Source organism: Clinocottus analis, unplaced genomic scaffold (genome assembly GCF_023055335.1).
Source record: "Clinocottus analis isolate CAN_PGR_092001 unplaced genomic scaffold, fCliAna1.0.p SCAF_25, whole genome shotgun sequence".
NCBI lineage: Eukaryota > Metazoa > Chordata > Actinopteri > Perciformes > Cottidae > Clinocottus > Clinocottus analis.
Window position 1 is genome coordinate 4,934,912 of NW_027175987.1, and position 144,179 is coordinate 5,079,090.

The 144,179-nt window shown below is 42.9% G+C and overlaps 6 protein-coding genes across 9 annotated transcripts; 3 read left to right on the forward strand and 3 right to left on the reverse strand.

Annotated features, from left to right (window-relative positions):
- Positions 1–22,432: 22,432 nt before the first annotated feature.
- LOC137794404 (fibrillin-2-like) lies at positions 22,433–58,184 on the forward strand. Its single transcript, XM_068591123.1, has 13 exons — positions 22,433–22,596; positions 29,695–29,777; positions 29,939–30,026; positions 35,792–35,898; positions 36,368–36,463; positions 45,031–45,228; positions 48,624–48,749; positions 52,428–52,553; positions 55,962–56,114; positions 57,002–57,268; positions 57,375–57,518; positions 57,742–57,861; positions 57,997–58,184. The coding sequence occupies exons 1-13, from the start codon at positions 22,433–22,435 to the stop codon at positions 58,182–58,184; spliced, it is 1,860 nt and encodes a 619-aa protein (XP_068447224.1).
- fbn2b (fibrillin 2b) lies at positions 58,116–78,833 on the forward strand. The gene is made up of 52 exons (XM_068591175.1): positions 58,116–58,122; positions 58,209–58,331; positions 58,600–58,875; positions 58,984–59,037; positions 59,132–59,257; positions 59,629–59,754; positions 60,027–60,146; positions 61,160–61,297; positions 61,666–61,716; positions 61,902–62,027; positions 62,170–62,397; positions 62,664–62,789; positions 62,883–63,011; positions 63,143–63,268; positions 63,534–63,659; positions 63,760–63,882; positions 64,045–64,170; positions 64,340–64,465; positions 64,882–65,004; positions 65,141–65,263; positions 65,369–65,494; positions 65,601–65,723; positions 66,089–66,211; positions 66,321–66,482; positions 66,616–66,684; positions 66,763–66,888; positions 66,995–67,120; positions 67,260–67,409; positions 67,519–67,590; positions 67,689–67,814; positions 68,496–68,621; positions 69,089–69,214; positions 69,320–69,436; positions 69,722–69,850; positions 69,952–70,071; positions 70,212–70,337; positions 70,482–70,634; positions 70,742–70,807; positions 70,896–71,021; positions 71,360–71,479; positions 71,561–71,683; positions 71,832–71,963; positions 72,062–72,187; positions 72,319–72,525; positions 72,701–72,826; positions 72,942–73,064; positions 73,779–73,895; positions 73,987–74,115; positions 74,273–74,392; positions 75,032–75,263; positions 75,484–75,637; positions 75,772–78,833. Exons 2-52 carry the CDS (start codon positions 58,235–58,237, stop codon positions 76,147–76,149), a joined length of 6,849 nt encoding a protein of 2,282 aa, XP_068447276.1. The 5' UTR covers positions 58,116–58,122; positions 58,209–58,234; the 3' UTR covers positions 76,150–78,833.
- On the reverse strand, positions 78,822–92,063 carry LOC137794433 (cortexin-1-like). Of its 3 annotated transcripts, XM_068591177.1 has the most exons (3): positions 91,977–92,063; positions 84,015–84,075; positions 78,822–81,456 (listed from the first exon to the last, which is right to left on the reverse strand). In XM_068591177.1, the coding sequence occupies exon 3, from the start codon at positions 80,323–80,325 to the stop codon at positions 79,945–79,947; it is 381 nt and encodes a 126-aa protein (XP_068447278.1). In that variant the 5' UTR covers positions 80,326–81,456; positions 84,015–84,075; positions 91,977–92,063; the 3' UTR covers positions 78,822–79,944. The 3 variants fall into 3 exon arrangements, with proteins under 3 accessions (XP_068447278.1, XP_068447277.1, XP_068447279.1); XM_068591176.1 differs by lacking the exon at positions 84,015–84,075 and having other exon boundaries at positions 91,977–92,054; XM_068591178.1 differs by lacking the exons at positions 84,015–84,075; positions 91,977–92,063 and adding an exon at positions 91,369–91,413.
- Positions 92,064–107,563: 15,500 nt separating this feature from the next.
- Positions 107,564–117,151, reverse strand: LOC137794465 (mitochondrial import inner membrane translocase subunit TIM44-like). The gene is made up of 13 exons (XM_068591234.1): positions 116,976–117,151; positions 116,418–116,522; positions 115,409–115,609; positions 115,233–115,313; positions 114,976–115,125; positions 114,367–114,503; positions 113,824–113,909; positions 112,390–112,482; positions 111,900–112,024; positions 111,574–111,624; positions 111,316–111,405; positions 110,668–110,778; positions 107,564–109,143 (listed from the first exon to the last, which is right to left on the reverse strand). Exons 1-13 carry the CDS (start codon positions 117,093–117,095, stop codon positions 109,024–109,026), a joined length of 1,470 nt encoding a protein of 489 aa, XP_068447335.1. The 5' UTR covers positions 117,096–117,151; the 3' UTR covers positions 107,564–109,023.
- Positions 117,152–117,305: 154 nt separating this feature from the next.
- hnrnpm (heterogeneous nuclear ribonucleoprotein M) lies at positions 117,306–126,331 on the reverse strand. The gene is made up of 16 exons (XM_068591235.1): positions 126,083–126,331; positions 125,033–125,226; positions 123,406–123,458; positions 122,660–122,667; positions 122,357–122,450; positions 121,948–122,256; positions 121,497–121,650; positions 121,346–121,395; positions 121,200–121,260; positions 120,746–120,874; positions 120,318–120,404; positions 119,862–119,930; positions 119,666–119,767; positions 118,952–119,535; positions 118,801–118,852; positions 117,306–117,760 (listed from the first exon to the last, which is right to left on the reverse strand). The coding sequence occupies exons 1-16, from the start codon at positions 126,172–126,174 to the stop codon at positions 117,597–117,599; spliced, it is 2,202 nt and encodes a 733-aa protein (XP_068447336.1). The 5' UTR covers positions 126,175–126,331; the 3' UTR covers positions 117,306–117,596.
- A 1,731-nt stretch (positions 126,332–128,062) lies between these two features.
- Positions 128,063–134,296, forward strand: dmap1 (DNA methyltransferase 1 associated protein 1). Of its 2 annotated transcripts, none has more exons than XM_068591133.1 (11): positions 128,063–128,085; positions 128,512–128,642; positions 128,847–128,938; positions 129,336–129,531; positions 129,686–129,844; positions 129,970–130,137; positions 130,357–130,542; positions 130,930–131,001; positions 131,626–131,698; positions 132,601–132,953; positions 133,485–134,296. In XM_068591133.1, the coding sequence occupies exons 2-11, from the start codon at positions 128,547–128,549 to the stop codon at positions 133,542–133,544; spliced, it is 1,455 nt and encodes a 484-aa protein (XP_068447234.1). In that variant the 5' UTR covers positions 128,063–128,085; positions 128,512–128,546; the 3' UTR covers positions 133,545–134,296. The 2 variants fall into 2 exon arrangements, with proteins under 2 accessions (XP_068447234.1, XP_068447233.1); XM_068591132.1 differs by lacking the exon at positions 128,063–128,085 and adding an exon at positions 128,110–128,260.
- The last annotated feature ends 9,883 nt before the right edge of the window (positions 134,297–144,179 follow it).

Consider the following 144,179-nt stretch of genomic DNA (forward strand, 5'->3'; position numbering starts at 1 on the left):
CCATGACCTTAGTGTATGTATTGTAATGTATCGGCATACAGTTTGATAATGTTCTTTGTTTTTTACATTAACATCAGAGAGGAACCAACACGGTTGTACAGTACAGACCGGGGGGGATTCACACCGTATTTCCTGTCTCTGATTTCATTCATCAACCAAAGTCCACGGTTAAAAAGCTGATGTTCATGTGGACATTCACACTCTCCTTTCTACTTTATCTTTATATAACTAATGTAATGTATGAATCTGGTTATAGTTTAGAGGCAGATATGGGATATTTGATGCTGTATGTAATTAATGTAATACACATTGACATCCAAATGTATCAGTTTTACTTTGAAAATGTTCTAAATCCTGATTCTTCTCACACAGAGAGTCCACGTCATGGTCCTGGCTGGCTGGTGTCGATGCAGTTCCCTTTTCACTTTCTTCTCAGGCAGTTTAAAGAATACAGTTAAAGTCTATGAGACATACATATGTCATTAACACCACAGGAGGAATGTAGTGGATCAGGCTGGTAGACACACACGTGTCAACATACACACAGGCTAATATATATTCAGCAACATATTAAAAGACCAGACATGCAAACAAGTGACATTTGTTTTAAAATGACATGTGTATAGACTGGTTTCGTCGTTGATGCTGGTGTCAGTGTGTGTTTGTGCCCAGACAAGCCTGTGTGTGTATGTGTGTGTTTGTCTTAGATAATAATTAGTATAATGAATGAAACATTGGTGCCAAAGCGACACAGCACAGTAGGTGAGCTGGCAAATATTAATAAATACAAACAGACAGAGCAACAGTCTGAATTTCAAATCATGTGTAAAAGTAGTCTAGTCTAAATATTCAATCTACATGTTTAGAAATAGTAAGTAAATGCAGTTTTTTAATTGCATATTAAATGACGAGTGTTTAGCAGGTCATAAACCAAAGTATTGGACTTGATGATGGAGCCCGGAAACCTGGAACTTAAGTTATTATATAATTAATTCTGATAGGAAAATTAATGTGTGTGCCAACATTGTCTGGCAGTCTATCAAGTAGTTGTTGAGGTTTCACTTAAGACACAGATGTGGATATAATGATGGTACTAAATTTAAAAAAAAGTTAGGTGGCCACTGTTGTCAATAGTATTCATCCTTTGGGAGCTAGAAACGGCACAGCGATCCATCCAATCATTTTTGCCATCCATAGAGTGATGCTGTTGCATGAAAAACACAACCAACATGTAAATCTATATCCGACCACCTTTTTATCCGGCCTTTGCAGGCTTTGATGATTTCGGACCCTGAGGGGTAGGGACTGAGAAGGCCTCTGCAAGACCCCTGGTTCTTAGCTTTGTACCCCTCTGCCTGGGCCAAGAATAACACAGCTGGGGAGGTAGGGAATGTGCACAGGAAACCAGGGCTTTGCAGCAGCAGCAGCGGTGGCGGCTCTTAGCTGCTGAAGACCTGGACCTGGCGCACACAGTCACATTTCACCTCTGGCCAAGGGAGCTCAAGCAGGTAACAGACACACACACACACACACACACACACACACACACACACACACACTGCTTTCCCGCAAGACCCTGACTGGGGATTACACTGTTCACAAAGGCACACATGCACATTTACCCATTGCTGTTTAGACAAAACACTTTTCTCATTCCCTTTATTTCTTTGTCATCAATGCACATGCATGGACACAAAAAGAAAAGACACAGTCTTAAAAGTTCCCGTGATCTCTGTGTCTTGTATCCCCCTGGTCTCTCTGAGCTAAGGCAATCCCTGGCACCCTTTTCTCCTGCCCTCTGCCAGGTGTTTTTTGCCGGCACCCTGTGGCTGCCAACACAACAGGGCCTCTGTTCGCTGCTCCCGGTGGAAGAATGCATGCTTTCTTTCTGGGTTTCCCCTCGTACCTCCTCTATTAATGTCTCTCCTGGAGCATTCTCAAGCTCTCAACTGTTGTTTCTCTTTCTTTTGTCTGTTGATTTTGGCGTCAGTTCTCCCTCAGACCCCCAGAGAGAAGCCAGTTAACTCTCCAGCTCTAAGCTCTAAAGACAACAGTGTGAGACACAAACTCTATCTGAGACCAGGCTAACACAACAACTGGAGGGATACAGTAAAAAAAAAAAAAAAAGGTGGTCCAGGGATAATTGGAAGTCTCTTTAATGGACAATTTGCGACCTCATTCCTTCACTGGACTTAAAAAGCCATAACACTTTATTCCAGCAGAGGGTGCCAGACAATATAGGATCTGCATATGTCAACTGTATGCAGTATTTGGTGGTAACCACTGGCCTAAACTAGTTAACTGTATAGTAGTAGAGTAAAGCGTCAGTATACATCATGTAATTTATTTTATGACGGGGATTTTTCTGCATACAAGTACCTTATCGACCGTAACTTTTAAAACGGTAAATTTAGCACATAATACTTCCACACTTTTGTGAATGTGCGACTTTTATTTATAATTCAATCTTTTTACATTGTACTGTCGGTGCTTTTGCTTGCGTAAAGGATCTGAGTACTTCTTTCATCACTGCTATCCCCATGTACTTTCTGCTGTGGAAGCAAGCAGAATACACACACTACAAGCGGCTGTTTTCCTCACTTTGCATGTTTTTGTGTTTCTGCATACAGACGTGTGTTTGTGTGTTCATGTGCTTTTGTGCTTTGTGGAAGGTACATTTCCATCCTGAGGAGGTAAACATCATTAAACTTCAAGTGAGGAAGTTTGATTGTCAAGTATAAAGTCAGCTACAAAGCCTCTCTCACCCACCTGTTTACAACCTTAATTAACAGGCAAACTCCACGTCAGATGGAGGCTATGTCATCGGTCGTGTCGGGCTGGGGGTCAGTCTCTCACAGCTTCACTCTGGAAGTATTTAAGAGACACTCAGGTCATAAAACATAACCTAAGAGAACCAACCAACGAGTATTGGCATCATGTTTTGACAATAATAGGACACATTTTTAGAGGTATTGTTCTCATAAACAGTAAAATAGAGGAGGTAAAAAAACAACAACATATAAACACAGCATACAAGTTTTTATAGTTTAATTTAATCATTGTTTTATAAAGGTCAAATTGCTCATTTCAATTGTATGTGCAGGTGTGTCCTTCATGCAGGAATGAATAGAAACATGGTATCATACAATAAACAATAGGAAAGTAAGTGGTTGAGAAAAACAAGCTACAACCAAAATTATGACTCAACAAAACACAATTTAACTCCGTAAAATGATTAACTTTACCCAATATGTTCTGTATAATCTGATCCATATTTAATAAAGGGACAAATAAGAACATGAAGTGAAAGAAATGTTTTGAAAATGCCTAACTATGTTACAATAATAGCAACAGAAAATAACAAACCTGAGTCATATATTGCATTTGCAAATACTTAGTCTTGTTTATTTTAAGAAACATGAAACACAGATGGGTGAGGTTATAAGACAACTTGAACAAAGCCAGGAGACTGAAACTTTACAAACTAAATTTGTAAACATTTCTTCTTAATCTCACATGTGGTACAAGTCTCCTATTCAGCTCAACGTGTGCTCAAACAGTAATACTTGACTAAGGTTTGTATTTTTGACATTTGGATACGGAAGAGCCTCTACGAGGGGGTAACGGGGAGCCTTAAATCTCACATTCAAGCTTAACTTGTCCCTTTGTCTTCAACCCAACAGCTCTGAAACGTCTGGAAAGAGAAACCAGGTGAAGCTGAGCAGGAGAATCAGCCATTGCCGCCTTTCCTAGCTAACGGTACACCTCCTCCTAATGACCTGCTATTATGTCCAGCTGTGTGCAGCTACTTTTGTTTCGGGTAAAGGTCACAGGTATTCACATGTATAGGTCTGTCTCCTTGCATTCCTCAGCAGTGAATGCTATCCTATATTAGTTCAGCTGCTGAGTTTTGTGACAGTTTCCGTGTAAAATCCTCAAAGTCCGATTATTTCAAGATTAAATTATTCATGCCATTCTCACATTCGCATCATTCAGATAAAGATTGACCTACCAAAAGTTAAGAAAACATGTCTTTATGGATTTTTCATGAAAAAACCCTGATTGACAAATTTACAACATTACTTTTGTAATTTCTATAACAGAGTGGGTCACCCACCTTTATTATTATTAGACAGTATAGGATGAGGATTGGAGTCAAAATCTTAGACCTCTACTTGGCAATAAGGGGGTGTACAGCTGCAGAAAAGGAATGTTTCTGACTGGAAATAATTCAAATATGTCCACATATTCATAAAAAGTTAGGACCACTTAATTCAGAGGATAAGGCTGGTAATTTCTTATTGTCAACAAATATCACGAAGAAACCAATGACCTCATGTCTTTTTTACGACCCAACCCTCTCTGTGGCTGCCAGTCGAAAAACAATGTGCTCCGACTGAAAACTTTAAAAAATGTTCATGGAAACATCATTTCAGTTTCAAGCAAGCTGGGAACTGTAACCGTTGGAAAAGCTACTCAAACAGCAATAAAGAGGGAATTTGTTTGTATTTTCAGATGTGGATTAATGCACATTCACACCAGTGCTTTTGTCAGCAGGATGGTGCATGTTCCCCGGACTCAAAATACTGCACAGGGCCCATGTTCATTGTAATGAATAAGCATGTGACCCAGCGTATTGGTGGTGTGTTTTGAATAGTGTTTGGACAACAATGATAGATGGGGCCGTGAATAAGCTTCCTTTAATATAATGAGCAACATAGTGTGTTGCCAAAGCCTACTTATGAGTTGGTAGGCTTCTTTGAGGGCGGTGGTCTTTTCATAGGTTTTGTTATTAGTAAGACAAATATGAAATATATTGCATTATTCTTGAACATTTCTTGAGTATTTTTGTGTTCATATTGTTTAGGACAATCACACAATTTTTTTTTTTAACTCTCTTGAATCTGGAATCCAGAGGACTCGGACGTCAAATTTAAATGGAAACCTTTTGCTGATTGCCATGTTGAGTTTGCACATTGTTTTTTTTTTCATTTCCAGATGAGATTAATTTTATCGTATTAGTTAATATAAATGTGCTCTTATCCAGAGAAAATGTCCTATGCTCTCCTGGCAACCTTAAAGCAAAAATGTATGTGTTTTGAGTTTGTCAAAACACAGAAAAAATTGTTACTAACCACCCAACAAAATGTTTATGATCAGAAAAATCAACATATAAGTATATAAAATTAGGTTTCAAAAGTGTGAACACAGAGCCAGTGCTGTATCATATATGTATATCGCTGGTGGCTTTTAAAACACTGCCACACGTAGGTGAGGGTGGATTACATATGTACAGTTACTGTATATACGACTGGTTGTTCATCTCACTGCTTGGTGCTACTTTTGAAGAATGTTATTGAGCCTTAGCTAGCTAAGTATGCTAATTTGAATGAGGACAAAATAATTTCATTCGGTGGCTCTTCTAGACTTTACAAATCTTATCCGACCAAATTAATAAAATTCAGAGTCATTTCGTGGGCGTTGCGACGCTCAATTCATACACAGCCTCAACAGTAGCGACGGAGTTGGCTACGGCGGCGTCGATGGCGTAAGCACAAGGTTAACTGCAACACAGCCTGGATGGGAAACGCAAAGATATACACAGGGCCAGACAAAGTACAAATGTTTTAAGTAAAATCTTCATAGAGAATTTTCTTTGCATGACAGAAGGCCAGTAAGCTACTGCTTGCTAGCAAATTGTGGTAAGTAAGTGTTGTGACTAGCGATCGAGCAGCAGAACCACTGATGCTATGTGCTCCAGTTTTTATATCGTGTTCGGACAGGGGTTACTCTGAGGAGGGCTCCAGTACGTCAAAGAGCCGCAGTTTACTAAAAAAAATGGTGACCACAAAAAATTGTGAAAAAACTGTTTCGCGGTCTAACTCCATTATTTCGTATGATACAGTTTGCAATACTTTTTTTATATGTTCTCAGCAATTATTGTGTAACATTTCCAACCAATTTCAGATTTTGCTTTACCCGGACTAAACCTTTCTCTAGTCCTTGTCGCGTGAGTCCGTCTTCATCCCAGCTGCCCTCATCCGGTCCCTTTTGCTTTACAGGTTGAGACTTGCACAGCTGCCTCTCCCCACCTCAGCTTCTCATTGTCTTCCTGTGACATCATTGAATTACTCACAGCAACACATCTTTCATCAGCATTTCAGTAATGATTATCATTATCATACCAGCATTAAGGTATCCGCGACTGCATCATATTTGGCTATAACTTCCTTCCTGATCGGGAGAAGAAGAAAAAACTTCAATGGGGATGACAGGAGGATAGACTGGGTTTGGATGATCAGGCATGTAGAAGAACATTGAAGGCTGTTTCAGGCTGGAGGAGCCTGTTTTGGAGTCTGATGGAAAAACCTTGTAGCCAACCGCTGCTTGTACTTACTCTAATCATGTAAGAGGAAAGGCTGTGACAGAATCTGCCACCTGAAGAGTGTGAGCAGGTATGGTACTTTCCCTAATTATTACCAAGTGAATAATAATCACTTTGATCATCATCTTGTTATCATTTTTTAGTCATCATTCTCTCATCAGACATATCGCTGCTGTCAGACACACAGGTGCTGTTTTGATGCTGCTTTCCACCTCCTCGCGTATGTGTCCTCTTGGTTTTGATGTGGTTTCAGTCAATTACAGACCACGCCTTTTACATTATCTCACGAGTTAAATTCGCAGCCTTTGTTCAGGTAATGACTGTGTTGTTTTCCCAATAGATTGCACTGACCAACTAACAACGATAGGAACAGTCACTCCACAGCAGCGCCCTTATCTAACATCAGTAATGCCTGTCGGGAATGTGTTGTTGCAGTAACAAACCTCATACATTTGTTTTTACTAGCCTGCTATAGCGAGTGAGGGCAGGGCTGCTTTGGCCTTCTGCTGAAAGTATTCATCGCTATTCTGCACATGACAAAGAATAGTGCTAATCTAATATATTCAACTCACCATATGTTTGGTATAAAAACTAGCGACATGTGTTATCTGTAAAACTCTGTTTTAAAAATGTGTATGTTGAACAGGGTTTGGCTTTGACATTGCTTCCCCATGGTGAAAATGTACTGTTGAGAATAAAAGTCAAACATGAATGGCAGTGGCATATGTTACATTTCAATCTGATCGCCGCCACGTCAGTATACAGCACAGGCGCTCCACTAGCTGTTTCCATGAACCGGTCCGCGATCTCTGCTGAGGTCTTATGTCAACAACACTTTGGAGATTTTAAACAATGTAAAACCTCACACCTCTCAGAGAAAACCCTGGACTTGGAAAGTACTCTTTCGGTTTCCTTTTTTTCCAGACTCAAAAACCGAGAGGATATAAACAGGAATTTATATTCCCTCATTTTTTTACTTTTTCTTCCCCAATACTTCTCTTTGATTGTTGTCGTCAAAATGTATCCCTGCATTAATCAGTTCCTCAACGATGCATTCGGTCCTTATATTTCCTTTCCTTTGTTTCCAGCTTCAAATCTCCTCATCTCTTCTTCCCTTTTTCTTGCTCTATTTCTTCACTCGTATTGGCTCCTGGCCCCCTGCTGTGTGTATGAAACTTGACTGATCCCAGTCAGGAATTTGCCCTATATCACCAGCGTTGGGGCCCGTAGCTGTAAATCACATGACCAGTATGTGGGAACGGCCATATTATAGATGGACGGACAGGAGACAGAGCTGACATAGCTGACTGCATTCCTCAGCTTAGTCACACACACACACACACACACACACACACACACACACACACACACACACACACACACACACACACACACACACACGCACCTATATTGCTATAAAGTCATTTCAAACCACTATCTAAACTCATGCAGGCCTACAAAGAGGGGAATAAGGCTAAGGCTACATACACACTAATATGTTTTCATTTTAAAACAAAAATGGTCTCCGTCCACACGGCAACCTTTGAAAATGTGTATCGCATGACCATCCACGTAGACTGGGCATGCGTGTGACGGTGTAAACTGGAAGCAGATTTTCGACACATTTTTGGTTTAGTTGCAGAAAATACTGGAAGAACAGCATTGGCAAAAAGAGGGACCAGAGATTTCTTTGCTTGGGCCGACGACAAGTTGACGGGTGTCCATGTCATCGTTTCCAAACTTCTCTGTTTACACCCGTCCGCACCAGGACGTAACTTTGCAGTTTTCAAACATATCCGTCCTCGGAAGCGCTTCCAAACTCTTCCATTTTTGGTGCTCTGAACGTAGCAAAAGATATGCTCTTTTTAACACTTAGTTGTTTCTCTCTGAATTGACTAATCTTCTTGAAAAAACAAAAGGTTGACTGCTGTTGACAAACTGACGTTCATTGCCTGCAAAACAGCTCTACAATACCTCTCTGCCCACATGTGGAGTCCTTATTTCATTTGGAGACGAAAAATGGACTGAAATTAAGTCAAACACAGCACTGATGCGGCAGAGACTTTTAAACTTTGTAGGGCACATTCAAACCACCAGCCTTCAACTAGTACCAGATGCAGGAGACCATGTTATAGAAAGGCTTACACACACTTCCTACGCAAGACCACACACCTCCACAGTCACGTCTCGGCACTTTTCACTTCCAAGCAACCTTACAGGAAGTCTTGGGAAATTGATGGCCAAGTTTACTCAGTGTTAAGGATCCATTTTAAACTGTTTTTTTCTTCACAACTCTAGAGAGGCAATAATTCAAGAAACCACAAATATGATGGTAAACTGTCAGTTCAGCAGCGTCACAGGCTTTCCCAAGAGTTCACTAAGTCTATCGCGGACTCCACCAGATACTCTAAGCAACAAATATTGACAGTAACAGATCCTATGTCTTTCCTTGGTGTTGGGATGGCAGAGCAAACAGCTGGACTGCGACAGCACCGCCCTTCATCCTGAGAAACCCCCGTCTCACCCCCAGGCCTCTGTCTGCTCGTTCCCTTACAGTACTGCTTTCTTCACGTGGGGGGGCTCCACACTTCAAAGCGCCCCGTGTGGGAGCTCCAGTGGGAGCTCCAGTGGGGTGACAAGCAGCCACGGCCCAGCTGAGCAGGATTGCACTTGCAATGCCAAGCAAACACATGTTGCAGGGTAGGTGTGAGGGGCTTCTGGTGAGTGAGTGAGTGAGGGAGTGAGGGAGTAAGTGAGTGAGGGAGTAACTGAGTGAGTGAGACTCATGCTCATAAAAATGTAGATTACTATGAGTAATCATGTCGAGGCAGGAACTGCATCGATGTGTTGTATTTGTCAAACCTCTCAACAAAATCATCTTACATCATCATCATCAGCCTTTTTTTTCATTCTCCTTCCCATCGTATAATTGATTATTACCAAAATAAATGTTATATTGCATTCCTTTAGTGTAACGTGACTTCCCCATTGTGAGGTTTCTTCGTGCGCACGTGCACACTTAATAAACCTAGAACTTATACTTGGCCGAATAATAAGGTTTTGTCTGTGAAAATCCATCTATTAGCTTGTTTACTATCCCGTTGTGCGAAAAAGGAAAGCAGTCTAGCAGTAAACTGAATACAGATTTCCTCCAGCTTTTTGGCATTTGAATTTTTCACTTAATATCCAAATAAAATAGAAACTTGACGAAACTATTGAGAGCGTTCTTAACGGAATAGTTCAATATTCTGAGAAAAAAACGCTTATTCACTTTCAAACCAGTCTGTTAAATAACCAGCCAGGATACAGTTTGCTTACTTAGCATAAAGACTGGAAGCAGGGCGAGAAATATTCCGGTACATTATGACAAGTAATTTTTAACACTTCTGTTTTTTTTTAAAAATGATTAAACAAACCAATTTTTATATATTGTTTAAATTTGGACATCACCAGGCTTGCCATTTTCCCTGTTTGGATTCATGCTAAGCTCAGCTAATTGAGAGCGGTCTTGATCTTTACATCAAACTCTTGTCAAGAAAGTGAATACGTGTAGTTCCTAAAATGACAAACTATTTCTTCTAAACATAGTATGTAATCACAGTAATTAAAGCCTACCCTGTCGTTTTCCAGGAAAAGCAGCACTTGATAGCAATCAAAGTGAGGAGTAGGAAAAGTATTGAGCCTGAAGGTAGTGTGAAAACCGACAACACATTTGAGCAGATGGGGCTGTAGATGAACGCATTTGTCCTTCAGAACAACAAGATTGCTGTGACCTAGATGACACAATTAGACAAATGAGCTAAATTATAATGTGTGTATGAGCGAGGGAGGGAGAGTGAAACAGGAAGTGGTGGCAGCATCACAATGGAGCAAACACAGATGGCCACCTGATGCTTTCAACCAAAACTGACCCTCAGAAGAACCACAAGTGACCATGCCGCCTTTTACTGTGCACGTGTGTGTGTGCACGCATGTGTCGGGGCCATTTGTATATATTCAGAGCGTGAAAGTTGACTCATCATCTCTTTAGATCTTCCCTCTTGTCACAACGTATGTTCTGCTCTGTGTTTCGAGGCTCACCCCCCCGCCCCTCCCCCCGTTTTTGGGGAGTTTGTGTAAAACTCCTGGGTGGTCCATTGATACACGGCTTTAATAGGCCTCAGAGCATATGCGTGTCTTACAGCAATAGAGGTTTGACCCTAAACAAATGTGTCACCGACAGTCGCGGCAAACAACAGGATCTGTTTGTGTTGATAGAGGGACATGAGTTCAGTTTCCCATAAAGAGAATAAGAGAGGCATTTCCTTGATTTGTTTTATTGGATCACACAAAGAGTACATTTATTTTGTGTTTTATTGAAGCACAAAGTGGCAATTTCGAGAAGAATCCATCATTTGACGTATTTTGTATCAGTCTCTGTGTTTCTCCACACACACTTGAAGCAAAACAAACATCTGCAGCCAAACAAGAAACGAGCGTGAGACAACGACAGGAAGGACCGGAGGGATGGATGAAAGGTGGAAGGAATGCTGACAGGCAGGTAGGTTAAGAGGATGTTCCAAGTATCTTAGCATCTGTTGCCCGAACCTCTAATGATCACAGTGCAGCAGCAGCAGAGCGGCAGCAGAACTGCTGCAAGAGCTGGACGTCCTGTTCTAACATTTGTCCCAAGTACACCTGCTTTACTGGAGTTTCAAACTCATAAAAGGCTTTTTGTGGCTTTTCCAACTCCATACACACTGACAACACAAAGTCACACACTTGCATTTCAAAATTGTATGTGCAAAAACATGCACAGGTACACTAGTAGATGTACAGTTGCCTGGCGGTGTAGCAAAGTGAGGTGGACTACGACCTGCATGCTATTTGGGCTGATTACACATGATTGGCTTACTGGCCTGGAATTATACGGAATATGAGAGCATGGTTCAAAAATAATATTATTCAATCCTTTGACTTTGGTGATCAGATTCCCCGTCGCTAGCTTCACCTGTTCTGCAGACGGCGAGTTAACATTTATAGGTAAACATTTATCCTGAGCTGACAGAGATGGAGACGTGTTCGTAATGGGAGACGTCCAGTGTCCAGATGGAGGAAATTGGCCAATCTCGCCTGCACTTCTTGTAAGGAATCTTTATTTTGATTGAGTGTTTTCTGTGTTTCTGGGTTGCAAACTTGTGTAGACGTGCAAGAGCAGCATGTTCAAGCTTTGATGTTGCTGATGATCAATTGCCACAGCAGGCCTTTTGTTAAAAAATACATCTGTATCAAAGAGAAGGGATTCTATTGGTTCATTTGTTTACTTAATGGTGTTTTCAGTCACAACTTGAGTTGACGTTTTGCAAAAATGCTGCCAGTATTTATGTGAAGACCATGTAAGTATACCAGGTGGGATTGATTAAGTTGTTTCTCGTCCCGCAGAAACAGTAACGCAAAGTCTTGTTTTTATCTACTATGATGAAATGATCTGAAATGAACTTGCTCACAACTTATTTTCTTTCTTGTAAAGTCCAAAATATCATCTTTTGGGACCTCGATATATTACATATTATATATTTGATGCAGGATTTTTGAGTTTTAACAGAACATTTCTACAATGTTGTTTTACTTCAGCAAAGCATCCAAACACTTCTTCAACCAAAGATTTGCATGGAATCATGTAACAAGAAATTAATTATTGAATATTGACTGTTATAATTACTATTCTAAATGCAGAAACCTTTGGTCTCATGTATGTTCAGGGCTGCAGCTGGATGCAGGTCAGATGAAATGGAATACATCTGTCTGTGTTGTTCATGTAAAAAATTTGGACACCATTTCAATCCCCCAAAGTTGCACTGGGATGCTGTATAATAACACGCCCCAATTAATGCAAAACAGCCTCTTGACACGCTGCGTTTTCACAGCAAGGCATGACCTACTTTTCCTTAACTGGGAAATCCTGCTATGTTTGTCTTATTATCATTATTATAATTATTATTATTATTATTATTATTGTTGTTGTTGTTGTTGTGCAATGATTTGCAGTTGAATAGAAATAGTTCGGTCATGTTCTTTCAGGAATGATTGTCAAAAGGCATTTTTTTCTTTTAAATTTTGGCTTATCAGTACTAAACAGAGTAATAAGGTAGAGGTAAAGTTCACAGCATTTAAAGGGTGTGTTACAACTTTTCGTCACACAATAACATCATTGGTTGAGGATATACCGTATAATGTTACATTGTGTAAGGGTTACCGCCAATCCTTGTGAATTAAGAATTCTTCACGAGTAAGTCTTGACTTTTTAACTGTTAACATAAATTCAAGCCTTTTAAAACGTGAAGCCACAGGACGTTTCGATGCATACAGGTATAAACGCAGTTTGGCTTTGGGAAAATTACGGCTACGCTGGAATGGAGATGACAACTTTATGGCTCGCTAAAGTGCAAACATATTAAGAGGAGGGGAGGAAGGAGATATCAAAGTTGTTCTCGGGGTTCTGCTTGAGGGATTGTTTTAAAAATCCAGACGCCATTTACTATGGCGCTGCTGCCCATCCCCCCCAACAGTCAACGGCAGAAGAAGGAGAAATAGGCCTCATTTTTCAACCTAATCCTTTTAAACTCAGTTGAATAAATCATTTCAAGAGGACCACACCTTGGTGTGGACTGCCTCATACTCGCCACATAAGCTGGGTTTTGGGAAAATTCGGGGAGGGTTTTATTAGAAATGGCAAATCATCTTCTTTGAGCTGAGTTTTTTGAATTCACAGTAATGTAGGTTTCACACAGTCCTGACGCGGTACAAATAACACCCACTGGTTCTGGATGGTCTGTCAGAGCCGTTGTAGTGGGTTATTGTCCCGCCACAAGGAGCAACAATGAGCCCATACCACACTCACAAACAAACTTTGCCAAGCGCAATAAAGGTGAGATGCGCTTTATTGGAATTGTCTGGAAATGCAACCGGCATAACCAACCGGCGTCTGGTTTACTGCCCCACCTGCGTTAAAGACCAATGCACAGCTGCTTCCCAGCTCTTTTCTATCGGCGGTTCCAGAACTGTCTTCCACACAGCGCATAAGACAGTCCTGAAACAGGGCTTGGAGGAGGGGGAGGGAGGGGAGGGGCTGGGTCTTGAAGGAGGTGAGGTCATGTTACCTGGAAATCAGTAAATCAGTACAGATTCCAGGACCTCACTGGTCCCCTGCCAAAGAAATCCTCCTGCAAATAAAATGGTGAATTGTGGAGTTTTTGTCTGGACTTTTCAAATGAGATGTAACTTGTTAGTGCTGCTATGTGGTTATTGTCACCTGATCCCAGTCTAACGACGTTAAGTTAACCGTCTGCTGATGCAGCTGGAGCTGAACGATAGTCGACCTCCTCATTTTTTACAGCACATGTTATTGACTGAAATGAAAATATAATATTGCTTATAAAGTCTGATAACTGGAGCCCCTGGTCCGTCACAGAGCAGCCAAATGTACCCCCCTCCCCCCGCTGCAGTCAACTTTACAGTTGGAGTGAGAAATTACCTCACCTCGACCAAGTCCCAGCTCCCCCAAGGTTTGAACAGGAAATAGTGAAAGCAGCACCCCCGCCCAGTCCCTGCATCCATTACAGCACTCCCAAAGAGAAAACATCAACGTTTAAGAATAGAACCCCAAAATTGAATGGTGATTTTTTTTTAAATTTTTACATCTACGTCTTTTGGATGCGATACACACAATACTTGCAACATGAGCGAACGTTTACACGAACATTCAGTTTTGACCACTGTTGCGAATTTTCAGTCCCTGAATTCCAGCCGTTGTTTGGATTCCTCTGAGAGGGAATGTTTTATTCTCCTTTGAAAATGCAAAGGACCCACATCTGAAAGCCATTAGCCCCTCAAACTGTTAGCAAGCAGTCTGAGGATTCTTTCCGCTCTCTTGGAATCTCCTCTCTTTGCCTCTTTTTCTCTTTTCATTTCTTTCTATTTTCAGGGGCCTCGTCCTCTTTTGCAGTTACAGGGGTAATGGGACTCGTATCCAGAAAGTCTTACTCCGTGGCCCCTGAAACCAAAGTCACACACTTTAACCTCTCGCTCGATCCCTCTCCACACTGTATGTTTTAACAGTCACTTAACCGTGGCCGAACAAGCCTTGGAGAGTTACAATGTGCTGTATCCCCGGGAACAACATCCCGTGTATACCCGCCTCTTCCTCTTCTGGTTCTCACAAAGCACGCAGGCCCTCCTCCTCCTCATCTTCTGTAGCCTAACCTCGCATAAATGGACCAATGTGTTTGTGTGCTGTTTTATGAGATCACATATTCTCATCCTTCCTTGAACACTGCCATTCTTTGTCTCCGTTCGTGTTATACTTTGAAGTTCTACATTCCTCTCCCACTGCATCACCGAGGCAGCACAGCTGCACAAGGCCAGGTCTTTACGGAGCCGAGCAGAGCCGAGCAGAACAGCGCTCCGGGTAAAATGAGGCCAGAAATGCCTGCCTGGTAAGTAAATGATGGAAAGAAAGCAGGAACAAGAGGTAGACGGAGGAACAAGAGAGGGAAAGTTATTAAGATGAGGAAAAACTGGAGAAGGATGAGAAACAGGAAGAGGATATTCAATGTTCCTGCACTCCACACGCAAGGGTATGCTCACATCTATCTATCTATCTATCTATCTATCTATCTATCTATCTATCTATCTATCTATCTATCTATCTATCTATCTATCTATCTGCTTGCAGTTTCTCACTTCATGTGGTTCTGGGTGTATGTTTATGTGTGTTCTCATGTGTCTACTGTATGTATGTTTGTTTTCATGTGTCTACATATATGTGGTGCATAGAACATATTTTCATCTACACAGGGAAAAACCGCCAGTGGACCACAGGATTCCCAGCTGCATCGTCTCTCGACCCAGTCACACTCCACTCTGACCTCACAGGCTCCAACCACAAACCCCAAGACCATGATGACACTCCAAAAGCCAACCTCGGCCCCACCTTGCCACACACACTTTGCATGCACACGCACACACACCTTCACGCTCTCACAGGTTGCCCTCTGCCAAAACATGAGCGAGAGAGGCAAACAGTGAATACATTCAGTGTGGAAAATGGGAACTGTGACAGTCAGTGATGTACACAAACAAGAGGATTTCCAGCCCTCAAATGTTCCACTATTTGAGGGCTTTAAGCACCAGTTAGCCTCATCATTGTTGCCTCATTTTAAGTATACACATAATAACAAGAAATCCTCAAAACTCTCTCCTGCCAATCTGGCAGCCTGTGTTTTTTTCTTTAACTTTGCAAAATCAAACAAACCTAGGAATAAACTTTGGGCCATTTCATATCTTAGAGTAAAATGCCTCACTTCTCGTTACCACATCATTGTATCACCACTGGAAATCTCAACGGTCCATTGACAGCCGATTTCCCACGATCAAGGAAAACCACGAGCCAACACCGGCCAAGCTGAAGCTTCATTTCTTTGGAGGGCATCCAGCGTCTTCGCTTGTGTGAAAAGACATTAAACTTCCAAGCACGTCTATATGGAATATTTTGGCTCAGGTCCGAGCCAAGATAAGTTAGAGTAACTGTACATTTGAACACCTTATAAAAGCACACTTTTTCTGAGCATTCGTATCATATGACATCCATTTTTTGGAGCGGTCAACCTGGTGGTCAAAGTATCTTTTTTTACGTGTTTGTGTTAGAGCTCTTTCTCTCGACACATGACTCATGTTCATATGTGGGAACATGTATACAGAATGAATAACAATCTTTCGCTATGTTATATTTTATAGCATGAGGGGGAATTTGGCCGTGTGCATGTAACTCATGCCCGTTATCCCCTTTGTGACAACCGAGAGTTATAAATATAGAAAAAAAATAGTTATGGAAACAAATTAAAGCGCAAATTTAGGCGTAAACTCCTCTTGCCGTCGATGACCCACATCCACACCGGTTCCCCCTTGAGGACAGAAGTACAGTATGACTAATTCTGGCCATGAATCTCTCCCTGCTGAGAGGCTGTCATGGAAGTGATTTGGCTCAGTGAAGGCTCTCCTGGCTGCGATGAAGACATTCTGAAAGCTCCCTCCAGGCTCTGGTGGTCTCTCCTGGTTCTCTCTGTCAGCGCTGGTAGAGATCCGGCACCGCATCGTGAATTCGACGGCAGTACAGAGCAGAGCAGCGGAAAAAAAAAAAGTACACATCATCAAAGACGAGGAGACACAGTTGCATCATGACATGGCCTCTTATCAATGGGTTGTACATGAAAATCAAAGCTTACATAGTGGAATCTGAGTTAGAGGGGGGATTACAAGGGTAGGCGGGTTTTATGTTTGCGTGTCGATGTGTGTGTAAATGAATAATTGTGTAACTATGTGTTCATGTGAGGACAATGCGATCCTCATCTGGTTTCTGTACTGGCTTGTCATATTTTATACCAAGTAAGCTACAAGAGGGACCCCGACCTCGACTGAGCCCCCGCATTCCTGCTTCTACTGGGCCGGGCACGTGAAATAATACTGCAGTCTGGTCCGTGAAAGACAAATGACTTGCTTTTATCAACGCGAGCCTGTGTAGTCACCACAGAGCTCGCTACAAGTCTTACTACATCATTTTTATTTCATGGAACAACAAGAACAAAACCTGAACTCCTTGTTTTGAAAGCACACATTCTTGTTCTTGATCCTCTGAACATCCAGTGTATACATTTATACATACGTGTATACAAATGTGTGTGCTGGAAAGAAAGAGATGGGAGAGAAGGGAGTGAGGAGAAAGAGGGGCAGGGTGAGCTAGTCAAAGTATTTCTCCAGGCTCTGAAAGTACAATACGCACAGACAGTGGTGTGTTTTCACTGTAGCCCGATCACTGCTTGGTGAAATGTGGTTCTGTTTAGAGGGGCGAGGGTGGGACTGCTTGTAGAGAGGGACACACACACACACACACACACACACACACACACACACACACACACACACGTGAATGAGCTCGGAACTCTTCAAGGGTCTAATTCTTTGTTCCTATCTATCCCAGTCTCTCATGGAGTCAGTAAGAGACCCTCAAGAGCTTCTGCAGCACACCACAAATCATCTTGCGGGACTCTGCTGCATATTGAAGGCTGCTCTTACAGCATGCTGCGTGTTCCTCATGAGAATGAGCTGCCATGTTCAACGGGAATACGTAAGAGAGCGGTGGGATGGGTTTCGATGCGTGCGTTTGTGTGGAGAAGCGTGCATGTCATCGTCCACGCACAAGGCAAGAATGCAACAATGCCGAATTCTGATTTAATGGAAATTTTCCTTGTTAGTTCCACTGTTGTGTAACGCATGTGGTGGCCACAAAGCTGCATATTTATCCATCAATAAACACAATGTGGACATGTTCAGGTTTTCAAGTAAAATTTAAATGCATCCCCTGATAATTAGAAGCGGTTTTACATCATCTCTTCTCCGGAAATCCTGGTCCCCCACATTCACTTTGGTATCGTTGCATCATGCCAAGTCCTGCAGAGACAAAAATGCACATGGTTGTAATTACCCAACTATCCTTATGCTTGTCTTGAAAACTGTCCGAAGACATTACAACAAAACACGATAGCCCTTTAAGGCTCATCGGAGGGTGTTGAAAATAAACAAGAGTATTTCCAGGTAGCCCTCAGGTCTGGTCTGCATATTACTCTATTGTGTGAAAAACTATTTACCACATCTACAAAACATGTGTGTCTGTGTGTGTGTGTCTGTGTAAACACAGAGACAATTCAAGTATCACAAACACTGAGTCTGCCTGTTGTTGAAGTTTCCAGTGACAAACAAGGTCTCTCCACTCCACCAGCGATTCTTTGGAGATGAGAGATTGAGGACTTCTCATTGTTCATCATGCCTGAAAAAATACTTGAACCTTCAACTATTGTCAGAATTATTAGTTGTACAATTGATATCTTATTGTGATCTTACAGGTGGGATATGGTCTCTTGACATGTGGAAAGCTTTAAACCACTGCCTTCCAAAGACTTTGTTCCACTTGTGTTAACCTTCTGAGTCTTCATGGCGATACCAGTGATGAAGAACAACCATGAAAAGCCCTATTGAAAGCACCACAGGGAATAAAGGGTTTCATATTGGACACATGGGGAAGTTTCTGATCTTTGACTCTATTTGACTCTACAACAGGACAGATGTTGTAAGTCGAAGTCTTGATCATGTGTTTGTTAGACTTTCTTTTTGACAACTCTCATCTCAGTAGAGCAACTCATTTCAGCGAAGTAACCTACATGACTTACCTTTGTAACTGTAACAATGCATTTGCCAGGAGAGCAGGCGGCGTTACTCAAGGCCAACAAGTCTCCTTTCTCGAGCGAGATTGAGCTGCTTTTCTTGAGAGGTGAAATCAGCACAGTGGAGAGAAACATTTGAAATGTGTTCAGCTGTCCTCACCAGTATACCACCCAGATGGCCACTCTCTCAATGTGAGCTTCCCATCAGCACTTGTGGCAACAAAGCACAAGGATGCGTCGATCACAAGCAGCAGTGGGCCGAGGCAGGAAATAGCAGGACTATTTGAATAGCCGCTTAACTTCATTTATACATGGACCGTGATCTGTAATATGCGTTCACTGTTGAGCTATCTTAGACATCTCATTGTAAATAGTTAACATGTTTTACTCAGGAGCCACCATGAACTTTAATGTCATCATTGGCTCATTTTCCACATCCTGAAGTACATGCGGAGCGTCTGCTCAGGTCATCACTGTGGTGAGGCTCTGGACGCCGGGAGGAGTGCGTTTCTGCAGAGTGATGCTAGAGAAGCCCTGCTCTCCACAGTGTGAAGGTCTAGCTGCTTGGCCCCTGTTATAACAACTCTGTGAGTCTTGAGGAATGTGGGTTTGTCCTGCAGTCCGCCACTACCCCCTCTCTCTCTCTCTCTCTCTCTCTCTCTCCGTGTCTCTGCCTCACTCTTGTGTCCCCTCCCCTCTCCCAAACAGGGCATTTCCCTAACTTTTCTCTTTTTCTCACAAGGCTACAGTTCAATATCCCATTCTGGGGCACATATCCTGTCTCTAATTCACCACTCTGGGCTCCTCGACGCCAAGGCACGCCGACTGTCGCAAGGTATTGTGTGCGTTCGTGATCTGTTGTCTGCAGTTCAATGGAGTTATCAATGGCTTTGATTGTGACTATTGTTTAGGGAGCCCGTTGTTACACGGCGGGTAATCTCCTAATGCATGTCTGTTGGATGGATGGAGCTCAAACACATGATTAAGATGCAGGAAGGTTTAACGAAGGTTCACGCTCGTTCCTAAGCGGGTGAAGATGCACTTTTTTTTTTTTTTTTGGGGACCGGCGTTTGAAGAAACCGCATGAGGAGGGAAAAGCCCGACCGGCTGTCGTCTAGTTTTACACTTTGATTGCTGCTAGACTTCTTGTAGTTTTCAGATAAGCTTGCTTTGCACGTAAAGTGGAATAAAAAAAGACCTTCCAATCCTGGATCAACGTGGGTTTTCGCAAGCAGGAGTAGATTTTTCTCCATTCATAAAGTTGCGGTTGAAGTGCTGCAACATTGCGAAAACCCGAATGTGTCTCTGTGTCTTCTTGGTTGTTTTACGGCTACTTTTCAAGTGTGACTGATGGAAGCTGACGTTTACTCTACTTGATGGAGTGTGTTACTCAATATTTAATTGTCAGTTCAATTATGCCTTACCTTAACAGTTGTGTTGCATCTCTTTACCAGTGCAATAGTATTCTGTGATAATTCAAATTACAATACATTTGATGTCATGTACATATTGAAAGGACTAGATTCAAAATGGATAACGCAGACTGGGTGCTTTACCTGCGTTACTTTGACAGCAGCCCGTCGGAGAAGGGCTCAGCAGAGCTCCTCTCCTCGGTAATTGATCAGGCATTTCTTTTGTTCGGCATTGATCCCGCCTCCATTCACTTCTCTTACTGCAAGCAGCTAACTTTTTTTGGTCCTGTTTGATGGAAAAATCTACTGTTTCCCTATAACTCGGACCATAAGGAGCTTAATACGCCCTTCTATGGAGTGTGCTAAACCATTTGGAGTTATACTAGGCCGCCACAAAAAGTTGTGCAAGACATAGTCACATTTAAGTACTTTCATTTGTCTTTTCCTGAAGAAAAAAAGAGAAATATAGGAGGATTACACATCGTTATGTTAATATGACTTAATTTCCATGTCTTCCAGTCCCTGTCTTGCCATCTTATTTTATTTATCTGCACGCTTGAGTGAGTTCACTGCTCATCTATCTCTTATCTTCCTTTGAAATGAATCAGAGCCAGTGGGCTGCGGGGCCATATTTCTTTTCTTTTCTTTTCTTTGTCCAGCCCAGATGTGTAATGTGGTTGGACCCATGACTGGGTCTGCTGAGGTTATATATCACCAGGGGCCCACAGTTCACTCCTGGGGTCTATAATGAGGTGGAGAAGAGAAAATAAACCTCATGGACGTCCAGTTTAGTTGGACTCTGGATGGATTTCAGTTTAATGAAGTTAGGACATGCTTGTAAAACTATACAATCTATGCATGGGGTTGGCAAATCCCAAATAATCTGATTTAGAAAGCCACCTTCCATAGTGAACAATCATGGGAGTAGTTTAACTTTCTGCCTTTACCTGGATGAGTGATTGTTTTCTGTTTTCTCCGGTCATACGTGTGATGGAGAGAGAACATTTTGAGTTGATTGATCATCTCTACCTCAACACTTAATTCTCTCTCTGGCTCCCTCTAGGCACAAGGATACGATGTGATTCCAAACCTTGTTGGGCTTCTGAACCTTGAAATTGAAGCAATGTCTCTCAATGACTTGACTTAGTGAGCATATGTGACATCAGAGGGATTGTCCCCTCTTTCTTCTCCATTAAGCATTATTCAGAGGCCTAATGGGTTTGAAATAAATAGCTTATTTGAGTTCATATGATTGCAATCCTTATTAACATCCATTTTAATGACAGTAAAATCATTTTGGCACTGGACATGTCTCTCTAATAAGTTAATGACTTCTCTCTCTGTGTGGAGTCACTACAGATAGTATTTGGTGTCTTTGGAGATAAACCACTTATGAGACTGCTTTGAAGTTCAGTACAGTGAAAACAGATTGCTGGAAGCCAGACTTTTAGTATTTCTTTGATTTCCATGAATGCTCTTCTTTATCCCCCCTCCCCCACACACACTCATATGGTTTCTCTTTTGTCAATATAACCACCAAAGATGTCACAAACAGAAGGAAACAAATGCATAATTGCATTGAAAACCATTTCACAAGACAATTGTGCTGTGTCTTTTTCACAAGATTACAATTGATTTGCTCTGTTAGATCAGTGACTCCTCACCGGGGATAAAAGCGGGGCTTCTGTAGGAGTATGTGGAAAGTTCACGTAATTATCTCTCTTCCTTGAAATAACCCATACGCGGTAACACGTTAGAAACACGTGTTGCAAATTGAGAGTGCATGAAAACTAATTTCCAAGAAAGCAGAGGAGGTGGAAGAGTTAACTCGCTAAAAGTTGAATTAATAATGGGAAAGGAATAACTAGACAGGTGAAATATTTAATTAATAATCAAATCAATGAATACATTGCTGAATTGTCAAACCTCTCCAAACAATGCAAACCAAAACATCCTAAATACAGACGAATCCACCTAAATATCCTTCACAGTTACTAAATAACCGCTTCTAAGTAACTTAATAACATCCACCGTATGATTTATCCAATTGATAAACGTTTCTATTGAAATATGAGTGCTGATAAATGAGTAGATGAGCTCACCTGACTGGGCTGTTGTGAGGTTTGGGAATCACTGTGTCAGATGAGCTGAACCAATTTCACCCTCGGCGTAAGTCTGATATGTACTTCTATTTCAAAGTGTTTCTTAGCTTTCATCTTCTTTCTTCCCCTTCGTAGGCCCCTACTCTGGAGTGCACACCAGGACTTTTCATCTGGATCCAGGTCTAGATCCCTCTGCTCAGCCTGGGTCCATACAGTGAGTCAGTCAGAGTGAGAGGTGACACGGAGATACCACATTTGGAGGAATAGCCAGACCGACAAATGGGATCAGGGAAGCTGGCCCAGGTGCTGCTGGGATGGGCGGCATTCCATGTGGCTTGTGGTGATACCGCAAATGGACCGTACCAAGCCAGCCGCTTCACCGGCACTGTGGACCAGAGAGAGGTGCAGCGGGTTCGACGCCGAGGCCAGGAGACATTGAGAGGGTAGGGATGACAACCTGTGTGTGTGTGTGTGTGTGTGTGTGTCACCGACTTTGGCAAATCCCAAATGAGCAGCTTAATTCCATTTGCTATTGGTTCCATTCACATGTTACTGTACAAGCATTCATTTAAAGAGTGGTTAAAAAAGAAGAAGAGTGCATAAAGTTTGATTTTGCATAGACAAATTGTAAATTTGTAGCTGTATCTGGAGAAAGTTTAAAACACAAATGGCTTTCGCCTCTCACTTTCCTGGCAGCTCTCTTTCAACTGCTGTGCTTTCTGGGCTGAGGCCAAGTTCGCCTTATACCAAATTATGCTGCTGAATACTACCACATTGTTTTCTCAAAAACAGCACATGTTTGACCTGAACGGGCTGCTTTCCATTCTGAAATTTACCAGTGTATTTACAGCGAATTGACATTTTCATGGGAGAGGGAGGAAAAAGACGCTTTCTATATATCTCAGAAGGGGATGATGAGTGAAATGCATGACCCAAATTCCACTGAGTGTATTAGGTAAGCGGGAGAAAGCAGTTCAGGCCTGCAGCGAGGAGGTTGCTGGCCCCGGTGTTTTAGGGTGAGGCAGGGAAATGTGTGTGTGGGCGGGTACATGTGAACATACATGTGCATGTTTTTAAAGGTGTTGTTCATTTGATTGTCTGTAAGTGGGGCGTATCCAGTGAAATGAGCTACAGGGATCACCTCTCACCAGCTACACCCACCCAACCCCGCCACCCTCTTCTCCGCCTCCCTCTGTCCGTTCGCTCTCCTGCAGACCAGCACTTTCACTTTGTTACCTAAGCACCATGACTATGGGTGTGGGATATATGTCTGTCCAGCAAAAAGACTTTTCCCGGTATATTTCACCACTTCTCCAAAAACAAAGGATGTTTTGTTGAGGCCCATGTTCAGTGTCTGCATCAGTTATTCCAATCAGACTCCCATCTGTCCCAGCTTATGGTTCCCCCGGTGCCAAGCCACAGGAAATGAGGTTTTCGTATCACCCGAGGGGGGTATGAAAAGGGGCATTTGTTTCACTGCTGTAGGTGACAAAGCAGCAGAGAGAATAACAAAGGGCAGAAAAAAGTATGAAAGAAAGAGAGCGCGTGAGGAAATGAGGGATGAGACGTCGCAGCGATTGGCAGCGATTGGCAGCGATTGTGAGAGAGACAGAAATAAATATCTCAGGAATTATATTCAGTTGTGGCTTATTAATAGTGCAGGGCTCACATTGAGTCCTAGAACTGGTGTTTTCTCTAAAAACATATTCTGTGACAGCCCCGCTGCTAAAGGAAATAGATTTGCCTGCCTTGTCACTCATCTTGGTTAATATGGAAGGAACTTGTCCATGTTAAATAAAGGAAATCGTCCCTCCATTTATTTTGAAAGGAGAAGTTTCATACCAAAGCCAGTGTGGCGGTCCTTTGACATTTCTAGTCCATTGAACTGTTTACAGTCACCAGTACGGAGCTATTCTGCCTGACCCAGTGTTCCTTAAGCCACAAATGAGGTCGTTGGCATGAAACCCAAAACATTAAATGTATGATCTGACTGAACAATAATTCACATTCACAGTTTGTCTTACAGCCAGTGATCAGCCAGAGGAGAGAGGAAACCAGGAGGCCTTGCACAATAGCATCACGTTGTGTGTGATTTCATGAGAACATGTAACAGAAGCCTGCAGACTTTTTCCATTACATTGTTAAGTTCTGGAAACACTGTTAGGAACGAAATGCTCATGTAGTGGTTGTTTTGTTTATTGAAGTAAATAGGTGATGAGATTACACAACATCTTGGAAACTGAAATCTGAAAATGTTAGTTTGCACACTAGGATCAGGGCCAATAATAGCATCCCAAAGCATTTATTTGACAAAATGTTGACATCTTTTATTGCATTTCTAGGCGTTGCCTGGTAAATGTCACTATTCAGAAACTTTTAAGCACCTCCCATGTTCTGTGGCAGGCCGGCCAAAGCAAACAGATCTAAAGTGTTACATTTACTGTCTTTTTCAGTTTGAGTGTCGTTGGCTGACAACTGGGATCGAGTGAAATTAGACATCAACACATGTTTAATCTAACCTAAGGATGGGGTGAAGAAATCACACGATGCTTCGTGTAGCGCCGGACAAATGTTTCCGACACGGGAGTTGTTGAATTTGACTTCAACTCATTCACCCCATCCAACTCCAACTCAGGCTTGTGTCTTACTATAATAGTGCTCTCATGTGAGCGCTGCAACAATCACAGTGGACTGTCAGTAACTCAGTATGGGTTTCACAGTTTCTCTGTGTGGGAGAAAGAAGGAGGTTAGGTTAATGATGGTCATTACGTTGGCCTTGTGCTCGGGTGCTGTGTTTATTTACTGACTAGAGCTCCAAATCCCCTGGTCTGTCTCTGGTAGTGCTGGGTCTGATGCCGACTGACTCTGATTTATTGGCTCCCACCGCACACTGCAGCCTGGCATCGGTCCACTCAAGGGCGGGATCTGATCAGAGCTGGCTGGCTGGCCCGGCTGCGTTTCTCAATGGATGATAGACCGTCTGGTTGGTCGAACGAAAGAAGGAAAGCAGGAGGAAGAGGAATGACTAATGAATAATTAAAGAATAATGAAAGAAGTTATTTTTGTATAGTTTAATAAGATCTCTTTGTATGTTTAAGAATCCAGCCAAGCTCTCTTTTTGCAGCCCCCCCATCTTATTAACTTAACCCAGTTTGGCCCCGCTTTACCCCGATTTTCTGAGGAGAGACGCCTTGGATGCTGGCTAACTTGGCAGACAGTCAGCCGCAAAGCAGAGAATTACTTTCAGCCCCTCAAGTCCATTCCAGTTTGATGTCGATACCACCCTGATGGCCTGGATGGAGTCCTCTGCTTGCAGTCTGACTTGGCGTATGCCTAATTTCTGAGAGAATAGACGTCAAAGTTTAGGACAAACTTTACCTCAGACCTAAGTATCGGAAGAAGGAAAAAAAGGGACTACCATAAAAAACTTGAGAAGAATTTGTATGTGGGATGAGTGAACAATTGCCAGTTTCCCTTTCTGTTTTTTTGTGCGTCGCATTCCCTTTTTTAGTTTTTATGTGTCTGCCTTTTATGCTTACTGGTACTGTATGTGCAGACTAATGCTGAGCTTTAAAGAAAGGATTATCCGGTACAGCTGATTGCCACATGGTCAGTTAATAAAGCAGTTTCTACTAAAGTCTGACTGTATGAAAAGATGTAGCCATTAGTTTACTGACCACAATTGACAGCCACAAAAATAAAAATATAACATTTTGCATTTGCACGAGCTTTATGTGAAGAGCTGTATTTGATTTACAATGACTTCTTTTAAACAACATGTGATTATAAGAAACAGCACAATAAACACACATCCTCTGAGGTTTGTGTGGTTGACCACAGTTTACAATGCTGTGCTGTACAACTGCATCTCCTGCTGTCTGTCAGCCCTGAGGGTCATCACAACACAGATACAGTATTTAGTGATTTACTGGTTTTGTTAAGTGCCATTCTCTGTTAGTTAGACTGCAAATACCTTCTCACTCATTCCCCCTTTATCTTTGTTTCTCAATTCAATTCAATTTGAATTTATCAATGAGTTTAGGAAGAGTGTATTGCCAAGATTAGTCATTTCTGTCTGTTTTTCTTGTTGCTCGCCCTCTGTCCTCTACAGCAGAGGAAGTACTTTTCTTTTGGAGTACTTGGAGTACAACACTGATTTTTGATCAACTCCGGTTTTACTTCATTCTCGTTTACAACACAATATTTCCTATTTATTTCCTATAAATTATACTCAAATAACATTTCACTCATGGGTGTACAGTTACACTGCACATTGGAATTATACAATACTTTTTAATTGAGGCTTTTGTACATTTTGTTTTAAATAAATCTCCCACCACTGATTGAAATCCATTTTCCTTATCACCATATGGGTACTTCTGTATTCACTGCATGCTCTTAACATCCCCACTCCTAAATCTGATATGCGAGCAGCAGGCCCAGGTGTTGCTAGAGGCAGCAATACATAAGAGTTTTCCTGAAGAGGGTCAAATACCAAGCAGATGACCTTTGAACTTTGACTAGTACACTGACACACACATACATGGACACAGACACCTGACCTGTAGCCCCAGCAAGTGCGAACTTCTGCTCTGGGTCTTAAAAACAGACCGTCAGTAGTCATTTTCCGTGCCTGCCCTTCCTTGTAGGTCGGTGCTGTGAACTGCTTTGACCTTTGACCTGCTGGATTCTTGCATGGCTAGAGGACCCTCGGGCTACAGCTGCATAACATGTTGATTTTGCTGTTGCTAATCGTGTAACTCTTTTTGGACCAAAACCTCAAAGAAACAACAGAAACTTTACAACAGAAGAAAATTAATTGGAGCTTAGAATGACTTTGAAATATGACTGAAACTAGTATCCTCAACATTGTTTGTTTTTGATACATTTTTCTTTTCATAAAAAGCAAATTGTGAGACTGTAGGTAGGTATTTAACCAACCAAGTCTGGCTAAAGTATCCTTTTTGATTTCATTGTTCATATTTCCCCTTGGCTAAAGTGGCAGCCATTTTCCTTTTATTACTATTAATGGCAGTTAATGAGCGATCCACGGGCCGGGAGGCAACTTCAAAGGTAGCGACATGGCCACAGAAGAGTTAATCTCCTTTAGATTGAGCCCTGAAAACAGCAGGACATTTCAATATTGAGCAAACCCCCCCAGGGATTAAACTTCTTTTTTATGGTCTTTCATTCTGTTTTACTTCAGTTCATCCTCTAAAAGCCTCCTTTCAGTGATAGGAGGCCAGACATTGACCTAGAGGAGAGAAAGAGAGAGAGAGAGAGAGAGAGAGAGAGAGAGAGAGAGAGAGAGAGAGAGAGAGAGAGAGAGAGAGAACGAGGGAGAAAGAATAACAAACGAGAGCACCTCAGGGTCAAATCTCTATAATCCTTCATATATTGACATCCCAGTGGTCCGTAACAGTGGAAAATCTTCAGCGCTTTGTGGAGAAATAGATCAGGGAAGACGTTGGCTTCTCTACTCATTAAGTGTTGGAATGCTGATGTTTCGCTCCGTGCATTTCTGAAGGTTTTTTTTTTTTTTTTTTTCGGAGCTCAGTTTGGTTTGTGTTCTTGCCCCAGAAATTCAACCCCCGCCAAGGGTCTGGCCTCTTCTTGCTTATGCTGCACTCGCTTTCGTTTCCATATCTCTGTTTTCCGCTCCCCTCTCCTCCTCCTGCTTCCTCCTCTTCTCAACATAAACTTGTTTTGCTTTCCCTCCCACTGATCCCGTTCCTTTCCCACCATCTCGGGACTCCACCATAACCACCATTCGTCTCACTTCCTTCACATTTCCCTCGAAAACCGTTGCAGTTTCTGTGAATCCTCGTCTTTTCTCCGCTTCGTGCCTTCTTTTGATGTTGCGTCTTTGTCTGACCACGACTTCTTCCAACACAAATACCTCTCGTCTGCTTGCCCACCTGGTCGTCTGTCCCTTTGCCTCCCTGTGCCATCTGGTAATGCGGTTGAAGGTGTACTATGCTCTCTATCCATGAGAGATTCAAACCCCAGCTGTCATCTCCCTGGTGACGGCCCCGGGGTTACTACGGATACCGTCTGGTAAAGAGGAGAGGAAGGTCATCGATACCGCGCAGGAGGAACTTGAGAAGCTCGCCAGAGCCAACGCGTTAGCTCCGGTCCTCTAATCTACTGAAATGGACTTCATAAAGTTCAGTTCAGCCGAATTACTCAACTTTGCAAAGTCTGAAAAAAATACAATGATGATGTCATCAGCGTTATCTCGAGTGGGGCTTGAGACGTCAAGTTTTATGACGGACAATCTGAATGAGCACATGGCGTTTGAAAGATGAGGGCATTGAACAGACATGGAATGTCTAACGCCATTGAGTTGCATCATGGGAAATGTCACACTCTAAAAGTCAGAATATCTCTTTAAGAATATCTGTCTCGGCTTTATGGAAGTGCAGCATAAACTCCCTGGCGTGTCTAATAAAACATGGTCTTACTTTACTAATCCTCGTCATCCTAAAAACAAAATGGGTACTCTACTTTAAACAGTCATACATTATGTCCTGCAGGCAGAGCGTGCCTGCACTCAAGAGATCCCAAATGACTGTACCATGAGCTTCAGGATCAGGCTTTATCCCAATTTACCAAGTTGTGGTCCCTCAATTCTTGGTCCTGCGAAACAACTAACCACCAACGCAGATGACCGCATACATACCCGTCATTATACGCTTTGAAAGGTCACTAAGGATATCATTAGTACCACCACTTAGTTGGAATCCCTTCAGCTTGTTAAACAGCTTTATGCAGCGTCTCTTTGGGTGTTTCACTTGAGTGCGCACACTGACGCACACACACACACTTTCTTATAGGATTTTGGTTTTGGGATTGATGCATGTTGGAACTTTTATTCCGTTTTTAAATAAACTGAGTTAAAAGTAGGCGTGTAATTATTCACGGAAGATATAAACTGGAGTGTTCTTTGCATTAGTTTGTAAGGCGGCTGACAGACCGTAGTTCCACTGCATGTTTGTGTGTGTGTGTGTGTGTGTGTGTGCGCGTGTGAGCAGAGGCCAGTCATCTCTAGATGTGGTTTAACCATCTCTCCTCAGAGGAAATCTTTGTGGCGAACCTGTCAGGCCGATCAAGTGCTGTGATGACTCTTGCATCTGTCAGACGAGGTCAAAGTTCACTGCAGGCGCTCCACCAGTAAGAATTTGAACTGAGTAAAAGGGGCAGGCAGCATTGTCAGGAATGGAAATTGGGAGAAAGGAGGACTTTATACATCCTGTACTTCCAAGTTTAAATTCAGCCTTGAATGGGAACAAAATGTTGCCCCTCATGTTTTAGGCCCCTCACATTTCCTTCCTCTCTTACCCTCCCTGGAAATACCTTCATCTATCACTCAAGGAGGCTTTGTATCAAAGTTTGTTTTGTTTACTCTAAAAGCCTTATCCATGCAAGTCTTGGGCAGCTCAGAAAGTAATGCATGTGTGTATTTGTTAAGAGGTTTTCTAAAGTTTGGGAGGTCTGGGTGAGTAATACGTTTGTTTGTTTTTTCTTTTTGTCTCTGTCAGGCCCAATGTGTGTGGCTCTCGCTTCCATTCATACTGCTGTCCGGGCTGGAAGACGCTGCCAGGAGGGAACCAGTGTATTGTTCGTAAGTTCCTCCATCCTTAAATCCTCTTACTGGAGAAGATGACAAATACAGTAGACGTGGGATAGCTCTGTTTGTGTTATTGCGTGAAGCAGAAGTTGTGACATATGAGCGAATCAATTGAAATCCCTTTCCTCTCCTCTTTCTCCACTTCCTCTCTCCAGCAATTTGCAGAAATTCATGTGGCGATGGCTTCTGTTCCAGACCAAACATGTGTACCTGTTCCAATGGGCAGCTCTCTCCCAGCTGTGGAGCGGGAGGAGGAGGTCAGTAACACACATACAGTAACTGAAACAAACACACCCCATCATTGGTGGGTACTACCAACTCTCCAAGAGTAAAAACAATGACTTGATGACTTAATTTATTCGATGTGGACATCACAGTAACATTAGAATTCATAACATATATCTATGCACAAAAAACAGATGCACTGTGCTGAGTGTTTGTAGCAAAACTCTAACTTCTAACACCTGTCCACAGGAGGCTTTTAATTTTTTTAATTGAATTAGATTGACAGCTGCAGACTTGATTCATCGTTCGATGCTAACAGTGCTGCTTTTCTGTGTCTTGTGTTTTGGAGTGTTTGTTGGACAAAACAAGACATGTGGTGATGTTAGAGACGCTTGGGAAATACACTGATTGACTTTCAGGTGGAGCCTTAGATTAGTAGATCAACACCACTCTCATAGCTGTCCATTGAATATGAGGCTGAGCTGCAGCAGATAACAATACAAGACAATGTTAGCCTTGCACTGTTCAGACTGACAATACAACACGAAGGACTGGAGCCAACTGAAGCAGTAGACTTGTGCAGTGGTTAAAACAGGTTTTTTCCTCAACTCTGTTCCCAGATTGAAGCATCTCGCTGGAGAACATTTTGTTTATGGATCCATTTATCTGATTACTGACTGTACACAAGGATTTTCAGAATAATCCAGTAGATCTTTGTTGTAATGGAAATATAAATGTGTTATTCTAATGGCCTTACGCCTTACTTTACTGTGTGATGCTGCCAAGTGGTCCAAACTACTGATGGAATGATATTAGATGCTACACCGAATAATTTCAGTTTCTACTCATCCGTTTGCTCAGCTTTTCCAAATGTTCAAAACCTTCTCTCCGAGGAGCCAGAATAGTATCGTAGCCAACGCAATATTAGTGTAAAGAGTCCCGAGCCTGCTCTGCAGCCTGCAGGTCACAGGGTTTGTCCGGATTAAAGGAGAGAGTCTGGCTGCCCAGCTCAGTCTGCTGGGCTTAGTTACAGACCACTCAGGATATGTGTGTGTGTGTGTGTGTGTGTGTGTGTGTTTGGAGCGAAGCAAGGTGTTTTACTGCCCATGCAGACTGTGTAAAATCACGTTTGTCTTCGCGAGATTAGTGCAGTGTGTGCAGGGTTTAGATATGAAGTTAATATGTGCCGGAAATGCAGAAAACATTGTCGTTAAGTACCACTTTGGGAGCATGCGAAGTATGTGTCGATGTGTGTATCAAGTGGCGTGCAATGTGTTCAGCTTTGCTGCTTTAGTCGGTTCGTCAGTCACGCCCGGCCCTGCCAGACCCTTTACACATGCTCACATTCCATGAAGGCCGCTAACTCGCGCAGCTGCACACACTGACAGATACACAGACACTCACACTCTCATACTAATGAGACGGACAAAAAAAAAACTAACAGTGAGCATCGGATGGCTGTGACCCAGATGTGTAAAACAGGATCTGGTCCAGCCATAAGTAAGGACGACCCTTAGAGGAAGGGCACTGAGGGTGGGGTGGAGGAAATTCAGCCTCTGACCTGAATGCAGGATACGCACAGATCTCCTGCAGAGTCAGGGCTTTGGCAAGTGCTATGAAGTCATGTTCCTTCAGGGCAGGAATGGGAATAGAAAGTGAAGTGATACGTTAGAGTGAGAGCTTAGCAGAGCTGGACTGGACCGATCGTCATTCTCTGGGGTTCTTAGCTTTCCCTAGCAGGGATTTATGGGGCCTTTTCAACAGGTTTACAGGCAGTGTAGAGTTGGGGAAGGAGGCTGAGATACTGTATGATCTGAATAATCAGAGACAGCTTTATCGTTTTATGATCAGTATATGGGAAATGTGTTTTACTGCATCGTTAAGAGTGTCACTGCAAAAAATCGGACTGTGGCCTCTCTGGCGGCTTTCATGAAGGTCAGAGGTCAAACAGCTTTATGGCCTGAAATAAACATGCAGCCATCAGTGAACGCTGTGGAGTGACCCCAAATAACCGAGAAGGTCACCTTCATTTGTAAAAGTTAGCTCTTTTCTTCGAGCGGAAGCCATAATTCTAGTAAACTAATAAAAGTAATTGTATCACTGTTCTGCATGTAACTACTCCTGAACTCTATGCTTCAGCTCGGCAGAAGGCAAATACTCCATCTTAGCTCTTGTCTGCCGATACGTTCTGACTCCAAATTCTGCTTTTGGACGCAGTCCACCATTTAACAGGATAATTCATTGCAGTTGGAAGCAAATGGCAGTTCTATCGAGATCTGTTTGGAAATGTCAATTTCCTCTGCCTTAATTATACAGTCTGATTCTATAGCACCCTGGTTGGCTAAGTTATAGAAAACATCTTTATGTCTAGCATCTTGTCTGTAGAATGCAGCGGTTCAAATAAATCAGCAACACATTTGTGCTCTTCTGCATGTAATTCATGTGTATGTCATTATTGTGTTGTCCACACAAATGTTTGTCTCGTTTTTTTTATTTTTAACAATTTCTCTTTTTCCCAATGCACACTATTAGCTTGTGTTTCTGTTGATAGCCTATTTTTTTTAAATTAATTTCCAGTAATATGAAAGTAAAAAAAGCACAGCCAGAGTGGCTTTCTAACCGCAATTATAATCTGGAGTACACGTCAGCTTCCAGACAATGAAGGTTCACACTGCAAGTCACCCTTGTAATAAACACACTGACAGTTTGGGGCAGAGCAGCTGTGCTGAAGATCGCACTGGATCATCTTTATAACCTTGTCCTCCCATAACCATAATTACGAAATCATTACCGTGGACGTTCTTGCCCTAATGCTGAGAAACAGCTGTCTCCATACTGACAGGCTTCCATTGGCTATTGACTAAGGACCAGTGAGTTCTGGGAATGCAGAGAGGCCTTTTTAATTAGAAGCCATGCCACTATTTCAACACAGTCCAGCTTGACCGCAAAGTAATGCTTCATCCTGAGGTCAGAAAGCAAATAAATGGGTCTAATATTCCCCGAAAGAATGATGATGTGTGTGAGGTACAGAGTTAACTAAGTTGAAGGGCTGTGAGTTTCCGAGAATGGAAAGAAATCTTCGTATGACTCTCAACCTGCTTCGACGGCATCTCATGCAGCTCTCAGTTTCACGTCATCCGTGCCCAAACTGAGGCGGACTTGTCACTGATCCCTGGGGTGTGTGTAAACCAGGACAAAACACAGCTATAAAGCTCCTCAGTTTTCCATCAGACACACGCAAATGGACCCGCACGCACACACGTGAAACACACACGCCTGGACTTCCTGTGTTTCGCAGCCTCTCGTAAAAAGCACCCAGATGTGAGCCGCTCACCGGCGACACTGCCAGAGTACAGAGGTGCATTGTGGTGCCGCGAAGCAGCACCCAACTCCCTTTGCTCAACGTCTGGAAGACACACACACTCATACATACATACACATATATACATGTGCACATCCCCCCCTCCCCCTGTTGCTCTACATGTGCAGCTTTCCAGGCACGGGTCATTGGAGCAAATCATCTGTCTCCACCTGTGGGGGATAAAATGCCATGAGGAGGGGGAACGAGAGGCGAGGTTAACCAGTGAGATCATCTCTCTGTCTCCAAATGTGCTTGTTTGCTTCCTTCTCCTCCTCCTCCTCCTCCTCTCGTCTAGTTCCCGTTGCGAAAAAAAAAAAAACACACGTCACCCGGTGCACATAGTACCTTCAAAGTTTTTCCAGCACCTGTCCCATCAGCCTGTGCTTCAGAGGTTAGAGAGTTCATTGCTCTTCTTCTTGAACAATTTAGAAACACTGTTTGTGAGGCGCGTTTGAAAAATGTAAAAGTCTATCCAAGTTGTGCTCAGCTTTGGAGGTTTTTTCGACAATTTGTTCCAAGGAAAGAAAAACTGAAATCCCTCACTGCAATCATCGTTCACGTTTCACATCACCGCTCCTATTGCTGGCCTTGAAAGAAGTAAAAGTATCATTAGAGTGTACAGCGTTAAGCTCATGTGCTCGCTCGGTCTCAGGAGGAAGACCTGACCCCATCTCCTGTGAGAGTGGATGAGAATAAGGATGAGGAAGAGAGAGACAGCACACTTGTCCACTGACTGATAAGCCCATCCTGCCCCAGAGTCCTAAAGTATTTGCTTTAATTTATCACCATATGTTGCCATGAGACACAATCCAGACAAAAAAGATGTTTCTGCCAAATCTGTACGTCGAGTCTGCCAAGTGTTGCACATGAGAAAGTTCAGTGGAATTCCTTCCAGACTTGAGATGCATTTCAGTGAATTACACCTCTGTCTCACATTTACTGAAACTACAGAGGAACCACGTCCAAGATTCGTGCTATTGTGCTTTGACTCATGTAACTGAAGTCTGAAAGGTGTAATCTTCCAGTAAGGCAGGTACGAGTGATCACAAAGGACAGCTACCAAAGAGTATATTCACTCATCCTGACTCACACAAGTCATATTTAGTGTGTTTGGGTACAGTCAGAATAAGTGGGTGGATTATAGTGGCTGAAGTACCTCCTGTTTGGCAAGTGTGCAAACTGGGAAAGTCTCATTAGACAACCTCAGCTACGAGAAAGCTCAGTCATTTCCCTTCTGCAGCACGGCGCTGAATGCCAGAAATTTTAAAGAGAGAAAGATACATAAACAGACAGATGGGAGAGAAAGAGAGGAAATTAATGTTGAACTTGCGATTAAGATATAGACAGAAGGGCATGAAGGACTCTGCGGGAATAGCGGAGGAAGGAAGAAAAAGCAAGGCACAGGGACACCGTACTGCAGTAAAATATGATCTTGAGTCAGGATGAAAGAAACAAAAGGACGCATAGACACATTAAATGTATGCAGTTCTTTAGCATCCAGAATTGTGTCTCCTCCCCGCTTTTGTGTACTAAAAGGCTGGCTCAGCAGAACGCTGCCCGTCTTCCAGAAAGATCAATTAGTTTCCTTTATGAAAGCCGCTGCTCCGTGTTCGAGTCGCATCGGCCCTCTCACGGTCTGTCTGCCAGCCAGGAGTCTCCTGCTTCTCGTCATAGTACCTTTCCCACCTCAGCACGGCATTCCTGCGTTTGTGTACCCACTATTCCAAGTTACTCCCTTTCTTTCTCTTAAATGTGCTGCCCTCCGCATCCTGTTTGGATTTTTTTTTGTTTGTTTGCCATTGTACCGTACTTCTCCCCTCCCCTCACCCAGTTTCCATCCCCTCTCAGCGAATTCCTGACTGACTGAATGACTGACTGACTTACTGACTGTAGCATACAGCTGGCTCAACTTATTGCTTACCCCAAGTCTGCTTGATTAAATTTGGTTTTGTGGCTCGGGGGCCTTTGAGCCTTGTCTGTTCAACTAAAGCTGCCAAAGAAACACCGGCGTTGTGCAAACCCAAGTGAAGTGGAAAAAGCCTCTTAATGTATTAAAGTGTCCATGGTTGTTTAACTCACTGGAGTTTGGAGGCCGTTTAATTGGGTAATATAATGAAGCAATCTAACCGCGCAATCGATTAATTCTCCCATTTAATTTGCTCCAATTTGAGGTTTGATTGATAATACTTGGACAAGCTTTTTAATGAAACCTATTATATAATGCTGTCATTGACTCAAAGCACGTAGTTAAAGTTTCTGTTGTTGTCCATTTTGTGATAAATGTGCAGCTTGTGTTCATGTCGTAGATCAGGGGATGCAAAATGCCTTGTTTTTGAAGCGCATCTTGTTGATACCTGTCTTTCTTGGTGCCCTTTCCACTCATCATTCCTCCTCATCACTCCCCGCTCTGTCTCCCTCTCCTCTCTCGTCCAGTTCAGTCCTGTAACGTCAGGTGTATGAATGGAGGCAGCTGTGCAGAGGACTCGTGCTCCTGCTCCAAAGGCTACACAGGCAACCACTGTGGACAGCGTGAGTATAACCTGTGTGTGTGTGTTGAGGGAGAAGGATGGGGGTGGAGGGGGGGCTTAGTTGCACTGTGTCACCTGCTAGTATATAGTTATTAAGACCAAATGTCTGAAAGATGAAAAGACGATATAAATAATGCCTATTGTCCTCACTTTAAAAGACTTACTATGCATGCAGTCTATACTCATTTATATACAGTATTTCTATCATAAATATGCTGCTGCTATACAATGCTTTTGGTTTAAAACCTTCTTTTTGGTCCAGCCTTTACTTGCAGCATGACCAATCAGAAACCCCGTGCACTCTCTACTTTGAGTTAGGCGAGGAAAAAGAAAGGGATGAAGAGAAGAGAGACGGTTATATTGACTGGAGAGATGACGTCATATACGTCAAAAAATATATCATAGGATGTGTTGATGCGTTGGTAAATGAAAGTCATTTGAATCCCTCTCTTTTCCTCTGTCTCCTGTAGCCGTGTGTGAGAATGGCTGCCAGAACGGCGGGCGCTGCATCGGGCCCAACAGATGCGCCTGCGTCTACGGTTTCACTGGCCCGCAGTGCGAGAGAGGTGAGTGCTCGTCCTCTTTTCGGTGTCGATGCAGTTACAATTCTCCACTTCTCCTTTCAGCTCAGTTTGTATCGACTTGACAGAGGCCTGCTGGTAATATCTTGCTTGGTATTTTAATGGGGAAACCAAAGGCTGATGAAGCAATGTACAGGGAAATATAGTTTTAGTTTTTGCTTTACAACCTGGGTTTTTGTTGGGTATTTTTTTGTAATAATACCTCATATGAGTTCTAACAGTGTTGTACACACTAACTTCATTGCTGAGATCTAAGAATGTTGACATCCCAAAAGAGAAAGGGATATGACGGGTCACATGACCCGTCAATCTTTTTGAGAGGCCACAGCTTACACACCTTTGATGGAGATCAAAACAAAAGAAATATTATTGCAACTAAACCGTCCACTGCTTAGATTTTGCTCCGTTACTGTTAACTTTGACCTACTATTCTTAACATGGGCTCACACACCTCTACAATGAGGGTTTATGACTGTTTCACCTCTAAATATTGAACATTGGTGTTAAGCTTATGTGGCTGCTTCCATTTCTTGTCCTGTTATTGTCAGCAATTATTTTGCTGTGTACAATAGTATCATGACTGATGAATAATACTACCCATCCTGCGCCTTGACTAAAATAGCCTTATCAAGCTTGGGAGACACCGACCCTGCTTTTATAAACACTCCCCACAACCACACACAGACTCCAGTGCGAAGGAAGATATCAAACCAGGAAGGCTTTGATGTGGTCATGCGGTCATGGGTATTGCCCTTATCAGTGCAGACATACTCCGTTAGTTCATTACTTCAGTGCCCGGCGAGCGTTCAGCCTCTTTTGACATGAATGACTTCATACTGTTCGCTCAGACAGACAGTGGGTGTTCGTCTGCTGAGCTTTGAACAGAAGCCCGAGGTATGCGTGTGCTGATGGCGGGGTGTGGGAGTAGGTGGCACAGTCCCGCGATTGACGATGGAAAAAATAACTTGAGCTGATGGCTTCGCTTTCACCTCAGTTCACCTTTTTTGGATAAAAAAGAAAAGAAAACCTTTACATCTTTAGATATTCTCCAACACCAAATGCACCTTTCTTTGACCCTCACTTTCCAGCTCCGTCCTCTTCCTCCTGCTGTTACTGACACCGAGGAAGAAGGAAAGTTCTTGTCCTGTAATTTCACTTACCTGTCTCTTAGCCTTTCTTCTGCATTCCTTTTCCTAGTCACATACCATATATATATACTGTATGTAAGTATGCTTGTGTAAAAAACAGCCTTCTGTTTTTCGTCAAATACTATCTTCCCCAGTCATCCTCTTTTCAGTCTTTTTTTTTGTAGTGTTGATTTGTTTTCTTCCCTATGCTTTTAACTGATGCTACCACATTCAATTCTATAACATTTCTAGCCTTCATCTTACCCTCCGTCCCTCAAATTATTTCTCCATGGAACTCTGTGGCTTGTTTTCTGGGAAAATACAACATTTTGGGGGTTGAGTTTGTCAGACGGAGCCTGAAAGACATCTGGCAATACATACCCCCTCCCCCCCCCGACATCCCCACAGGACTGACAGAATAGACTTTCTTTGTCGAGGGATCGTGGACATTTCCTGATGAAAAGCGGAGCAAGGTATGAGGCAAGCAGAGACAGAGAAAAAGAGAGCGAGAGAGAGAGAGAGAGGGAGAGAGAGAGAGAGAGAGAGAGAATGAGGGGAGGAAGAGGGAAGGAAAAGGGCGAAAATGAAAATGGACTCCCCAGCTGTTTACACAAAGCCTGGTGGAGGGCAGTACAAACACTCTGCATGTTGCTGAACCTGCAGGTATAGTCACAGGGGAACACTTGTAAATCTTTGCGTGTGCGTGTTTTTGGTGCCAAGTCTGCCTCAGTGACAGAGGGGTTGTGCTAAATGTGTCAAATTAACAGCATAATTGATCCACGGGACAGTGTGTTGGATGTGGAAATTGAAAGTTGTCAATGCATCGTGAGGGAACAGCTCACTGCAGACATTTAAACATTTGTCATGCAGTTGGCCAGAACGTCGCTTCGAATTGGTAGCACGCTGATTCTCAAGCTCTGAGAACTGCCCGCTGAGATGTTCAATAATTTTGATAAATGACCAGTGGATTTTTATTATTATTGGATTTGGCCTTTCGTGCTCCTCCAGCTCTGTTGTGTATTGCGGTCATGAGATTTAATGTGTGATTCAGTGGAAGGACGGCCAATGAACTGTGATGACTGTGAAGGCTGTGAAAGTCAACCCGTATGGGTGACCCATGCGTATGGGATGGAGTCATGGGAAACTCCTCCACGTACGCGTGTTTGTCGTGTGTGTGCGCACGTGCAGCTGTGTGTGTGTGTGTGTGTGCAGCTTGTGTGTGCCTGTGCGTTTGCCTGAGGCCTTAGTTCGTCATTCCTCTTTAAATGCAAATAAATTCCCACCATCAGCGCTCTGTCATTATCCGGCAGCGTTATATAGGTGAGTCACCGTTTTGCTTCTTTATACATGTGCACATACACATGTTATGTTTTATTGTTTTAATGTCTCACAGAGCCAGTACCAGTAGCAGGCTGTAGACTCTTGTTTTAAAATGAACATTAAGTCTGTGCTTCTCATGCCAGTATGAGCCCCTTTGCGCTAGTTTGTGCTAATGCATGTTCTCACATAATTTCACGTGCATATAGACTAAAGTAGAGCGACGCTGATGTGTGTCTGCAGATCTTTGGCTCATTCATCGGCCTCATCCAGTCTGTCTCTGTGTGCCTAGAAAGGCTCTGTGGTCAGTCCCAATCCGAAGCCAGAGCAAATAAACCGATCAAATTTTGCCGCCCCCGACCCCGCCTTGCAGTCAGTGACGTCGACAGAATTTTGAGGCACTGGAGTAGAAAGCTGTGCTATTTCTGCACCATGGACTCTGGATCAGAGTGGACCGAGAATGGCTGGACAGGATGGCTATGTGCTGGTGGAAGGGTGGGACTCAGGGGCAGGCACAGGTCACTCCGTGGAAAATATTCCTGATGACAGTTTAGTTTCAGTCAGCCAGTTTTGGGAGCCGTGCTGATTTACAGCAAGTCTTTAAATTATATACTAATGCAGCGTGACGTTACCTCTTAATGTAGACCCCATATGTTGTGTGTTTTCCATATGCGGGGACTTCTGCGGCAAGACACACCCGATCAAGACGCAAAGTAACAAACATAAATTCAAGAACTGGCTGAGAGTGTTAACATTCTCCGACATTCCTTCTGCAAATGCAGACTCACTGAAGTCTCACTATGCTAACACAATGAGCTTTATCCAGATACTATGACAATGAAATCACCATGTTATGCATGAAGTCTAATTAGGAACGTCACATTTAACAAGCTGTTTTCAGTGTCTGATTTTAATGAGAGCACTAAATTTTGATGATCCATCTCATAAACAAAAAGTGGAGGAAATTATTCACCAGTGCACAGGCCAAATTTAGAGGCTCTGGTTTATTCCAATCAATACTTGAGTAGCCTCACGGGATGGCGATGAGGGCTGTCTTTGAACTGGCCTGATGAAAAATGGGCCGCTTTACTCTCACCGCACTTAAGAAAGCATTACAAAGACTGCTCCCTCCGAATAAGTAACTCATGTCCCACGAGTGGTGGCTGTTGATGGAGCCTGGCGATGTCTGAATCCAATAGAGTCGGCATTATTGTTCCACCGCTCGACATTATTGTCATGGGAAGTTTCCCAAAACACACCAATAGAGCTGTCACGTTAAGATAAATTTACAGAACAATGGGTGAAATATAGAAACAATGACAGAAAAACGACTTAATGCCACAACATAAGACGCCAGACGATTGCATTCTTTTTCTGGATTTCATATTTTATAATCAAGCACACGCAAATTCGAAGGATGTTAATAAAATGCCTGATAATTACAGTTTCTAATTACTATTTTGTGTAGATGTTTCGATGTAGTCCTGTCACACAACAGTTAGCTGCAGGCTTCAGACTTTCAGATCTCTGTGGATTATCGCTCTCTTATCGCTCCCATTTACATTCTCCCACAGTTGTTATATCCTGTGTGTGTGTGTGTGTGTGTGTGTGTGTGTGTGCGTGTGTTAAACATTTAGTCACGTTTGAGTGACTGCTTTTGGTGTGGATGAAATGAAAGCAGCAGACTCCTTGAGGAACGATCAGGGATAAAGGAAAAGAGTGATTTCAAGCTTGTTGATAATGGCTCTGATAAGACTCACAAAGACTGTTATGGTTGGCTACAGTTGACAATAAACCTCTAAACCGCCCAAACACACACACACACACACACACACACACACACAAACACACACACACACACACACACACACACACATGCAAGCACAAACCAACAAGCCCACACATTTGAATCATTTATTTAGGTCCACATCAGCCGAGAACACACGGACCCAAACGAAAAAATTCCACGAGACACGCCAGACATGTGCTAAGTCTGCACACAACAACCAAACATGAACACACACACACAGGCACAGAGGATAATTAGAAAATGTCTTTTTTGTGAAACAGGTGAGTAACAGTGTGATGTTTAGAGTCAGTCTTCCAGCTGTACAAAGTCTAGAGAGAACATCCGGTTTTAAAAGAAAAACACACACACACACACACACACACACACACACAGACAAATGTGTCGACATGTGTATATATATATATATATTTCTTCTCTTGATTCATTTGACCTGTTGACCTCTTGTCAAAGGCAAGTAAGTATAAATGAAAATTGCTTTATTTTTATGTGATCCACTCATATTTCAAATTTCTTATCTTCCCAGACATCTTCTCCTGGGAGTTTTATAAATACTTCAGCAGTTATTAAAGAATGCGAAATGGGATTTTTCCTCTTCTCCTTTGCTCTTGCTCGTTCCCTCTCCTTCCCCTCTCGTGCTCGAGTCAATGCCCTGAGCCCCAATCTCCCCGATCCCACAGCTGGACGGGGTCGATGGGAAAATGTTTTCCCAGAAGGGTTTGCGTTCCAGACAGGATTAAATATGTTCTCACCTCAGTCTTTAAAGTATTTTATCTTCCTTTCATCCAACTTTTTTCAGAGCAAAGAGTAATGGCTTTGATTTCTGATCACATTATTTTTCTTTTACAATATTAGATTATTATGGACTTGGCTCCACCACAAAGACGTCATCATACGTGAAGGGTCAGAGCCTCTTAACATCCTCTGATAGGATTTATGTAGACTGATCTAGGTGAAAGGTTACAAGTGCTTGAAGGAAACTCTGGGCTGAGTTACAGCAATTCCTTGAAACTTTTATTAGACGATGTTTATAAACTTACAGCATTTTAGACATAAGTCGACTCCAGTAAGTCTAGCGCGCAAAGTGGACAAGTTCTCATCCGAGTGAAAGGACTTAATTCATAGTGATGTGTGCTGGTTATAAACCAAAGCGGAGACATCTCGATGAAAGACAGAGGTTGCTAACAGTGGATTTAGGAGTAAGGAATGGACAGCGGCTAGACGAGAGATGTTTTTCATCTATTGAGCAATCCGAACACTAATTAGACCAAATTACTTCCGAATGTTGTCAGCGGGACCGAGTCAGCATGTTGGACCGCTCGCTTGTCCTAACCTGCCCCGGCCAATGCTCGCACGTGTCCGCTCACTTTACATGCATAACAATCAGACGTGTGTACCAAACAAAAGCCAGAACACTTGGAACAAAGATGTTGATTGGGACACTTTGAGACGTGCGGCATTTCTTCACTGTTTGTTATTTTGTGCTTTGTTACCAAAGCTGTGTTGATGCTCCAGTCTTTAGTTTGGCTCCACGCTGCAGCGTGGAGAGATTTTGTGTTTTCCTGCAGGTAAAGACGTCTATAAGAGAGAGAGATGAGTAGGGAAGGGAATGTATATTTAATTTAGTGCACATGCATAATCTGCTGTACTTGGCTGCTGTGTGCTACTGTCTACTGTTGCTGGATGATCAGAGTGTGGGAGAGTCCAGTCTGTTTTTTCTTAAATCAAAGACTGAAGGGTTGAAAGCATCATTCATTCTGTCCTTCCCCTTTCCTTATTTATCTTCTTCCTTTCTTCTTTAATGTTCGTTGAATCTGTTTTCTGTTTGATTTTTATGGACTCGTTCCAAAACAAGACTGTTAATTGTGTCATTGCAGCCGTGTAAGAAACAGGAACGGGAGCTGCTGTCGGACTATTATAGAACTTTGGTTTTAAAGGATAAGGCTAGAAATTCTTCCTCAAATACCAATTGCCATTCTCAGGTTTGGACCCGAACCCGGACAAACTGATGAAGTAGCAGCAGGAAGACATATTATTAGAGTTATCAGAGTTAATTAATAGAGTTAATAACATCAATGACTTACAGCCTGGGAGTACACAAGCTTGCAGGAAACAGAAATTAATCCCCCAAACTGTTGGAACGTTAAACACAGGAAGAACATAAATACTAGGAACCAGGAAGCAAGTACTTACTGCAAGGAGTGAAGAAGAGTGATGAACGGGCTCACGGGAAAGGAGCACACGATTAAACACACAAGTGAAGGTGGGCGATGCCGAGGGACAGGTGACAACACGGCTAACGAGGCAGGAAGGGAAGTTGTCTGCCACTAAAGAGCTGGCCAGTACCTAAATAATAATAATAATAATAATAACAACCAAAAGAATAAAAGACTTGAAACTATACATTTCTGTCTTCAGTGGGAACAATGGGCTTGGTGAGCGTCACAGACAGTGAAGTGAAGGGATGTGAAAAAGTACTTACAGTTAGGAGTGTTGGTTTGGGTCTTTTTATGGGATTTGCTGAATAAGAAAAACATAAAACAACGGCCGTCTTATTCTTTAGGCTTTCGTCTAGTATTCAATCTCATTTGTATTTCGCCTCCGTCTCGGTTTGTCTGCAGATCATTTGTTGGTAATATTTCTCAGAACATGAGTAAATCCATGTGGTGTATGAGTCACCACTCCCCTGTGCCAACCAGGCAACACACTGATGGAAGATCAAATAGTGTCTGATAGGCCGGCAAGGAGGGAGTAGAAGGCAGACAGACAGGATGAAGCAGGCGAAGAGAAGACAGATGAGGGAGAGCTGGCGTGAGCCCCAACCTGCCCTCTCCATGCTCTGTTTGACCTACTTTACTTTCCTCTCTCATTCTCTTTTTTTTCTTTTGCTTTCTGCATCTCCAACTCCCCCCGCCCCCTTATTCTCCGTGATCCCCTTTTATGTAGCACGAGGAACCAATAAGTCTGCAGATGGACTCCCACCGCTGATTCCTATCTCCCCATGTCATTCTGTTCTTCAGAGCTGAGCCGGCCGCTGTCTTTCTCCACCTCTCCTTGTCACAGCCATGGCTGGCCAACCGTGCAGCTGCTCTCCCTTGTGATCTAACGATCAACCTTTTTTTTTAATGGGGGCTATATTAAGTTTGGCGCCACTGCAAAGGGTTTTTTTCCACAAAGGAAACAAGCCATCATTAGGCTATATGTGATTGAGCGAAACAAACAAGTCATAAGAGTTCATTGTAAGAGATTTTAAGGTGAATTAACCAAGGTTATGCCACGGTAGGCGAGATGATCACGGAAGACAGGGACAGTTCTCGTCAACATCTGTCTGCTGTTTGTATTTACTTATTTTCACTGTTCTTACGATCCTTTCTAAAAAAGATGATCTTCAATTTCAACACATCTGTCTTGACTTCCAAGAGACGTTTGTGTGACTTTTGTGTTATTTGCAACATGTGTTGTGTGATGTCATTTGTGTTTTTGGACACACGAATGTGCATTGTCCTGAAGATAACATCCAGATGTGTTAAAATGTCACGCTCATTTTTAGAGCGAATGATGGTCACGGGGTGATTGTTATAGACGACCACGCTGCCATTAGCTGCTTGTACTGTCACATCCATGGAAAGAGAAACTACCACTGTTCAGCCTGCCACCAACTTCCTACTTAAAGTCCTGGAATGTGCTTCATTCAATCCAATGGGTTAGCTTATTATCACAGAGATTAAATGCATAGCAGTCATTCAAATCCTATTTATAAATTCCTGCGTAAAGAAACAATCTGTGTTTTGTTTCTTCTAAGCAGGTTTAATAGAGAAATGCAGGAAATCACGTGCTCTGACGTGAGCTGTTATGCTGCTACCAACTCTCATATTGTTCTTCTTAAGTCCTGCTAAAACCTGCTACTTGTAAATGCTGCTCATTGTGAACCGATTGTTGATTCAAAGACACTTGAAACAATTAAACTGTGAGGACGTGGTTAAAAAGGTTGAGTGAGTCATCCCTCTAAGATCATCCTCTAATGCTGTGCCAGTTTGTTTTTTTTCCTCCAACATCCATTCCTCTGTTGTTTGAGTGAAATTAACAAAGAAAGAAAAGATCACTGACTTCGGTTTTACAGGAAATATGCCTTCCCAAAAAAAAAAGAAGAAAATTCTTAACTATGTACTTCATCTGGTTCCATTTAATGGTGAGCCAGATGTGTTTGAGGAACCAAAACGCTGATTCACTGATATATTTAATCAATCAAAAGTTAACAAACCACTAAGAAACAAAGGACTTTTGTCTCCTTCACTTCACAGACTACAGGACTGGGCCATGTTTCACCCAGGTGAACAACCAGATGTGCCAGGGCCAGCTCAGTGGAATCGTCTGCACCAAGACCCTCTGCTGCGCTACCATTGGTCGAGCCTGGGGCCACCCTTGTGAGCAGTGCCCCGCACAGCCACACCCCTGCAGGAGAGGCTTCATCCCCAACATCCGCACCGGAGCCTGCCAAGGTCAGACCGGAGCACAGACAGCCACATATCTCTCTCTCTCTCTCTCTCTCTCTCTCTCTCTCTCTCTCTCTCTCTCTCTCTCTCTCTCTCTCTCTCTCCCTTTTTTTGTACACACACCTGGCAGATCTTCTTTTTTACAAGTGCTGACGGAAGACACACACACTCAGACTCACGTACACAGCCAGAGTCACCGCCATAGTCAGCGTAAACATTACTTTATCCGTCATCATCTCAGCCGCAATCCCTGCTCACAACATCCCCTCGCTAGTGCAACACAGGAGGTGTTTATACGTACTCAAGCGCATGGAGGATGATAATTTACATCCCGTGTCTCATACAGTAAAAAAAAAATAGAAACATTAAAAAGTGACAATATATACAGATACAAGTATAAAATACACAGGTAAATCAAATCAGATACATTGTGCGATGTGTCATGTTAAAAGTGGCCACAGTTCTGGTTTGTATGAGGTGGATCTTAAAAGTAGAATATGGAGGGCACTCCCTTATTGCATCTTTTAGTACAGTTTGTCCAAATGTGGTGCGCCTCACAGTCCCATCTAGTGGTGGCCCTGGTGCCAACGCCACTGTCAGCCATTTAATTAAAGGATGGGGTTCAAGCCCATTCAAAGCCTTACTTGTGAAAAAACTGCATATTTTCATATTTTATGTAATTTTCATAACTCAATAAATTCTATTTTTCCAGAAATATTAATCGATGGAATTACAATGCTTTATTACTTTAATGACTTTCTTGAACAGTAATTATATCAATATAAGTGTAATTACAGCTGTAAGTGACCAGTTAATAAATCAATAATGACAATCATTAGGTGTCAGAATTGGCCTCATTTGCATAAAACCTGTAGATTTTTTTTTTTTTACGTGACTTTTAAAGCTCCAATGTGACCACAAGATATTTAAAACACGTATGTTTAACAATATGTCACCGCTACGGGTTGATTTATAGACGTCATCCACATCGGCCTTTTTTTTTTTACACTTAATAAGAGGCATGATTTAGTGAGTGTGTCCTGAACATGAGTCATTGCAGCTGTCACAATTAATCATCTGCTACATTTGAATATTTATGTTTTATCCTAGATTAGATAGGTCATTGCAATATAATCCTCATCTTTCACATAATGTTAATCTCCCTGTAAACAGTGAACAGTTTTACATTCAATGTATTTATGTGTCAGTATCTCAGTCATTATGAACTGCTCCCGGCTTTTACATCAGTCTTTCTCTCTTGGAGTCAAAATATGAGCTCGTCCTCGCCTTTCTTAAACCGACACGTTCTATACACACTGCATCATGTCCCCCAATCATGTCAGAGTAATAGCATAATTCTAATGTACGTAATAGACAAAGCAAAGCATTTATTGTATAAATATATCCCCTCAAGAATCTAGCAGCTGTGACTAAAAGAGGTCCATAAAAGTGAGATATGGAGATTCTAAAAGAGAAACTGAGGGAAATCTGAACTGAAAATCACCTTCTTACATCAACATTTCTGGCTCTGGTGTCCTAGAATCCCATCAGACCAGACCAGACTCTCTCTGCATGCCTCTGAAATAACCTACGGCCCTGACCAGACTAAGCAATAAGACTGCATCACTATCTGACACATGTGGAGGTCGTGTCCCTTGTTAAATGAGCCCTGTCATGCTCTTTGTTGCCTCCAGCTTCTCTCACACAGACTCACCCAACACCACCCTGGGCAGATTCTTGTGATGGTTGACGTATTGCTGGAGCCGTCACAGAGGGAGACTGTGTTTTGTTTCTGAAGCTCAGAGCACCTGGCCGCACTTCAACAGTATCAGAGCTAGAAGGACATTACATTCATGTATTTATACTGGGAAGTTGCGGATTATAGCAAACTCAAGAGCTGTTTACATTTAAAATTGACCGTTACACATGGTAGGCTTGTACCAATATTAGATTACATTGGCTGATATGTTGACAGGGGATTTATGAAACGTCGGCTTCCAGGCACCTGAATCCCTGCCCACCGCTTCCCGTCATCCAGCGATTAAAAAAATGAGCAAATGAAGTGAATCAAAAAGTATGTTGAGGTCTGTGTCTCAATGGAGGCCCAAAGGTAGCGGCGGTCAATATATGTATAGTCACGTTGCTATTTATTTTTGTCAGGAGCAAGTCCATCGACCAGCTTTGGGTGGAATGACCCATTTGTGATTATGCAGATCAAATGGCACAGTCCTTTCTTGGGCTATAGTTATATAGCGAAGACGCAGACACAGATTTATGTTTAGTTCGATGGCCATAATACTTTAAATGTTTAAAATGAATATGGATATATCTTATAGTACAGGGATGTAATGTAAAAAAAACAATCCATCCTGCTATATGTGTAAGTGTGTAAACATAGATTGTTGCGGTAATTCATAAAGGTAACACATCTGGGATTTAGCTTCACAACTTGGACGTTAAAGGTATGGCAGAGACACGCATCTCTCTGTGGCATATGTCCTCTCTCACTCTCTTTCACACTATGTGTTTGCACTTCTTCTCTCTCTGAATCTTTGTTTCTATCTTTGCTCCACTCTCTAACGTCCCACCGTCTCTCTCACACACATGCACCAAAGACGTTTCTCTGGCAGAAGTACAAAGCACATCTGACCATGAATCTAACTATGAGGATTGCATGCGCTCCATGTCGGCTGGTAGATTATTAATTTATTTTTGTCTCAGCTTTTTTGAAAAAGAGGCAGAGATTGAACATATTTAAATGCGCAGGAACCGGTTGTTATATATTTATATCTATATCTAAACTCTGTACCAATGTATATGTATACGTGTGTGTCATACGTTCATATCTCCAGGCCGTGGCACACATTGACAATGCCTGGGTCCTGCTTGGTGACTGTTAATGTGGTGAATATAAAACCACTGTGTCTATGAGTGTGTATGGATCAGGATTAGAAATATCCAGAGTTTCTGACAGCAACCCGCCCTCTGACATGTTCCCAATACTGGGGAAAGTGACTCATATTGAATGCTGGGAAAAACTTACATTTAAATAGACGTTTCCTGTTGAAACATGAGCTCAAATGGGACTTTCTGTAAGTGGTCTTACACGTCCCAGCCGCTGCCAAGGTATGTCTCCCTTTTAAAATGTAGAACAGAAGACTGAAGAACAGTGTTGTAGCGACAGAACGTGCGCCAGAAACATGCTATAAAATGTGCTTTGAGCCATATAACTAATATAAACATGTATGTTTATAGAAAAATGTTATGCTAGTCTGAGTCTTTGAGGTCTAACTAACATACTGCGTCATCTCTCAAATCAATAATATGCAGATGCCAGTCATTTCAGCTGTATCCTTCAACCATTTTTCACAAATGTTGATGTCTTTCTGTCCTTCCCTCAGATGTGGACGAGTGCCAGGCGGTGCCAGGTCTTTGTGCCGGAGGGAACTGCATCAACACTGTGGGATCTTACGAGTGTAAATGTCCCGCGGGCCACCGTCAGAGTGAAACGAGCCACAAATGTGAAGGTGAGTGGATTTAGCACAAAGACACGTTTAGTGGTTAGAGAACAAACCTGCATCATGAGGACTGAGGGGATAAAAATGGTATTCAAAAATGTATCCGATTCGCCCAAAGGATGAGAGTTAGGGGAAATATTATTGAGGGAGATAAAGCAGCGTAGTTCAAACACAGTTCTCACAAGAAAGAGGCAGTAGGCCGTTAATGGAAGTGTCCTTGAGCTAGACATTGATTTCCTGATGACCTCATGGTTCTCCTGAGGTTTTTATGGAGGAAAAAGAGAAGTTCACTAAGATAACAACTAAAAACTAAAAAGATTTACTTTATTTATAGATGGACTAAGCGTTACAGAATATATACACTTTGCTGTTTCTAATGCACAGTACTTGAGCATGTAAACCCATCGCCAATCCATAATAATCCACTGGAATTTAAATGATATTTGGTTGATTTACTGGTGACACAGTCATAGACGATGCACTTTGTAATAACTTTGGGTTTACTGGGATCAGTTTTCAAATCTCTACGGGTGTTTAAAAAGTGACGACATGTTCAGAGTTAAAGAAGTCTGGATGTGTGCACATAAACACACACACGCACAGACACACACACAGGGTGGATTCACATTACAATGTGTAGATTAGATGGAATTTAAACAATGCTCTAGCTAAACAGTCTGATAGTTAGCCTGGCTGGGGTTGTGTCTGTTGGACTGAAGCCGATGTGTTCTTAGCCTTTACGGAGGATTACAGAAAGCTCTTAAACAGTTTCAGCCAGAGGAAATCTCTTCCACTGAGCAAGAAGGTCAAACTGGATGCTGCAGTGTATCAGTGCATGAATTATCATCTGAATCCTCCTTTTATTAACTTGTAGCATGACCAAGAGATGCACGAGGTACGGAAAGAAGTTCAGATTCATGGGAAGCAATTATCATGACACACCAAACAGTGATTTGTGTCACAGTGAATGATAGAGGAAACGGGGAGGATGACTTCACTAAATCAGTCCTAGTTTCAGTTGTGGTTTTGGGTGAACGCCATCAATGGTTCAGGACTCACAGTCAGGGGAAAATAAGATGCTGAGCACTACTCAAAGGCGTTGAGTGTGGATGTGGGATGTTGTAGCCACAATCCAGCACAGAGAGGGCTGAGCAGTTATACTACAAGGTCGCTCTGAGACAAAGTCAAATCTCAAATCACAACCTTTCCATCCCCTCCGTGGTCGTTTTCACCTTCAATTTCACACACTCAGCCTCTTTCCAGCACTTTATCCACGGTGGGAGCTTTATTTTTTTCAGCAAAGGTAATCATGGTCAGAACAATACTCGAGCAGCAACTACTGATCATTCTTGGTTAAACCCTCAGTTATTTTCAAATGAGCGTGAAAAAAATCTGAAAATGTAAACATATGTTTGTTGAGGTTTCCCATTTGAGTTTTTCTGCTTGAGAAACATAAACAACTACAAAAAAAGAAAGAAGAAGAGAAAGAGCTCAGTGTTTGTAAAGCTTGTAAAAACAAAAGAACAGTGTGACGTGAATCTGAAGTCATGGATCGGCAGGAAACCCGTGTTTAGTGAAATCTCAGAAGCAATCAGAGCTGGGCCTGTGGGGGAATTTTATAGAAATGCTCTCCTAGCTAATGCACCAACAAGCCTAACTTAGAGTGTTCACAGTGAAATTACTGAGGTTTTGGACCAGTTAAGATAAAGTGCAGTTAAGATGTCATGGGCGTCTGATCGTTTTGGGCACAAGGCACCACCTAGTTTAACGGCCTGCTTTTAGTTCAGACTGCTTAACAGTCTCTCCTTTTTCCTCCGAGTTTCTCCTTTATTTTTCTTCTCCTTCCATTTTCCTTCCATAAATATAGTCCGTTGGCTTAGAACCAGCTCTTAGTGCTGAACAAAGAAATAGTTAGGGCATCTGGGAGACTTTCTCATTACACACACGGACCTCCTAGTTGCCCTGACACTCGTGGATTCTCACGCATTCGTGTTGTACAAACACACAACAGAGTTTAGATCAGATTAAACAAAAGAAAATTGAAGAAATACTTTGTTTTCGGGGAATATATCATGGGTTAGTACACACAGTTGAACATAGCAGACTTGATGGCTCAGTTGCAGACGTTTATCCAGGTGACACACATTTCCCTTCACACACGCGGCCGGTCCCAGAGCGCTACGCCTGCGGGGAGCGTAATGTCTGGCGTGTTGTTGATTCTGCTGACACGAGGTTTATTTGGCGGGGCTTTTTACAGCCTCACCTAGGCCTTCTGCCACTGCTGTCAGACAGGAGTCAGCAGGGGAAGAACAGCCTCTGAGCTTCCCACAGCGGGCAACACACATGGATATAAGCTACACACTTCTGGATCGACAAACAATAACACACCCTTCACTTTCCCAACTAAACGCGCAGGTCACACACACACACACGCGCACACACACACATTACCTCACACTCCACGTCTGCTCTATTGCTGTAATTATGCCCAGCAGTGGAGCAGTAATTACGTATGCACATAAATAAGCGTGACACATCATAAAAACCCAATACCTTCTGGAACTCCACTTTGGGTTCCCCCGTCATGGAGCAATGAGGCCCCTCCCACTGAATAATACAGCTTAATGCCATCGTCAAGGTGGGCCCTGCCAAGCACCAACCCAGGTACTCTCAGCCATCGTACACATTGAGTCTAACTACGGCATGTTTGAATAAGTTCAGCGTATTCACTGAAGCCTGGCCAGCTCGGTTGCTTTTAGTACGGCCATTTGTAGACTTGAAGCATTTGTAGATACCACATTTGAGCATGTGATTAAGCCAAATGTGGTATGATACATATGTTTTGCCTCATAGCATAGCAGGTTTCCTTGTTATCCCTGCCCGTGTATTTGGTTTCTGTCCACATTTGGGGTCTTCATGAGGCTGCTTTACTGTACAGCAAGTGGTCTTCAGTAGAACAATCGCTTATTGTCGTCATTATAGCTTCATACATTTTTCTTTCCTGCTCTTTGATAGAGCTGGGTATTTTTTATCATTTATTTTACAATGTCTTTTTTTATATTTTATTTGTGAAATGAAAGAAACCAAACTTCACAAACATCACAAGCAACAGCATTTGTAAGAATAAATCGGTCAAAAATGGGCACGAATGTATTGAAATTGAATAAAGAAGACTACAAAGCCATTCAATGCCAGGTTTGCCAAGTTTACTTTTCCTACAGTTGGTAAAACTACAGTGTAGAACTAAACTTTTGTGTTTGTTTTATATATAATTTCACTGGTTACCATATTGTGAGAGAGGTTAGCCTGATGCATAAAACGTCAGAGCTATTTATGCATCAGTTTCCTTCGTAGGGACCACTCCTTTGTTAGGGATGTGTCTGTTCTTCTCTCACTGAGCTTTACAGTTTGTGGCTCACAAGCTTGAGTTTCAGACTCAACAGAACACACCAGAAGTATATCAATTCCACTTCAGACGACTTCAGATCTATTTGATTTGCTTCATTACTCCTCAGGGAGAAATGCTCGCTCCAGTTCAATACAACTTTTACTGCAGCGTGCTACTGTATCTTTCCAAACAAAGACATTTTGGACTTTGAAAAGAAAGTAGTTCAGATCTGGCATGAGGTGTACTTGACAGATGTGTCCTGTGATGTGATGTGTCCTTTCAATGTAACCATGTTCCAGACATTGATGAATGCGGCACCATCTCTGGTGTGTGTGATGGAGGAGAATGCAGCAACACTGCCGGTAGCTACGTCTGCACCTGTCCACGAGGCTACGTCTCCAGCACAGACGGCTCCAGATGTGTGGGTGAGTCTTACACGCACACACACACACACACACACACACGCACTCATTTGAGCATTTCCTCGTCCTCCGGCTAGCTAAAAGCTACACATCTGGCCGCTAACTTCCCTTCCTCCATCACTGCTTCCTGTGAGTAGAGTCCTGATGAGTCAAGCCGGCCTGTGGTCACCATGTGCAGACAAACACGTTTGCACGCATTGGCCTTGAAAGCAATAATGGACTCTAATACGAGTGCCCCTCTGACTCATTCACATACGCTCATGCACATACAACGCATACTTAACTGACACGTCCCATGAAATATGACCAGGTGTTAATTGTTCCTGCAATCCTCACCAGTAATGGGAGCCACAGTTAAACACAACCAGGTGTCAATACATTATTTCAAGATTTCACCCCAAAACTGACAGCCCCAGGGTCTGTCTGTTTCACCTTCATCTGCATCACAGGTTCAACTTAACTCTCCTCCAATAAGAGCTCCTGTAGCAAATTGAAACCTCTGGATTGGCATATATGGGAAAAACATAATTTAAATACCTGTCAGAAACAACCCTGTTATGTTTCCTTCTAGTTATTTTCTAGTTTTCCTGCAATCGGTCCTCCATCATCTGTGGAGCTTTTTAGTTGTTTCTGTTAAAACTTTTGAAAACATTTGACAGAAAATTGGTCAAAAAACAGCGTGGGGGCTGACCTCACAGGTATTTTGTAATTATTTAGCTTCAATGTAACAGGCATAAGGTGTGTTGTTTTTAGGAGAAAAAAAAAAATCAAATTGTGAATGATAGAGACAGTATCTGGAGGAAGAAGAAGAAAAACAGGATGAATAAGTGATGGGAGATGGGGTTCTTCTTCCTCAACAAACAGGTGAAGCATTGGAGAAATGAGGATCATTACAAATATGGTACTATGTGGTAACCTGGTGTGCCCGTGCCTTTGCCAATGTGTGTCTGTGTGTGTGTGTGTGTGTGTGTGTGTGTGTGTGTGTGTGTGTGTGTGTGTGGGAGAGCGTGGCGCTCTAATCAACCAGTTCTCCATCTGTCTTCCGTTAAGCCAAATTCTTCTTTTTTTTCCCCTTCCCACTGTTATTCCCTTTCGTCCTCTTTGCCCTGATGAGGTATGTTGCTCTCTCTTTACTGATTTCTCAAATCTGTTCTGAGTGCTCAGTGGATCGGACCAAATCTCCTTCTCTCAGCTAACGTTGGAGTGAAATAAAGTACAAAGTCTCTGTTTATTCTTTAACACAGTGCACGCTTTTATCTCTGTCAACGTATTTTCTATTGCATTGTCTCCTCTGGCTGCTGTTTTTCTTTTTTTCCCTTTACTTTCAATCGCCAAAACTGAAGTGTTCTCGCACTCTCACTCTCCTTATCGCTCATACTGTTTCCTGTGGACCTTTTTTTTTCCCATACATCCTCTGAGATCTGGATCCTGCACCTTGTTTCCTTCAGTTGCCGTTTTCAGTTGCTCTATTGCAGCCGGCTGAAGGGGGTGAGAGAGAGAGAGAGAGAGAGAGAGAGAGAGAGAGAGAGAGAGAGAGAGAGAGAGAGAGGAAGCAGAGCAACTAAAACAGCTGCCACATACAACCTTAATATAGCATTCCTCTGTCTCAGTCCCACATCCAAAATGGACAAGTGAGGAGACTGAGATCAGTAAACCCAAACAAAACCCGATTAGACTGGTCCATGGCCAAACCAATGATCACACTTTACCAACAACCCTAGAAATTCAGCTAGTTTCCTCCTCACATTACTGACACACTTTGACGCAGTTTCCCCTCAATGTCTGATCTCTTTGCCTTTTTTGTGGTCGGATCATAAAGTGAATTAAAGAGAGTAAATCGTTTTTATAGGGCTGATCTGTCACCCTCGTGTTTTAGAAGCAGGAAGTATGTAGCTCTGGTCCTGGAGGCCATGCTATGTGGCAGTTGGCCTGTGTTTTGTGGGTTGTACCGTGATAAAGTAAGCCAGCTGGAGCTGTCGGGGGCTCTGACAGTAATCAGAGCCTAATGCCCTGTCACACGGTGGAAGCTTTAAACAACAAAAAAAAAAAGAAGAAGACCTGTCCAGTCAGTCAGTCTGTAAAAACACCTCATCAAATGAAAGCATATGCTTGTGCAGTGGAGCCACACTAGCAAGCAAGCCACGGTCTGGTTCCAATTGAAGTCATCATCATCCTCATCAGCAACTCGCTCCCCGCTCCTTCCCCTCCAACCGGCCTCCAGCTCCGTCATTCCTTCGGGATGTTTTTCAGACTGCGTTTGTGTGTATATACATATTTTGGACACGCACATGTGTATCTGTGTGTGGTTTGTGTTCGTGACCGTGGATATGTATGGGAATGCATGTCTGTGTGTGTGTGTAATTGTGTAAATGTGTGTGTACTGTACAATATGTGCTCCCAGACAAAGTGCCTCATGTTCTATCTAATTGGCAAGAATTGCTCCACATGGAACTGATTAATTCCAGACTGCTGGCTCATTAGTGTGTTAATCGACTCGTGCAGCTCCTCCTGCTTTTACCTTTTTTTCTCCCCCTTTTTTCTGTAGATACTAAAATTCTCTTTCACACATGCTGCTCACTTTCTGAAATAATACACCCTCTCGCTCTGCCTTTCCCACTTTCTTGGTATTTTCCCTAAATACCCAGAAACCTCTTGACTTCCTCCTCTCCATTTACTCCTCACACACGATCTTTGAACCCCAGGCCCCTTTTCCTGCCTCATTGACCCTGACCTGGAAAACTGTACCAACTAAGACCCCCTTTTGGAGGCCCTTCAGATGCCTGCAGTTATTCGAGACCCCATGCAACCTTTCCCACTGCCAGCCCATAAATAAGCTTCCTCTCCAGTCACCATGAAAAGGCCAGACCAGCTCTCTGACTAACAGCACTGCTGGTTTAAGAGCAGCGATTACCTGTAACATTTCCCCACGTATAAAGCTGTGTCACTGTTGGTAATGAGGCTTAATTTGTGACCTGAGTACTTTACATCATGCTAAAAAGCAGTGTTTTACCGCTCTGATGTTTATCTGACTACAGCAGCATCAGTAGTGGGAGTTGTGTGAAACGCTTTGATGCACCTGTGACTACCCGTAAGGTCACACTGTACTGACACACCCTGGAGTACACTGGTACATCGCTACAGCAAGCGTCAATCTACGATAACCAAGAAATTTAAGCCCCTATTTAAATGTTTTTTGATTTATAATAGATTACCTGTTCCAGGTTGTATTTCACCTACCAGTTCTTAAAGCCATCACTAACAGTTTTATCTCTGAAATGAGAAAACTCCATAACAACATCTCAAAAATATAGTCAACACAATGAGAAAACATATGCCCAAAACACATCAGCCACATGTGTTTTTCTTTCTTTGACTGCTCTAAATCGGTGAACCCGTCTCCTCTTCCTTCAGATCAACGCGTGGGCACCTGTTTCTCCGCTCTGGCTAACGGCCGCTGTGCTGCGGAGCTGAACGGTCAGTTCACCAAGATGCAGTGTTGCTGCGACACTGGACGCTGCTGGGCTTTGGGACAGATCCCTGAGATGTGCCCCGTCAGGGGCTCTGGTGAGTACACACGACACCCAGATGCCCAGGAGAGAGGATACACGTTTCATCGGCGAGCTGATTCCCAAACAAAGTGACGGATATTTGCTTTGAAGTCAGAACATCCATCACGCAGTGCTGATGATGTCTTCACAATAGATTGTCCATGACTTGGCGTGAGCGTAAGCGATAAACAAAGCCAAGAAAGCAAAAACATTTCGCAAGCAAAATGAGACATTGATGTTACACTAAACAACACTGCTTTGAGTGTGTGTGTGTGTGTGTGTGTGTGTGTGTTTGCGTGTGCGTGCGTGTGTGTGACAGCAAGGGAAGACTGATGTCGTGAGCAGAAACTGAACCGGAGAAGATGGGAAAGATTAGGGTGAAGATAATGACCCATCATCTCCTCAGTCAAGCTGAAAAAGGATTCTTCTTCTGCGTGAGATTGTGTGATCTAAAACTGAGCTGTTTGTGTGTTTGTGTGTGTGGGTGTTAGTGTATGTGTGTGTGTTTGTGCTTGATTTAGTGTGACATACAAATATCACTGCATCCCAAGTAGAGTTGATCATTATGGATGCATATTTTTCTTTTATTTCTTGGTCAGGCTTTTCTCCAGTCAAAGCATATTTGAAAGCAGTAAAACAGTTAGATGCTCAACTCATAAAGAAAACTTTAGCAAAAGGACATCAGAATGTAAAGCAAATGCAATGGCCTTTGTAAAATCTGCAATTTCAGGACACAATTTCAGTGAATTTTAAACGTGTGACACTGTTAGACTTTGAGTGATCCAAAGTGCTTTTCTTGGTTGGCACAGCTTCAACTGGCCGGAAACAAAGTGCCCAGTACGGTTACACTCCAGGAGAAGGCATAGCCTGACTTCTTCCCCGTGATCTTTGTCTCCATTGTAGACGAGTTCAGGCGTCTGTGCATTGTGGGGGTTCCCCAAGGACACGGACTCCCTCACGTTTACCCCAATGGACACTACCCCAACACCAACGGTAACGGGTACAACTATGGATACAAGTTCCCCAATGGTAATGGCAATGGAGGCATCGGTGGCAATGGCAATGGCAATGGCAATGGCCATGGTAATGGCAATGGCCATAGTAATGGAAATGGCAATGGCTTTAATGTGAACGGCTTTGGAGCCAATGGAGGAGGACACCAACATATCGGTGAGTCACACTGTGGATTTCAATAAGCCTGTACTAGAGTGAAGGGCTCATTTCTTATTAGGTCAAACGTATATTTGTTTTATTAATGTATCTTCTTTAATCTCAGGCACGGTTTCTGTGAACGACACCATTGACGTGTGCAAACATTTCACCAACCTGTGTCTCAATGGACGCTGCATTCCCAGCCCCATAAGCTACCGATGCGAGTGCAACATGGGATACAAACAGGATGTTCGTGGGGAGTGCATCGGTAAGATGCAGGCTCTATGCTTTATATGAGCACATGGCATGTATGCAGTCAGTTTTCAGGAACATACCAACGTCTTTTAGGCCGACACACTGACTATATGTGATGGTACCAGAGTTAATAGCATGCACTGCACTGCCATCTTCAGCTGATTTAAGGAACTCAATACAAGTGTAGGTGAAGGTGAAATCAACTAAAATGTGAATTATGGTTTTTTCCCCCGCAGATGTGGATGAGTGCGTGAGTAATCCATGTATCAATGGAGACTGTGCCAACACACCTGGAGGGTACCACTGCAAGTGCCATGAGGGCTTTAGCGGAACACCCACCAAACAAGCATGCAATGGTTTGTCTCCAAGATGTCTCTTTAAAATGTTTCAACATTTTGGACATATGTATCGCTATAGTACGCTTCAAACTGGTGGTTGAGATATCACACACTAAGCCACATCCGTCCTCTCTCTTTTCACCCTCCCTTTAGATATTGATGAGTGTATTGTGAATGGTGTGATGTGTCGCAACGGCCGCTGTGTCAACACGGAGGGAAGCTTTCAGTGTATTTGCAATGCTGGCTTCGAGCTCACCCCTGATGGAAAGAACTGCATCGGTGAGGAGCACACACAAGTTGATCTTTACATGAACTCTCAACCTTTTACAAACTTGACCTGACATTGTCCTCCTGTTTCCCTCTAGATCACGACGAGTGCGCCACCACCAACATGTGTCACAATGGCATGTGTATAAATGAAGACGGCAGCTTCAAGTGTATCTGCAAGCCCGGCTTTGCTTTAGCGCCTAACGGACGCTACTGCACCGGTATGGAGGATTTATCCAAACATTTAAATCAAACACTGTGCTTCCGCACTGTTGACAAATCTGTCTTGACACTCATGTATGTCTGTACAATTAATTGTGCCGACTATGAGTTAAGCATCCAGAATGATGAAATAATTCATCATTATCAGAAACGTATTTATATATATATACTTTGCATATTTAGTGAGGATTTAGTGAGGATAGCCTATTCTGCTCATAGGCTGAAGCCGACCTGTGGTAGATATGTCATGGTCTCTCTCTCCATCAGACATTGATGAGTGTCTGACTCCTGGCATTTGTATGAATGGACGCTGCCTAAACTCTGAGGGCTCCTTCCGCTGCGAGTGCCCTCCCGGCCTGGCTATCGATGTTGATGGGAGAGTGTGTGTGGACACGCACATGAGGACCACTTGCTACGGCGCCATAAAGATGGGTACATGTTCACGGCCGTTCCCGGGTGCGGTGACCAAGTCTGAGTGCTGCTGTGCCAATGCTGAACATGGTTTTGGAGAGCCTTGCTATCCCTGCCCCTCCAGAAACTCAGGTACAGTCTTTCATTTGCTTCATACTGTTCAATGACATTTTTACAAATCTTAGTTCATTTTGTGGAGAAAGAAAAGATGTAATCCGGCTCATCTGATGTTTCTTCCAGCCGAGTTCCAGGCTGTATGCAACAGTGGTATTGGCATTACAGCTGACGGCAGAGGTGAGTATTTTGTTCATGAAAGTCAATGTTCTGCCAGTGCTGTTTAGAAACACTGGTATCAGAATGAATCTACATAATGCCTGTCCTCTCTTAGACATCAATGAGTGTGCCCTGGACCCAGACATTTGTCAGAACGGCATATGTGAAAATCTGAGAGGAAGCTACCGGTGCATCTGCAATATCGGCTACGAGTCTGACACAAGTGGCAAAAACTGTGTTGGTGAGTCAGTGGAGTATTTTTTTTGTTCGGGATGTAAAAATATGTTTATAGTGGCCACATACAGGTACATTTCTTTTAAGATACAGCATCACGAGGAGAGAAGTCATAAAATCGTAACTGTATATGTCTTTCTAAAGTTTGCCAATATTAGCGAACACTATCCACCACAAGCTGGTTTAACCAGACCAAGAAAGGCAGCAATGAGTGAATTGAATTCAACGTTTCTCATGTGACAGTGTTATTTCTCTATTCAAAAGCTCGTCTCGCTACAAGGCCAAAACTGTTGATATGAGTGTTAGTGCTTCCATTAGATATATCTTAAACCTTTCATTCCTGTCCTCTATTTTCAAACCATTGCCTTCTCCCCGCAGATATCAACGAGTGCCTCGTGAACCGTCTGCTTTGTGACAACGGCCTCTGCAGAAACACTCCCGGCTCCTACACCTGCTCCTGTCCCAAAGGATACGTCTTCAAACCCGACTCAGAGACCTGCGAAGGTGAGCTCTCGCGCACCCGCATTCTTTCTGACTCACAAACACGCTGGTGTGTTTGTGCTGCCTCACAGCCACACGTGTTTTGTCATTTTCACCTCCGATCGAGGCCATCATGAGGTGGCATTATTACCAGATGTGTTGCATGTAGTTTCCAGTAAACATGCGGCTCACGGAAAAAGGACACACACTGCTTGTATCCGCCAAATGATGATGATGATGATGATGCTCGGTTTGAATCAGCCTCGACCTCAAGTGCGTGTTTGCACATGTTTCAGATATCAACGAATGCGATTCCAGCCCGTGCATCAATGGAGCGTGTCGCAACGTGGCCGGGTCCTTCAACTGCGAGTGCACCCATGGCAGCAAGCTGGACTCCACCAACACCATCTGTGTGGGTAAGACATCCGTCCTCCCAAGAGCCCGGCGCACTTCAGAGCAGCACGTCAGGGTCCGAGAAACTGCTCAGGATAATGATTACAAATGTGAAATAATTGGTGTTGGAGTCTTTCTGTAATCATTTGAATCGAGGTCTTGTAAATAAACACTGAGGCTGTTAAGGATTCCAGGAGCCATCCAGATACATTATCATCCTCAGATGTTGGGCAAAAAGGCACACACAATAATTTATTAGAAAAATACTTGCATGCATAACCTTGGTTCACATGGGGATTGCTTTACTTCACAGAGATCTGCCGCAGATTAAAAATGACATGAGGTATGTCAGACTCTCTGCTGAAGTGAAATATTCCACTTGTTATGAGTTTTGTTACTTTTGGGAAATCATTCTGAGAAAGCTACATGCTAATACAAAATGCAGATGTTTTTGTAACTGGAAGGGAGCATGAGTCATAAAATAAATATCCTCATGCATGTTGCATGAGCTGGCTCTGTCAAATATCTACAAATTTTTCTGGTTTGGTTCATTTCTGTTTTTGTTTTAGAGCCCATCCCTCAACGGGGAGAAAAAAAATGAGAGTGAATGGTGGTTTTGTGTTTGGGTGGTCTTGTGGTCTTGGAAAAGGGTGTCACTGGTATGACTGTGCACTCCTTTCGTTCATTAGGAATGGAAAGGCATAGGATTAAATGTAATGACGCATGGGCTTTACTTTACTCAGCTCTGCGTGCAGCCCAAAACAAATGTTTTATGCCAGTTAGGAAAGTTAAAGGCGACCTTGTGATTGTGTTTGTGGAGTATTTTGTTGCCATAGTTAAAGGTACCCTGGGGAGATCTTGGTATTTTCTCCACTCGTAGTGCTGTGGAGTAATATTGTCATGTCTTTAACAAATGTCTTGTGAAGATGTAACTGCACTAATGAACCCGGTTAACACTGAATGTTAACTGATTATGGGGGGAATCCCTCAAGATCTCTATAATCAAGTCTTCTCTGTTGTACCTTCGGCTCCACAGACAGCATGAAGAGCACATGCTGGCTGACGATACAAGACAACCGCTGCGAGGTCAACATCAACGGAGCCACACTGAAGTCGGAGTGCTGCTCCACACTGGGAGCCGCCTGGGGCAGCCCCTGTGAACCCTGCGAGATCGGTCAGTTCTCACACGAGGATGCTGCTCATTTCTCCTGCCAGTGTGTGATGCTATAAACCATTTTAAGTCAAACTTGTGTTGAGTGAGGCTATAAGATTTGTTGACAAACCTCTGAAATGGCATTTGGATCACTGTTTAAAATTCATATTGAGTAGTGGTTACAATTGCACACATTATAATTGCTCCATTATTACTACGTAATCAAAAGAAACACTTTGCCAAGAAGGGAAAACAGTTTTTGGGCTTTGCATTGTTCAAAAAGGAAGTATCAATACCTTCTTAATATTGTGACGAACCAATGTATGCATACACGCGCTCATGTATTGAAAGTCTTTATTTTGTTTCTTAACGTTGTCCTGTCCCCTCAGACACCGCCTGCTCTCGAGGTTTTGCTCGTATGAAGGGCGTCGTCTGTGAAGGTAAGAACATTTTATAATTGGATGAATGGTGATGAAGTGCTCCCTTCATCCGACATCAGCGCCTGCGAAATCATCTTTTTGTCCTTGCAATGTGCCTTCATGTTCTCCCTGCAGATATCTTTAAACACATCGAAATAGTCTGTGTTTCACCTTGTAATTGTGGTGTAATGCCCCCCTCCTTTTAGACATTAATGAGTGCGAGGTGTTCCCTGGAGTGTGCACAAACGGCCGCTGTGTGAACAGCCAGGGCTCGTTCCTCTGCGAGTGCGCTGAGGGCCTCACCTTGGACGGTACTGGACGCACATGTGTGGGTAAGAGGACCAAACAGCACGACAAAGACATTACTCGCAATGAAAGTGATATTTCGAGAGGCGGTTATGTCACTGAGCTATCCAGACAAACCTTAGAAAGAGAGGCGACTTTGTTTTTCAATCTTCCCACAAACTTTTCCAGATACGCGCAGTGAGCAGTGCTACATGAAGTGGCACGAGGATGAGTGTGGCGAGCCGCTGCCAGGGAGGTACCGCGTGGACATGTGCTGCTGTTCAGTGGGTTCGGCCTGGGGCATCGACTGTGAGGAGTGTCCCAAACCGGCCACCACCGAGTACAGAGCCATCTGCCCCAGAGGGCCCGGCTTCGCCAACAGAGGAGAGATTCTGACCGGCAGGCCGTTCTACAAGGGTACCGAGAATTTACAACTCTCATTCAAATTTACACATTTACAACTTTTGAAAGTCTCAACTCTCATTCAAATTTACAAATGTACAAACTCAAAGGGCTTTGTGACACCACGAGTGTGTACATGTTTTAAAAGAACCCTGTAATCCAAGTGGAAAACTTTAACCCCTAACCTGGAATGTTCACACTGTTTATAATGTGTATTAATATATGTTTTTGATTAGTTTTTCGAAGCCGTGGCCATTTCAACTTTCTTTCTCCCTCTCCAGATGTGAATGAGTGTAAGGTGTTCCAGGGCCTGTGCACGCACGGAAATTGCCGGAACACCATCGGCAGTTTCAAGTGTCGCTGCAACAATGGCTTCGCTCTCACCGCAGAAGAGAGGAACTGCACAGGTGCGAGCACATTGATTTAAAATACATGAAACACGTCACGAAGAGTGAGCAGTTTGCGAGGGCTTCCGCTGTTGATGTTTTTCTGTGTTTTAGACATCGACGAGTGCCGCATCTCCCCGGACTTGTGTGGTCACGGGACTTGTGTCAACACGCCCGGCAGCTTCGAGTGTGAATGTTTCGAGGGCTACGAGAGCGGCTTCATGATGATGAAGAACTGCATGGGTGAGTTGGAAACACACAGTCGGATACACTCAGAGCGACGCAATTTCAAATGATACACCGTGTTTGAATTCATGTCTCTCTCTATTCACCTCCTCTTTCTCCGTCTTCCCTCTCTCTCTCTCTGCTGACAGACATTGATGAGTGTGAGAGAAATCCCCTGTTGTGTCGTGGAGGAACCTGCCTGAACACGGAAGGGAGTTATGAGTGTGAATGTCCCCCTGGACACTCGCTCAGCAGCGATGGATCTGTCTGCGAAGGTGAATCATGCGTCATAAAGCACACACACACACACACACACACACACACAAGTTCGCGAGGTGTTATTCATCATACTTCATGCTGAAGTCATTTGTAGACCTCGTGTGCTTGAGATGTGTCACAAACTGCTTCACAGTGTCAACCCTTTCTAATCTGGATCTTTTGTTTTCTGTAAACCTGTGTTGTATCTCAAATTCATTCTTACTGCAAAGCACAACGCGCGTGATTGTAGAAATTGCCTAACTTCTTTGCTTGTCCCGCCAGATGTGAACGAGTGCCAGCTGAGTGACAACCTGTGCAAGCATGGCCAGTGTGTCAACTTGGCGGGAACCTACCAGTGCTCGTGTGACACCGGTTACCAGGCCACGCCAGATCGACAGGGCTGCGTTGGTAAGTGGAAGGAAGTAACCAGGGGATTATCTGGGTGTGTACTTTACCTTCTTATGGAATGAAAAACAGATGTGAGCCTTCACGGGGACCTTCTTTGCAGATATTGATGAATGCACCATTATGAACGGAGGCTGTGAAACGCACTGCACCAACTCGGAGGGAAGCTACGAGTGCAGTTGTAGTGAGGGCTACGCTCTCATGCCCGACCTCAGGACCTGCTCAGGTAAACACAGTGAAGAAGAAATGCAGCAATGTCATAATGAGATGTTCATATCACATCCCGGAAGTTTTCCCGTGAAAGAAAACACACTCGTGCTTTTCTCTCTGATCTTCTACATTTTCCACCTGCATCTTATTAAAAAGTATTTTCTGCTGTTTCTACTAGATATTGATGAGTGCGAGGAAACTCCAGACATCTGTGACGGAGGCCAGTGCACCAACATTCCCGGGGAATACCGCTGTCTGTGCTACGATGGCTTCATGGCCTCTATGGACATGAGGACGTGTATCGGTGAGATGAACAACAATACTCAGAATATGAATGTAACTTTAACTTATTCTTCAGTTCCTCTGAGCTGATCTATGGGACTTCCTCTGTCAGAGTCAGTATCGGTCACTCTAATCTCTGAAGGCCAGAACATTCACATGCTATCTGCGTCTGTCCATCACTGTCTGCCCAGATGTGAACGAGTGTGACTTGAACCCAAACATCTGCCTCCACGGCGACTGTGAGAACACCAAAGGCTCCTTCATCTGCCACTGCCAGCTGGGATACTTTGTCAAGAAGGGATCCACTGGCTGCACAGGTACACACACACACACTCTCTCCCACCGACTCACACACACACACACACACACACACACACACACACACACACACACTCAAACACAAACATCTGGGGCTGAGAGGTCTGAGCCTCTCTGTGTCCAACTCTCAGACGAGTGTTGAGACAGGTCACCCATGCATTCACCAGTTAAAGGTCCACCATTTAAAACAATGTTAGTTCATTATCGGCTCAAATACAAATAGAACTGAAAAATATCTGTTACGCAAAAAAAGTTACATTTGAACATATTTTTGAATGCAATTAATACAGGAGCATTATACACACAAACCTAAGGCTGAAATATTCGATTTTTTCATTTTGTTTAATGTTTAAAAGGCAAATGTGTGTTACTGTCTGCCTGAAGTATTGGCTAAGTGATCTCTATACCTCTCCAGATGTTGATGAATGTGAGATCGGGGCTCATAACTGTGACATGCATGCCGCCTGCATCAACGTGCCTGGAAGCTTCAAATGCCGCTGTCGAGACGGCTGGGTGGGAGACGGCCTCAAGTGTGTGGGTGAGTGCATATGCTGATCATTTTCAAGACAAAAGAAAGGAACAAAATGTTCTTCTGCACTCAAGAATATCTGATTGCTCAGACTGCTTTGATTAAGTTTACTTTTCTCACACTTTCTTTCTCTTCCTTCCTGCAGATCAGGATGAATGCTCTCTGGAGGACCACAACTGCAACCCCAATGCAGACTGCGTCAACACACCGGGATCCTACAGGTGTACCTGCAAGGAGGGCTTCAATGGGGATGGATTTTCCTGCTCTGGTAAGACTGCTGAAGCATTCTTAATAATGAAATACACGCCACTGTGAGTGGCCAGTGAGTACCACGCACAGTGAGTTTAAAATGGACCCGTCTGCTCTGTTTCAGACATGGACGAGTGTGCAGACAACGTGAACCTGTGTGAGAACGGACAGTGTCTGAATGCTCCGGGCGGCTACCGCTGCGAGTGTGAAATGGGCTTCACTCCCACAGAGGACAGCAAGGCCTGCCAAGGTGCTGCATTCCTTCTGTCACATTTGTATTCCCTTTGCTGGTTTTTGTTTGACATTCACGTAGTGGAACTAACATTTCCTCTCTCTCCGTGTCGCCTTCGCCACAGACATCGATGAGTGTAATTTCCAAAACATTTGCGTGTTTGGAATGTGCCAAAACCTTCCAGGGATGTTCCGCTGTGTGTGTGATGATGGTTACGAACTGGACCGCAGCGGAGGAAACTGCACTGGTTAGTGTTGAGCTTCTGCAACTCGAGCCCTTAAATCACGTAGTTCAGACGTAGAACTGGCTGAGTTTCTTTGACAATAACAGCCTGCATTTATGCATCGTGTCACCACTTGAGAATCTTTGATGAAAGATATCCAACGTATGCAAAGACCAAAAATCTGTCTAATAGCGTCTGTTTATTCCATTATTTCTCAGTTTTTGTACAGATCTCCTTTAAATCATCCCTCTGTTAATTTGCAACACAAGCAAGATTTAAACTCATTAAAAGTAGTATTTGGCCCCTTGCAGCAGCATATTAAACTCATAGGTCAATATATTTTCGAAACGTGTCTGGTGTGTGTTGCTGAGCTTCTGTGTGTACTGCAGATATCAACGAATGTGCGGATCCTGTGAACTGCATCAACGGGCTGTGTGCGAACACTCCAGGGAGCTACCTGTGTAACTGCCCAGCTGACTTTGAGCTCAACCCCACAGGAGTGGGCTGCGTGGGTGAGTCACACTAAAAGCTGGCCCAAGCACTCTTTATTTCAGTCATACGTTCCTGACACATGAAAGTGACGCTCCCTTGTAATGATAAGCCAATATTTGTCTTTCTCAGACACCCGTGTGGGCAACTGCTTCCTGGACACTTTTGGACGTGGCGATGGAGGAATCTCCTGCAGTGCAGAGATCGGCGTAGGCGTGACACGAGCTTCCTGTTGCTGCTCCCTGGGAAGAGCCTGGGGAAACCCCTGTGAAATGTGCCCTCCCACCAACTCCAGTACGTACCGCAGGACCTCGACTGATCGATCACCTTCATGTGCTGCAAATTCAGTCACCCCCGGTTGTCTTCGCTATTCTGATACACTCTGAAATGGACACACACACTAACTTGCTGTGTGTCTTGTCTGTAGCGGAATATAAGACCCTTTGTCCAGGAGGAGAAGGATTCAGACCCAACCCCATCACGGTTATCCTTGAAGGTAAATCCTCCGACTTTCTAAAACGTAAACGTTGGCTTATATTTGTGGAATCAACTAACAATTTGAATGATTCTCTAGATATTGATGAGTGCCAGGAGCTGCCAGGTCTCTGCCAGGGTGGCAACTGTATTAACACATTTGGTAGTTTCCAGTGTGAGTGCCCAGCAGGCTACTATCTCAACGAGGAGACTCGCATCTGTGAAGGTCAGAGCTGAAAGAGAAATGCCACCGAATTTGTTTTTGGGAAAATTAACAACCTGCTCTTACCTCAACTTTTTTTTTTTTCGAATGATCATATCTTTAAATACAGATATCGATGAGTGCACGGCCCACATCGGGATCTGTGGACCTGGTACCTGCTACAACACTCTGGGCAACTACACCTGTGTGTGTCCCCCTGAGTACATGCAGGTCAATGGAGGAAACAACTGTATGGGTGAGTGAGAAAGACAGACAAGAAAATAGTTCTCACGTCTGAAACTAAAACAGCACTCACTGTTTGAAAAGGCAAACATTTCTAAATGCCGGCTCTCAGCTTTTGGATTGAAAGGACTGTCCAACTCTTTGTGACGCAGACATGAGGAAGAGTGTGTGTTACCGGAACTACAATGACACGTGTGAGAACGAGCTGTCCTTCAACATGACAAAGAAGATGTGCTGCTGTGCCTACAACGTGGGGAAAGCCTGGAACAAGCCGTGTGAGTCCTGCCCAACTCCTGCCACCAGTAAGTGTCGATAAACACAAGAGAGGCGTATTCTGACACAAGTAGAACGTCGCTGTACGAGTGCATTTTCATTACTGTCGCTGAGCGTCTCCTGTCCTGTCTGTTTCAGCTGAGTACCAGTTACTGTGTGGTAACCAGGCTCCCGGCTTCATCATTGACATCCACACTGGCAAGCCGATCGGTAAGGTCAAAACAAGGTCGAAAGGGTTAGTGCGCAAAGGCGGTGCTGTAACAAGGCGCAGTTTGCATTATTACGTTGTGTGGTGTTGTTTCGTACAGATATCGACGAGTGCAGGGAGATACCTGGTATCTGTGCCAGTGGAGTGTGTATCAATCAGATCGGGAGCTTCCGCTGTGAATGTCCAATGGGCTTCAGCTACAACAACATACTGCTCATCTGTGAAGGTACGACTCTCTCTTTGTGCTCCTCTTACTGTGTTTGCTGCAAGAGAAGATCACCGCAACTCTCTGTGACTTGAAAACCAACCCACCTCTTATGAGACGGTGAGCACATGGTGTTCCATAGATTTCCTGCTCTTTTGCATATTTTGTTTTTCCTTTTTTTTTTTGTCTCTCACTCTTTACACTCATAAAAGTAAGTCTCCACACACACACACTTTTACTTCCGAACAGTGTATTTCCTCTTTTGATCCCGCTGCTGAATCATTGCACACTTATGCCTTCCTTATACGGTACAGAGTATATACTTACTTCTGGCACAAACACTCAAAACCATCTCTGCACTTAATCACACCAACACACTCGGCACACAAACAAACACAGCTTACACTCACTCACTGGCCGAGAGGCACTTTCGCAAGCAGTCCACTCAGTGGACTTAATGCTGCCTTTTCCCAAATGAGTGATGTCCTTGTAAAGACAAGCATAGTGGCTCTGGAAGAGAGCACCAGCCTGGACCTTCAGTCATCCAGACCAGAACCTGCCAGCGTCGGACCAGCGTCCCAACTGTCCCAGAGCTAAAATGGAGCTGTCTTTATTCTCTCCTGCTGTCCACAAGCTTTGAACAGACAGTTACGGCGCCTGTGATTGACGTTTGCTGTTTCTCTTTTTCTTCCCCCTGCATAGATATTGATGAGTGCAACAGCGGGGATAACCTGTGCCAACGCCACGCCAACTGCATCAACATTCCGGGCAGCTACCGCTGCGAATGCTCGCCAGGCTTCAAACTGTCCCCCAGTGGGGCCTGTTTGGGTGAGTGCAGCCTGTGTGACAGGCCTCACTGGGGTTTCCTGTCCGTAAATACCAGAGAGTCGGGCTAATTGTGTCGGGGATGTGAGGAAAATGTAAAACATTGACATCCATTGACACTAATGATGGAATAGAACAAAACAAACGTATTATAAATACCATACAACACACACAAAAGGTGATTTACACTAAAACTAAAACATAAAGTATGACTGCGTTGACTTAAATTAACAGTAAATGTATCGGCTGTTATAATAACCAAGCCAATCAAAGAAAAGATGATGGAACCAGTTTCTCAAAGATAACATGTGTGTCTTCTGTGCATTTCACATTATAGATAATTTAATATATTTTGATTTTTGATGAAACAAACTATTTGTAAGATGAACCTTGTGCTTGAAAAACATCAGAATGGATATTTTCAACATTTTATGACATTTCAACTTCACAATCATTTCTTTCTTGTTCAGACCGTAATGAGTGCCAGGAAATCCCGAATGTGTGCAGCCATGGAGAGTGCATCGACACGCAGGGAAGCTATCGCTGTCTCTGCCACAACGGCTTCAAGGCTACTGCTGACCAGACCATGTGCATGGGTGAGGAGCTGGACCGAAAACTACACAAAGACACACAGCAGTGTGTGTGTTGCTTGTAAGCCTGCGTATTAAGTCTCAATGTTGATCCTTCTGTGTGCATTTCAGACATCGACGAGTGCGACAGACAGCCATGTGGTAACGGTACCTGTAAAAACACAGTGGGATCCTACAACTGCCTCTGCTTCCCCGGCTTCGAGCTCACACACAACAACGACTGCATGGGTACGGATCATTGACAGTTCTGCTCTACAAAGGTCAACAGCAGTCAGGGTCAAAGTCTTTCGATGTCATATTGTTCAGGATTTCCCCCTTTAAATTCCACGAAGAACATGCCCCACCCCCCTTTTCCGGACATTCGGCAGATGACATCAAATCGGTTTTGACCTTTCCTGTGTGACAAATAACATTTCTTTCAGAAGCGCTTGATGTTTCTGGTGTGTTTGTCGATGGATATCCGGAATCAGAGGGATGTTTAGAGCCCTCATCCTTACAATGTTGCCCTTACAGACATAGACGAGTGCAGTGCCCTCCAGGGCCAAGTGTGCAGGAACGGACAGTGTATCAATGGCCTGGGCTCCTTCCAGTGTCTCTGCCATGAGGGTTATGAGAATACTCCAGATGGGAAAAACTGCGTTGGTATGTCATGGGCTATTGATTGATCATACTCAACAGTTTGTTTGACATGCACGGCTATAAACGAACACTCTCTCATTTGTAAACTGTGTGATTTTCCACAGATATCAATGAGTGTGTGAGTCTACCCGGCACTTGCTCTCCGGGAACTTGTCAGAATCTGGACGGATCTTTCAGATGTATCTGCCCTCCTGGCTATGAGGTGCAGAATGACCAGTGTATAGGTGAGACACACACACACACACATACACATGCAGTGGTAGACAAGCTTCAGTACACATATACTCAATACACATACACTGAGCCATCTGCTCTAACGCACTCTCACCACCGTGATTTCCACATCTCCCTTACTACGTTCCAGATATCAACGAGTGTGAGGTGGAACCTAACATCTGTCAGTTTGGCACCTGCACCAACACCCCTGGGAGCTTCCAGTGCACCTGCCAGACGGGCTTCGTACTCTCTGACAACAAACGGCGCTGCTACGGTGAGAGAAGCTGTTCGTTACTATCCTGAATGAAGTCGCTCATGTGACGTCTTTTATCTCCCTTACTGAAGTGGGGGAGGACGTTTTTGTCTTTGTGTGTCCCATGAGTGACAGACCAATTACTGTCCGTCATTCTTTCGGCAGATACCAGAGAGAGCTTCTGTTTCACCAAATTTGAGGCAGGAAAGTGCTCCGTGCCCAAAGCTTCGAACAACACCAAGGCCAAGTGCTGCTGCAGCAAGATGCCGGGAGAGGGCTGGGGCCTTCCCTGTGAGCTGTGCCCACGAGAGAGCGAGGGTGTGTAACACAATGAAACTGTATCTTTAATGAAGACATCACAGGCACACAGCGACATTTGTTAAGAATAATCAAGCTGACCTTTTTTTTTCTGCGTGCATTTCCAGCTGCTTTTGACACTCTGTGTCCCTTCGGCCTCGGAGCCCTGCCTGGACCGGGAGACGCTCGTGAAGGTGAGGGCCGAAACGTACATCAAGTACCTCGAACCGCGTTTTGTTTATATGTTTGAAAAATAGGCTCATTTTCTTCTGCTTTCTTTAGATATGAATGAATGTCTGGAAAACCCAGGGATCTGCCAGAATGGCATCTGCATTAATACAGATGGTTCCTTCCGCTGTGAATGCCCCTTCGGCTACAACCTGGATTACACCGGAGTCAACTGTGTTGGTGAGATGGTTTCTGATATTACAGTTAACAAAATGCAACATTGGAATCATCGAGACACACTGAGTATTTTAAGTATTCATACAGAAACAGCTGCAATAAACTGTCGCTTGACATATCTTTTTTTAGGAACTATATTGCCATGTCTCAAAATACATAATGAAATTCGTGTGACGCTATTTTTTTTTTATCACCAGTAGCAGCCTTTTCCTGCATTAGAGCCTGATCTATTTTAGGAGTAACATTGAAGCTGCTCATAAGTGCTTTTAAAGTCTCAGGTACACTGAAAGTGTGTCATTGGTTTTGATGGCCTGCTCCGTCTATACCCCGCTCTTCTCCAGACACTGACGAGTGCTCAATAGGAAACCCGTGTGGAAATGGAACCTGCACCAATGTTGAGGGAGGCTTCGAGTGTTCGTGCCAGGAAGGATTCGAACCCGGACCCATGATGACCTGTGAAGGTCAGACATTTACACAGTAACACATTGGCAGAGGTAAAATGATCATGAATTCAAATAAGCTGTCTCTCTTCTTGACCCCAGACATCAACGAATGCTCCCAGAATCCTCTGCTGTGTGCCTTCCGGTGTGTTAACACCTTTGGGGCCTACGAGTGTATGTGTCCGGGTGGCTACGTGCTGCGAGATGACCAACGCATGTGCAGAGGTGAGAGGGAACCGCAGATTTCATTTCCATAACGTGTCACTTTTCTCTGCTTGATTTCTGTCATCTCAGATTTTTCATATATATATATATTCTGTTTTGCCGCCTGTGTTTTATTCCTAATTGTCCATCTGTCATTGTCCCTCACCAGACCAGGACGAGTGCTCCGAGGGTCTGGATGACTGCGACTCCAAGGGCATGACCTGTAAGAACCTGATCGGTACCTTCATGTGTATCTGCCCTCCTGGCATGCAGCGCAGACCGGATGGAGAGGGATGCATGGGTGAGTAAAAATGTTTCAGCCAACGTGAGAGGTCATCCTCAGTCCTCTTCGCTCTCCTCATCCTCATCCTCCCGCCCTTCTGCTCTGGACACTGGCAGACCTGAACGAGTGCCGCGCCAAGCCTGGCATCTGCAAGGACGGACGCTGTGTCAACACAGTGGGCAGCTACCGCTGCGAGTGCAATGACGGCTTTGAGTCGAGCTCCACCGGAACTGAATGCATTGGTAAGATCACAACTGCTGAACGCTGAACAGCACGTTGTCAAAGCCTGTGAAGGCGTCATAACCGCTATTGTGATCGCATTCAGTGGAAGTTTAGCAACCAGAACATGTTTTTTGTGTCTCCTTTCCTTCAGACAACCGAAAGGGCTACTGCTACATCGAGGTTCTGCAGACCATGTGCCAGCAGTCATCCACCAACAGGAACAGCGTGACCAAGTCTGAGTGCTGCTGCAACACGGGCCGAGGCTGGGGCTCACAGTGTGAGCTCTGCCCGCTGCCTGGCACCGTACAGTACAAGAAGATGTGCCCACTTGGACCCGGCTATACCACAGACGGGCGAGGTGAGGGGCCCGTCAAACAAATTAGATTCAATTCATCGCCACGATCTTTGAAAGTGAAAGCCATAAAGAAGGAAACCAAGCAGGTGGCTCACTGTCATGAAGAAACTTCATGGCTCATGCCGGCAGAGTGAATCCCTAATCCAGATCACTGTCTAAAATGCCTTCTTACTTCCAGACATCAACGAGTGCCAGGTGATGCCAGATATGTGTGTGAACGGTCAGTGCATCAACACCATCGGATCCTTCCGCTGCCACTGTAATGTGGGCTATAAAACCGACTTCACTGCAACCTCCTGTCTTGGTACGCTGATCTCTGTCCTCTGACACTCTCTCTTGTTACCAGCCAGTTTAGTTTCAAAGGCATTGGGCTTCATCGATACTGAACAGCTGTCTGTATTTTCCATGTCTCGGTACAGATATGGATGAGTGCGGCCTTTCTCCGAAGCCATGTAACTTCCTGTGTAAAAACACAGAGGGAAGCTACCTCTGCTCCTGCCCCAGAGGATACAGCCTCCAGCCAGATGGAAAGACGTGCAAAGGTAGGTGGACTCTTAATTTAGGATTGCTGGTTATTTCATAGCTCAGCTTTTTTTTTGATAGTTCACCAAATGAGTTGTGTTGTTACCCTCGACACTGGAGTAGTCCGAGTACTGTTATCCTATGTTCTTCTAAACCCAAATGTATTATTTTTCCGTACCCTTTTTTGCATTTTATTTGGAGCTTTGTAGTAATCACACAAGTTCGAGACACAAAAACCAGCACATTTTCAGGCTGTCCTCAACATATTTATAATTTCAGCTTCAAACTAAACCAATGCTTCATATTTTTCAGCTTTTAAAGCCACCATGGTTCAGACCGGGGCAGCTAGAATCTACAATATTTAAGCATATTACACCATCATTTTACCTTCCATTCATTGGCTAGACATATCCATGTCAGATCGGACTTTAAGGTGCCTCTGATAACTTTTACAATGACAAAATGGTCTTCTTAAAACGTATTTCAACAGTGTAATTGTATCTTCACACGAAGCTCATGCTTTTCACAATAAAAGCCCCCTTTAAAAAATAATCTCCAAACAATCACTCTATGTTTTAAACAGCCGACATTCGCCTGTCCTAGCTATTGTTATTGTGTGTTACAGATTAAATATTGTTCTCATATAATTCCATCTTCACAAGCTTTACGTCTTTGAGGCTCCGTCCCTCCACGTAATCTGGTGAACGTGAAGTACTTTCTTCTTTCCCTCTCAGATCTGGATGAATGTTCGACCAAGCAGCATAACTGCCAGTTCCTCTGTGTCAACACCATCGGAGGCTTCACCTGCAAGTGTCCCCCCGGCTTCACACAGCACCAGACTGCCTGCATCGGTGAGCACAGGACATCAGGACATCAGTGTTGCCCTCACAGGCAAACACTATAATTTGATTACAATCAAATCCATTGCTTCTCTTTTTGCAGACAACAACGAGTGCTCCGCTCAGAACAGTGGGTGTGGCTCGCGGGCCTCCTGCATCAACACACCTGGGAGCTTCAACTGTGAATGCACGAAAGGTTTCTCCCTGGACAACACAGGCATGGAGTGTGAAGGTGAGCGAACACAGAAACATTTACGTTGAGCGAGAAGAAGGTCTCTCCCACGTTTCAAATCCAAAGTCATGGAAACGTGGATGACATTCTGGCAGCAAATATTGGTCGCACGAGAAAACAGTTTGCAACTAAAACATGTAACTTTCCTCTTCCTCAGATGTGGATGAGTGTGGCAGTAACCATCGCTGTCAGCACGGCTGTCAGAACATGATGGGAGGTTTCCGCTGCGGCTGTCCTCAGGGCTACGTGCAGCACTACCAGTGGAACCAGTGTGTGGGTGAGTTACAGGCTGTGTGCGTTTGGCATGTTGGCAGGAATGAACAACAACGGCACCGGTGCACACCAGTAAAGAGGACCTGGGGAATCCATCACGGTTAAAGTATTTTAAGACTGCACTAATTTCCTACAGTATAATTTTACATATTTACTGCATAATTTCATATTAAAAAAACTGCGATTTATGTAAGTAGAAATGTGGTCAATCGTGTGATCACGTTTCTCCTTTGAGTTCTGATAATCATAGGAATAATACTTATAGTTTCTTGATTGATCTCATTTAATTACCCTAAACATTAAAATAGCCAAGTATGCATGTTTTATAGAAGGTGTATTCATGTACTCACTCCTGATTATATCATATTAGAATATAACTATTTGCAATCCTTTGTTTCCATAAATCCCCTGAAGTACTGGGCACAACAACATGAAACCGGACAGAATTATACGAAAGTATTTGTTTCAGAACTCCTTTAAAAACATGTTTCTAAAGATTTCCAAAAGAAGAGTTGTCTAAAGAGGATCAACTCACGATGATAACGGCTGTAATGCTGAATTATAATCATCAACATGCAAAAGACATGTCAGCAGAAATGCACCGTACCGTCTCCTCACACACTTTTTGGTCTTTCCTCAACAGATGAAAACGAGTGTCAGGGCTCATCAGCGTGTGGCTCTGCCTCGTGCTACAACACACTGGGCAGCTTCAAGTGTGTGTGTCCCTCTGGCTTCGACTTTGAGCAGAGCGCTGGTGGCTGCCAGGATGTGAATGAATGCAGCAGGGGCGGCAACCCCTGTAGCTACGGCTGCTCCAACACCGACGGAGGCTACCTGTGTGGCTGTCCTGGAGGCTTCTACAGAGCCGGACAAGGGTGAGGGAACAGGAAATTAAACCGATCATTTTAAACAACTGCTATTTCTGGAGTCAAAACTGGTGTCATTAGATATTTTTTCAGTTATTCCTGGTGGCAGCATCTCACCATAAGACACGTTTTACCATGTTTCATGTGCTGACAGTTGTGCTGATGAATTTTCAATGAATTTCCTTCCCTTTTAATCAACATGCTGAACTCTCTCGTTGTTTCCGTCCAGCCACTGTGTGTCAGGCTCAGGTTTCCAAAGCCCGGTTGAGGAGGGCGATGAAGATGATAGTCTGTCTCATGAGGCCTGCTATGAGTGCAAGATAAACGGAGGAGGAAAGAACAAGCGACACAGGCGCAATGCTGATGAAAACGAGCTCAACCAGGTAACTGTGTTGACAAACCGCTTCTCTAATTTGGTGTGAAAATCCAAAACAAGTGTACGAAAATAAGTTGCTGAGGTCTGTGTCTAAGTGTGTGACGTTTCATGCCATTCCTTCCGTCCCTTTCCTCACTCCAGGAACCGTCAGTGAGCATGGCCAGCATCGACACCCAGGCCTCCATCCCCATGAACCTTTCTCTGTCCTCGCTGCACAACAAGGAGCCTCTGCTTGAGCTTCTGCCCGCCCTGCAGCCCCTGGAGCACCACACACGCTATGTCATTACCCACGGCAACGCCAATGAACACTTCCGCCTGCTGGAACGACGCGACGGGAAGAGCGTGCTCCGGCTCGGCAAGAGGCCGCCTCCCGCGGGGTCCTACCGGCTAGAGATCGCCAGCCTGCGGCTGTTTGGGCCCCGGAGACTACACCAGCTGGAGGAGCAGCACGACAGTGACTACCTACAAGGGGTTTTGGGAGACGCCCTGCGCATCAAGCTCCTCATCCACCTGCACTGAGCTTAGGGTGCGCTCATAATCCTGTTCTGGACTGATTCCTAAAGCCTTTGAGTTTAAGCCTTCCCCTCTGTCCAATAACTCCTCCCCTACAGGACCGTCCTCACCAACAGCGGTAATCAAGGGCTATGAAAGACTGAGTCAATCTGGCCAACTCTACCACCACTTTGTTACTGTTTATGTTATTATATGTCCATGTTTTGTGTGTTTTTTTTTTTTTTTTATCCCCACCCTCCACTTCCCCCTCCACTTGAATCCGACCCAGCACTCATTGTCTGATGAGCGAGCCCGCAGAGGAGATGGCAGAGAGGTGCCCTAGTGCTTGGACCATTGCCCTCTAATGAAGACAAAATGGCAGACAGATGGTTCACAAGTCCATGAAGCACTTTTGTAGACAAGCAAAAGAAAAAGGAATTACACAGAAACAGAAAGTAAGTGCTGAGCGTGGCCAAAACTGTCTTAATGCAACTTGTGGTGTCGTATTAAAACCACATGCAGGATACAAAGTGATGTCTTTCTGTTTAGTGCTCTAAAGAAGTGATATTACAACTTCATTTCGGGCGTCTAATGCCGTCACGGTGGTCCAAGGACTTTCTCACCTCTCTGTGATCTTGGTAAAATATCTCAACACTGGGGACACAGTTTGTCCCGTCGGCCCCTCTCAGTATTGAAGTGTGTCATTTAATGTATTTGTGCTGTTTGAAAAATGTTAACACGAAGGACTGCAACATTTACACGGCATTTCAGGTTCTTTAGTCCATAGCGATCTGTTTTATAGCTGGATGACAACCAATTTACAGACGAGAGAACAGCAAGCTGTGTTCTTCTCTGATGTAACTGATTTTTGTCCTGCCTGCGGGCAGCGGCAAGCAGGGATTAGCGTGTTTGCGTGTGTGTGCTGTCATGTTTGGTTACCTTAGTACTTTACCTCAGTACTGCTGTGATGCTGACTTTGAAACAAAGGAGGGGGCTGGTGTCGCTCAGAATGCATCGTGAGCAGGGAAACACACCAGGTAGTAGCTTGTAGACTAAAAAGAAGAAAGGTCAGGTGATGTTGTATTTATCCTGGTAGGGATTAAGACTTCAGGTGCACTGATTCTGGACCTGAGAGACAGCGTTTTCCTTAAGTCCAAAGTTTTTTCAGCTTGTTGGCTGTCTGAGGCTTGTAGCTTCTCCTGGGCTTTGTATTTTTTAAACAAACGTCTGAACATAAATGCTTCAGGGGAACAGAGCTGAACTCGACTATAAGCTGACTTTATCTGACTTCTGCGACTTGAGCTTGATGTCTGAGGTGTGAGCCTCGTTTACAACACAAAGAGACGCACAGCTGATTTGAGAAACAGTCTCAAAGGTACAAGACGTGTAAGCCTAAGCTGTAACTAAAGGTAGTGCTTTACAGTCCAGGAGCACGCACAGGTGAACACGAAACCTCACAAAAAAACCGAATATCCATCAGGTCATCTTTCATTTCTCGTGATTTTATTTTTTCTCTCAGAGAAAAACGGTGCTAGATAATACCATCTCTTACGCTGTACAAAGAAAGTGCAGTCTTGAATCGGGATTGCAAAAATAACTTTTTTCTTTGCTAGGATTGATTGTTATTGTGTATGTCTGTCTTTTGTATTGTCTCAGTGCTGAAAAAAACAATATTATCAAACTTGCTTTTTGAAAATTAAATTGTATATTTTTAAGTGAAATGTAGATGATTTTTTTTTGTTTTGTTTTTCGTTTTAATGCCAAGGCTGCCGAAACAAATGCTTCCAGTAAACCCAATATTGAAGGCCTTTATGTGCTGTTGACTTTGTGATGTTGAGAAAAAAAAGAAGCAAAACCAACACAAACCAAACGCAACAATGTATTTGTTTGTATTGTTTGAAACCACTGTCACCGGCCCAATCAGTTGATTTTCAGCAAATGAAATCAGAACACGTCAGACTTAAAGATAATTAACATTCCCATCTCACACTATCTGTCCAATGCCATCGGGATCAATGACAATCTCCAGCTCGGATCTGTGGTGCTGAACGATAATCTTTTTCTATTAACAGTCAAGGTTGCTGCACTGCCCCACAGCCTAGGCAATGTTTATAATACATAACCATTTTTCTAACCTGGGAACCTTTGTATACTTTGTATTATTATTGTCCGTTTGTAATTTTTCTTTTATTTGCTACTATGTTTAAAGAAGGCAATGTTTCGCGTGTGCTTACTGTATCTCAGCCTCAGTGTCAATCTTGAAACGATACTGTCATCACCGTCTGCTTGCATTGTACTTAAGAAATAAGGAGCCTGTTTTAGTTCACATGTCCACCATAATAAGCCTGACACGTGTTGACACCAGAGTCCAGCTAAAAGCTGAAATGACAATCATCCAGTCGCATCATAGCTACTAGCTGACGATCAATAAATCAATCAGCCATCACAGAACATCTTTTAATTTGCTGAATGATCAGAAATGTTGTGCAAAGTCAAAAACCAAAGATTTAAAAAACACCAAATGAAAGTCTGTAAAATTAGAGTGATTCACATAATGTAAACTTTTGTCCAGTGAAATTAACGGCAATAAAGTATTGTGGGGTATATTTTTAAGTCTTGTGTCCTGAATTCTTTTCTCATGAGCTTGTGTGTAAATGTCGACGGCTAACAAAAGAGACACATAAGTAGTAATCATTTTTATTTAATTTCCAACATGAACAATGTGGACTTTACACACAGTCCACCTCTCTGTGGAAATTAGGAAGAAGAAAATTTTTTTTTTTTTTCATTTTTACTGATTCAACCCGGTGTATAAAAAACAAAGCAGATAGTCAGAAAAATATTTAATTACAAAACACAAGAAAAGCAAAGCTACGTGCCTTGCCTCCCTCTACGCTGTGGCTGCATGACTACCTCAAAAACCCACAGTCTAAAGATTGGTACAGGAAGAGGGCAGAAGGATAGCAAAAAGGAGACTCCCAAACTTGAGTCAAGAATAGAAAAATAAAGCTTTCTTTTGCCTAAAGGTTGCTGTTTGCTTCATCACCACACCTGGCTGACTGACTAAAGCAAAAGACACAACCAGTGAACATAAACTCTACTTGCTGTAATAAGAGATTATAGTTTCAATATGGCTTTTCAGTTATAGACACAGTAACACAAAAAAACAAAACACACTCAAAATACCTGCTTCTTGAAAAGCATCTGAACTCGCTGCTCCAGGATCAAAACAGAAAAGTGTGAATTTGTGCTCCTTGATCAGCACTTAACACTTGATGCTTTAAAATGGATATCGATTCATTAAAGGGGCATCTGCTCAAGTGTAAACTCCTTCATTTTTCTTCTGAGTGTGTCCTGTATGTCGCGTGTTCTCATCAAAAATGTGGTGAGCAAAAAACCATACTGTGTTTTAATACTGGCAAGCTGTGGAGTTTTGAAGACCTAGCCCTACGGTGATGTCGCCGCGTGTTGTAGCATGTTAAAAGGGTGCTGTAGGTCAGGTTAAGGCAGATGTGCAGCTCATTATTTCTGTCCTTTATGGTTTAACATTTGGGTGTTTGGCTTTCAGGGATTCCAGTGGTCTGTGTGCCCGTTACTGAACCAGATATGTTATGCCTGCAGCCACATATTTACATCAATACACAAGCTGTAATACAGTGATATGAACCAGGCATACACCAGCATTAGGCCACCCTCCAGCAAAGAGTGCATTCACAATACTATGAATGGGTACAGTCCATTTCCACATCTAAAATGGTTTTAAATATCCAGTCTATGTGCAATGAAACATTCCCCCTTTTCACTCTCTCTTTCTACATCAACCTACACCAGTGCATAATCAAACTGGCCCCTCTCCAGCCCCTCCTTGTGGTCAGTCCAGGATGATGCGGGCATGCGGCTATAGGGGTCCAGCAGGATCCTGAAGCACCTGACCAGCAGGAAGACCAGGAAGAGCATGAGGAGACCTACAAAGGCGAATGCGGTGCGCTGCTCATTGTCCACACCAACAAAGGAGAGAGGGGGGCTGCTGCTGCCACCGACAGGACTGCCGGGGAGAGAGGAGCTGGCCGGGGACAGCAGCAACTCGTAGTCAAGTGTGGGCACATTGTTCATCCTCCAAGGGGCCCGTAGGCAGAGCTTACACAATGACTGGATGTTTGGTGTATTGGGAGGAGGTGCGGAGAAGGATGCGACGTTGTTCATGTGTGGTGGCACTTAAGGAAAGCCCAAACTGGAGATTGGGGAGTTTGATTACAATGCTTAATAACCTCAAAAGTATTGTATTGTACTGGCTGTTTGTTGGGTGAAGGGCAGGTAGTGGTAGTCAGAAGGTTAACAAGTAAGAAGGTCAGAAAGGTTTCAAGGTCAGAAAGTGAAGGTCGATAAGTCCTGCTATGCACACATCTTCCTCCGCTGGCCAGTTTATTGACTAAAATATAAGTGAGTTAAAGTGACATGATCCAGAAAGGCCTCGTTCCAATGTGCTCTGACAATGTGACGGGCAAATGCACAAACACACACACACACACAATTAATGTTAATTACTTTTCTGAATCACACATTTTGAGGAACTGACTAAACAGAAGCTCCACGCTTTTCTTAGTCGAGTGGCCGACCCTCAGGCGGTAATGTTTTTAGAGTGTTTATTCAGGGCCACTCGGCCTCATCAGCTCTCATTATCACTCTCAATCGGAGCAAGCGGGACGTGACGCTGATGCAAACACACCAACACGTGTCTTATCACAGTCAAGGTCAGTGTTCTCTATAAGAATTAATGGTGTTCACATGGACTTCTAACACCCACTTGGGTATAGCCGTGTTAGTTTGTGTCTGAGGTTTGTCTCACTGAACCTGAGTCAGACACAAAGCTATTTAAAGCATCTGTCAGCAACAACAGGTGTGTGTCAGTGTGTGTACAAGTGTGTTTGTCTAATTCAATCAGGAGGTCAGTGGATCAATGGCCCCGACTACAAAACAATGAATCCCCTTTGCAGGTGTTGCCCGTTAAATGCAAAATGTTCCCTCTTTGCCCGGCTTGTTGTAGCGTGATAAGTGGTTCGCAGCTGTCAAAGTGTGAAAGCAGGTCGTCAGAAGCGGCCTCTCTTGACAAGTCGAGCAGCAACAAGAGGTAGAAAATGAAAGTTCTGAGGGGTTTGATGAATTGCCAGTCATAAATGAAAAGTGGCTTCATCCAGTTTGATCTTCAATCTACCGAACGCAGATTGTGTTTATGGGGCTCTTCAGCGGACATGACAGAGCTCTGTTCACAGATGTAATGTCTTCAGATGTTCCTCGTTATGGCCAGCAACCCGTAAGTAACTGCAGCTCCACCCGCTGAAAGAATAAGAGACATCTGGTTAGAAAAGCATTGAGAAAGTTTTCCCAAAAATGTCACTAATGTAGCTCTAATGAGGACATCTCATTTTCACTCTGTAAGATCAGTACACAGTCAAATCCCTTAAATCAACACTGTACAACTTTTCCACTGGGACTGACTGTTTCTAATGCAGAGCATAAGGCGACGATTAAGGAATTCCATTCTCATTTCATCATACGACGTGATTATTATCACCCTTTGCTCAATAATTAACAGTGACATTAGTCATTTGAGGAGAGAACACAGCACCAGCATCCTCTGTAATGACACTCAATTAGTAAGATGACTATGGTGTCATTACAGTCATATTAGCAATAATGAATACACACATTACATCACCCTCCTTTGTCAGTACATTGTTGCACTGAGCCTTTCGTTCAATTGTTGACCCCCTTTATTCATTTGCTCACATGATGGAGGGGAGGACAAAGTGTTGTGGAGCCTCATTAATAATCTAAAATCACATCTCCCCTGGAGGACCACGTTTCAAATCGTTGAATGAAACGCAATACGCAAACCATTTTCTTCCTGCTCACCCTTCTGATTGGAGTGTTTGTCAATGGAGTGGTGACTGGGCTATTTGCTTTGACAAACGTGATAGCGGTAGATATGCAGCACGCTGAGTGTGTGGGGGGGTGAGATGTTGAGGAGAGAAGAAGGTGAGAGGAGGCAGAGAGCTGGTTGGACACAGGAAGAGACAGAGGGCTTTCAGGGGAATTGAGCTGCAGGGGCAGAGATTTGGTTAGATTTGAATTTATAACACACTGGGTTCGTCATTGTATGGAGAGAGCATTATGGAACAATGCGAGATTAGGAGTGACTTTTTTTTTATTGAGATAAAAATAGGAACGTAGGAAGGAAACAAAACAGAGGAAGATGAAAAGCTAATTATGGAGATTGGTAGAGGAGGTAAAGATGGATGAATAGAGCAGAAGTTTCTTGGGTGAATGGGCAGCGGTACAGAGGAGAGGCTAGTTGGCAAAAACTGGACTGGCTCTCCTCTGCTTGACCATGGCAAAATGCCTTTTCATATTCCCTCTCTCAAAGGTTTTCTATCTGCTACTTCATCAGCCAGTGTCTCCAGGGTGGTTGGTGCACCAGACTCAAGCTGGCAGCAGGATGACACACCAGGGAGGTGGCACTTGCACTGTGAATGAATGTGCACTTCTGTATGTCCGTGTGCGTGTGTGTGTGTGTGTGTGTGTGTGTGTGTGTGTGTGTGTGTGTGTGTGTCTCTGGGCGGGGAGGGGAGGGGGGAGAGGGCTGCCTCTGACTGATGCGAGTTGCAAAGCCCAAAAATAGGTCAGGAAACCTTGAAACTGTTTTCAAGGACATTGTTACGGCTGACACCGTCACACATCTGCAGTTCCAGATCAGAAAGGAGCTCCAACCACCATAATCTGCCGCGAGACTTTTCTCTCGTTAGCTTTAAACCACACGTATGGTTTATGAACAATGTTTATCTTACAAGGAAACTTGTTGTTCAGCAGTCACTCTTTAGTTTTTGGTATTCTATTCTTTTCACCTCTCAGGGCATTTGGCTACTGATATAAACAGCCTTTGCATATATATATATATATATATATATATATATATATATATATATATATATATATATATATATATATATATATATATATATATATATATATATATAAAGCAATTAAAGACCCTAAACCCTGATACTCCGTGAACAAATGCTCAGGATGCAGTGATGCAGACAGACAGGTCTAATCCAGCCATGAGTGTCAACTACCCACTCTCTCTCTCTCACACACACACACACACACACACACACACACACACACACCACATACACACTCACACACACGCACAATATAAGTGGGCAAAAAAGAACATTGCTGACGAAAACCCACACACCGATCATTTCCAGGAATGTGGGAGGAGGGGCTAAAAGGTTCACGCATAACCTCCTCATCTGACCCTATTCACCGTGTAATTATTTAGTGGCAGCGTTTCTCCATTATCTTTGACTAACTTCACCAAGCGAGAGAGTAGATGATGAATAGGCCGAGGAAGAGCAGGAATGGAAAGCATTTGTTTCCTTTAAAATAATAGGTACCATTACTTCTACGTATTGCATATTGATTTATTTAAGCAATACACTGGGCTCATATGTGTGAAACTGGTCGATTTTATAAAAAGGAAGTTAAAATGGCAACAAGCCTTTGTGGAGTCAGTGGTCAGATAAGTGGTCAGATATATAGTTTGTGTGTGTTTGTGTGTGTGTGTGTGTGTGTGTGTGTGTGTGTGTGTGTGTGTGTGTGTGTGTGTGTGCGTGTGTGTGAATAAGTCATTGGGACGTAGAGGGAGGACAGACAGAGATTGCTCAGCTTATTTTCCTCCTCGTTAAGTCTCCCTCCCACCATCACCCTCCATCAGCCTCACACACACGCACACACACACACACACACACACACACACACACACACACACACACACACACACAACCACACACACTGTCGTCCATCAGCCATCGTCTTGCTCGACTCACATTAGCTCTCGCCCACTCCATTTCTCCTCCAGGACACTTCCTCAAAGCACCGCCGAGACCACTGAGATGAAGGGAGGCGAAGAGAACACTCGTCAGTCTTCATCAAAAAGCCCTTAAATGGACACCTCTCTCACACATGCATGTGTGCACGTGCACACACAAGTGCACCAGAGAAAACTCATTCCTATTCAAAAGCACACAATGGAATGAAAGCACACACTGAAAAGTTGCCTTACTTAAAGTTAACTTGCATAAATATAGAATATAGAGGGACAGATTCACTTAAATACACAGCGTACACACACACACACACACACACCACTGTCATCACTTCCTCACAGAGCCATTGATCCAGCTAACGTTGACAGAACTCATCAGGGTAAATGAAATGAGCTGAAAATAATTTTGTTACCTCTCAGGTGACCAGGGTGTCAACTTTTCCCTCATCTATCCACCTCCCACCATCTCTCACTGACACACACATATTCTCTCTCTCTCTCTCTCTCTCTCTCTCTCTCTCTCTCTCTCTCTCTCTCTCTCTCACACAGAAGTAGAAATTCATTGGATATGTCAAATTAATTCATTTATGTAGAATGATGGAAGTTTTGTTTTCTGTTACAGTGCCAAGTTATGATTTTGAGGAAAATACAGCAAAAACTGGGACATTTGCCTCACTGTTTCACATTATAACAAAGACGAGAATGTTCCTTTTGTGGGGAAACTGAAACACACAGAAATCCAAACAAGCCAGCGGCTGCCGGGGTCAGAGACAGCCTTGATTTGTCATTATTTATAGCCTGAGTAAAGCCACTCTCAAAAAGTAATTAGACCTAAGAAACGAAGAGAAAGGGAGAAGAGAGAGAGAACAAGGGGAAAGAGCAAAAGCAAAAGTGAGAGAGACGGTAAATTTTCCCAGTCTCAGCCACAGCCTGCTGGGAATGGAATTAACCCTTTCCAATTTGATGCTCATGAAGATAAAGTGGACTTGAAGAGAAGGCAAAATGGAGCTGCGTGAAATCCACATCTCCTTCACATGAAAGCAATGCTGTACACTAAACAGAAACTGAACATGTTTTCAAAAGGGGGCAGGTTGACTCAATGAGGGTGAATTGACAGCATCCATCCTTAAGCCTTATAGATGTGTTTGATGTCTGATGTGATTTGTGGGTGGTTGTCTGGGTTCGTGCTTCACCTAAAAGGAGCTGACGACGGCTGTGTGGCGGTGGCTATAGCGAGGACAATGGGGACCAGGTCACCTTCAGCTTCCAATAGCAACACACTAGAAACTGACTTTATCTGACTTCATCTAACGTTCTTAATGCACCTTCTGAAAGAAGGGATTCACACGAACACACGGACAGACGGACACACAGAAATCCACAGACCAAAACATGCCCGTCTTAAAGGTTGTTGTCTTTTAGCGCCCCAGTAGCAGCTCAGCCTCGGACCAACCAGCTTCTAGGTAACCCCCGTCATAATTAGGCTGGCAGACACTCTTTAGCCACAGTAATGGTGATAAAGTTAGGCAATTAAATATTCTGCTGTTCCGACACAGCCAGGCATTTGGCTCTGAGTACACACTTGCTTATGTATGTGTATTTAAGTGTGAAAGACGGATGTAAAGACACATTGAAAGAGAAAGAGAGATAGAGAGAGCGGGAAAGAGAGAGCCCTGTTCTTTCACAGAGTACATGCAAATGAGAAGCGGTGGGTGTGGAAAACACTCAAGACTGCTGACCTTTTAAAACAAAAAAGGGTACAGCAACAGAACCAAGAGGGCAATACACTTTATATTTATATATTCTTCAAGAACCTGTCCATTGTCATAAACACATGGACTTTCTTACTGCTCATTCCTCATCAGGTTGCAGTATGGATCTCGCTGCCGGGCGTTTTTAAAGGAGAAAAAGTGTCCCATGACTGTAGAAAACTGTTCGGATCAGCTCCCGAGAAACTTAGTGAACCAGGAGAAATGAAGAAGGGACGGAGATATGGAGAGACAGACAAATGCAGTTGTACACAGATGAAGGAGCAACGGGGGAAAAACAAGTCCTTTGTGATTCTCAATGCAGCAGAGCAATTCCATCTTCGAAGCAGCCGACAATCTATCATTTTATCACTAGCCCAGATGAACACGCAGTCTATTTTCTCTATCAGCATATTTAGGGTTTTCAAGGTCACTTCAGCGTCAATATTCAAAAGTATTCAAGATTCTAGATTGTATAGTATTCATTTTGTGCAGGACAAACTTTCAGATTTACCGAAATACAACGAGGCCTGATTAGGTAGAGCGACTGAGCAGAAAGTCGGCCCTGATGGGGTCACACCAAGCGAGATCAGACATCAGGGAGGAGGAGGTGGGAAACCTTCTAGTTAGTCTCCAATGGTCCGTCCTCTCTCCTGGTCGTTTGCGTCATTCTACCTGACAAACTAAAATCACCAGCATGTCCGACTGCCACTGGAGAATGCTCTAAGAGACTCAATTCTGTATCTCCGGGGAGAAAATGGACGCTAGATGTCCTGCAACTGATCAGGACTATTAAAGCTTGAATAGTCAAGAATACTGCAGGTTGCAATATATGGACACAACATTTGTTGGCATGTAGAATACACACAGAGACACATACTGTACATGATGTACATACTGTACATCAGTGCATTTGTATTGGCGTCCTACATCGTTGACATTGACTGTACTTCTTTGGCTCACAGTATTTGATCCGTAGAATCCTTCACGCCTTCTCTCAAAATCTGCCCTGCTCCTCAGTTACGTATTTTATTTGTTTGATTTTGTCATTGTTAAGCATTTCCTGTTTTAGTTTGTCACTCTCCTCTAGTTTCAAATCACTTCACATCCAGCCCTTGCGTTTTCCCGCCAGTTTTAATTGTCTGCCCCGCCCTGATTAGTATCACCTGTCGTTCGTTAGTCCTTCTCTTCTCCCACAGCCAATCACACGTGCTCTGAGGCTGCGTCCACCACACTTATACAGTTTAAAACCAGAGTTTTAAGACAACGATACATGTCCACACCAGTTTTAGCGTTGTTTTCTAAATTATTTCGGTCCATACAAGCAGGCCTGAAAACGAATACCACCTGACCATTCCTGCGGGAGCCAGTGTAAAGATGAAGTAGGTTGGTTTCTTAGTACTATAGTACTCGTTCATAATAAAAAAGGTTGCGCTTAATACTAAGTTCTTTCACCATTTTCTGATGGAACATAAAAACACATGAAAACAAAGAAATGCCACCAGAAAATATGTATAATATTTATTTTACACAGATTTATTCAAACATTTCATTTAGTCAAGCTGTTTTGACAAAAACAAGTGTATAGATTATTTTAAATGACTTCTCATCTCACAAGGAAAGAGCCTGGAAGACATTCAAATCAGGAAATAAAAAGGTATAAAATGTGTTCTCGTCATGGTCATGTAATATGTTGCAGCAAAGTGCATTTTTACACCAGTTCAAGCCCTCACAGCCTCTCACACTCAACCATTTACCATGACGTCAGTAAGTCCATGAGAGTTCAGGGTTTGAGGGCTAAGGGATGACATTGGGATTGGGCCCACATCGCATCTAGCAGTCACTGGGTCTGCTGCACCCTGCTCAATAAAGCCAGCATGTCAAGAAAAATCATAACGGCAATAAAAGTATGATAAAAATAGACTAAATGCACACACTCACGGAGCAAACCTATTTGTGAATTTTATTTCACCAAGTCACGACTCATTTTTTTTCTTCCTGTTGTGAAGCACCTTTGGGGGCGGACTCAAAAGGGAAAGAATGCCCTGAAACACATTTGTCGCTTCCAGCCATCGAACTCACTGATGCTGGCATGCTGACAGGCAGCAAAAGAAACCATCTTTCTCTCCTCCACCTCCACTGTAATAAACTCTGTCATATCTGACCATCATTTCCATCAATCCATTGCCTGTCATCCTTTGATTTCTGTTTTCAAATAGTCCCCCACCTTTATAAAAAAAAAATCCCCTTTGTCCCAGTGGTGAGGTTAAACAAATGTCAGCCCAATCCTGTCCACCTACATTCTACATTCAACTCACAAATCAGAGGCATGAAATATTCACATACAATGATGAGGACGAAGTGGGGGCAGGTAAGGAGAGTGTTGTCAAATGAGTCAGAAAGTATTAGAAGGAAAAGAAAAAGTTTGATGTCAGGGATTATTATGTATTAATTCAGGGGGGAAAGGCAAAGATAGAACAGAAAGAGGGTGTGAGTAAGCATGAGAGCATCTAACATGGCCCATCCAACCCTATAATTCACCTTGAAAGACCCCTGTTGCTGCCAGGGTGGCGAACAGGGTAACACACCAACAGGAAAGACCTGGCGGGGAGGTGAGGAAATGTCAGAAGAAAGATGAGGTAAGATAGGACAGTGAATGGGCCAAAGGGAAGTGGAGACAGCGCGAGAGAAAGGATAGAAGCAGAGAGGAAAGGTGGCGAGCAGAATGGTAATTTCTATGATTCACGTCTGCATTCAGACAGAGCAGAGGTCTGCAGCTAGCCGGGGAGCATGGGGAATAGGGTGGCATCAATCAGATACATCTGAAGGTAAGAGGAAGAGGGGTGGAAAAGAGAGGGGTGGGGCCGGGAAGAGATTTGAGGAGGGTGGATATAGAAATGTCAGCACTCTTAAAGTCAGAAGACAGCACTTTCCTTCCATCAAGCAGCCATTCTGTCCAGTCCAGTGGGACAGAGCAGAGCCGGTGCCAGCCAGTCAACCGGCCCACACTGAAGGCCATACAGTATATTACAGTCCCTGCCCACACAAGACATGCTCAAAACCAGGGTGGCAGTGGGCTTAGAGTCAACATTAGGGAAGGCTAAAACTTTGCTGTAGAGGGTGAAAAGGAAGTGACCGGAGACGTCGGAGCGAACCAGAGAGTCAGGATGTAAAACAATGCTTTTCAGTCAGCGATGCATCACACACCCATGAATGCAAAATTACAATGTGCAATCCTGTCCACCTTTTGAAAAAAAAATGGAGCTTTAAATACTGGACAATGGCAAAGTGCTGATTCAAACAGTGAAGCTGAAATTGCTCAGCAGGGTGCTGCTGACTGCTCTGATCCTGACTGACAATTGAAGCCACCAGTTGGACTTCTAAGTACAGATTAAACACAAAAGAAAAGTCATCTCAAAGACACAGATATCACCTTGCGGAAGTGGAGGTAGTCAGTACAGCTGATTTGATTACAGAGCTTACGGTGATGTGAAGAGAGCGAGCCTAAAGCCTCGCAGACCAGAAAAAGGGAGGCCAAACCCATCTAGGGCAGAAGAAAGGGGGGCTTATCTGCACACTTTACTTCATGGTCCATCAGCAGATTTCATTCCAATAAGTGAATTGGCCCTCTTCTAGTATTTCCAGGGGAGTTAATAGACCTGAGCTACCGTTCTGGTGTCGAAGGGGCGATCTGGAGCTGAGACAACAAAACCTGTCATTTATAAAAGGGCTGCAGGTTATGGGGATGATGAATATTTGATGGTCGATCTTCACCAGGAAATCAAAACTGCACCATCTTGGAGAATTGCCTCACTCTTGCTCGTCAAGCTTGAAGACCCGTGATGACTCTGCTGCGTCTTCTCTGTGCACAGACACAAGCCATTTTGCCACAGAAGGCGCTCCATACTCCTGCTCCCATGTGAGCAGTAGACGTCTCTCCACGGGACAGCAAATAGGAGGTTTATGAACCCATGTATTACCTTGCCCCCTTTTATCTAGCCAAATTGAATCACGCTCAGTGAGACATTGCTATTATTTCAGGGTTAATACATTGAAGTGCCACGAAATGTGCGCAGGTGATTTCTTGTTCTACGCTTCAGTGTGAAAAAGTAATTTAAGAACTGAACCGTCGTACAGCATGGAATTTAAATGATGGCACTCGGAACGTCGCAGCAAAAACACTTTAGTGACTTCACTTTGTCGGCCAGCTGCTTTCAAATGAGGCCTGAACAATTTGATCAAGCAGCCACGTTGGTGAGCACCAGAGAATAAATTGTATAAGATATCAAACCTACTAACAGAGAGACAGAGTGAGACGGCGGTGTGGTGGAGAACCTGATTCACTAATGTGCTCCATCTAATAATGTATATGCTGACAGGGGTGTTGGGAGGGCTTTGTGTGTAAACCCTTTAGGGTTTCTCTTCCCTCTCCATCTCTCTTCTCATTACAGGTCATGATGACACTGATGATGAGCTTCCCGCCGATCAGTGTTAACGTACTGTGCTGTCCATTTATCACAAGCTGGGAGGGGTCAATGAAATAGCCACATACTCCACTGCATGCCTTCATTTTCTCAACACTTTAACGTACAGTTTTCCGCTTTTTTTCACATTCACATTATGTTGTCTATCAACTGGTTTCAACTCTGCATTCAAGCCTTTGATGTTGACATTGAGTAAAGATGTAAACCCAAGATTAAATGACTGGAAATATGCTGGATGTGTCATTTTGACATGCTTATGTTTTTTTTTTGTTTTTTTTAACACTTTGGGATTATTCTAAATGTTGGGAGTTTAGAAAAAGGTTATGTGGGTTTGAACAATGTTATAATGCAGAGCATGCATTTGTAATGAGTGCTCCCCACCCCAGAGGGCCACTGCGAGGTTTCACAGTAAGACAGACTTCATCAGGCCAAAATAAAGGCTAATAAAGTCTGCCTTTTTTTAGTGCCGTTTGAATAAAAGCTTGTAAAATTGAGAGCACCGTGTGCAGCTACATGGATTTTGCCTTCAGCACCATGCATGGCTGAGCGTTCCTGTAACTTATCGTGAAACGGGAAGAGTTGCCCAGCTTTCCACAGAGGGTAATGAGGTGCTTACATTTTAATCTGAAACTCAAACTGGTCTGAGAACAGTACCAGACCTCTGCCCTCTGCTCAACAACCTCAATTCAGATTCGAGATAACAAAAACTCAGATTACTCATTACTGTTAAAAAGACGTGCTTAATTATTTAGCAGTTGCCACTGTAACATGAGACGATGAGGACAGAAGAAGCCGGGAAGGCCGTGGTGCAGCCAACGCCTGGCACAGATTTCAGAGTCCTGGTGGGTAAATGATAACGTGTAAACGAGCCAAAGCCTCCATGGGAGCTGGATCACATTAATTAGACAATAACCAATAGGAGTTGGTCATCCGATAAGAGTGCCAACGCAGTGCTTCTAGAGTTTTTTTAAAATATATATATCAGCATCAATAGCAAACCTGAAAGAGCCAATTCTAAATACATTATGTGGGGAAATTAGATTTTTACTCTGAGTGACAATATTAAATTGAATTCCTGTGTGTACTGCTAGCTGATGGATGTTTGCGTCTGTGTTATCCTTACGCCCTATGGGGAGTTCATACACACCCTATCTCAGCAGGGGAATTCACTCCGCATTTCCTGAAGGTGCCTCGCTTGAAGCTAAAAGGGGAAGAAGGAATTCTGCCTTGCCCCACAAGCGTTGTAGTAATTTCATGGCACATTGGTCCATGATGTGGCAACCTGGTGATTTCAAATAAATCAAAGTCAGCAGGTTTGGTACATTGATTCCCAGACGCTGTCAGGTAGTGATGATGTCTATTTTTGGCTTGAAAAATCTCACGATGATATAACGTTTAAAAGGTCAAGTGTGTCATCTAACGGCTATTTTACATTAAGTTTAAAAAAAAAAAAACTAAAAAAAACAGACACAGTAGACCAGGACTGTAAGAGAATCGCAGAACTGCAAGAACTTTGAAAGTTTGACAAAAAATAATACGTACAAGACACATATTACAAAATTAAAAGACGTGCAAGTCATTTCCAACGGCATTTCCCCGTCTCAATCTCTCATACAGCCATGCCCGATACTGTTAGATCTTCCTTTAACTGTGCTGATTTCTTTTCTTCTTCTTTTTTACATGCGTTACAAACATACCGATTGCGAATGGAGGCTAGAATATTACACAAACCTGACCAGGCGCGTGCCCGCGGTGTCCGAACAGCTGCAGCCTCAAACTTTGTGATGCGCTCGTCTCTCCTCCTCCTCTTCCTCTTCCTCCTGCTGCTGTTGCTGCTGAGCGTCGCTTTGCGAGGAGACACGACGGGAGGCAGCCAGAGGCTTGAACCTCCCCTCCCACTCCGCCGCCCCCAAGGCGCACAGCCAATCACATGTGGCCTCTGCACAATCATACGGTAATAAACCATGCACAAAATACATGTTCTGATGGGAAACAATGACGCCATTTAGCAGGATTTGCTACTCACTGTTGTTGTTTTTTTTGTCTCTTCTTTATCTTCCGTGGTCTGTTTAGCGCGAGTATTTCTTGTTTGGGAATTGCATTCTCTTCTTTCTTTAAAAAAATATATGAATTCAAGCACATGGCTGTCTTTAATTTCATGTTTGGTGGGTTCTTTTTACAAGCCCTCTTTGTTTTTTTCAACCCACCTGTGCATTGTCTTGTGTTATTTTATTATATTATATTTTTTTTTATTTTTTGTGATTTTATTGTATGCAGAAATAAGGAACCAAAGAATCAAACTTCCCTAAGGAATATTTCTATGAATATCTGTGAATACTGCATAGATAAACGTCTACTCCTATGAACTGACTTAAATGTCCATATGACTATTTATCTTGTGTCCGTGTTGCTTTGAACTATTTATTTAACACTTCAACCCCAGACCTGACTGGTTTAAACTCCAAAAAGAAAAAATCCCAGCCATGTGCTTGTGACTGTGCCTATGGGAGATTAATGTAAATATTAAACCCATATGATCCTACAAAACCAGTAATGCAGGAACAGCCCAAAACCGTGCATCTCAGTTACTGTGACCCCTCCACAAACTTCTTCTTGCCCTCAACAAGCAGCTTGTTCCCCACATCACATGCTCCTCTGCTACTTCCTTCAAAGTCCTTTCATTAAAAGGCTGCGCATGCAGCTGATCAAGTAAGCTCACACCATTTTTAACCAGTCTGCAAAAAAACTTGAAAGTCTTGAATCAATATTTTAAAAGCACATATTGCCCTTGGTCCACATACACACACACCTCATCCCTTGCTCCCTCCATTTCTAAAACCGCCCAATCCACCCAGCATGCTCCGTCCTCTTCCTGCTCTTGCAGTCCATGTGGAGGAACCAGCAGCATCCGCGCAATCTGCTGTCACCTGCTGCCATCCCTCCATCCCACTGCTGCCAGGTGCTACCGGTGCCAGTGTTCCCAGCGGAGCAGGTCAGACCTCGAGTGTTGGAGCAGGTGGTAAACGGCAGAAAGAGAGCTGTGGCAGACGGGTCGTACGTGGAGAGAGGCCTTAATAAGATTTATTGCTGGAATTCTTTTGGTCCTCACAGACTCACCTCTACAGTTGATATGTAATTGAGATAGAGGAATGATGCCAAACTACTTTCTTGAACTTTCTTTTTCTGCCAAGAAGTAAGAGATGATGCTCCATTTGTTTTTTGTTTTTTTAATTTTATCTTCCCATATGCATTTCCTCTGTTTGCAGTAATCTCACCAAATTCAGAGCGGAGACCAGCAAAGTGCAGGAAGGACATGTTACTGAACAATATCAGATAATCCCCGCTGGTTCACCTCACAATGGCGAGAGTGTGTGGACGGACATGGTGGAGTGTTCAAACCTTTGTCAACCCAGCTGGATGAACTTCTATTATCAGTGAGCTATTTCTAATTAAAGCCATTTTCTCTTGGAACAAAATGGCAGCTTCACATTCGAGGCTGGAAATGGGTGTGTATTTTAAAGTGTGTTTAAGTGTGTGTCTGTGTGTGTGTGTGTGTGTGTGTGTGTGTGTGTGTGTGTGTGTTCATTCCCTGCGGAGTGACTGTGTAGGTGTGTGCAAGTGCATTACAGATGTAATGAAAGTGAATGTGTCACTTTCCCAGGTATGTTTTTCCAATATACGTGTGTGTGTGTGTGTGTGCGTGTGTGCATGTGTCTGTCGTCTGTGTGTAGGAGGCTGTGAGTGGAATTACAGATCTCCCAACTGGCATGTTGAAAATCCGCTGGCTTCCTGAGAGCCATATGTGCATGATTGTGTCTGTGCATGCGTAATAGTCCTCCTGTAAGTGAAATATTCATCTTTTCTGCTGTTGTGTGGGTGAAAGCACAGATGGCCATGACCAATCAATAAGCCTGATAATGAGAGCTGAGGGGTGTCATTATGGTGGCCCCTCTGGCGTTCAACGCCTCCTCTTCCCTAAAGAGCATCGTTGTCTCCTCTCCTCTGAATGAACATGCACCTCATTAACCTTTTGAGGCAACACAAAGCCGACCAGACGAGATTTACTTTTCCCTCCATGTTCAGTTTTTGTAAGCGAATAAACCTTTTTTTCTCTCTTTGGAGCAAATGGTTGCAATTTCTCAAAAGGTCTAAAAAAGTTAATCCGTCTGGTTGTGTGTTGTGATTTAGCAGCAGTTTGGATTTTGTTCATGACGTTACAATTTCTTCAAACTAAAAAGTAAAGTCTGTGATGAGATTTCAGCGGCATCCTGTATTTATTCATATTCACTATCTGTTAACGTTACCAAATATAGTGATTTCTGTCAAGCTGACACACAAGGCTCAAAGCAAAGTGTGGCATTATATGATTGTCAGCAGCGGAAATTTGTTTCTGAGAATATCCCACAATAATTCAAGCATTCTGACTTCGACTGACCAAATCAAAACCATGCCTATATTTACAGTAGAAGCTTGAATATGCATTGCATCATCTATGGAAACCAGTTTTTACATTGAGCAAATTGAGGAGGGTTTTTGGATTTGAACCCCTTCAGTGTTGACCACCAGCACATGATTTATTTATTACACTAATATGCAGGAAAATCAGTGGCCAGTGGTTTCAAAGTGAAAGAGAAAAAGTCAACAGGGTGTCTGAAAGTCATTAAAACCTCTGTGAATCAGAGCAGTTTGGAAGCCAGTGACCTTCAGAGCCATGCGACTTCCCCTGTGGTGTGTGTGTGTGTGTGTGTGTGTGTGTGTGTGTGTGTGTGTGTGTGTGGGAACTTCACTGTAGGGGTTTCACTGATTGAGTGGTAAAGAGGAACCTTGCTAAATTGAGGGGCGATTGTCCTGACTCCTGAAACCAGAAGGACACAAGTTTAGTCCCTGATGAAACTCTGTGGTGCATTAGCAGAGACCATGTGGGACACTAAAGTGCCGTTGAGCAACATAAAACATGATCAGCTTCGTTCTCACCCATCGTGAGCTGTTAAATGAGAACATCAACCCGAGTCCACAAATATTCATGAAATTCAGCAAGTATGCTTCTCTGGCTGAAACACAGTGCTCTATCAGTACATTTCTGCTGCATGTATGTACATGTAATCTAAACAAGTAAAGGATTAGACATGTGTACACAGCTATCGACACAAAATGTAAAATGTTTCTTCATGATAATTTACAGAATGAATCCTGTGCCTATTTGGTTAACTGATTTGAAAAGAAATCTTTGAAGTTTAAACCCAGATCTTGGCAGTTGGGAAAAAAGTACAGTTTGAATGTGTGTGTGTGTGTGTGTGTGTGTGTGTGTGTGTGTGTGTGTGTGTGTGTGTGTGTGTGTGTACGAGTGTCAAAACCACCCTGGAGACGTGTCCTCTGCTGAGAGCGGAGGACACATCTCCAGGGTGGTTTTGTTTCCAGAGTGGTTTCCTACAAGCTGCAGGGGAGGTGATCGGTGAAAAGGGTTTAATCATCCCCCTTCAGTCCCCGCTATAGAGCAACATTCATCAATCAATAGCTTCACCCTTCATTGTCCCAGTGCCACCACTGTGCAATCTCACACACCCTCCCAGTCCCTAAAAGACAGACTCACACACCCTTCACCTCTCAGTCCCCAAACCAACTCATCTTTTCCTTTCCACGTTCGTGTGTGTTGCCGTTTCATGACAGTTTGATTGTACAGTTATTGTAGGAGTAATCGCCCACAATGCAGTTGTCGTCAGGGCCTGATGAGCCTTCACTGCAGGCCGAAACAGAATCACAAAGTTATATCTATTTTATAATGTAATTGCTTTTCACAAATACACTAAATGTATTATAATTATTTTTCCCTACGTTCCCTTGCTTATTTTCTCATTGCAGAGCTTCTGTCTCCTGTCTGCTTCTGCTCTGGCCAGCGAGCTGGACCTCAAGAGCGCTCCTGAACGCTCTTCATCCAATCAGATCTTACCTCTGTTTTTCTCTCTCTCTCTCTCTCTCTCTCTCTGCCTGTTAAACACATGGTGACGACCAGCTAGTGTGTTCTGCACTGCTGTGCTGCTGCAATGTGATGTATTCCATTGTGTGTTTTGGATTTTGTGCACATAAAGTCCACTAACGGCCATGTTCCCATTGTTTGTAAAAGAGTACTCCAACGATCAAGCACAGCATTTAAACGGAAACCTCCAATGTTGAATTAAGCCATCGTGGCAGCTTCTCCAATGGCCCACATGTTAAGATGTCCAACTTAATGCCAGTGGCAGCTTTTGTTGCCTTGAGCTGCTATCCTAAAGCAAAGATAAGGGGCGGGGCTACAGGGAGGTAAACTATATCCTTCCAAACTCCACATCTCCAGATTGTTTTTCTTTTCTTTTTTCTTAAGTCCCGAGGGACACTTCAGGCGATTTATCCGTCTCAGTCCCCAGTGGTGCTGCAGTTGGCTTTAAACAGTTTTTTTTTTGTTTTTTTTACATATGTAGTATTTCCAAAGACCTGTAAACTGACTTTGACGTATATTATAGGTGCAGTTCCTCTTTAAGTGTAATCATTGCAGATCAATACCTTGGGGCTATCCATCACGTGCCATTAACCCACAATGACATAATGGGAAAATGTGTTTTTAATGAGACATTAGTTTGACCCCTGACCTTGAAGAGAGCATTCTGAGGATTACTGTTCTATCCCCCAGTGTGTGATATTGTTAAATGCAAGGACTTAGTTATTCACAAGAGCTTTAATTATAAATGGATGCCCAACAGTAGTAAACAGCTCTTAAGTAGAGTGAGGAAATAAGTTCTTGTTGAAAGATTGGTGTGATTCTGAGCCTGGGAAAATGTCCTACTCCAAAAGTTCAATCAAAATGAATGATGGCCATTTGATATCAGCTTTGGAAATTAAGTGTCAAGCTGACGAAGAAGACAGTGAGTGGAGAGGTTTTTCAGACCAGGCTGCCAAAATCAGTTTGTACTGCTACTCACGGTGTAATTTTCCTTCTCGGGGAACAAGAAAGCGAGAGCAAGTGAGAGAACGGGAGGGGAGACTGAATTAAATTAAGATGAGAGGACACTTAGTTCAGATAACAGAGTCTGGTGGAGCCAGTTGACTGATGATGCACCGTTTCAAATTTTCTCCACAAGCTTAGCATCGCCAGAGGATTAATTCTGGCTACATTTTAAGTGATTGATCATCCCTATAAATTAATGAAACAAATAGTAAATATATTAATAACGAATGAGGGATAAGCCTTGCCAGAGAGGCAACCAGCCATTCTGCTGCAATGCATCACTTTCAAATTTGTTTTTTGCAAACACACACACCACGCACACACACACACACACACACACACACACACACACACACACACACACATGCTCTTCAACACTTACTGTACTTTCTCTTGGGCAGTCGTGGCCTGTTTAACCTACTTGAGAGACAATAAGTCAGTATGATTTCTCTACCTGCGATTAAAGGCCAACGATCAATCTGGTCTGTGCAACACCATGAAGGTAGAATGCCACCCAGTTACTGCTGTCCTAATGAAGATATCAGGTTTTGAGCGGCTGAGTGATTGACCCATTGAGCCCTTCCGCTAATCGATCGATGGACGCCCACTGACACCAGAGTGGAGTAAAGTATTCCCCAGCCACACGGGGAGCAACTAGCCAGGAAATTACATCTGCAGGTCAGCATCGCCTCGCCGCCAGTGCTGCGCTGCTGCATCCAGCCTGCAGGACACGAGTCCACTCACTCAACTCCACTGACATCACATCAGCAAAATGAAAAGGCAATTACTGGACCAAGCTTGCGATGGCAGCTAACTAATGAAAATTTGAATTTTACATGAAATTATGACCTTTTTTTTTAAAAGAAAATGAAGTAGTAGTGGAATAAAGAAGATGAATAAAGACAACATAATTAATGTATCATTTTTATGGAAATGCCCGTTGCTTTCCTTCATGGTTCTTTCGTATCGTTGATTAATTTATGATCTTATTTTACAAATAATGTATTTTTCATAGAACTTCCCAGGACTTGGTTTATGTCTGTGTGTGTAGTCTGACTCATCTGCACCTGTTGTGGTTGAAAAGGTCTGCCTGGTTGGCACCCAGTGGTGCTTAACTCCAGCATGACACCTTCAAGTGATTTACAGCAAGAGGGGGACAAATGCCAGACATTAAGCCCCTCTTACTCAAAATGAAGTGTGGGCAAAATTCTAAAGTTGTAACCTAATATGTAACCAAGAAAATGTATTGCATTTATACATGGATGATATACATTCATTACAAATTGCAGGAATTTAAGACAAGTTTCAGAAAAAGAGTACCAGGTGGATATTCACATTAGCTCCAGTTTGAAGTGTGCATGGTCGGTCTTCAGTCGCTGAGTCAGGGAAAGGTAATTTCCAAAACAATCGGCAAATAAAAGGTTCATTACAATTGAATTTTACAATTCTAGGAGATAATGGTGAATGTTACCTGAGGAAAACTAAATGAGAGTCATTCAGAGAAAAATCTGAACTTACGTTCACCTGGGCTGTGTGAAGTGAAGCAAGTGCACAAGCACCTTTCTGTTGAGGCTGAGGGAGACACAAAAAACAGACATTGTGCTGGAGCCTAAAAGGGACTCATCAACAATTCCAAATTGCCTCGGCTCTCTTCATCAGTCACTAGAAATGGAAGGTAGGGGAGGGCTTGGCGGCAGGTTTGATATTTTTGTCTGGGTTTTAATTTCCTCCCTTTACATATTTTATCAAAAACTCTCTCTCCCCCACTTCCTTAATCCTCCCCTTTCTACCTCCCTCCCCCCCTTTCCTGCTGTCTTCTGCCTGCTATCCATCATGCAAAATGACTTTAATATGCTTTGTGGAGGAATAAAAGTCATTCATCATAGTGTGGTCAGGCTCAAGACACTGCCAAGCTGCACGTTTCATAGGCCAGTAAGCCTCAGCCTAGCACGGGCCAGCTAGCTGCTAATGCCTCTATTTATTCTGCCAGGCAGGCCTGAGACAATCCGTCACTCCAGACCCGACTAGCCTGACTCTGAGTCACACCTTTCATGCTGTTAGCAAACATCTCTCCAGTCACCAGATTAGCTTTGGATGCAGAGAGAGAGAGAGAGAGAAAAAAACAATAATGATCCCTATTTATCATTTAACCATGAGGTTGACGTTTGTCATTTTGAGTGAAATGTCTCAACAACTTCTGTATGGACTGCTGGCTCAAACATCCATGCCCCCTTTAGGATGAACTGTAAGAGGTTAACTTTACTGATCCCCTAACTTTTTTTAATTTAGCTTTCCCATCAAGTAAAAATGTGTGTTTGTCCAATACTTTGGTTAATGACCAAATATTTGCGAAACAAATTACATTTCTATAATCTCAGCTTGAATTTACTGAAAATAAGCAAATATAAGTCTGATAACACATAAAAACATAGATTGGTAAACATGGTAAGCATCATAGTTGCTCAAATGAGCATGTTAGCATTGTTATGACATACACTTTATGAGAATTAAACTAAATCACAGGATCCTAATCTCTTGCCAGTAAGATATGCTGCAATCCATTGCGAGCACAATTCTGAGTTGGTATTCCCAACATCAGCTATATGCATCTCTGTGATTCTTTTTCGGGAAAACAGGGAGGCCTGCAGCAAAGTGTATGGCGAGTCTACAGCGGAACCACATCACCTCAGCGCGGCACTGGCGACGAAGATAAAAAAATATTGGTTTGGGTTTTTAACAAACGTTATGATCTTCAATCCTGAAAATCTAAAACAGTCATTTTGAGGATCTGCGCTGGTAACCGTTAAAAAAGCGGGAGCAACTGTGACAGCAAAGACGAGCATTGGCAGCTTCAACATTGCTATTGCACATTTTTACAACACAAACACTCCATAAAATACAAATGAAGAAAAAGCTTGTTCTGCTTCAGCTTCACCGACATGTTCCTGTGACGTCTGGTTTGTTCATGTCGACAACCTCCGGCGAGATGGATCCGAGATTCAGACTTGGAATTCTGACGAAAGACCCTATCATTGCACTTTTTTTTTTCTTCGAAGGTCGTTTTCTTCCGTTTTCTGAGTACAATGGATTGCAGCATCGTTCATTATCAGACCGGCAGAGTCCACAGAGTCCTTGTTACTGGCAGGAAGTACGGTGTGAGGGATCACAGGGAAATAGGAGTCTGTGGGGAAGAAGAACTCATATTATCAAATACCATTCACGCATGGCTTTTAAATGGCTGCAATTATTCTTTGAAGCATGATTAGCCCGTGGAGGACTCTCTTGATAACAGTGTGGTGGATTAACTATGTCACCCTGACACTTGTATAATTTGACAGGGGATTGCAAGGAAACACCGTGAGCTGAGGAACACACAAGTTACAGTACATCAATGTGACTTATGTTGCGAGCTTCCGTATAATACATCTTCAACCAATACATTTCGTGCTCAGAGTTGAGCACAGACACAAAGAAAGCAAAAACAACCAGAACAGACACAGGCCTTTGGGCTAATTAGCAGTGCTGCCCCATGATTTATCACAGGTCATCGCAGTCCCAAATCCTCACATTACCTTACATTACTAATCCTCAATGAAGAACTCGTTATGCAAGGATTGTTGATAAGGTGGACATGTCGAACATACTTGATTGGTGGAATCATAGAAACAAGCAACCTCTCTCTCTCCCCCCCATCCGATTTGCAGCTGAAGTAAATCCCATGGAGGGACTTCAAACTCCCAGTGCATTGCGCTGTCTCTGCATTTTTGTCCTTGCATCAGTCGCATTGTTCCTCTTCAGGCTTTTCCTTTCTCCTTGTTGTATGTCCTCACCTTTGCCCACTCCCTTTCTTCACGCTCCACCTTCTGCTTGGAGTAATAAATCATCTTACCTGTCTGTCTCTCTGACTCTGACCTTGGTAACTATTGATGAGACGACAGAACTCTTTATTCACAACCTCATCTACCCGTCAAGCGGCGGGAGAGAGAAAACCAACTGTAGTGTGACGAGTGAAAGAAGGGGTATATAGACAGTACAGTATAGACATACCATCCCCTTTCACTGCTATGGGTTAAAGCCTCTGTGTGCTGGATTGACCTCTGCTTTATCTGAGGACCGTCAGAATATCTTCTATCTTTAGTCATTAGCAGCCTTTCTACTATGCAAATGAAAGCCTCTGACAAGCTATATTAAAATTTCTGCATCTCACTGGCCTCCATCACTGATAGGACATGGTAACAGTGTGAAAAGTTGATCTAACGGGTCTTCCGTCACCATTAGAGTTATTGAAAGGCTGTGGAGAGCGGCGAGGGCTAGCCGACCAGCAGGGCAATACCTGGAGCTCACTCCTGCTGTCCATTGGCCTCAGCCCCAGTGTGATTTACTCCTATAGATCAGCTGTCACTGGAGGTGAGGCGATCTGTCACAGTGTCTGCCCACAGGGCCCATGAAAAAGAATGGGTCGAAAGGAAAACATATATCAGTCATGGTGTACTCACTGAAAATGAGCCATTTTATCGTGTCTTTTGAACTCTGGCCAAAATATCTCTTCTCTTCCATTCGTTGATCTGTCTTTCGTCACTTCTCTCCCATGATATACTTTGGTATTTCCCTCAGAGGTCGAGTACACCAGCTGCTCATTCTCCACGATTAGAAGAGAGTGTGTTGTCTGCACTGTTGCAGACAACAGTGAAGACCTAGAAGTCGGTGGCCATGTTTGACGCTCCTCCAGACAATTTATGAAGCTGTGTGCGTCTGGTAAGAAGAGCAGCTTGTATTTACAGCCACCTTTATCTCTGCTCATCCAATGAAATAGTGTCCTGTAAAGGCTAATATGGGACCCAATGCCACTAAATCTCATGACATACCAGACCCCTGAATGGGAACAGTAAACACAGCCAGCCGGCGGCAGACCAGTGGCGGATCAATAGAAACAGCATTTCCTTCCATTGTTTTCCCTCCTCTCAGCAGAATCGCCATTCTCATAAAGAATCTGCTAGCTGCAATTAGGGTGGGCTTGCTGATGGTGTCTTGGGTGGACAGGGGATTAGATTTAGAAAAAGAGGGGGAGGGAGAGAGGTGATAATGGAATTGAAACACTCAGAAAGTGGCTAATGCATGAGATTCAAAAGGATGGGAAAGCATGAAAAATTGGAAAAGATTCAGGTATTAGTGGGTGGGAAAATGTATACTGTGAAAGAAACAGCAATCTTTGAATTGTTACCTATACCTTAAATGAAGGAAATGTAAATGATATATGACGTGTGCATTTATATTATTTGTATCGTGTTCATAGTAGTGTCTCTCTTGGCAGACAGTTGTCAGTTGTACTCCACCATGGCGTTCAAATAAATGAAAGGAACAGTAAATCAGATTGTCTTTACTTAATGTTAATATACAGAAGGCTATATTTCCCTATTTTTCTCTCTCTCTCTCTCTCTCTCTCTCTCTCTCTCTATATATATATATATATAGTTATGGGGGGGTGCTACATACATATATTCAGCAACAGAAACAGCCTGCAGTGCACTAGACAGCAGGTTAATAAAGATCGTGCTGATTAGTGATGGACATGCAATAGTAGTTTTAGGCTTGCTTCATTTGTATTGACTCACATTTTAAAGGACGGGAGCCAAGAAGCGGTCAATAAACTTTGGCTACATCTTCAGTTTCACACCAAAGGTGAAGTTGAATTTTGATTCTTTCCTTTTTGTCTCAGTCAAATCAACCATGGCTTCCTAGTTGCTCGGAGAGGCTTTCTACCTCTCTATCATCTCACTGACCAGATGTCTCTTTGTGTTCTGTTTCTTGCTCTCTAGGTGAGACAAATGTGAAATTGGTGGTGAAAAGTGCTGCATTACGTTAGCTGCCTCTGTGTGTAACAATATCCCAATTGAATTCATACTGCATATAAAATACACACTTTGTAAAGGCAGCATTAGTAAAAGTGAAAAGAAAAAGTGTTTTTTTTTGTTTTTTACTCGTTAAAACCTGGCGCCGACATCACACAAAATACAAATCAACTATTGGAACATGAAGTTGTGGCTGCGCTATGCTTGTGGCGGCTAATGTATCCTCAAGCTAGCCTAAGGGGTGTCACTTGAGGACATTTATCAGATTTTGTGCAGCTCCCTTTGGAGTCACCTGTGGCACCAAGACCTGTAAATGGACCTCGATGGGTAAAATCCCCCAAAGGCCCCCTTTAATTGCAGATTGAATTAAAAATGACAGAGAGACAGACAGAGACGGGGCAGCTGAAGGCATTGTTCAATTAGGGAACTGTAGTGAATATGTGAGAAAGATGAGTCTGTTTCATGACCTGGAGCAACCAGCCTGTGCCAATATGCCGAGTGTGGTCCAGGCACAGTGAGTATTTATCAGCACTGACGCATGCAGACACACAGAGCTGTGCCTGACACAGCAGTACTGTAACCACGTTTCTGGGATAATGTTGGGCCTGGGAGTTCCAGCACGTCGGCCACGTCCTGCTGGTGTCTGGACGCGCATGCTTGGGTGAGACAGGGGACCGGTTAGAGCACTCTCACTGCCCATTACTGCTAAACAGGCACACCTGACCCTCCATAAATTTGCTTCCTGCATTGCGACTCATTTCCAATGCCAAACCAGTACCGTCTGTCTGGCCATCAGTCCCTCTACCTCTGGCCCATCCTCCCTGACCACACTGCTCCATGTCCTTCCCTCTCATTTTAAAGGTGAAGTGATTTTTTTTCATAACACATGTCCGAATTTAGTATCATTGTCTTATCTTATGGAACTAGCGTGATATATGAAAATGAGATAAGGATATATTGACCACTGGCTTTTATGGGAAGACACAGAAGCTCCTCAATATTGGATCCACTATTAGAGCTACAATAACAAGGGTAGCTTTATGAAAAGATGATGAGGATAAACTTTGAAAGAAAAATGTAATTTTAATGTGAGGCAATATCCCCAAACATAAGCCTCAAAGATTTATTATTAAACTGTCCTCCGCCAGAGGCACAGAAGCTACTCCCCCTTTTTGTTGTAATATGCTGCGAAAAAACAATAACAAATTGCATTGTTCAGGAAGACATAAAAAACATTCACAGCAAAGACGATTTTGGTTGTTTCATCTAAAATACAAAGAACACAATTGCTCAATTTGCTTCGGAGGTAAGATGACTTCAGTTTTATTGGTCTATTTGAGATTTGGGCTACAGCCAAATGCAATAGAGGTAAAGGAAAAAGCCCTCAAAAGCATAGGTCTCAGACTTGCGGGCTGATATTTTGTGCCCCCCCCCCCCTAGGTAACATCAAAGTTTAGTGTGGTCTGTGATTTTTTTCTCTGGCAGCAAGGAGAAGACAAGAGAAGCCTATATTCTGAAGAACCGTTCATGTTCTGAAGAACCCATTCATGTTCTAGAGAAACGTTAATGTTCTGAACTGTTATTAATGAAGATTGGAAGATTTGTGGAATACTTGATGTGGCGCGGCCTCACCCAGACTCTACCTTCAGTGCACATTTATCATCCTTAATGAAGGAGTTTTGTGCTGCTGTGAAGCACTGGGGCTTCAGTGTCTTGCTCAAGGACACTTCAACATGAAACGAGGGGGAGAAAACAGGGATCCAATCGGCTTCCTTGGTAATCTTTTTGCCAAATATTAGTTATTTTTTTGCACATATATAACTTTATTTGCATTGTTTTAACAAAAGGTGATTGCACATGTTATTAGTTTTCGTCCGATGGAGCAATCTGGTTTACTTGAAAGGGATTTCAATTTTCTTTAATCTATTCATTAAAAAAGCACGGATGGAGGAGCCTCAAAGAGTTGGACAATTTTGTTCCCATGTTGTTGGGGCGGTGGGCCCGAACAGATTGCTTGCTCCAAAGTGGGGCGTGACAGAAAAAAATTGAGAACCACTCGGTTACAATAATAAACAAAAAGAGAATGTTTTTTAGTTTTCTTTTACGAAAATGAACCTCATAATTTCCAGATTTCCAGTCTCTATACAAGAGGAGAAAGACTCCCTCCTGTCCTCAGTACACCCATGGTACACACACGACTGTCCTGCGTAATTCCTCTCACCGGGGTCTTCCTAACCTTTCCCTGCTCGGTCCACCTGCATGCATGAATGTAAATATGTGTGCCCATGAATTGACATGTTGGCCCCACTGCCCTGGAGTGAGCACCTCCACATGCACACACATGCTCTTTCTAAAAGACTGACTGTGCATGTGCACGTCAGAGAGCGCTCAACTTCAGATCATGTAAGAAGTCATGTTGCATTAAACCTAACTAACTGAAATCATTTGATGCATAAGGTTGTTTTTTCTTCGCCGCTCTGAGAAGTAAGAGCGTTTATTGTTGCCTGCCATCATATCGCTTCAACTATTTGCTATAATCAAATACAAGAAATGATGCAGTTAACCTGGATAGATCTGAATAAGATGGAAGGAGGACTGGAGAAAAGGACAAGGCTGGTTAGATCGCTCTTAAGAGAATGGGTGCCTGGGGAGTTCAAGGACAGCATAGTTAATGGGGCATCAGACAGATGACAGGAAAGAAAGGAAATGAGCCGAATGTTAAAATAAAGGAAGGCTGACACATGACGTGTTGGAAAATTTCCATTCGTGACATAAAGCTGAATAGCGGTGGGCGAACATAACAGTCGGTTACTTTAATGGCAACGCTTTAATAGCTCGTACAGTCGATGATATTTGGCCTCACGCTGTTTTATGACTTGTGACTTTTCTTCCTTCTTGAGCAGTTGTCACTCAGCTTGTTAGTCCGGCTGCAGCTGCCAACTTGGATCCGAGGCCACGGCGTGATGTCAGCACTCACCCGTCAAGTGTGGGAGTCTATGCGACACTTCTGCTCTACTTCTTTGGGACTTGACCGAGCACCACTTGTGCGTGTGTGTATGCGTGTGGGGAAAGGCACATAGACCCTGGTTGACCAGCTGCATTGCTGTTACCTTCTTTGCTCTTCAGACAGTGAGTCGAGTTCACTTCACAAAACTGGGAACTATGTGTACATGTGTGTTTCCTTGCAGTGTGTGCAGTCAGCATTTAAGCATAGTCTGAACAAGCATGTGTGTGAGTGAATGTACTAATCTTACATTATTAAGTAAGATGAGGTAATCCTCCATAAGCATAAGTTATTTCTGGGGTTAGTTTTAGGTCTACACGTTTACAATTGCATCCAGTATTGAAGTTACGCATTCAAATTGGTTTTGTCAAATCTGGACATTATTTTTATATTGGTAGTTTATAGGAGCAGGCACGTTTTGTTTGTTTGCATATTTGATCTCATGAGGATTAGTTTACATTACTACCAACTATTTTCCAATCCATATCTTTGCAGTAAAGATTGATTCTCTAAATTCCTAGCATCAGCACTTTTTGTCTAATGACATAATATTTATTTGGGAACTTGAAACATGTTCTCGTTGAGGGATTTACATGTCTCAGGAACACTACAGGAACACGACTTGAGTATTAAAGCAGCAAGCTTTTAAAAGGTAAAATAATGCACAACTTATTATTTTAAAGTATCCAGGTTTAGTTACATTTGGGTCTTGCAGCTTAAGCATCTCAAAGTGCAACACATACAAAAGCTTCTTCTATCTCAGTTGAAAGTTTTTGAATGCAACTTGAATAAATGTAAAAACAGCTCCAGTTGGAAACTGCACCCTAGGGGGAATAAAGCACCCACAACAAACAACCAAAGGTGACTAAATATTGAGTACAAGCTGATCTTTTGCACTCTGGATAGATGCAAACTACATTTTGTTGTCACAGTACTTGTGCAATGAGAATAAAGTTGAATCTGAATCTGAAATCAGTCTAAAGTTAACTCCGGCTGTGGTGCAAATGTGTGTTGGGTCGTCTCTTGGTCAGTGGCTGTCTGAAAGAATCCAGCCGACTGACCACATTGCTCAGTAGTGAATTCTCCAGGGTGGCTCCTCTGCATGCCTTGAGAAAGAGCGAGAGCGATATATATGCTGGGGGGTGCATCCTGAGCGATGAATGCTACATTGGGGAGCTGCAACCTCAGCGCAACTCAGCAGCCCAGCGTATCAATCATCTAGGACAGCCCTGGAACAGTGGAGCGACATGTACAGACACACATGCAGGCATACACAACATAAAATATACCTACATTCTCATCCAAGGCTGCTGTAATCAATCCTTCCACGTGTGAGCTGCATGCTGCTTTGCATCTCACCATCAGTACTGAGATGTCTGACGGCTGCTGGATGATGAACAGCCACCTTAGAGATATCGCGCCCACGTCTGCACCCTGAACCCAAAAGCATCTCAGATCGTAGCGTTATAAAGCAGAACAAAATAAGTGGACAAAAAAAGTTCAGACATTTTAATTGAGGTGGTGACATCTTACAACATGGAACAGGCAATATGCAGAAAAGAACAATCTGATCCATATTTTCTTGTTGTGAAGAGACAATGTTTCAATGTTATTCAGCTTTGTTTGCAATCTACATTCTCGGGCTTTATATAAACTATTGTCTGTAACAAATCAAAAGTAAACCGTCGGGTAACCAACACAAAAACAACACTATTAAGTCTTTACCGTAGATAAGACATGTAATTTTCCATGACATGACTCTAAATACTTGCCAATACTGATATTAACTTGAATAATCTTTCAGTTAAATATTTGTGGTCACACAGCCAGTAGAGGATGTTCAAAGACAGTTTGCAGAGGTGACCTCTAAACCCATTAGGACTTGTGATTTTACAAGGCGGAGAAATTATTGGTGAGATTTGGGGAAATGGGTGACATATAGCCTTTGAAAGAGAGGTTAGGGTTGCCGTTTGTAGGCCACAGGATTTTGGTGTGTAGGACAAAGATATGGCACATTGAACACATGGAGCAATGATGTATAACCTATCACAACACAGAATGTCAAAGCATTTGATCTGAACGGTGTGACAGCACACAGTGTTAATGTCAGAAGTGAAAGTTGACGGTGCTACTCCCCGGACCAAGGAAGCCGTCAAACTGGCCATGTTCATTTCTATGTGTAACTTCATTCGAAGTAAATGAGTGCTTGAGCTCCGGTCTGGAAATACAGAGACAGAGGCAGCATGATTCCCAAAGGAAATATAGCTCACACTGAAATCCCATATGAGGATTTAATTTAAAAAAGTAATAATTAGCAACTGTCCTAGAAGGAATCATGTAATATCCTCTAGATCAGGAGAGAACTTAACCATTTGCAAGGTAGAAGGTATACAAATGTTTGCGAGTGTAAAACACAGGGATCATCTTTATTTTTCATAATAAATATAGAATCACATTTTACCAATTACAGTGGACCACTATTATACAAAGAAGGAAAAGGAAAGCACTGATTGCCCACAACTCATCACCAACCACTAAGAAAACAACGCCTCAGAGAAAGAGAGCAGGAGCCTGAGAGTTTTGACATTCAGACATCAACTTGAAGTTCCGGGGCTCAGTTACAAATCCCCTCCCTTGAATCCTTATTTACTTTTCTCACATTCATAATTAAATAGCTGAACCCCAGTTCACTAACTTTGTGCATCCCTGAAATGTTCACAGTTGAGCTGTTTAAATAATAAACAGAAAAACATGGTGAAAGAGTTGTTGGTAATCTACTGCCCCCTAGTGTGAGCAAGTGTGAGCAGCATTTAGCGACACTACACTGTTTTTGTTTTTCCGTGACCCACTCGCCTGTCCTTCATCTCCATGTCCCTCTTCCGCCCTCCTTCACAGCCAGCTCAGGTACAGTACGCTCTCTCAGAGTCATCTGTGCATATCAAAGAGTTAGAGGATCTGTTCGGTGCTCGAGGCGGAGATGTCAAGTAGTCTCCAGGCAGCGTGTGGGTTTAGCTCCTCCTGGTCTCGACACAGAGCCCACACGTACATCATCCTCAGCACTTTTTCCTGGAGGGAGAAAAACAGATGGTACACTTATTCTTAGCTGTTTGATTATTCTCCAGCCTTGTAGAACACTAAAGACAAACACATTTCTAATGTGGTTTGAAACAAATCAAATATACAAGACATTGTGTGATTATGTTAGCCTTATGTAAACCATGACAAAAAAAAAACAGCTTTGTGATCAAGTCATAGACAAAATAATAATAATCAGGGCATACTGTGAAAAGGTCCTTATGAATATGTTTGTCCCTTACATGTTTCAGTCAGTCTTCTACAGATAAAGTAAATTATATATTACCAGCGCACATATAGGAGGCTGGTGTCAGCTGCCAGGTAATTACCGCCCGGGCAGCGCTGGATAACTGATGCGGGTGCAGTCAAGCAGGTAGCAATGTGTATAATTAGGTCAATTCTAGCATGGCTTCACTATCTTTGAGGTTAGCAAGTCTAGCATTAATAATCAATGGTATTAGAAATTTGCAGAAAAATCCTGTGGAAAATGTATAACAGAAATATATCCTTATTAAAATAGAAAACATAACTAGAGAGCAGACACTCCTAATTATCTTCCTCCTCTTAGTCGGTATCCAACTTCAGCAGAGCATTGGAACTTAAGCTGCGCAGAGGAATTTTTCTCTGTTTTGGTCTCATATGTCTTTGGATCCAAAGAGCACCTGTGTTTCGATACCTGCGTTTGTGAAGTAGCAAATCTACTAATATTTCATCACATTATTTATCACATAGCTGGATGTCGTCAATACCAAGACATACCAGAAAGTTAGAAAGTGGAAAACGATTTGAAGGGTCTCTGACCAGATGGGTAACACTGAGAAGTTGAGTGTAGGAGACATTTAATACTGTAGTCCATAAGGGCAGAGTCTGTCACCTGATGTCCAGACATTTGGATCCAGCTGATTAAACAGTACATCCACCATTAATTCCCTTGCAGTAGTCTTTAAATCTGAACACTGGACGGAATCCAACTACATGGTACTAAGTGGATACCTTGACCTCTTTACCAATCACAGGGGTCCCTGAGGAGCCCTAAGCAGACAATATGGCTGATTTACAACCATTTAGTGTGAGTCGTGGGTCAAAATAAATGTCAAGCCCAAATAAAAGTTGCTTAATTGTCCCATAAAATGTTCTTGGTCTGTCGTTTAAAAAAAAGTCTAGCAAATGTATGATTATGAAAAAATGCCAACTAAAGCTTTGTATGGACGTTTTTCACAGCAGAAGTTTGGACTTGTTCTATTAAACCAGAGGTGAACATGATAACATTCCCAGTAAGCTACTCCAGTGAACTCCATGATGCCTAAGGACCCCGGCCTCCCCTACGTGGAATGCACCTATCATCAATGTTATTGAATGCACCTGTGCTTTTCTTATTGTGACAAGTTTAAATGTATTTTCTTTACATGCCACAAAATTAATACAATTTACATTTGGTGTCTTTTAAATGCTCTTTACTTACTACGGTGTTTGTGCGTCTGCGTGTGCATTTTTGTTTGTGTGTGTGTAACTTACAGGGTCTCCCTCCACTACCTCTCCTTTGGCGTTTCGGATCACCATGACTAACTGAGCCTGGAAGGTGATAATCAGCACTGGACCCTGGTCCATCATCTTCCCCATGGCCAACTGGAGAAAAGAACAAATACACACTTCACTGAACCAACAAACCAGATTTTTAGATACCATTAAAGTATTAGAAGGTTTATCATGGCTCGAGAGATATTTAACAACAAACAAGTTATGGTGAGACAATATTTCTGCAAGGATTGAAACACAGTCTCAGCATTTTTTTTGAGCAAGATGTTAGAAAACACCGACATTTGTCTGACTGGTTGCATACTTTGATTATGCACGACCCTGCAGATCCCGTATAGACTTCAACCACAAGTTCTCCAACTCAAATCATTAAAAAGGCTGTTGAATGGCTGCCTGTTAGTGTTACACTTCAACCCATTTCCCCTTTTTTTGATACTTTAATGTGTTTTGTAAAACATTCCAACCAGCAATTATAATTAAATAAAAAAATGCTTACTCATCAAACAGGTGTTTTAACTGAAAACTAGTGACATACTTCATAATTCAGTGAAACCTGGTAGTGTCATGGAGCATCAATACTCAAGGCTTAATTATTAATCATGTGTAGTGTAGTCTGGAAAAACTTACATCAATATTGTCAATGTCCAGGATCTTGGAGTCGAAATGAAGTCCCATGGCCTTGGCTTGCTGAATTGGGTGTGCCAGCTGGCTGTATGTCTACACACCCAATAAGGAGAAAAAGAAGATAATATCATGCCTGCCCCATTATGTGCCCCATTATGTACCCCAGTGTGCTCTGAGGGCAGTCTAACAGCTGCCTTTACATATCCTATCTTTACAAAAGAAGCCTTTGATATCTGTGTGTGAGTGAGAGAAAAGCCGTACCGCTTCATAACACCAGTCCTTCAACACCTCCAGCTCCCCTCGGATCATCGCCTGCATGGAGAAAGAGCAAACGACATCTTAAAAAAAACGTCCTGGGCACATCTGAAAGGGTAAATCAAGACCTGACAACAAAGGTCAAAATTTTGTTAAATTCTACATCAACACTGTCACAAAAAAACAAACAAGAAATGTACTGTAATACAATTAATGTGACTTAAAATAAAATTTGTCTTGTCATGAACATCATCGGGCATTTGTTCTACCATTCTTAAATGAATTAAATGATTGCATGACACAGACATGACTTGTTTGCACTCCAAAAGTACCTCCAGTATATTGGGGATGATGTCTCGTTCACACTGCTTAAGGAAGTAATCTTTGTCAAAGGACGGGTCCGCCTTCAAAATCTCTGTTAGTACTTCCGACATCTCTGTCTTAGAAAACAGCCCACCTACACACACATGAGGATAGGACACACTGGCAATAAGAAAACAGATAATAAGCTGTGCAACAGACTGCGTAGTAACAGTACAGATGTGTAAATGTTTGTGACGAAAGTTGCTGTTATCTACTGACCAACTGCTGGGTTCATAACTGTCTTACTATGACTGAACAATCTGTGCCATTAACTTTTGTTTTCTTTCCCGGATTCTCTATCCCATTTTGTCATCCAGTTACGATGCAAACTAAATCTGCCTTTACATTAAAAAAAAAATTACCTATATCTTTGACCTGAAAAATATAATGTATATATTATTAAAAAAAATAAATACCTGAGATACACACAACCTTTGACATCAAACTGAGGTCTCTCACCTATGAGGTCAGTCATCCTGTCGGTGACAGCGCGAGATGCTCTGACAAGGCTGCTGTCACTCTCATCGTACTTCATCTTCATCTCAAAGAACCCTGCAGTGAAAGAAAGAAGCAGAAACCTAAAGGGTTCCATCTCATTCACACAAAAAACACACACATTGAGGATGGAAGGAAACCTCTCTGTCAGATCAGCAAATCCTTCCACAGTCAAATTAAATTCATCAACAGAAACCTGATATCATAGTTCCTGTCAAAAATATGAAGTGGTTGGATAATGAGAGGAATGAAAAGGCTAAAAACTGAGGCTCAGCACAGGCTGCTGTGTGTGTGTCGCTGCCGGGTGATTGATGAAGCATTGTACGAGTTCAATACAAGTCCTGATGAATAAACACACACACACACACACACACACACACACACACACACACACACACACACACACACACACACACACACACACACACACACACACATTTATTTAGCAGTGTTGGGCGATGATGCAAAACAAGCCCTTCATGCCTCTTTGCATTTTACATCTAAAAAGTACAGTCTTCCACTGCACTGAATAAAAGTCTGTAAACTGAACATATACTGTGTGATGACACTAAAAAGCTGCTGTGTAGCAGTTGGGTGGTTTTATGCTGTGTAAGATATTGTACAGGCACAGATATTCAGTATTCCCATATTACCAATTCCATAAGAGCTTTATTTTATTGATTTAAATCAACTTTAGATGTATCCTATGACTGAAAAGTGATGTTCCGGTTCACAGTCTTTCACAGTGTTTTAGGGAGAGTAAAAGGTCTTGTGGCAAATCGGTTGGCTCTGCTCAATATCCCAACTGTAACCTGTAATCATTTTTTTCACCTGATCAAGCATTATTATAAATCATCGTTGTTTCCCTCACTAATGTGTACAATATTGACTAAAACAGCTCAGTGATCTACAGTTTTACCACACTCTCCACCTAATCCCCATAGCAAGACCTTTGTTGAAGGTCAGTGAATTTCAGTAGATGCTTAATAGTTCAGGCTCATAAGCTTTAAGGTTAGTTAAGTTTTCAAACCCCTCCAGGCCCAAGCACAAATATATCTTTCACACGTTTTAGTGCATGCACAAGTTTGCTGTGGATTAATTTATCTCACCAGAGCTGTGTGAAATAGCAGCCTTACATGCAGGACAATCAAAATGATGTGCATTTCACTAAACTCTTACAAACTGTTAAAATACACACACAAAAGGCTCAGCAATTAAATAGGGGCGTTCGCCATTCCTTTTAGTCTGTTCCCACACAAAATAGCATATTCAAAGAAGGCTTGGACTTCATATCACTTCTTGTACATGCAACAGAGAATTTCTGATGCACTTGTTAAAGTCTGACTTTAAACAAACAAGGATGCAGACAGAAAGAACAAGAGATCAGTTAGTCCTTACGGTTGAAGACCACATTGTTGTCTTTAAAGTCCTTCCACTGCTGGTACCATTTAGAGTCTTTGTGGAGCACCACACCCATTGCTTCCCTGAAGTAAACACAAAGGAATGCTTTAAACAGCAGGCCAAGGGAAACAGGTGTCCCTGTTGACTTGCTGGGTCATGCTGACGATCACATTTAACCATATTAACCCATAAAGGAAAACACTGCAGTATTTACATCAAGAACAATTAACAGAATGCTCATTAAATACTGGGGATAGTGTCACGGTTTGCTTATCTCTGAAAACGATGATGTTTTCTTAATACTGCTTTAGATAAAGTGGGGCAGTCTGTTAGTACTTGACCAGATGTTAGTAGGTTGGTACCTGACCAGATGTGACTCTCAGTGCGCAGATTTTTTCAGCCTTGAGTTGTTGTTTTTTCCTTTTCTTTTTTTATGTAATGATTAAACTGTATGAGACCATTAAAGTGGTATCAGCCATCTCTGAACATGAGAGGGGTTGCCCTCCAAGTGTCAGGGTAAAGTAGAGAGCACTCACGTACTCGTTGGCTTCGAAGACCTTGCTGTCATCCCCCGCCCCCTTCGAGGAGAACTCGCTCCTCTTTCTGAGCCTGGCAGGCGCCCGATAAGGGCCGGTGTGACCCAGATCACCAATCTCTTGCTTCACACTCTCCATGCCCTGAAGACAGATAAACAGGGAGCAGATGAGAAAACAATAAATAAGTTCCAGGCATATCATTTTCAGGACTGAGTTTCCTTTATTCTTAATCAATTTCACAATATTATTTAATAATACATTGTTATTTTCCTGTCTTTATCCATAATAATGAGCCATTTACATATACTGACGATGACTAGATATTTCCCCAACATTGCAACAGAGGTATGCACACAATTAGGTGAAATATTATTGATTAGTTCACTCTTTTTGCATTGCTCCAACTTGTTTTATCTTTTTCTGTTGTCTCAAGATTCCACTTATCTTGCAATGAGACACTTCTCAGTCCAACCTTCTTAAAGAGCTTATGATTATGTATCAATGTACAACTATCTTCAGTTTATTCAAGAGAAACATAAAATAAAGAATACGGTTGAACTTCTGGTAAACCAGGACATAGATCTGCACCACACTGTGCACAGTGACTCCTTACCTGTGAAATTGCTCTGAACGCACCGCTCTTCCCCAACATTTCTCCACTTTTAGAGACGGACTCTGCTGAGGTCTTCGCTGTTTTGGCTGCTTCCTCCATTCCATCCCTGATTTTCTTCCCAATTTCTGTGCGACTGACCTCCTCCAGCCCCTGTCCACACACACATTGTAACGGTGGATTGATCCACTCGAAAATCGTATCTATCATATGACAATCGAAAGGAAGGCTGCATCTGATTGAGAGACATTCACATTTACCTCTTTAACTGTCTCAGAGAGGTTTCCCAACTTCTTTTTGAGAACGTCTGAGGTCTTCACTGTTTCAGACTCTATAGTTTTCTGTAAAATAGACAGCAGGACATTGGCAAACCTTAACACTTGCTTTTCATTATAAAAATAATATTGAATAATGCTATGTGTGGGCAAATACTAACATATTTCCTTCGAGCTTGTTTTAATGCATCCGAGTCCTCTAGTTTTTGGGCCTCTTCCCGGAACTTCTTGATGCTGTCTTTCATGTCTTTGTTCTTGTTTAGCTCCTGCTTAATGTTGTCCAGTAATTCCCCCAGGAAACCTTTTCTGCTGCTTCTCTCCCCTGACAAAAACCTGACCTGCAGCAGACGTGACTGAGGCACCTAGTTGGTATGAAGAAGAAACATGTAGAATTAATTTACTTCTAGCGTGTCTCAAGCAGTTCAATTAAATGTAAATGTATGACCGACAGGGGAGGTGTGCCCTAATGATCAAGACATCTTGATAAACTTCAGGAAGGAAAGAAGTATAACAACGAGTAAAGACAGCATGGGCACATTATTAAGATAAATATGCACACTAGTAGATCGAGACTAATGTTTCAGCAGAGGCACGCTTCCTTTTGAGTATAAAAAAAGTCTTTGCAAATGATAAATACATTGAATGAAAGTTATGATGTACAGTTAGAGGTGTTGTTTCAAGTTTATGGTAATTTTTATGGCAATAGTTTGGGGTGCTGTTGAACTTTGTCCAAATACACTGGCAGGAGTTTTGATCATTTTGTCCAGCCCATTTTCATCCAGGGTAAGCTTATAAATAGAAACACCACTCTGCATAGTGCGACAACGGCGCAGTTCATCTCCCAAAACTCCCCTTAAACTAAATTAACACCTCTCCAAAAACAGCTTTAACAAAGACTGAACCTTGTGATGGTAAAAATGACTAGACTGTACTAGACTACATCAGTTTGTTTTCCTTAAGTGTACCCTACATTGGCAGTTAAGCGTGTATTCATTAAGTAAAATTACTAAAACAACAACAAGTCTGCTTGAATTGCAGTGTTATTTGTTTGGTTAGATTGTGCTCAACAGCAACACCAGGAATCCTTTCCACTGAGGAAGGCCTTCTCCATCTTCAGAATACAGGAACACAGTACAGAACAACATGTTGTAATATATTAGCTGTTCGTACCTGTGAAGAGCATGTGAGGACCCCACGTGTGCTGAAGACAACAAGTCTGTTGTGAAGTAGCAGGTATGAGGAAGGGAATCGTCCGGAGCATTTTCTGACACATATCTGGAAACAAACGATACGAAGTCACATTCAAACTTGACTACTCGAGAACCACTCAGCAACTTATGTCGGCGGTTACTATGAGAAAGCTGTACGTGTCGGAAAGAAAATAATAAAGTGAGCACGCTAAAAGTAGTTTGAAAGACACTTTAATCGTCATAAGGCATGGTGGAAAGGCAGCATGTGCAGCTTGATAGCAGAAATTAAATTTTACTTGAACAAATAATTCGCCGTGCACTTCTGAGTTCAATCACCGGCTGGACATCTAGCTTACATATTGAAAGAGCTAGCTTTAGCTCAGCTAGCTAAGCTAACCAACGTCTTCAGGAAATACAATGTGCAACACGACCAGCCGATGGAGAAACTGTTGGTTCAAAAACAACGTTTGAATTGTCTGCTTGCCTTGAAGTGCTTATTAAATGCCAATATTTCATCATCACCTAGTCTCAGGCTCACCTGGTAACACTGACATAAGGGGGTCGCCATCTTGAATGTAATGCCTGTGACCTTCTCCCCGGTGATTACCTTATTTTTACAGGAGGGGGGGCTCGTGAGCGTCCAACAGAGAGCGAACATCCTCGCGTGCGCTTTACCTCTATATCGCTCACACCGGCCTCCTTTAACACGCGGTCTACCTATCATGAGCAAGTAACACTCTCTGCACATGTTAATAAGTGATCATTCTGAACCCCAACAACTAGAGGGATATAGATGTATAATCTCCACTGTTAACTGTCAAGTTCATTAACAGTCAAGAAAATAACATGAAAAAAAGCAGCATTTCAAATACTGAGGTTTATTTATCAAAACACCTTACAGAACAAAAAGGCAATGACAGGTGAAGCAAGACAGAAACAAAAATTAAAATTTGGTCTCTAAAACAAAAACAAGTAAAACAGAATCAACTAAAAACACACTTTCACTGTGACAGATTACCAACTAAAATAACATTTTCACTGTTACAAATATCTTACTAACCAAATGAATATAAAGTATATATCCTATGGGCAATTTAGATGATACAGAGCACTCAGACTTTTAGGGACTAAATTAAATGTCAGATGAAAGAGACAAAATTTATGCATGTCTATCAATTCTAACATCAATTTCTCTTCCATTCAGCCGATAGCCATTCATGGTCCGGCAGACACGCTCAGCAGTTTCAGGGGTGTCGAAGCGGACCACACCACAGCCCTTGGACTTGCCATTCTCCATCTTGATATCAGCATACTGCACCATGCCTGCAGAAGGACGGACACCAATGTAAGAGGTCAGCTTCATGTAAAATAGCGACACAGTAATTGCAGGGTTCTTACACATTTTGACCAATGATTTCCATGACTTTAAACCAAATTTCTATGATCAAACAATTAGTGAAATCTTTGTGTGTCGCCAAACACAAATTGGGCCGCGATCTGGCTATCGGGTAACATCCGGCAAAAAAAGCAGACTGGCATCTTCGGATGATTTTTTAAAAAAAAGGTGAATTAGCAACCTTCAGTGCCCACATTATCTCTGCAGTAAGAACTTTATTTTTTGTTCCAGCGCCATCTGTTATTGCCGCCTGCTTGTTAGCCCAAGCAAGCAGCACGCTCGGCGTAGCAGTTGCTCTGGCCACTGTGGCAAAAAGGCCGGTGATAGGGGTCGCTGTAGCTTCGCTAGCAGCAACGCACCAATGTCGGCTTCTTTTAGCATGGCTCGTTAATGCTGCCTCCCCCATGTTTGAAATGTCGAAGGATTTGCCTCCACACAACCTACATTTGGCTCATCCTGTTTTTTTGCCGGTTGTTACCTATGATGTGTATTCCTCCATATGTAGCCAAGCATTGTTAAAGCTACACTTCCCTGGCAGAGTGAATTATCCCGACCGCTCATGAACCAAGCTACTGTTGCTACAGTAAGTAGCTCAGGGAAGCGGACAGCATTGCACTTGTTAAAGTGCGTTCACGCGCAATGCGAATAATTCACTCTGAGAGTATGAGAGCGTATGCCTGCCTGCTTGCTTTTTATTTATTTATTTATTTATTTATTTATTTATTTATATATATATATATATATATTTATTTATTTATATATATATATACACAAAAAACATTACATTATTTCAACCTCAGCATAAATGAACATCATGCACATTTCAATACAACACATTTTTATGACTTTTGGGATTTTATTTATTTTCCAGACCTCGAAATTAGAATTTCAATATTTCATGACTTTTTTATGACTATACGAACCCTGCAATTGATTTTATCCAGTACATGCCAACTATGACTCTTACCACATGTGTTGAAGGTATCCTTCAGCATCTTCCAGTTGAAGTCAAATGGCAGCTGGAAAACAAAATAGATTTCAAATAAATTACTATCATATGCCAGAACAAGTTAAGGAAAAAATAAATAAGCTTGACTACCCTAAAGATTAATACTTACGTTTCTGACAAAGATCTGGCATCCCTTCCTGACATTGCTTCCTCCAGCTCCAGGCCCTCCGGCTCCTCCAAAGGAATTTCCAACAAATCCACGATCCAATTCACCAGTGCGATCAAACTGACCACCAACACCTCCAGACCCCATGCGTTCCATGCCGGAGCTCATGCGGTCGATGCCACCGGAGGGGAAGCGGTCAATGCCTCCAGTGGAGGCGATGCGGTCGAATCCGCCGGCCATTCGGTCAATCCCGGTGTTGCCCATGCGATCCATACCCATTGGGGACCCAAAGTCCAGGTTAGATCCCATGCGATCCAACCCAGACGGACCGAGGCGGTCAAACCCAGCTGGGCCGAGACGGTCCATGCTGGAGCTTATACGGTCCAGACCGGGTCCAAGCCTGTCCATACTGGGCCCCAGTCGGTCCATCCCCGCGCCCATCCGGTCAAAACCAGAACCCAGCCTTTCCAGGTCAGACCCGCGGTCCATCCTGTCCATGCCCATCCGATCCATTCCTGCCATGCGTTCCATGTTGGCTCCTAGGCGGTCCATTCCAGAGCTCATGCGGTCCATACCCAAGGAATTTCCTTTAAAATTGCGTAAACAAAAAGAAAAAAAAAGTTTCATCAACCGTCAAAGCTCAAGTGAGAATCGCCTCTAATCTGGTTTATCAGATTAGTTATGAGAAATGTAAAGCAAAATCCTGAAGATACTAACCCATTCCTCTTTCAAAGGAGTCACCAAAATTATTGCGAGACATTCCCATTTCATTTCGCCCAAACTCCCTCTCAAAAGCACCACCAATCCCACGCTCCATCTCTGACAATGCAAGAGATGAAACCATTAGAAACAGCCAGCAAAATGTCAAAAGTGTTCCATGTCTGCTTTAGGGGTGCTCAACACATCTCCTTACCGTTCATCCTGCCCATTCCAGAAGAACCAAAACGTTCCATGTTGTTCATTCCTCCAAAGTTGTCCATTCCTTAAACAGAGGAGAAGAACATCTTACACCAGAAGACACAACTAGAGACATATGGAGGGGCTGGGTATTGTACGTCATAAAGGTTTAGAAGTCATAGTGACATATAAACTAATAATTGACAGACTCTTGCAGAATCTAGGTTCTTTAAATATGAATTTACTGATTTATACATTTTCCATTTGGCTCCGTTCACTGTTATGCTGTTGGCAATGGAGTTTAAAACTCCTCGCCAATGTTTCAGACTAACATTATTTCAGGGACTTCAAGTATAACGTGCCCTATCGGGAAATGTTAAAAGAATTAGTATTGAGTTTGCTTCAACAGTGAATGCAACAGTTAAGGCAAATACAGTTAAGGCCCAGCTACTTGAAAATCTTAAGTACATACCTCCTCCACCACCGCTGCTGCTTCCGCCGCTCCTATCTCCTCCTCCCATACGACCTCCCATGTTACCAAAGCCCATTCCATCCATTCCTGCAAGAGAGAAGAGCGATAAGCCACAGACTTCACTCATCAAATTTGTACAGCATTTTAAGAGACCAAAATAAAATAAAAACATTCCTCAACCAATAATTCCAAGACTAATCTTATCTACATTGTTACTATTAATTAAATTACAATAAATACATTTTGGAGAATAATTTTATACCCAAAGCCAATGTATATACTAATTATATTTTTTGAGAACATAGGTTAATGTAGATAAAACAATATATTAAGTTCCAAAATCAAAACACATTCATGACCTTGAAAACAAACAAATTTAATAAAAATGCATTACTCAAGGGTTTAACAAAAACACTGGAGCTAGTTACCTCCAGGGCCCATGTTGCCCATTCCTCCTCCACCACCGCCACCTCCACCTCCTCCGCCTCTATTGATCTGTGTAGCATCAATGGGCTGACCACCAGGTCCCAAGCCCAAACCAATACCACTCAGGCCACCTGGGAAGAGAAATGGGGTTCAGTATTAAGGCATTGTCTAAAAATTGTGCCTGTACAAATACATTGCATTAAATATCCACAGTATCACCATTATTTGGCATCAAAACTGCAGTTGAAGCACCACTGTGAAATGTTCGTTCAATATGGAAATATATATATTTAAGTGGCCGATAGTCACTGGCACTACCTGCTTGTTTTTCCTCTGTATCCAATGCAATTAAGTATCACAGGTACATTTCTGCACCAATCTGAAGCAACTAAAGTCAACTGGCAACAATACTGTGGTTATAAAGTTTTTTCCTAAATACTAATAATGTATACTTACGGGGCAGAGCGGAGGCAGCTCTGTCAGGTGGTCCAAAATCTTTCGGCAGGGATTTCTCATCCTGTAAAAGCAGACAAATACATTCAGACCATCCATGCACTTCATTTATAATGCGAGCCAATGTACAGTGATGTTCAGGCACTTACCAGTTTGACATGCATGACTCTGTTGAATAACAGCTGTCCATTAAACATTGCTGTGAAATTATGAAGGAAAGCATACCAGAGAGATTTTGACATAACAGTCTATGCATGTACAAAGAGATCCCAATCCAACATTGTTTTCAAAAAAGGATACAGACAGCTTGGACAGCTTCAATGGGCATATCAAATGTTACGGTTCCCATGCCTCTGCTTTTCCCATCCTTGTCCTCCAGAATGTCAGCCCTCACCACAAGGCCCGCCATGCTGAATACCTCTTTCAGCTTCTTCCAGCCAACTTTGTAGTCAAGCTGCAGGCACAAGGAACATTTTTTGGAGATGATTACTTGTTTTTGCACAGGCATTGAAAAAAGGAACAGTCAAAACAAACAAAAGGTTTCTCACCATATTTTAAGATTAATTTAAAAGCTGTACAAGTTACTGCATAAACTATATTTTGCAAAAAAAAACAACAAAAAAACAACTTACAATGAATTGGCTAAAATTAGAAAATGAAATGCATTTGCTGGCCATGTTTTTATACCACTTAATTTCATAAACGTTTTTAGTGTACTTAAAGAACTACAGGACACCTCTGGAAGACTCACATTAGCCACAAAGACAGTGCTGCCAATCCTGCCAGCCTGGAGACCATGTATGATCTCATTGGGGATGTTGGGGTTGTTCATCAGACTCGGAGGAATGTTGACCATGGAGCCATTCGGTCCAGGGCCCATTCGCTCCATGTTCATGCGATCCATTCCGCCCATGCGATCCATACCGCCCATTCCGCCCATGCGATCCATTCCGCCCATGCGATCCATTCCACCCATACCGCCCATTCCACCATGGCCTCCTGGATGTCCTCCACCTTGAGTCTTGTTCATCTCTCTCTGAGCAATCGCACCATCAGGGTCCTAATAATAAAAAAATTTAAAAAAACATGAAAATGTTCAACTGACATTTTGATCTCTTTGTTGCACTTGGTTTTAGCTTGTCATCTGTACTGTGACTTACCTCTTTCACTTTTAGGGGTCGTCCATTGAGGTTGTGCTTGTTGGCCTTCTCCACTGCTTTCTTCATTAGCTCTTCAGTCCTAAACTCAACAACCCTAACAGAAATATACAGAATATCTATCAATCAATAAAACTCTTACATTTTAATGTACCCTCTCCAAATAACATTTCTTAAAACAGACAAGTGTGGTGCATGCATTTCCACTTTGTTAACTTAAACAGGATTGCAACATTTCCATTTGGTCTATTTGAAAGGCATTAGCACAACAAAAGCTGAAAATATTAAATTGGATAAATTACTTACGCACAACCCTTTATTGACGGAGCCAAAAGGAGACACCAGAACCAGCCGCACCAAAAAGGAGTAAAGAACAATTAAAATGAGTGAAGGCAATTAAAAAAAAGAAAGAGATATTTTAATTGACAAAAGGTAAGCAAAAATAGACAATGTCATGCATAATCACAATTTCAACATCACAAAGCCTACAGCCTTGGCCACAACTCTGTGCTTCCACATAACATTACTATTCTAGGATCTTTTCCCAGTCACTAGCACAATGCAAGCAAGTCTGGTGAATATTAGAGTATTTTTCCCCCAACATCCAAAGGGCAGAAAATCCACAGTGAGATAGGATTCCCCACTACTAAGATATTGGCGGTAACGTTTCCAGTAAAGCTGTTCTACGGAATGAGTTAGTTACCAACCAGCTACCAGCCTTGTAACAACCTCTTGCAAACTAGACCCCTTTAGTTCATGAGGAGCAAATCCAGCAACCAAAGGGACTTTGTCACTCAGATACTGCAATCCCACGGGATTGGCTACAAAAAAAGCTGAAGTCCTTTTATAAGAGCATCAACCCTCGGATGACATCAAGTCAGTGTCACAAACAACACCAAATAAAACACGCCTCAAGCATGTCACCGTCTCACGCACTCCACCAGGTTTCTGAAGCTGAACAATTTCCAACAATGAAAATAAAGACACCAAAGCTGACAAACACAGGTTTGTCAAGGATTATTCATGTTTTATTTGTATGTATTTGCACTTACCCTCGATTTGCCTTCTGCGTCCATTAAGTGTTCCACGTACGTTACCTCACCCACTACAAATCAGATTCCAGAGACGACACACACCAAGGGGAGAGAAGCCGAGAGAACAATGGGGGTTTAGAGCAGACACACAAGTAGGGTGGCCGGTGACAGTGAGCTCAGACTGCCAGTCCTGCGCCTTCCCCCAGCACCTCAGCAGCAGCGCAATATGGTACAGGTCTACAAAAAGCAAGCGAGAGTCTTTACAAAAAAAATTAAGACCTCTTAGCCTGTCCTTGTTGGAATTCTCCCGAAGCACCAAAAGCAATAGACTGAGGACAACAACTGTTGAAATGGCCATCAGCCTGCCCATTTGGATATAATGCCGTGAACACCACCTTCTACCCGACGATAATTGACCCTATAATTTCAAGTAGGCAAAACCCTTGCGATGCCGCTGTCCATTTCATTGCAAACCTGTGCATACTTTGTCAAATGTCGCCATTTTAAACATCAGGCCAATGCAACAATACATTCGCCCATCAACTGAGCCTGAGGAGAAATCTACGGCTAGAAACTAACCATAATCGTAAAGGCAAACCCATAGGGGATAGAAACTTCTCTATTGGCAAACATGTTCTTAAAGTGGACCGGTTCCATAGACGCACAAAATCCAAATTTTGATTCAGCGTCGACCACAGCCACGCATTCGTTCCAGATCACGTCTGTTCAACAAATGGACATCAGTGACCAAACCTCTTAGAGACAAGGACAGTGCATAAGAAGTTGCTTCATTTTGTAGACCTGTACCCCAAAGAAAACTCCAACGCGTAGCCGTGTTTGGCACAACATGGAGATCTGCTGAGAAAACATTTGCTCGTCAAGGTCACACCTAAAAGAGAAAATGCAATTTAACTGCACAGTCAGTTGTCATTAAACGAATACCAGGCACTCCTTCTGAAAAAGGAATGTACCCTTCTTAACACATGCTTTCATTTCAAGTAAATGCCAATTTAGTGCATTACTTATACAATATATGAAGCTTTACCCCATAACCATGTAAAATCCATATTGTACATTTGAGAATTTAAGTCTAATCCCTGCTGAAAGTTGTTGCATCACAAATGATTTCATTGTCAGGGCTCCAAAAGTTTTATTAATAAATCATTAGAGCTCCAGTTTAAAACGTTAATCACATGTTGCAACTGAGAGCCACTTCATTGTCTTATGGCAATGTAAAGTATGCTTTTCATGGATTTCTTGGGGGAAAGCGTCTCAATATGCCACTCTGATCCCAAGCCATTGGATTTTTACAGTAGTGGACCGGCTTAACACATACAAACCCCTCTTCACAAAAACCACAATAGGTTTTACTAATCTTGATAGAGAATAAATGTTCATTCATGTTCATCCAGATTCACTGCACTTGTACAAGTCTGCAGCAACTCCTTACTTGACGGACCTCGTCCAAAACCTTTGTTCCAGATAACTCCCAGGAGATCTCAAGCAACATTGTACAACTAAAGTTTCTGCACAAATCCCCAAGAGCCCTTCAAAGCTGCAATGGTCAAACAAAATGACCCTGGATGCTGCAAGTTTTTGTCATGTTCAAAACTGACTGACTCAATTCCTGAACCAAACACCTTACCTTTTTCTTTCATTAGGTCTTTGAGAGCTTGCCATTTGACATCGTATGGGATGTTGCTGACAAAAACCCGGTATCTTTTGTTGACGTTTCCATAGGGTTCATAACGTCCTCCTCCTCCTCCTGCTCCACCTCTCTTGGGGGGCCTCTCCTTCCTGCTTGCATTGGGCTCATGTTTGGCTTTCCCGTTCACTTCTCTGTATAAAGAGATCAGTAAAAAGTGAGTAAACATACTTTTCTATATGTGAGCACAGAAAGGTGCTGATTAAGATGATTCAATCGTGGCATGTAAATTAAAAGCCAAAAAGGGAGCTAGTGGGGACACATGAGAAATAAACTAACTGCAGACATTTGCTGGTACATTCGTTAAAAAATATATACATAAACATAACATACACCACACCTTTCACTCACGCATTGCTCGCGAGTGAACGAGGCCGTTAGCGTCATTAACTCAACCCAATAGTGGGCCTAAAAGGATTTGGTTATAGCCCGACAGTAAAAACCACGTTTCAACTAGAGTACCTTTTAAACAAATATAGATTACGTGGTTAAAGTACGATTACTACTACTAATAAAAACACAGTTACAATGTCTGAGCCTCAATAATCGAGACAATTGAACGTCAGCCGCATGGCAAGGCCGCTCTTTGCACATGACGTTAGTAGGCCCGTAAAATAACGTTTCATTACTTTGACATGGTTTTTCAAATTGCAAGCAAATATGTGAGGAATGTCCTCATGTTTTACATTAACCCTAGCCAAGTAAGCAAATGTTATATTAACGTTACTTAGAGTTACGTAAAATGGATGGTTTCGTTAATTAGACGGGTCCTAAACACACTTTCTAACAGCATGCAAACTCATTACAACTAAGTTTAGAACAAATTGCAAATTTTATAAAGATTGTCTCACATGGATGCAACTACGGGAACATTTTTTTCTCGAAAGATTGGTCTTTCTCGACCTTTTCGTAGATCTGGATTATCACGGCTAACGATGTAGCTCGCTAGCTAGCGAACTCCAACAAAGGACCCTTGATGAATGGACCTACCCCGGTAGCTGCTGTTGCTGCAGCGGCGGCGGCGCCTGCTGCTGGCCTGCTTGTTCGGTCACGTCAGTCTTTTCGACCTGCTCGGTGGACATCTTGTCGCACAGTTTAGTGTCTTGCTAAATTAAACCGGATTATCAAAGACTATATTCGTTAATATTCACGAGTCACCTTTTAAACTGAATGTAATGAAACTGATAACTACGCCAACCACCTCTGCGACACCAGCTAAGGAAAATGGCGGAGAGAGCGTTAACCAGGAAGAACGTAATGCTGGGAATTTTCAAACCAGGGAGAGGATTATCTACATCCGGTGTACTTCAGGGGGCAATAGGGATTTTCAGAATAACGGTGCCCGTAATGCAGAAACAAACACATTCAAATTCGTGTAAAATAAAAGTGAATTTTGATTGAGTGTGTGTGGATTAGTTTTTTAGGAACACGCAGTTGGAACTGTCCAATTTTACTGATTTGTGTCTTCTTTTACGACAATTCGTGACAGTTTAAAGGTCAAACTTGAAATTGTTGTGTCAAACCACCATTTTTTTAATTTGGGTAAATAAAAAATCCAATGTGGGATCAAATTTGACCCAGTGACTTTTAGTATGTATGGTGCTGGAGAGATGGTCTTTAGGCCTTATCCGGCTGAGGAATTATACAGATTTAACGGCTCACAAGTCCAAGCAAAAAAGTAAGGTTTTCATTTTAATACAGTGCCTTTTTGGATGCCCTACAACAATGACCTGGTAAAAAATTAGGTTGCTTACACATCTATTTCCACAAGTAGGCCTTGCGTAACCCAAGTCCTCAAACCATGCAATGGCTTTTGATTCTGAACCTTTAGCGCCATTGTAATTACTTGCTTTACATTCTCTGTATTACAGGGTTATATAACTGATGCTCATTGCGAAAGCAGAGGTTTAACGCTCTCTTATCTGCCGCAGTTAGCGTCAGATCAAAAATTCAGAAAAAGTAGGATTATTTAACAGCGACGATCATGTTGGGTGGATGTAGAAAACATTTAAAACAAATAACACAAACAAAATTTGAGAAATTTTATCAAATTAATTTTTCACCAATTTTGTTTTCATCATTCATTGATGACAATGTTCAAACTATAGTTTTCTCCCAAAGGAATAAGATCAGTATGCCCTCTACGCTTTGTACTCTTATGAAGACGAGATTAGAAATTACACTTGATTTAGCTTGTAGAACCTTAAAGTCAGATGATAGAACCCTGAGGCGCGTAAAGAACCCTGAGATCAGAGCATAGAACCCTGAGATCGAGCCTATACACTTGAGGTCAGAGTATAGAACCTTGAGGTCAGAGCATATAACCTTGGAGTCAGAGCATAGAATCCTGAGGTCAGAGCATAGCACCTTGAGATTAGACCATTAAAACCTGAGGTCAGAGTGTAGAACTCTGAGGTAAGAGCCTAGAATTTTAAGATTAGACTATAGAAGCTCGCACCACCAGGCTGTCCAACAGCTTCATCCATCAGGCTGTCAGGAAGCTGAACTCTCTCCCCACCGTCTAACTCCGTCCTCTTCAGACTCGCATGTCGAAATGCTGCTCGGGAGTTACAGTCATTTATTACAGTCATTTATTTATAATTTATTTAAAGGTTTTGTCCTTCATAGTCTTCATAGTCTTAATAGTTCCTAATTTATGCTGTCTGTATGTTATATGTTGTCCTTTAAAAAAAAATGTTTAAACTGTTTTTTGCACTTTATTATTATCATTATTATTATTTGCACAATTCACTATATGTTGGACAGAAGAGAAACATACTTTCGATCTTCTGTAAGTTTGCACTGTATATTACACAAAATTGATAATAAAAACGACTTTGACTTTGAGAACCCTGAGGTTAGAGCATAGAACTTTGAGATCAGAGCACAGAACCATGAGGTCAGAGCATATAACGTTGCAGATCGGAGCATAAAACCCTGATCAGACCATAGAACCCTGCAGATCAGAGCATAGATCTGAGGTCAGAGCATAGGTTCGTTGTGATATTGTTACAATTGTCTTACAATGTGTTCAGTATCACGTTGGTTCAGTTCATTTAAAACAAGAAAGCAGCTGCAGTTCACTGCCAGAACTCACGGGGGCGACAGTCAATTATAGAGTAGCTTGGTTTCCTAACAGCGACATCAGCCGGGACGGAAGTCAGTTTGGTTAGTTACTAGCTACTCACCTAGCCTTAACAATAGCTTGTGTTTATTTTCTTACTGTGCCTATAGCTTTTTATGCATAGTGGAAACAGAGATAACTTATCTTAGAACATATTTACTTGACCGTTTGCGGTTCTGTGTGTAAAATGAACGTAGCTTGGAAATGACAACATTAGCGTTAGCCTTTAGCTAGGAGCGTATGCGTTGGACAGTACCGCGCCGGTGAATGAATACACATTATTTACGTTTGGCAGGTTGTGAGAAGTTTTAATTAACAACACATTCAGTCATGGGTACTGGTGCGGATGTCAGGGATATTCTGGAGTTGGCCGGAGGAGAAAATGACGGTCCTATCAGCAAGAAAGATATCATCAACTCAGACAAGGTGAGAGATGATCACAAATCGCGTCACTTATAACGATTCCTGTCCTATTAATTTCCTCAAAATTGAATTAACATTTAACAAGATTTACAGGGCGTGTGACTCAAAGCCACAAAATGGCTTTTGAGAAGATCATATTGTTATTCAATGCTTGAGTTTTACCAGTGTTCATGAGATAAACAACCATTCTCCCATCATCTGTCTCAGAAAAAATCCAAGAAGGCAACGGAAACGCTGACCTTCAAGAGACCCGAGGGAATGCATCGAGAAGTCTATGCTCTGCTCTATTCAGATAAAAAGTATGAACTCCATTTTAGTATTTCTTAAAATCTATGTACAAAATTACCTTTAAGGATTCTAGTCTTGTGTGTTATTTGTATCTATTAAGTTTTGCAAAGGAGTTATAGAATTAATATCGGGAATGTTTTTCTCTCTGCTGTTGAAAATGATTATTCATCTCTCTTTTTGCAAATAATAAAAAATCAGGACCAATGACAACCCAGTGAGTGGCATGTTCACTCGAATAAGCAGTAAAACATGTTATGTCAAAGCCACACTGAAAGGGAGTGTGTCTACATGCTCTATTGGTCATAGGGATTTTTTTTTGTTTTTTGTCACTATCTGCTTGTGCTGAATATTCTTGGCTTGCTTTAACAAAGACTTTGTATTACTTTACTTTTACTTGATAATCCCCAGAGATGCACCCCCTTTGCTGCCGAGTGATACGACTCAGGGCTACAGGACAGTTAAAGCCAAGCTGGGCTGTAAAAAAGTGCGTCCCTGGAAATGGATGCCCTTCACCAATCCAGCTCGCAGAGACGGGGCTATTTTCCACCACTGGAGACGTGTGGCAGAGGAGGGCAAGGATTACCCTTTTGCCCGCTTCAACAAGGTCACCACTTATTCAATACAAACACATAGGAGTTGTATTGCCACCCATCTACTGTCAGCTCCTCAATGTTCAGATGTATATATTTTTTTTTACTTTGTTCAGATATTCATCTCGATTCACTGCATGCTTTTTGTTTTTATGTCTGCTTTTATAGACAGTACAGGTACCAGTGTACTCTGAGCAGGAATATCAGATGCATTTACATGACGATGGCTGGACCAAAGCAGAGACGGACCACCTGTTTGACCTGTCCAAGCGCTTTGACCTGCGCTTTGTAGTTGTCCATGACCGTTACGACCACCAGCAATACAGAGTAATCTCTCAGCCACTTATCTACATTACTCAAGTTCCATTTTGCTGAAGATGTATTGCAGAAGTCTCAATGCTTTTAGTTGAAGCCCTTATTTGTTGTGACATTCTTCCATTTATGCTTTTCAGAAACGTTCTGTGGAGGACCTGAAAGAACGATATTATAATATTTGTGGTAAGCTGACCAAGGTCCGTGCAGCTTCTGGGACCGAGCCCAAGATCTACATCTTTGATGCTGGCCATGAAAGGCGCCGTAAGGAGCAACTGGACAAGCTCTTTAATCGCACACCTGAACAAGTTTGTAACTTTGTGGTTGGATTATTATTTTGTTGTTAGGCTTTCATAACTTTGAGATTGCTCAGCCAAGAAGAGAAGCATCATACCGAGCACAAACCAGTTAGAACTACATTTATTAATGCAGTCATGCCTTTTGTGGCAAAATATATATTGTCCCTTGTATGACGTTTGCCAGCCTTTTTAAATATTTACGTTGCACTTCTATTGTTTTTCCTACAGGTGGCAGAAGAGGAATATCTTACTCAGGAGTTGAGGAAGATTGAGACGAGGAAGAGAGAGCGCGAGAAGAAGGCCCAGGATCTACAGAAACTCATTAAAGCAGCTGACACAACCACAGAGTTAAGACGAGCGGAAAAGAGAGTTTCCAAGAAGAAGCTCCCACAAAAACGAGAAACTGAGAAACCGGTATGATATGCACTCATACAGAAGGAGCGAAGTAAAACACAACCAACTGTTTGTGCCTGAGAAATGCTTACCAGCCTATGAAGGCATCGACAGAGGGAATGAAAAACCTTAAATGTTTGCATTATTGAGATGGCACAGAGGTTAACCCTATAAGGGTGCTTTATCAATGCAACAGTACACAGAATTAAGACTCAGCTCTGTCCCAGTAATTAGCATTTAGCACGGGCTGCTATGTCACAGTCTGAAATAAAAGTCCAAAACTATCCTGTAATAATAATAATAATGGTATTAATAATAATTAATAGAATATTTTTACACCTCAAGTCTGTTTAAAGTTCAGAGGGTTGTTATTATCTTGTGTCTAATCAGTTATTCCTTTTTATTTAGGCCGTTCCAGAAACAGCAGGGATCAAGTTCCCAGACTTTAAATCGGCAGGAGTCTCACTGCGCAGTCAGAGGGTGAGTACAACTCATATTGAGGTATCGAAATTACAAAAATAGTACTTCAAAGGGCATCTACAACATCAAACTTCACTGTGCATTTCAAATACCAACAAGGATCTCACGTACAGTGGTCAGAAACAATCTCACAACTCTGTATTAATAACTTATAGTTCTCTCTTCTTTGCTGACATGTAGTAATCAATTCAGTTTTGTTTAAATTATTATTAATGTCAAAACAATTTTAGTAAAGATGGACCCTAGAGCTGATGTATGTGGTAGAGCAGGATGTCTGACTTAAGCATGCTATCTCTCATTAGCACTGTGATGATTAATTATGTTAGGGACTTGCTAATATCTGTAAGAGCTAGCAAGGGGACTCTTATTCATCTTCAAGACTGATGAGGAGCTGCCGCTCTCTATGGAAAATGCATTAGCACAGCTAAAGGAGTGGAGTATCCCTCGAGCTAATCAGTCAGACAGAGTTCAGTGGATAAAGACACTTTGATCTGGCCTGCTGAAGTGCATTTCATACGAATTAAAAGCCCTGAGGTGGAGCTGTTCATCCTAATATCCCCGGCACCTTAAATCACAACCTTGTGTGTGTTACCGTGTCTTTTTCTGTGTGTGTTTGTGATTCAGATGAAACTGCCGAGCTCGGTAGGCCAGAAGAAGATCAAGGCCATTGAGCAGATTCTGCTGGAGCAAGGAGTGGGTAAGTGTGAATTAACATGAACAGTTTGCATTTTACATTTAAAGTTTCACATTTTTAACTCTTCTCTACAATATCCATACTATATATGGATTAGAGAGTTGACGGTCTTGGCATAGTGTGTTCAGTATGGCAGGAAAAATAATACAATTACAACCGCTTAAACTTTTGATACACAACACAGGTGTTTTCAGTTATTCTGGCTGGCTTTATCTCCCATCAATGTCGACAGTGGGCTGAAGATTTGATGGAAATGTAGTATTTTACAAATCTTCATCTACCAATGAGAATGATAAAGGTGTGATTTGTCTCACCCGAAGCTAACAGGAGATGTCACTTAATTATTCTGTACATGCCCCCACAGTCCTGAGCAGAGGTCTACTTAGCCAGAATAACTTTTAAAAAACTGGTGTGGTTGTTCAGGGGTTTCAAACAAATATTATGACGTCTTTAAAATGTAGAAGAAGAAACAAATAGAAGAAGAGAACAATGGGGTTTGATAGCAGCATACTTACACATAGGAGCTATTTCTTGACAAAGACAACCTGGGCACAAATAAGTACTAGTCCTCATGTTGCAGTTGAAAGTTGTCTAATGATATGAGAGGTTTTAAAAACATGGCTTCCCATTTGCATGTATAACCTAACAAGGAAACTAACTATCTGCTGTGCTCGACAGACGAGCAAAGCTTCAACAGTCTTCATTAGCTAAGTTGCATACTGAATGAAAACCCCTGTACCAACCGGTTTGGAACCAATGCATTTATCAGTAACACTATCATCTTCTAATACTATACTGGCCACACAAATAACCCATAACCCATTATAAACAAGTAATCAGTTGTTTTAATATAAAGCTCCTACATCTTCCTTCATATTTGTCTTTGTGTCTGTCTGTGGATCCAGATCTTAACCCCATGCCCACAGAGGAGATTGTTCAGATGTTCAATGAGCTGCGTAGTGACCTAGTGCTGCTGTATGAGCTGAAGCAGGCCCACAGCAATTGTGAATACGAACAGCAGATGCTGCGTCATCGCTTTGAAGCCCTACTGAAGACCGGCAGCGGCGGCATGTTGGGTGGAACTTTAGGGGTTGGACCAATCACTGCAACACCGGGGGGAGAACTCAATGCCACAAACAGCACCACAGCATCCACCCCAGGAGGAGAAGCTCCATCCTGGCCCTGTGCAGATGACATCAAGGTGGAAGCCAAGGAGCAAATTATTGATGTTGTAGGAGCACCACTTACCCCAAACTCGGTAAGACTGCACAGCATAGACGCAAAACTCTTTCGAACCGTCACAAAATATTGCCTGAAGTTTTAACCAGAGCTGTTTTTAAGTCTTTTGTACAAAGTCAAATCTCAAAATCTTGAGAGGGCAATTCTATTAATGCTCAGTATGGAAATGATTTTTGCCAAAATTACATCAAATACCTATAACTTATGACCATATTTCACAAATTGTTCTGTACTAATTTGAATTCAAATGCTAACACAATGGCCACTTGTATTTTTATGTTTTTGTTTAATTTATTACAGCGTAATGCTGAGCACTGTCCGAGGTGTGATAGCTCTGCTGAATGTGTACACGTAAATCAATTACCCAAATACATGGCTTTCATTTTGAATGTCAGTGGAATACAGATTTATAGAAGAAAATAATGTAACATCCGTCTCATAAATTTGTATTACAAAGATTTGTTTAAATTAAGGGGCAAACAGGCTTGTTGCTAATTGAAAGGCAGTTAAATGCTCTCCTCAAGTTTTTGTTTTGTGTGTCACGTCGCAGCGCAAACGGAGAGAGTCGGCATCCAGCTCGTCTTCAGTGAAAAAGGTGAAGAAGCCTTGATGAGGACGAGAGCAACCACTGTTACACGGTGGAGGACATGGCACCGTGTAAGTTACTGTGGTCACAGTGAAGACACATGTTTTATGGTTGGACAAGTGGGAAACAGGGGAGCAGAAAACCAGATTGCTGTTGATTTACGTAGAAGCGCCAATGACTACAAACACACACACACACACACACACACACACACACACACACACACACACAAACAACTTTTCACCTCCCAACAAGACCTCTCCAACCCCTCCCCATCTGGCCTGCCCAGCATCTTTGTGACAAAGGCAACAACTGAGTGACATTTCATTCCATTACTGCTCGTCTCCCTGCCTCCACCATCGCTCAGCCTTAGATGAGGCAAGATCAACTGTAAATTGCCAGGCTGAGCTAATCGGGACATGGGGAAGAAGGTGGGAATGACTGGGTAATTGAAATGAATTGGAATGAAAGAAGAGACTTTGGGAGTGGGAGGACCTCAAGCTGCAAAGCTTATTTGACCCATCTGAGGTTTTTTTTGGAGCCTAATCATGCCATAGTGTTTACTGGAAATGTGTTTTTGTGTTAGCCTTTAGTACCTCCTGTAGCTCCCCTCGACCCAGAGTGCGGCTCGCTCCCTCGCTCTCTGATAGACGGCGGTTCCATCTGCTACCCGGCCTTTGTGTTGAGCTAGTTAGACTGATTTGTGTTGTTTGTCCTCAGATGACCTTGAAGATGCTTTAGTCAATAATTCAATAAACCTCATTGTTTTCTTTTTTCTTTCTGCGTGTTCTGAATGTTTATGCCACCATGGTCCCGTTTACATTTTCAAGCGTCGGTCGCCGTTTCTCAGATGATATTTTAACTTCAAGTTAATTAGTATTGAATACACATTTGCTAGGGAATTTTTAGGATCATGACATTCTTACCTTACCTGTCATCGAAGTTAAGTGACACGTAATGACTTCATTAATATGATAATTAAGCAGTGATCATTCTTAGGTTGGCACAGCAACTGCAACTTCATTAGGTTCCCTGCCCATAATATTGCTAATTGCATGTCAATTATGTCATTAAGCCTGCTTAGACATTCATTTCTATGCAAATATTGTCTGGAAGAGGGCAGTATCTCGGCCTATTGTGGGTATTTATATAAGTATATGGATGTCAACTTTGGAGAAGAAAAAATCAAGTATTTCACATATAGAAGTCTGCATACAAAGTTTACTTCAAATTGCTCTCTGGCATTTTTGGGTGTCTTTTCATGGTCCTCATCTCTTTGTCCATAACCAAAAGTGATTCAATGTTCACTTGTAATAATTTTAAGATTATAAATTAAGGTTCTAACGTATCATCTTAACTTAAAATTCAAGTGTAATTCTGTTGATTTGGTAAAAGAACTAATAGTACACAAAAGACAGAAAATTGCAATACTTTATTTTTTTAAATTCTTGATATACCTTTAGAAGGCATCTTTCTTAGCTGTCATTGGTGAAAACACTCCACAACAACTGAATGCTGCTCCATTCCCACAATTAAAACGTCTTCATTTATGTATTTAATAAGCTCTCTCGGGTTACAGTATTAAACCCATCCACAGACTGTAGGCGGTTTGATTGAGAGAGAAAGTGAGAGAGAGGAAAAGAGTGAGAGAAGGCAAGTAAACATGGGTAAAATGGATTCTCTGTGTCTATATTTCATGTTGAAAATTGGCTCATAAATCCAGGGGTATGATCTATGGAACCCGTCGTTGCTTGAAAAAACCTCCGTAAATGTGTAATTTCTCCCTTGACAGAACACAGCCGAAAGGCTATCTTTCTTTTGCTTCCTCCTCCCCTCTCTCCCCTTTTTCTCTGTCTCTCATTCTCGCTCCCTCTTTCTAGCAGCCTGCTGTTGGATTAATGCTCTGCTCTCTTCCCCTCTCCTTTCATGCTTCTCTGATATCTTCTTTTCATCACTGCTCATCCATTTATCAAAACTAGGGCTTCTTTCTCCCTCTCTATCTCTCAATATCTAAACCCATCTTAAGTTATATGGCAGGTATCTTGTAAGATGGGCTTCAAGAAAGTGGAGGTTATCAATAAATACTAGTCTAAATTGAAAATAGGTGGGCAGGGATGCATCGCCGACCATGTGTGAATGATAAAGACCCCCCCCCCCCCAGCAGCTCCCATCTTGCTCCATCTGCCATGAGCTCCATCCAGGCTACAGTGTACGTTCTGCAACACTGATGTGAAAAGCATGAGGCAGAACACCACGGCGGAGTGTCTTATAATGTGGTTGTGATGGCATTGAGATGGGATCTCTTTATCAAGGCCGGGCTGAGGCTTTAATCACGGCCTAAGAGGTGCACTGGCTGTTTATCATAATTGAACTGTATCCAGGCTAATCGCTGGCATACGTCACTGTCGAGAGGTCGCTCGGCCGCACCAGCGGGCGACGCTGGTGGTGGTGATTGAACACACAGTTAAGAGAAAAGATGTGTACTGGGGGACATAAGGCAGGAAGAGGCAGGTAATAGCAGATGTGATAGAACGCTGTTCAAATACATCACGCCTTGAGGTAATCGCTGATGTGACAATGATTAGATTGTCGATGCCTCCTTGCCGTGGCATACTGCTTTATACCCATCATGTCACATACAATCACTGATTACTACAAGGGAAAGAGGCAGGAATGGTGCAATGGGAGTGTAAGGACAGGGTCTGGATAATTCGCCTCCTAAACTCGGTATTGAGCGCTGACTATATGGGCCATAACAAATGTCCAAAACAGACTTTCCCCTCCATGGCTCTCTCTCATCTCCATGTTCCTCACTTTGACTTTCACCTCCTCCTATTTAGGTCACCTTGGGGGAGAAAACTTTTAATCATTGTTCCACATCAAATTCACCTGTGCCCTCTGGGACACTGAGCTGTAACAAAGGGGAGGGGAGTTGAAACCGCAGGTTGGAAAATCACAGTCGCCCACAGGGTTGGACAGTGGAAGTCATTTCCACTGGATTTTTTTGCTGGTGGGGAAGGCTTGCTGCAACACAAACCCAATCACTGGCACTAAGCAGTGCTTACAGCTAGGCATTAACCCCACTGTCCACTCTCCACATTAAAGCCCCGGGGAGGCAGAAGAGAGTGGAGTGGAGTCGAGCGGACTAAATCTAGACTTCCTCTTCCGTGGTGCTGTGCTGCTCTTAGAACATCGGCGGTCAGGTGTTCAAGGTGTCCTTCCTTGAAAAGAAGGAACAGGGTGGTGAAAGAGAAAAAAGTCACTTTATGAGGAGAGATTTTCCTTGTATAGTCATATACAGTCAGGTGAAAGATGTGTTCCTTGTTACTACATCCAGCTGATATGCAAGATTTGCATTAATTTGTACGTAACAAATGTAAATCACTTTGTCTCCACCAACTACTTTAGTTGCTAAATGCTCCACTTTGTTTACCAGTTAGTCGATAACAATGTCTTGTTTGGTGCTGAGTGGGTCTTAGTTGGTTTATCAAAGCTTTTACACCGACAGCGAGCTGCCGGCTCCGGAGGGAACCAAAAGAGGGGAACTGCAGAGTTGAGTGATAATTATCTGTGTTTATCACACATTTACATGCATAAAGCAATATTTACAAATCATGCAATGTAAAACACAAAGATTGTGAAACACTGTTAACCTTAAAATTGTGCAGTTTCAATCACGTCCTCAGCTTGCATGTGTGTCCGTACCTTTTGGACTTTTATTTTATTGTTGATCTGAGCTAACACGATGAAGAGAGCGGGGCACATCAGGGTGAGTGTGGTGTGGTCTGTTCAGGTCAGAGCTGTGATTGCATGCGGACAATAAACGAGACCAGGTTGGACAGATCAGCTCCACTCCGTCTACCATCAGCCCTCAGAAACAAACCAGTTTGATTTGATTTGTCAGTGAGAGATAGAGAGGCCTGTGAACAATATGTGACAGAGTTACCTCGGCAAACCAGTGTCGTGAATGTCCCTCTCTTCACCTGCACAAGCACGATTCTAACAAAGAAAAAAGAAAAAAAAAATCCAATTTACCATGCGGATCCGCAGCTGTCACGGCAGGGGAATTAAACATTACCCATAACTCACTGGGGGGTGCTGAGCAGGTCAGCGGATGGCAGGTATGGTAACATCACTCTGGGGTGCAATAACAAAGGATTTTAACCTCTGACTCTCTCACTATGGCTGCAGGCAGAACATCCTCCTAACTAACAGCAGCATTCACCGAGCTGGTTAACAATCTCTGGTTGAGTTGGAGACCTTACCACTCGTCGCTCATATTTCTCCCTCACACAAACAGGAAGACATGGGGGAAATGTCAGCATAAATGCAATGGTTTTCACCCCGCTGGGTCCTGAAGCAGCTCCTGTGATGCTTCGTAGGGGGTTTGCTGAGATCCTGTAGCTGCTAGCGTCCCGGTGTCATCACCCACACAGGCTGACTGCTTGCCTGGCTGGCCCGCCACCACCAGAGCCTCAATTACCTGACTGACGTTTCATTAGCGCCTGCAGCTGATCCCGTGGCTGAGAGGCAGTGGGGCGCACACGAGCATGGAGCTGGAGAGAGCGAAGGGGGGACGAAAAGGAGGCTTCAACACATTACATTCTCGTGCGCTGTCACAGAGTCACAGTACAGCCACTCATCACGTTGCAGTCATTTAGTACATGCTCTCATTGAGCTGGACTGTGTATACTAAAATAGAGCTGGCTGGGTTTTATCTGGTGACATCCGTTCATAGCTGACATGGTTGGATTGTTGGTGCAACTCAGAAGTGTGAAATGTTGTAGGTGTGTGTGTGTGTGTGCGCGCACGCACGCACACACGTTATATAAGGTAGCAGCTAAGTGTCAATGAGACAAATCAATCTGGTGCAGTATACTGATCAGAGTAACTTATTTTTTCTGTGTGTATGGTTACATGTGTGGAACCATGTATTTGTGGTTGTGTGTTCCTGTGTACATACCTGGGTTTATGTGTGATGTGTGTGGCCTCTCCATCCTTGGGGTTAGTGCAGGCCATGTCAGAGATGATCCAGGGCGGAGCTGAGGGGGCTTAGTGAGACCCTCGGCTTGAGCCTCTCCACAGAGCCCACGCTTGGCTGGCCTCTCCTTCCCATTTGTCATATTGGGCCAGTAAGACCCCCGGAGAGATTAGGGCATAGCAGAGAGACTGGAGTAGCAGGAATAAGAGGATCAGTTAAGCTATAAACACAGACAAGTTTGTGTCTCTTACCCACTCTGGTGCTGTGACAGTTTGTAATGGCTGTCAAAAGTTCCCTCCGCGCCATACGTCTTCCTTTTACAGGACATCGCAGTCGATAAACACAACAGGTATAAGAACTTCTATCGGTTTGATCAAATGCCGTGTGTGGTGTGAAAAGCGGCATTAAACAGAAGAGTTAACTGTATGGACCCACACTGACCCGAGCTAATGAACCATGACCCGATGCAGAACAGAAAATGCAAAGGTTTGCCTATAATTACAGTTCTGTGGCACAAAGACCATCAGTCAAATCCTGAGAGCTCCTTCATTTCCATATTTTTGAATATTCTACTTAATTATGCAAAGGCAATAGTGAGGTAGGCGAGAAGTTTTAAAGAAAGCCTCATAAAGTCCTTATTAAGAGCAAAGGGGATTAATGACAGTTAATATGAGGGCAATCAAACATTTAATGCAAAGGCCCTCCTGCAGGCAAACAGTATTTAAATGAGTCAATTAGACATTCATTATCTACAAGCCTGTAAGTGGAGTCAGATCTGCTTTAATGTTGGTGCAGAGAATCACTCCCCTCTAAAAACGAACTAATGAAATATAAAAAAAAAAGTTAACAACTTAGACATTGAAAATGTACAAATATTGATTGCTGGAGGGGTGGTTGCATGTTGTCGTCAAATCAGGGGAGATATCAACTGGAGATTGTCTCATAAATCATAATTATTGAGTTAGCGTGATCTCTCCTCCCAATTAGCTATATAGTATTGTTGATCTAGAATGAGAGGGGGAAGCCCTCCAATTGTCTATTATGAATTCAGATCAAATCCTGTAGGCAAATATCTCCAGTCTTACTGTAAGTGCTTATAAATTATTCTCAACATACCACCTTAAAATAAGTAGATACACACAAAAACATACATATTCTGTGGAGGATGACTTGAATAATGTACCAAACTATGCAGATATATCATTGTCAGGAGCTCCTCCCTCTTCTTCCCCCAATCCTTCTTTCTTTCCCTCTCTCCATGTCTGAACCTCCACTCTTGTCACTTGCCCCAGCACACAATTACTGTGTGTGATTGCTATCAGGCGGGACGGTCGGGAGCCTCCCAAATTAGGGCCTAAATAGGATTTCCTACATGGCGAAGGGCACAGGCCTGGACATGGTAATGAAAGCCTATACATCACAATCAGGCCGACAATCCTATTCATACTGCAACACATTACTCTCACTCCTCATAATTATAGAGGGGTGACAGACGGGCCTGTGAGGCATGGTGGAGGAGGCGCGAGAGTGAGGAGAAGGAGGAGGCGAAGGTTGAGGGGTGTTTTACTGGGAAGGTGGCTGAGCAGTGTCACAGTTAGTTTCGAGTGGCTTCTTCTCCCCACTTCTGTGATCTCTTGATACCTGGAGTGACCGGATTAGGAGGGACTCCACCGGGTTTAATGCTGCATAGCTCCTGCCTGCGATCCGGCCACCAATACACCTGTGTAATTGCAGAAAATAGTTATAATTTGGGCATTTTCCCCCAATCGTAAGATTCTTCCACTGGGACACTGACCACATCTTCCATCGGACTGACTGACACAGGCACAAACACACTCCCTCACACAGAGCGCTGTGATGAGATGTGAGGGGGACAGCTTTGCGATCAATACCATGAGCAGGAATCAGCGATGGGGAGAATAAGACAATGGCCTATCAGATTGAGGTTGACTTCTCCTTGTATGTGTGGCAGGCCTGTGACAATAGATTGGCCCAGAAATCCGATGGCACTCGCCGACAGAGGGGGGAAAAAAGAGGAGACAGATGAAAAGAAAGATTGCTAATGCTCTCCAAGCAGGCATTTTAATCTGTGACAGAGGAGGGATTTGGTGAAAGCCATTATCACACAGCTACCCCCCTCTAGCTCCCTCCCTTTTCTTTTCTGATAAGGCAACCTTATCAGACTGCTTGGGGGAGAATGTGCATGTGTGTGTATGCAGCCATACCTTTGCATGTGTTTGTGTTGTAAAATGGGATATTCCAAATGTGATTCATTGGACCTCAGAAAGCCCTACTCTATTGATGTAAATCACCTTAAGAACTCAGTCAAACGGTGAGCACCGGCAAGTGGATTCAGATCACAAAATCCCCTTTGCCAGGCAAAGAAACACCCATGACAATGAGGCAACATGAGGCACATTGTTTCACGTGTTCCCTGCTGAGGCCCGAGGGAACAAGCCACCTTGATTTTGTGTTTTGAGTGTGTGTGTGTGTATGTGTGTTTTCACCAGTGTCTCTCCTACAGCTGCAGAAATATCTCATCTCATGGTCACATCACAAGCTTCAAGAGAAAGATGAGATGATGATGGTGTCTGCCCACTCAGGTCAGATATTCACCTCTGCAAACTTCTCCTCTCTGTCAGATGGACCAGGTGCAGGAGGTTGTGTGTGTGTGTGTGTGTGTGTGTGTGTGTGTGTGTGTGTGTGTGTGTCTGTGTGTGTGTGTGTGTGCAGGTGCATGAGGCAGCAGATGGAAAGATGTGCTTGAGATGACTCTTCCTGATGTAATGGACTGATAGAGGTTAACCGTCTGTGTATGTGTGCATAGCCAGGTTGAAAATGTGGGTGGCTGCATGTACTGTATATGTGCCTAAATGTCTGTGAATGTATGCTTGCATGTGTTTGCATATATTTGCATACCTGTGTGTGTGTGTGTGTGTGTGTGTGTGTGTGTGTGTGTGTGTGTGTGTGTGTGTGTGTGTGTGTGTGTGTGTGTTGGACAGCAGCCTATATCCCCACTTAGTTTGTGTGTGTCTCCTCAACATGGTGTCCCTTCTGTGATCAGGACAATCCATCAGGCCCTGCCGCTCATTAATCACCAGAGAGACACACACACACACACCCACACACACCCACACACACACACACACACACACACACACATACACACACACACACACACACACACACACACACACCCACACCTATACACACACACACTGTTGGGATCAAGGCAGGCAGTGATGAACAGTAGAGTTAGTTTAGTGAAGCACTCACACCTGCACCACAAAGAGCATGTCGGCACGAGGCAACACAACACGTCTCTGGACATGACCGTGGCCCCAGAGCCATAAGGCAGAAAAAAAATGATGCACCTCGTAGAATTTATTTTGATTTTTCGGTTTTTAAATCCAGCTTTATTCCTCTTTTATCTCAATGTTTTTTATAAAAGGAAAACACATCAACTTAAATGTATAAATCATAAGGCGTATCCTGCAATACAAACTGATTGATAGAGTGTAAAAGAGCAGGCAGGGATGTTCTCAAGAAATTACAGAGTTGCATTATGGGGAGTATAGGACCCAGCAGTACTGGAGCTTGACCCATACCAGACTCAAAGTCAGAATATCTCATCCTCTGCTCGTTTGATTGTTATGTGTCTCTTACAAATGCACCAATGTCATTGTTGTGTGGAGATAAATCACACATGTATTGTCATACTTTAACAATGGTTACATGCTGCACAAAAAAAGCTATTTTCTTACTGCTTAACAATTTTCTTACTGCTTAACAATAATTGTTCCATCAAGTTCTCCTAATGAAATGGCAAAATACGGCATCTGTCCACACCCTCTTAAAAGACATACGTTTTTTCTATTGGCAGGATGCCAATTTCTTTTTTCAGTCCCTTGATACTGTTTTTTGATGTGACAATGCTCTCGTTACAGTTTGGTTAGGTGTAGTCTGGTAAGAAATGGGACATGAACAGCTTCCTCCTTTGCTAAAGTTCAATGTGCTGTTAACCCCTCCACCCTAACCTTTTACCCTTCATGGCCCTACAGTATAGCAACTTCCCCATCTGCCTCCAATTGACAATATCCATCCTTCCTGTGCCCATAAGAGGTCTTTCACATGATAATTCATGTCATCTTTATGTTGCAGTCTGTGGACACTCGTGGTGCTCTACATACTAAGTCAGTGTGCTCTATATACTATGTTTCTCGAGAAGACTCTTCAATTTGAGGAGGTCACCACTGGAGAGTGGATCCGACCATTACAACTCTGAAGTGCCTCCGTGCTCACCTCAAGGCTCCACTCACGGCCTTTTACTATGGATCATCAGATCAGAACTGAGCAGCCCTCCATAGAACCAGCGTACTGGCTAATTCACTATTGATCCTGGTCCATAGACCAATTTCCACTTGTGTTTGGTTTGGGACTACAGTTTCGGTCACGCTCCGTCTTTCCCTTAGGGGCCAGGGAGGAGCCCCTGCCACTCTCTTATCAGGCAGAGAGCACACACACAAAGCGTGTGTGGGATGGGGAGAGATGGGGAGTGTTACGAGCTTGCAGAGAAAGGGAGAGAGGTCATTAGTCGATTTGTGATGAGTTACAGAGTTTGAGACGAAGCGGAGCAGCGCAGGCTTTGTGCGAGGCTGTTGTGTGTTGTGTAGCCGTATGACATCAGGACTGGCCGACGTTGATTCCTTCAACGCAAATCTTTGTGCCGGGAAAATGTGGATGTGTTCAAGCAACAAATAGACAGCACATACAGAGCTGTCCATGGTGCTGAAAAGAGTTTACATTGTGAAAGACCACCGTCCCTTCATCCAGACACAGTTATTGTTATTCTAGGAGGTCACTGGCAACGCCTCTTTGTGTGTGATGAGGTGAAATGACCGGGGACATTTATTAGGATCGTGTCACTAAGTAAATGTATGTTGTCCTGGGCCACTGATAGACAAAAAAAACCTCCCCTGTTATGTCGCAACGCACTATTCTTCTGCAGACACACACACACACACACACACACACACACACACACACACACACACACACACACACCAACACACACACGGGGTGCAACCAGAGATCAAACCTGTCCACACCTGTCTTTTACCTTCCTCTATCTACTCACCCCTCACTCTCCATTGCTGCTGTCTCCACATCTCTTCCCCAACAGCCCATCTACCCACCTCTCACTCTCCTATCCCCTTTCACTCTATCTGCCCCTACCCCTCCCTCCCTTCCTATACCTGTCCCTCTTGCCTCCCCCCTCTCCGGCTCCCCTCTGTCTCTCTTTTTCTTTCTCCCAGTAACAACATTCCCTGGACTAATTGCAATTCTGTCAGCAGGTAAATGCTTTGTGACCAGTCGCTGACAGTCACGCCAGCCAGCCCCCAGGTTGCCACTGACAGTCATTGTGGGGCCGACAGGACAGCCTCGGTAGCGTTGGCAGTCAGTTAGCAGGCAGTGTATATGGATGTGGCCTCTCAGCTGAATAGTGAGACTCCAACTGTCTGCTAGTGTGTGACACTCCCATTACCCCGCCACAGAAAAAGGTAGACAGCCACAGAACAGCTGGATAATGCACTGTCTGACTGACGATACACTCTACCTCTCACACACTCTGCTTCTCACCTCGTCTCTGGGCCTATGACAACGCCATCTTGATACTG

Bases quoted from the DNA above. Each gene is read 5' to 3' on its own strand.
- LOC137794465 (XM_068591234.1), bottom strand. From the start codon at position 117,095: ATGTTCGCTCTCTGTTGGACGCTCACGAGCCCCCCCTCCTGTAAAAAT. The intron at 115,314-115,408 runs GTTAGTATTTGC...TCTATTTTACAG, and splicing joins AACAAGCTCGAAGGAAATAT to AAAACTATAGAGTCTGAAAC. The intron at 109,144-110,667 runs GTAAGTTACACA...TTCTCCCTCCAG, and splicing joins AGGTAGTGGAGGGAGACCCT to GAAAAAGTGCTGAGGATGAT.
- hnrnpm (XM_068591235.1), bottom strand. From the start codon at position 126,174: ATGTCCACCGAGCAGGTCGAAAAGACTGACGTGACCGAACAAGCAGGC. The intron at 121,651-121,947 runs GTGAGTCTTCCA...TTGTGCCTGCAG, and splicing joins GCACTGTCTTTGTGGCTAAT to CTTGACTACAAAGTTGGCTG. The intron at 117,761-118,800 runs GTAAGAGTCATA...GTCCTTCTGCAG, and splicing joins GGATACCTTCAACACATGTG to GCATGGTGCAGTATGCTGAT.
- fbn2b (XM_068591175.1), top strand. From the start codon at position 58,235: ATGTGTCACAATGGCATGTGTATAAATGAAGACGGCAGCTTCAAGTGT. The intron at 63,269-63,533 runs GTGAATCATGCG...TTGTCCCGCCAG, and splicing joins CGATGGATCTGTCTGCGAAG to ATGTGAACGAGTGCCAGCTG. The intron at 74,116-74,272 runs GTGAGCGAACAC...CCTCTTCCTCAG, and splicing joins CACAGGCATGGAGTGTGAAG to ATGTGGATGAGTGTGGCAGT.
- LOC137794404 (XM_068591123.1), top strand. From the start codon at position 22,433: ATGGGATCAGGGAAGCTGGCCCAGGTGCTGCTGGGATGGGCGGCATTC. The intron at 52,554-55,961 runs GTGAGTCTTACA...CTCTTCCTTCAG, and splicing joins AGACGGCTCCAGATGTGTGG to ATCAACGCGTGGGCACCTGT. The intron at 57,862-57,996 runs GTTTGTCTCCAA...CCCTCCCTTTAG, and splicing joins CACCAAACAAGCATGCAATG to ATATTGATGAGTGTATTGTG.
- LOC137794433 (XM_068591177.1), bottom strand. From the start codon at position 80,325: ATGAACAACGTCGCATCCTTCTCCGCACCTCCTCCCAATACACCAAAC.
- dmap1 (XM_068591133.1), top strand. From the start codon at position 128,547: ATGGGTACTGGTGCGGATGTCAGGGATATTCTGGAGTTGGCCGGAGGA. The intron at 128,643-128,846 runs GTGAGAGATGAT...CATCTGTCTCAG, and splicing joins ATATCATCAACTCAGACAAG to AAAAAATCCAAGAAGGCAAC. The intron at 130,543-130,929 runs GTATGATATGCA...CTTTTTATTTAG, and splicing joins AACGAGAAACTGAGAAACCG to GCCGTTCCAGAAACAGCAGG.